At 42.2% G+C, this 144179-nt stretch overlaps 1 protein-coding gene across 1 annotated transcript; it reads left to right on the forward strand.

The window, feature by feature from the left end:
* Positions 1–14748: 14748 nt before the first annotated feature.
* Positions 14749–99671, forward strand: SUSD4 (sushi domain containing 4). The gene is made up of 8 exons (XM_059469363.1): positions 14749–14870; positions 67706–67918; positions 75112–75291; positions 78611–78799; positions 95008–95199; positions 95694–95838; positions 97055–97437; positions 98635–99671. The coding sequence occupies exons 1-8, from the start codon at positions 14750–14752 to the stop codon at positions 98661–98663; spliced, it is 1452 nt and encodes a 483-aa protein (XP_059325346.1). The 5' UTR covers position 14749; the 3' UTR covers positions 98664–99671.
* The last annotated feature ends 44508 nt before the right edge of the window (positions 99672–144179 follow it).

Raw genomic sequence — 144179 nt, forward strand, 5'->3', positions numbered from 1 at the left:
TGAGAGGCCTCAGGGAGAAAATGTAAACAACGATTGTCTGCTGCAGTGGAATGCAACAGGTGCATCTGTGATTGGTCTCATGTGGATGTTTGGAATTAATGGCCAATCACAGCAGAGCTGGCTTGCACAGAGAGTCTGAGGCAGCTGCCTTTGTTATCATTCTTTTCCTTTCTATTCTTAGCTTAGCTAGCCTTCTGAGATGAAACCTTTTCTTCTATTATTTTAGTGTAGTTTTAATGTAACATATATCATAAATTAATAAATAAAGCCTCCTGTAACATGGAGTCAGATCTATGTCTCTTCCCTCATCCTAAGACCCCTGTGACCGCCATCACACCTGTGTGTGTGTGTGTACTAGTTCTGCACATACCCCTACATGCAGACATGGGCTGAGCACTCCCAGAAACACGGCTCTGGGTGCATGGCTCTGTGCATTTGGCTGCTGTCTCACCTGAGAAAACAAATGTGTGTGTTTGTGTGTGTCAATATATATGTATCACTATTGAGCTCTACTGACCCGAAGAGCCCCTAATTCCCTGTGTACTATATGTGGAGTTCAACTTAGTTTATAACAGTAATACAAACCAACCCATTCAAACTGTTGTTATTTACATTCTTACCTTGTGCCTTAATTTTGTTGTAGACTTGTTAAAACATATAAATGTATACTGTACTTTGTGAAAGACAAGTGAAAACCTCACTACTCTAACTGCTTTAGATAACTTTTTAACATTTTTGAATGGAAAATTTAAATTGTATTAGTAATTAATATAATTGTGCTATGAAAATTGGAAGTATCTGTTAAGGGGAGGAACAATGAAAAACATTAATTTGCTTAGAACAGAAGTATAGTGAGAACCAGAGAGCAAGACCAGGTACTCCCCCCTGTACTCGCCACCAAAAAGATTATAATAACCCTGCTGCAGGCAGCAATCCTGTAGGCATGGAAGGTGGGGGTAAAAGCCATACTGGACCTTTATTCAAAAATTCTACCAATCATTTTACTTAAAACCCTCTTCCACCGTCCTTGCCCATATCAACATATACTATTAAAAATGAGTTAATTACTCGAGCCAAATAACTTAGAAAAAGGGGCACTGTTATAGATGGATAATGAGATGATTGGCTCTCACAATTAAGGGATAATTATTGTGTGAATATTAAGAAAACCTTTAGTGATGTATAGTTACATTATTGTAGTTTAGGTGTCCTCTGTTCTCCCCACAGTTCCCTTTTCCCCCTGTATTGCAACCATCAGACAGCTGGGGTTGTCTAGGACAGGTAAAAAGGTGTGCACCTGCGCCCCTTGCACGGGGCAGTTGGGAATGGAAAAGCTTCTTGCTTAGGGGGTGTGGCATGGCAACACCTGACCTCCAATCAAGTTACAAGAAAGCAGTCTCCACTGATAAATGGCAAAGAAGAGCTGACTGACAGACTTTGGGCGGAGCCAGTGATGGCTGATGCAACTCCCCCCCCCCAGGGGTATAAAAGACTGAGCATCCATCTTGAAGATGAACTAGTCATGGGGTATCCACAAGGGCAGTTCTCAGCACTGTTAAATTTTCCTTATATAGTCCTTTTATTGTGTTTTTGTCAAGGTTTAATAAACCTTTTTACATTTTCAGAGTGAGCACTTTCTCACATCAGATAATTGTAATACTATTTTTGGATATATTCCGAATAGCCCACAAATTCTTATGAATCAAAGTGCCTTAGTCAGCACTGCAGCTTGTTACCATTAAATTACTATGATATATAATCCAGAAGGTAGAACCTCTAAATCTTTTGAAAGGTTTGTTCTTCTGACTAGTAATTTAACAATCTTAAGTAAGAAGCTGAGATATAAGAGATTTCTGGCAGAGAAATAGAAAAGAGGCAATGAGAAAAGTGTCATGTACTCATCTGAATCAATTGTAGTGTCTACCTTACATTTCTGTAATGAATTATGAAAGGTGAAAGGATTTCTCTCATTTTCCTTTAAACTAACCTGGGATCAGACATTGTAATTAAAACTCCATTGAGTATTGAGCCTTGGTCCCTTTTTTTTTTGTATTGTGTGTAGTTTTGTATCTGTATTTTTCGTGTGTTTGTGAAATATCCAGTGTTTTTTTGGCATGATAAAATATATATGAAATTAGGATTTTAATGTACTGCATGTGCTTTGTTGCATTTGTTTTCTGTTTCCTGTCCATGCTTAGGGAGATAATAGAATGATTATCAGTATTTGATTAATGTCTTCACTTCAGTACTCCCTTACATATCTCTTGAGGTTTGCTCTTGTTAGGAAAATTAATCCACAAACATCAGAGGTTTATGTCCACAAAGGAGACAGAGGAGTTCTTTTACTTTATTTGAATAAAGGGAGTGGCCATGGGGCATTCCCCGGGGGGTCTCTCAAAGTTTTGGAGGACGCAGCCTCCCTTTTATTCTAATTTCCCGGCCGCATTTCCCTTCTCTCTTTCCCCATTGGCTGAGGTACTTGAAAGGTACAGACTTCCTGATATGCCTGATACCAAAGATTTCCCTTTAAAGTATAACCCTTCCTTTTCATTTTTAATTCCTATGGAATTTAGGATTTTCCCCTTTGTTTCTTTCATCTTTCAATGTCCAATTTAATCTATCAGCAACCTTAAAGCTTATTTGTAAAAGCATATATCTTTTTCCATTCATCAATCAGTGGAATCCTTCCAATTGTTTCTTTTATCTCTCAGTGCTAGTTTTATCTACCAGTAGACCCACAGCTTGTTTGTAAAGGCAAATCTGCCATTCCTCTCACTCTGTTTGGGTTTCCCACTCTTTTTGCAAATCGTAACCTGAAAGCTTGACACAAAGCCCAAAGAAATAAATAAGCATATTTCTTTGGCCTTGAATCACTGAAGAAGTAGACAACCTGCTAACTCAGTACAGGGGCTGGGTCAGGCAGCTTTTAGTTTTGCTTTTCCTATGCAGATATTTTTCCTCTGAGAATTCTGTAAATGTTGCCTAGAAACACCTGTGCCTCAGAAACATCTGAAGCACAGCAAAATAGCCATAGAATCAGGTATGTGGAAAAGCCCATCTGTTCCCACCAAACTAAATTTGAGGAGACAATTCCCATATATTTGTACTAATCAGAACACTGACCAATTTTTTTCCTCAAAGGTGTTTAACGGTGTCTTGCATCACCCCTAAATTTACCAGTCAGCCTCAAAATTTTAATGAGTGTAGTGCATTAATATAAGACTCTGCTCATTCCTGAATAGATATAAGTAAAGGTTTTAATTACTAAAATTGTGCAGTTCCAGAAATCATTTTATGAAATTATTCTTCCCATTTGCATTCAGAGGCTGTCTGTATGGTGAGGCGCAGTAAATGGCACTGAACTGTGGTGGAATAATTTCCAGTGCTGTAACTGCCTGAGGACTGAGCACCTCAATGGTTTCAGCTCCCAGCAAAATGAAACCACGGGGAAGTGCTCTGCGTGTAAGGAGGGCTGAACATAATGTATGGCTTTTGAAATCACTCTCCTTTCAGTTTTATGGATGGACTTCAGATCTTGGTGTGGATAAAATGACTTCACAGTCATAATCCAAAGGGAAATGTCTCTGCTTTCAGTGAAGTCCTTTCTGTAACATCTTTAGCCATGACTGGTGCAGAACACGTGCCTTGCAGGAGAACAGTTCTGGATGATGCCTTAATTAATGTGCATTCTCTCTAATCTGCAATGATGTCTTTTTATTTCAAAACTAATTACTTCATTATGCTTTCCTCTGCTGAAAAAATCTTGGGTGCCTGAATGAGACTGCAAACTCTTTGCAAGGACCAGACCACATATAATGAGATCATGTTATGTTTGCTAAATAATGTATAAGGAAGAAAGGTTGTGAATAAAATATATGCTGAAGTTTTGTAACTCTGGTTATAGGTAAAATTTCACAATTTATCCTGCATTTGCAGTCATAAATAATCATTTTGCTCAGATTTATAAATAAATCATCAGCTGAAATACAGCCTGCTACCCTAACAGTCTCAAGTGTTGGAAAAATAATTTCTGACTTGACTATGATGGACTGAACAAGAACTCCTGCATTCAAATAAGTTACAAGAAAATTTCACAGTCCCCCTTTTCTTCATAATCTTTGTGTAAGGAAAGGGCCTCAATGTCCTTCAATACTATTCTGAAGGCATTTTTTTTCTAAAAGTTACAAGCGTAACTTTCTAACCTTGAACACTCATCCCAAACAAATCCAGTTTGGACCCTTCTGTTACAGGTGAAGCTAAGTGGTCAGCCATGGAATGGTAATCACTGCTTGCCAGTATTTACAAATGGACAAAAATAAAACTGACTTTTATACATTTTTCGTGTTTCAGGACTGGTTTCCCACAGATGAAGAGACTGAGAGTGAGAAAAAAACCCAGAAGGAGCAAATGAGATTCCAGTGCTAAGAAAGATGACAGCATTGCCTGAAAGCCAAATTTTGGGGAAAAAAAAAAATTAAAGCAGTAATTAGGAATATGCAGTGATATACAATCAATAAATAAGGGCAACATATAACGATCAGTTATAGATGAGAATTTATGAAGGAGGGGAATGGAGGAGGGACAAAAAGACGTGACAGTGAAATCTTTCCATTCCTTTGATTTGCGAAAGCAAACAAACTTCACAACTTTTTGTGAAAGTTGTAATGCCAGTATGTTTATTACAGAGCTGGACACATGAGCTCACTGCTCCCCTCAAAAGACATGCATACCTCTGGGAACTCCAGATCTCTCTCTCAAATACATATGCCTGCAGTTTCACAATAGGTTCATACATATTCATTCTACTGATTTTGCATGACATTTGCTGCTAATTCTTCTTCATCAGAAAGAATTCCTGGGTCAGGCTGCCCTCTCTTGTGACAGTCTCTCTGTGTGCCTCCCCTATCACTTGTCCTTCAGCTGAAGCAGTTTCTCTGAGCATAGGCTTTTTGTGAGAACAGGCAGTCAGACTAAACAGCTATGTTTGCAAGCTTACAGTCTTAACTATAAGATGTACATTTCACCTAAATGAAAATGGATTTCTACTCTGGAAAATTTCCACTCTGTCTCACCTTTCAGGCTGTGCACAAGGGAGTTTGGGCTTTTCTTTAGGGGCAAGACAGCCCACCATTCAGGCTGGTGGCTGCCCTCCTCAGCATGGAGAAATCCCTTTGAAAAAGGGACTATTTGACTATGAACTTCTCAACAGTGAAACCAAGCCTGAAATTTGCAGCTCTAAAGAAGAGAAGGACCCACCTCTTAAGAGAGGAATATCTGTTTCTTCCTGCCCTTTCCGGTGTAGGACTGAGCAAAGCCTTTTCCACCCTGGCACAGGCTTCTCCCTTCCTGCACAGGAGCTCAGCAGAGCCAAGCTGCTGGCAGCGGCTGGCAAAGATGCGGGCTCAAAACCCTCCTCTCCTTGCTGCTTGATGCAGGAGCAAGCTCAGCCAAGGCCTTCTCTGCCCAGCAGTGCTTTACCTTTAGTGCCACAGCAGTGATGAACACAGAGGTGGCTTGAGTAGGTTCAGATCACACAGGCCACCAGCTCAGGCATGCCCCTGTGACAGAATAGAATCATAGGATCATAGAGTGATCATCTTGATCATCTAGGGGTCGTGCCCCTGCTCAGCTTTCTCCATGCCAGGTGGTCCTGGAGCTGCTCAAACAAGCTTCTTTTTAATACTCTCAGTGTGAGACATTTGAAGGCCTTGCTCTTGCCTTAAAGAATCTTGAGAAGTGCTTCAAATGTGGTATTGAGGTATTTTCATGAGAAAAAGTAGTTATGAAGGGAATCCAAATGAGGATAAGGGGGAATCCAAGTGAAAAAACCTCTGAGAAATCATTGTTTGTCAGCTGAAGTTGACAAATTCAATTTGGAGAGCTGGAAATCTTATTTTCACATGGAAAGTAACCAAGTGTTTGAACAACTAACACAAGTAAACTGGATGTCCTGGAAACTTTGGTTTAACCAGACACCAAAGAGCTTCAGCATACAAAATATATTGGGGCCACTGAGAGAAATAGAGAGGTCAGGGACACATGGAAGTTCTGAGCTGATGAAGATGTAATTAGCATTAGATTTTGAAAGCCTGTCATGTGAAGCTCTTGCCATCTCATCACCACACATTGTCCCATCCCTGTATTTAACACCTGATGCTTTATTACACCTAAAATGTACTGGCATTGCTATACGAAAAAGAGTTAGTTTGTGTTTCAGTTTGTGTTTTACAGTTTAAACAAAACAACCACATATAAATAATATAACCTTAATACCTAAGTACAGAGAAGGTCAAAGCTTTAAATGGCCCTATACTTCATAGAAAGGAATAATTAATATTATGACAATTAATCTGTTGAGGAAGACTAAACCTGGCTGGATTTGCTTTTCATTAGCAAGCATGAAGAATTAGATGACTCCCATGGGGATCTAAATATCTGAAAGTCATCTTATACATGACAAAAGAAAAAAGCAGAATTCCTTTCTCTGTACAGCTAAGCTAGGTTTCAGCCATTGCTCGGGGGAGCTGTTTTCCCTGGAGGATGCAGTAGACCTTGTGCAGAAAAGGCAGGGACATAAAGAAAAGAGGAAAGCAGCACCATTTCAGAGATCTTTCCAATCCATGCTGTTGCCACCTGCAACAAAATGTTCCTGCTGCCCTCTCCTTCTCCAGACCGTGTAGGGCTTGCTCTCAATCCCGTGTTTTCTGTGACCAAAAAGATTATCACAAGGTAACTCGCACCAGTTCCAATTATTTCCTTTTTCCTCACTCTCTTCTCCCCCTTTCTGTTGATTTCCACCCACAGCTTTGCCTCTATGCACCAGAGAGGACAGGGACAGCCACCAAAGTCACAACCTGATGCATAACCTTCAGGGCTGGCTGGACCTGTCCTGACCTTCTTGCACCTCTCCTTTTCGGAACTGCTGACATAATTTTTTAATTTTTGTTTTTTTGGGGTTTTGTTTTGTTTAGAGAATAGCTTTTGTTTTGCTAAAGGAGAATAGCTAATCGAACCTAATCTAGTTTAGTCTTCAATTCAAGCTAATCCTCTTGTTGCTATGAATTTCAGGGTGGAAACAGCAAGCAGGAATGATGATCATGTATTTTCCTGACAGCTTTATATTTGTTATTATTTCACCTGATAAGAGCTGACAGATATAAAACTACAAAAATGCATCAGCAAAAAGGAAGAAAAGGACCACATGCAGGGAGAAACCTGGACAAACCTGAACTGTTGCCTGTACTGAGAGCCAGATGAGCAGCTGATAAAATTGGCACAACTCAGTGGTAATGTGGCTACAGCAGAAGAGAGTTATTTTTGTGTCTGTGAAAAAGGTAGAAAATAAACATGGAAATTAAAGATGAGAACAGCTCAAATCCAAATCTCTGCATCTTCAAGGTCTGCTCATATCAAACTCTGTCTAGGATATTTCTTTCTGCTCCCTTTCTTCTGGCTGCACGAATTCACACTATATGGCTTTTGCTTCACATGGGCTTTTGTGAACAGTTTTGGAGCCCAATACTGTGGTTCTTAGTATGTGCATCAGAACAGATGCCAGAGGAAGTTACAAAAATTCTAGTGTAACACTGACAGAAATATCCTCTTGCAGCTTTTCTATGGTTTTGCTATGAAATGAAGTTAATGCAAATTGCTCTGTGCCCACCAAAAAATATGAAAAAATGTGTAGACATGGAATACCTAAGATGCATATAAATTAATTCTTAATTCTCTGAATTCAGATTTGACCATATGTTATGAAACTAGGGTTTTGCATGGCATTTAATTAGGACTCAATATAAAAAAAAATCTCAACATCTTAGGAAGTTATGATGCAGCGCTATAAAATTGTGACATTTTAACTTTTTCTCTTATTTTACATTTAGGATTGTAAAGGTACAGATATTTGCACTGGAAGGGTTAAACTTCAGGTATCATAATGCAAAGGAAATGGACTGTGCCAAGTGTACTGTGGGCATAGGGAAATTCTTCATGAGTTTATACTTAAGGGTGATGAATACCATTCAGGGCTTAGAATGGTGTTGCAAATCAAACACTACATATTGTATTTTGCATTTTCAAGTCTCTTCTTGTCTGGAGGGATGAAATGGAAAGCACTCATAACCAATTTAAATTGTTTGAGCTCCTGGATTTGTTTGTTTTATATTCTTTTGCTGGAAATTACTGTTTACTGGAAAGCAAGGGCCAAATGTAGTCACAGAACTAGTGGCAAGTTCAACTTGGCTGTAATCAGAAGAGTTCAAAAATCTCCATGCGTTCAGCTGAAGAACTGGTCTTACAGTGTGATTTGGTCCAGTTCTCCAATTAGCCAGGTATCATTTATTTCTGTGATGTCCTCTAAACTATATCAATGGAAATAAAAATAAAGCGTGGTTTTCTGTTAACTAAAATTTTTCATTACTTATGTAGGTCAGTAGGAAACAAAAAAGTAGTTCAAACTCCATCCTCCTTACATTGCCAGTTTTTCTAATGAAATGTAATTAGCACTAATTGGTAACTACACTGATGGCTGGTTATTAATGTTTGTGTATTGGTTCCAGATGTGAGTTTATGGCTGTCAGTACTAATGGCTCAGTGAAGGAAAGAGAATTCTCCTTTCATATTCCTGTCATTTTCTTCAGGGTGTTCCCTGCTCCCTTCAAACAAAAGTGATTATGTTTAGGGAAGAGAGAGATTTTTAAATCCTGTGTGAGAAAATGAATGCCTTCAGCTCTCCTTTCAATTTGGTAGGAGTTGAAAGGAGCCAGCGATATTTAACATCTGCAGAATCAGGACTCTGCGCTTTTAGGACTTCTTTTCTTGAGCCATCATAACTGTTATTGGTTCATCAAAATAATTATCCTCCTAATGGCTTACCTGTTTTCGAAAGCACATTTATGAGGGAAGCCTCTCTTATAAGCAGTCACCTTAAAGTATTCTGTTTAGAATAATTGCTTTCCTGCAATCCCTGCAATTACTGTGTGTCCAGCAATCACCCTCTTCAGGCTAAGGTAGGTGAGAGAGCTGGCCTTTTTAGCCATTAATGGAGGGAAATTATGAAATCAAGGTTTCCAGTGCAAATCTACCCAGAGATGTGTAGGGGGTCAGTCTCCTGCAGAATCAAGCAAAGGCAATGTCATGGTGAAGAGGAGGGTCTCCAGGAGTATCCTTCTGGGCACCCTTGGGAATAGATTGGAAAGTACTTAAGAACTCATTAATTCTTGAATATTAACTGTAAGACATCACCACTAACATCTGAGAAGACAGTTTTTCTTGGCAAAGCATCTATTTATTCTTACATGGTTTAATAATGGGCACCTTCCCAGAATCATCCATGCAAACAGGTTTTTTTGTGAAATATCAGCTCATTAATATTTCTAAGTTAAAAGGGAAATACGGTGTACTCCAGGTATGAAGGAAGTGACTGAATGCCTTATCTGATATATAAGGGAGTTCAACAAACGAGTGTTTACTTGAAAATGCTTGAAAGCTTGAGCCTGTTTAGAGTACAAGTAGAACAGCATATCTAAGGCCATTATCTTTCATAAGGACACAACATGGTCATTATGAATCTTAGCCCTGAATAGTTTTGCGCCTTCCAAGGCATTTGGAACTCCCTTTAGCAACTCCCTGCATTTTGGAAGATGATGCTTGAGCTCTTTTTCTTAATTTTGTGTGCAGAACTGTATTTACACCAGTAAAAACATGTGAGCTTGAGGCAGCAACAACTCTTCCTTCTGGCCAATAAAATGGGAAGCTGGTCTGTGGCCAAAAGGTCTGGAGGATGTTTTGCAACAATATGTACTTACAGTCTGGATTAATGTTCTGCAGCCAAATCTCAATGCCAGTCATTGCCATTTTATATTTTAAAATAATTAATTGCAGACTTCTGTGTTAAGCTGGTTTTTCCCCCAGGGACTGACCACCCCTTTGTTCATACAGCTGCCACTAACATGCCCTGGGGTCTTTTTTTTTAAAGTCTCACACTGTCAAATATAAATTCTCTCTTTACCCTCAGCTACAACCTTCACCACTTCCTTTTCACTCCTTTCTGGAGTCCAGTTTAAGGCTGAAACTTACGAACCCAACAGCCACATCACCAGGACTATTCCTTCTGGCCTTGCTTTTGAGCAGGTAAAACATGCAGAAGGAATATCCTAATGTGATAATTAAAACCCCCAAACACTTAATCTAATACCCAATATTTTGAGTTACATTTTGCTAGCAAATTAAAGACGCCCATGACCACTCATGCATGCAATGGGGCCAACCAGAGTGTTAGGTACCCAAGAATTTGGACAAAACCTCCTTTCCAGCTGACTCTTACCACAGTGCCCTGCTTTTGGATGGGATAGAGCTGATTTTCTCCTTAGTGGGTGGTAAATGCTGCATTTTGAATTCAGTATGAGAACGGTCTTGACAACACACTGATGTTTTACTTGTTGCTGAGTGGCGCTTATTCTAAATCAAGATTTTTCGGTTTCCTATACTCTGCCAGCAAGGAACTGCACAAGAAGCCATGAGGGAGCATAGCCAAGAGAGCTGACCTGAACTGGCCAAAGATATTCCACACCATAAAGAGTCATGCTCAGGACATAAACTGGGGGAAATTGGCCAGGAGGGACCAATCATTGCTGGGCATCATTCAGAGGGTGGTGAGCAACTGTGTTGTGAATCACTTGTTTCTCTTGGGGCTTATTCCTCTCTCTCTCTGTCCATCTTTTTCAGTCTAATTATTACTATCATTGTTATCCTTACTATATTTTATTTTGTTTCAATTATTAAACTGTTCTTATCTCAATTATTAAACTCAGAACTCATGTTCTCTTCTCAACCTATGAGTTTCTTCTCTTTTTTCTCCAGTTCTCCTCCCATTCTTGTCAGGACGATGGAGGACTGGGTGAGCTCATTTATTCCCTAGTCCTTTTTTTTTTTTTTTTTTTTTTTTTTTTTTTAATGAATTTGTTCCCTTTGAAACAATACCTGTAAGCAGTTCTGGAAATAGTTTAGTCCAGATACCTTCCCAATGAGCAGTGTGAGTGTGAATGAGACTACAGCAGATTTGGCTGCTCCTGTTCCCATTTTGGTCCTGTTTTTTGAGCATTCTCAAATACTTTCACATGCCATGGCAGTAGCTGTGCAACACAGGTTCACGTCACAAGGGCACCACTTGGTCTTGTGATGCCACAGACATCCAAGACATTGCCTTGGATGCTTTGAAAGACAGTCCCTACTTCTTGACACAGAGAGAAAATTATTATATTGTATCCAGGATTCAAGGCCAAATGCTGTGTAGGGTGGGCATGCCTTCATACTCCTAGTCCTGCGCAGAGTCAGTAATGCTGCTCTTGTGACTTGGTTTGGAGTGAGGTGCCAATTTTTGGGTTGGATGCATTTAACTGAATTTTCCAATCTAGCTTTTTATCCAGTACAGACTTCAGAATAAGATAATCAACTAAAGGAGGGCATGTGAGAAGATAAAAATAAGAGAATGAAGCAGATCAATGTGTATGGCAAGACAAAACTAAAATCCTGCAACTACAGGAGTTATATGCACAATTGTTTATTCTCAAGGTGATTACAAAACCCCAGGAGAAGATGAGCTGTAAGCCCACAGCCAGCCATAATCTGGCTGGGATGCTCACCCTGCACTTGCTAGAAACAGCTAGGAGCTGACTGTTTGCACCAGCTGGAGCAGAGCTGAAGCCTCTTCCTCCAAGGAGAGTGAAGCTGGCCAGAAACACCTCTCACCACATGGCAGCACCCACAACCTGTCACAAGGAACACGTGATCTCCCCCTGGTCCCACCACCACCTTGATGCTCGTGGGCTCAAACAACAGGAACCTGAGTCTGGAGGGTGCAGATGAGCACTGGCACTTTTCATCTTCATTCTGAGAGGTGGCATTTTTAGCTACAGAAGCAGTGCAGGGAGATGGAAGCAACTTTGTGAGTACATATGAAGCAAGAAAAAAAAAAGTCACATAATCTCTTGGACTTGTTTGCAGCATGTCTGTACCAGGACCAGGGAGGGTTTATCCCCACCAGAGGCAATTCAGAGTTAGTCCCCACAGGTTTGAGGCTCATCTGTAACTTGCTTAAAAAAAATAGGGGAGGGGCAGCCAAATGTATGAAGGCACAGAAATCATGACATCTGGGTGGGATAACCAGGGGACAAATCCTCCTGTATTTTACAGTCTGTGCTATGTAACAGCAGCTCAGAGCTTCAGGCCCAGCCCACTGATCACTGCTCTGGCCCCACTTCAGCTAAGGAGCATGCAGTAAAATTGACTACAGATGTCAGATTTGGTCACAGAGTGGTTGTAGCCCTTCAGGCAATCCATGCATCCCTTCCAGAAACAAAGTCCAAGCCAAAGCAAAGCAGCTCCTTCCCCTCTGACTATCTGTGGCTGGGGTTGCTTCAGGCTTCATCCTCCTCCACCTTTTGCTGCTCCTCACTCAGTTTAGGCTTTCCCGGGCTGCAGAAGTCCTTCCCTGCTCCTGGCTGACATAGATGCCTGCTAAACTCCTTCAGCCACTGGGGGCCAAACCCTTCAGCCACTGTCACCACCTTGCACACACATGCCCTGCTCAGCAAGAGGAGAATTTTCATTAAGATTTTCAAGGAGAGCTGCTGCACAAGAAAACCTTGATTTCTTGGTGCTCTTTGGAGCAAGGGTGCTCCCACTCACATGGGGTGGCTGACAGGTGTCTGGAGCACTCAGTCATCCTTCCTCAAGCTGAATGGTGTCAGAGGTGCAGCTGCACACGTGGGGATAGAAACAAGGCAGAAACAAAGGTTCAGTAATACCTATCAACACTGACAGATGAGTTGCCTCTTCTTCCTCAGAAGTGTCTGGGTGCTCCATCCACACTGAAGGTAGACATTGCATCCAGCACTTTGCATTTCAATTGATAGAGAACATGAATAGTGTTAGATTGCTCAGGACATTATCTTTTGCTATTTTGATTTCAAAAATGAAAGCTACCAAATCAGTACCATAAAGATCCTCTTATTACAGATAACAGGAATTGCTGCATTATTGCTCTGTCTACCACTTGTAGTACTCAATGGCTTATTGCCTCTGAAGAACATCTCTATCATGTAACTGTGCCTGTGCTGTGTTTGCACGGCATATGAGAGCTATTACTGCTCTGAACTCCCTCTTTGGGCTGGCTGGGGACATAAAAATTGACCTGATCAGGAAATGATGCTTGGTGAAAATGGTCTATAGTTTCCAAATTTTCCTGTTTAAAGGGAGCAGCAAAATTCTCATAGCTGAAAATTGGCCAATACTTCTCTATTCTTAGCAGAATACCTGCATTTCACTGTGAGATGCCCATTTTCTCCAGGGGAGATAAAGTACTATGCTTCTTACAGTGGCCTTTGAACTGATACATGATTTGAACTAAAATCTGTCCTGAAGAGCCTTAAGTTTTAACTTGGAGGAATGAGCATCAGATAGCTGAGACACATGAAAAGAACTTCAGTGTTACCAGTATTTATTATTAACTTTGAAGCATCAGGATGTGCTATGTCCATGTGCCTTTGGGTCTGTGTTTGTACTAAGCATAGGCATGTTTCATTTAAATGTGTATTCTCTTGTCCCTGGTTTTGTTCCCCTTGCTGTGTCTCAGGAGTGTGCCAAACACCTTAATCTGCTTAGCAGAATCCTTTTCAGCTAGAGGACACCCTCTGCTACCTCTGAGCAAGGGAAGAGGTGCAATGCCCAGCTGTGGAATGGCACGAGGAAATACAGAGCTACCACAGCTGCTGGAGCCACGAGACCGAGTCTCTGATTCAGTGATTCGTGGCTGTGAATTTCACAGATTCACTAAATATAGCTGGATGATGATTCGTAACAGTAAATTGCTCCAGCCGGCAGGCCCAGGCGTCCTGCCTTTCCCCAGAGGCAGCTGATGGGCGAGAGTGCTCAGGAATACACCTTCCCACTCCCAAAAACTGTGAAAGATGAGGCACTGGCATCAGCGCTGCTAAACCGTGTCTCGTATCTAACGCTCTGTCTACGTGACAAAGCACAGGACACTCCAAAGATGCTCCGTCAGTGCTGTGCACCACGAAACCCCGTTTGAGGTGAAAATGAGCAGAAACCACCGCGAGCGAAGCCTTAACTTCCCCTTCCCCTACCCTTGGTAGTGTTGGGGTGCCTCCCGGCCCGGGACAGGGGTTGCCCCTGCGGGCCGGGCTGCCCGGGCGGCACAGCGGGAGCGGCGGCTCGGCCGTGCGCGCGGCTGCCATGCGTGCTTGGCGCGCCGGGGCTGCCCGCGGCTCGCGGCTCCCCGCGCCTCCGCTCCACGGCGGCCGGGCCGGGCCGGGCCGGTGCGCGCTGCGGCTGCCGCTGCCTGCCCCGCTGGCAGGTAGGGCCGGCCGGCTGCGGGGTGCGCAGGAGTCCCTGTGCGCCTGTGTGGCGTGTGAACGTGTGTGAGTGTGCGTGTGCGCTCCGCCCGGCCCCGGCAGGCTGCCGAGCCGCAGCGGCGGAGGCGGCGGCAGCAGCCGCGGAGGTACCGCTGGCTCTGGCGGGGGGGGGCCCGCAGGTAGCGGCGGCGAGGGTCACGACCAGCGGAGCCGCGGGGCCGGGAGGGCAGCGGAGCGGGCGGGAACGCGTCCCTGGGCGGGCGGGGGGCGGCTCGGGGGCCACCCGCGGGGCCGGCGCGGAGCCCCGGGCAGCGGCGAGGCGGAGCGGCTCTCTCGTTGCAGGTGGCGGCGAACCGGATGCCTTTGGCGGGCAGAAGATGTGTCATGGGAAGCAGCCGAGCGGCGGCGGTGCCCTCCTGGCGGCGCGGCGGCGGGCGCTGGCCGCGGCGCTGTGGCTGCAGTTGGCGCTGAGCCTCGGCCCGGGGCTGGCGGCGGGCGGTGAGTGAGTGAGGTGCCCTGGCCCCGTCCCCGGTCCCCTCCTCCGCCCGGGCCCGGCCCGCGCCACCCCATCCCCAGCCGACCCCGCAGCCCCGACCCGAGGAGAGCAGGAAAGTTCCCCCCCCCCGCGCCCCCCACCCCCTCCCGTGCCCCCCACCCCCTCCCGTGCCCGCCACGGGGACGCGCAGCTTTTGGCACCCTGCGTGGGGACCGCCGGCATGAGGGAGCGCTGGCTCTCTGTAAGTACTGCTTCATTTTGAAACAGCGTAATTTTTTTGAATCTAAAGCGGAAAAAAAAAAAAAAAAAACCAAAACCTTGCCCCGCCGTGGTCCGCTCCGACATCTCTTGGATGACTCTCGGTGCAAAATCCCCGTGCAGCTGGGGAAAGCAGGAATTTGGGGAGAAAGGTGGCGATTCGGGTTTGCAAATGCAACGTCCTTCAGCACTCTCCTAGTGGAGGAGCGACCCAGCCTTATTTGGCCTTTTTAATTTTAATTACCTTTTTAACACTATAATTTAAATTATTGAGCCTGTGAGACATGTCAGGAGGTGCTTTTAATTACAAAATTGTTTTAAATTGATTTCATAATTAGACTTGGATTACTGGAAAAATCCTAAAGTAAACTGCTTTGCTGCAAAATGAACTTAGCTGTGATATGAGAGCAGCTTCACATTCCTACTCCAGCATGGTATTATATATTTGTGTTGGGGGAATAAGCCATTCTTATGATTGAATCACATCACTAATGGCAGGCAGAGCCCGATATAAAAATTGCTTGAGCTTCTTCTTCTCGTGCCAAAGATTTATGCCAAAATTTTCTAACTTGAATGCCTAAGCCACAACAGCTCTAGTCCAGATGTGTTTTCTGTCACTGAATATGGACTTACAGGAGTATGGCTGAAGAGAGCTTCAAAAGGTCATCTTGTCCATCCTCCTCCTGATTCAGCCCTATATTTCTCTCTGGAGACGATAATGCCATTTTCCAATAGAAATCCTGTGACTGCGAATGTGATTCCAGCTAAAAAAGCTTTTAAACCGTTGCAGTCACTACATATCCCTCTTTAGAAGTCAATGCCTTTTTATTTTTAAGATTTATTTTATTACAACTGTGCAACCTTGATTTCCTGGGCAGTTCATGTTTCAGTGTCGTGGCGCTATTCAGCCTGTCCTGTGCCTTTCTTGGGATTGGGTGCTTCTTTCCTTCTCTAACCTTCTTATGGCTCCATTCATAAAAATGAAGCTGCTCCAAGGCCCCCTCCCCCCTGAGGCTCTGCATATCCCACAGTTTGATTGTCAGCACTTATTTGGCCAATTAGTGCAAAAGGTTCTTCAAATTATGGTTTATATCTCCCTCAAATTGAATAGTTTTCATCCCAGCCTGCAATAAATTGTTGTGCGATGCTGATCGTTACTAATGCCACTGCCTTTCACCTCAGTGGTGTAACTAATTCTGTATCAAATTTCATTTGTAAATCACTTTAGTATCTTTCAATAATTTGGGGGTATTTTTGGACAGAGTCTAGGAAAAGGCAATGCACTGAATGATTGTTCATGGGCATAATCACTAGTGAAAAACATTCATTGCTGTTCTGTTTATTGCTATTATTTTCCAGTGTGGTTGTGCTCAGAAGGTAGGCACTGTATAAATCCCAGCAAAGGTATAGTCCTTTCATGTGGTAGAATATGCAGTTGTTGGGTTTCTTTCACCCTGAGTCATTTGAGTGGTAAAAATAATGAGCTTTGTAATTAGAGCAGAGGACTGTGAATTAGCATCCCTCCTATTTTAGGCTCTGTTGTATCTGTGAGCAGGCTCACTGTACTTATGTAGCTTGCTGTGTTTGCTGTGGGGGCTCAGCTTTCGGCTCCCCGGCCTGTGACCCAGAGTTTGGGAACTCTGCATGCAGCTGTTGACCAAAGTTGTGATTTTCTGGTACCTTTGAAAATTTCATTTCTGTAGGACTCATTTTATGGATCTGTGTATTTAGACACAAGGCACGTGGCATTACTGACTAGTTCGGAAAATGTAGCTCCAGTCTCCTTCTATCCTCTCATTATCTGTTAAATGAGGATAATCATACTTCTCTCAGAGATTAGAAAAGAGTTTTGATGACATTTAATGAAAATACTATGGAGGTGGAAAGAATTAGTTTCAAAAGCTTTATAAAAACAGCACTGACAATATGCTGAAATAAAAGCTGCCTCACATATTAAAACATTAAAATGAATAATTTAGGGTTATTTTTTCTAAAAAGCAATCTACAGCTTATATTTTGGATCCCATTTACAGATTCTTCCCTTCCTTGGCTGATACAGTATTTGTCTCCTGTAATAATCCTGTAATGACTTGTGTGTCTTCGTCTATCTTATATCTGACTAAGCTCTATTGATTGTCACGTTCTACCATTTCACCCCAAATCAATACTACTTATAACTCTTTCTTTCTTGTCAATAACCCTACAGAGAATAACTTTGTTACACTTTGACTTTTGCAAAAGTGAATCTAGCGAAAAAATTTGCTGTAGAAGTGAACTCAAATGAGCAAACCTTTCAGCTATCGATATCCCTCAGTCATCCCTGATGTATTAAAAACTCTGTTGCTACTGAGGATAAAGTGTATCTCTCATACTTAGCCTGCGGCTTTCATCTGGTCATTTCTCTTTACAGAATCATTTAGGTTGGAAAAGACCTTTAAGATCATCGAGGCAAGTGTTAACCCAGCACGGCTGAGGCCACCACTAAAGCGTGGCCCCAAGTGCCACATTTACACATCTTTTAAGTGGCTCCGGGGGTGGCTGACTCAACCACTTCCCTGGGCAGTCTGTTCCAATACTTGATTTCCCTTTTGGTGAAGAAATTGTTTCTAATATCCAGTTTAAACCTCCTCTCGTGCAACTTGAGGCCATTTCCTCCTGTCCTGTTGCTTGTTACCTGGGAGAGGAGACCATCCCCCACCTTTCAGGCTACACCCTCCTTTCAAGTGGTTGTAGAGAGTGATAAGGTCCTCCCTTCAGCCTCATTTTCTCTAGGCTGAACCTCCCCAGCTCCCTCAGCTGCTCCTCATCAGGAGGTACAAAAAAAGGACAAAGCAGGAGCAGGTTGAGAAGTCTGGTATGAGGAGAAATTAAATGTGTAATGGATGGAGCAGATGACAACTTACCCTCGAGTTTTAAGGTATTGTACAGAGTTCATTGTGAAACTAGTATGGAGAAAATAGCTGTAATGATGAATTTTTACATATATTTCAAATTCCTGGAACTATATTAAAATAGTGGAGAATGATGAAATCTCAAGGGAGAAGGAGAAAAAAACTTCAATAAGCTTCTGGTTTTGAGATTTGTTGTGTTGTCTTGTACCCAGATGTCACTTGAGCATGTGTCTGCTTGGTTGTCATGGGTCAGTTGGGTGAAGTATGTTCTTCTGCAGGGCCCAGTGGGGAGTCTCAGGCCTGCAGCACACATCACCACAGGCTTGGAGGGGGCCATGACCTCGTTTTGCCTCCTGGCCTCGAGCAGTGTTAGCATTCTGGCTGTATTTCATGGTGTGTTTCATCTCTTTGACGTTCTGCTGCAGAAATGCACACTCCAGTTCCTCCAAAGCCTGGATGGCTCCAGTTTTTCTGAACTTTTCCTAAGTTTTTGTTGTACTTTCTGGATTACTGGTCATTCAGACCATGAGCTTGCTCTCATGGAACCACTTCTCTGTGGAATGTGCCTCAACTGGCATTGAACAGAGCTGAGGAATATCCTGTGCCTTGGAGCTCTCCTCCTGCTCAGACATCCTGGGTTCCTTTGTTGTCATTATAAGATAATGCTGCATTATATTCAGCTTCTGGTTCCCTGTAGCTCCCAGGGCAAAAAATGCGCTCTTTTTGGCATTGTAATCTGTTGTATTGCACTTACAGTAATCAATTTGTGGTGTTTCCCTGGTTGCATGTTCTGCAGGCGACATCCCTGCACATCAGTAATGCTTTTGTGCAGATGTGCTGGGAAGCACATCATGCACAATTGCAAAGAAATCTGGCATATTGTGAAACCGTCAAAAAAACTGAATATTAGTGATTCCATGAAGAACAGTGGTGAGATTCTTTCTCTACACTAAGGCTGAATTGTTACTGCTCTGTGATTGTATTATATTTGATTGAAATTTTGGTTATGCCATGGTTATGGTAACTAACCATTGACTTTGGATGTAGTGGCCATCAAAACCACATCCCTCAGGTTTTTGAGGGTAGTGGACTTGTTTCCCTGGGGTAATACAAGTGTTTGATATGTGATGATGATGATGATGATGATGATGATGCAGGTCTTTGATAGGGCTGACTTTTTGGTAACCTGCAGTTGTTTCTGGCAAGAAAAGCCAGCCAGAGATTTGCCATAAGTACCTTCTATGTGATTTTGGGATTATAAAGAAGGTTTTCTGAAAACTCTAAATGTTTTCTGATACCCTTTCACTAAGTCTGCAGGTAATGTATTTTACTGTCTCCCTCTCAGTGCGTCTGCTTTTCTTGTCAAGCAAAATAGACGTTTCAGCCTTGAGTTCCTTGTACATTTGATGGAATCATCAGTTGTTTTGTAGGATTTTCTTAACCTCCAGCTTATTGGAGAAGCTCAGTGTTTTGAAAGGATAAGATTTTTCCCACAGTGACAGGATCTTAGTCCCATATGTACCTCATGCAACCTCTGTTCTCAGCAGTTAATCACTATTTTGGTGCTGCTCTGATTGCAAGTGGCAAGGCTGGTGACATCAGAGCATGACAGTTCATCATCTGTCTTAGTGGCACATCCATCTGCCTACAAACTTGAGAGACGTGGGCATATTTGATAGATTAATCTTAAATCAGTTTCTTAGCACTGTGCTAGAAGGAGCTTTATCAGTGATGTGCTGTGTCATTTGGAGACTGAGGTTAACTTTTGCTTTGCTGCTTTGCTCCCTTACTCCCAGGATTGCAATAGAGTATCTTTGATCTCTGTATTAGGGATGATTACAACTTAAGGAGAATTAATTATGCGTTGCTGGATTTTCTCATCTGTAAAGTAGATAAGCGATGTATTTTGTGGGCGTGTTATGAGGGAGTTTGAGAACCTCCCAAAGAAAATGTTACTAGAATGAGAAATAGAAATTTTAGCAAGCATAAACTGAGCTTTATCAAAATAGAAGATTCTTTACTATTCATTATTTTTGTTGTTGCTATTTGTGGGGTTTAATAATTAAATATTCTTATCAGAATTGGGAAAATGCTATATTTTTTTACTTTTACAGATTCTTATAGATTTTTTTTCTACAGGATTGATCATGTACTCAACGTTTTTTTTCAAATATTATTTGAACTCTGATTGCAGTTCATTTACTTTTATAACAAAATACACAGTATTCGAAGCAGGAAACCTTGCACTTGTGCTGTGCATTTTCATGAGGTTTTAGGCAGGAAAAGGACCACAAAATATGGCCTGAATTCATATTTGCTGTGTGCCGGTGCAAATGTGAATGAAGGCTGGGCTGCATTTACTGGTGAGCATTGCTTAGTCAAAAAATGAGCTCGAGGGATAAAGTGATGTAGTGTGTACAGTTTGATTCACTAAGTGAAAAAATTTGCTTTGGTAACATATTAAGGGACTGAAGATACAAGGATCCTAACAAATTCAGCAATCTAACTGTGAAACTGGCATCTCCTCACTTGGTTTTATGTCTCCTCAGCTACTTCCTTCGAGGTGGCACAAGCAGAGCATTATGAAACCAATTATGGGCTGTACATTTATTAATTCTCACAGTGGTTTATAACAGCAGTTTTTTTGGTGTCCGCACTCACCATCTATCTGACTGCCCTATTGCTTTTGGTGGCACCAAGCTTGACCTCTTGCTTTGCAGAGGGGGCTCCCAATGGCTTTTCCTGAACAGCTGGACTGCTGATGGGATTCATCTGAGTCAGGATGTTTCTTTCTCTTTGTACTGTAAACAGTGGAAGTGGTTGGTGGTGCCATCTGTGCTCACTGAGATCCTGTGGGGCAAATGCATTTCCACATTTGTGACCTTTGATTCTTTTAAATTAAGTAGTGTCCATCCTGGGTTGCTCTTCTGCTTGTTGTCAAGCATTTTTTTAGCTAGGGAGAGTCTAGAATTTATCAGGAACATTTCTGTATTAATTGATTTTGTCACTGATGACCAACTTCAGAAAGGAGTATAGGGGCTTTTCTGCCAGCATCCCTGCTTACTTTTGATAAACCTATCTCATTAAACCCATAATTTGACAAATATTCTTGACTGTGGTAGCTTAATAGTAACAACAGTAATAAAAATGTGGCTTTTTTCATGTAGTTCTTCTCATCCATGGAGTTTAAAGCACTTTATAAAGGAATGTAAGTTTTATTATGCTCCTTTGTAGATGGAGAAATGACTGTAGAAAGATTAAATGTCTTGAAGACGCATTTTACATAAGAAACAGATGTTGCCATATACAGGGAAGAGATACTTTGGATCTTCATCTGTAACTTTCTTCTGTAAATAGAATTTAGGGGAATTCCTAATCCACATTTTTATAATATGGTCTCTATAATAGGATTTTTTGGTTGTGACTGTCTTCTAATTGAGATGAGCAACTGATTTCCTATTCACTTAAATTGCTACTTAAGCAAATCAAAGAGAGTTTTTCCAGTGTGATTTATTTCTGTGACTCCTTTATGTCTGAGATAGCACATGGCATTTTTCCAGACACCAAAAACATCTTCATAATAACAACAAAAAAAAAAGTAATGAGTTAGGGTAGAGCCCTGAAAAATGGTATTATGCAGGTTTCTAATGCTGTAAAGTCCATATTAAGAAGAAGGGTATTTCTGCCTTGCTCAGTCATTTGGTTCATGATCACAGTTTACACAAAAGAGCAACATTAGAGAAGTACTGCTTGTGTTTTAAATTAATTCTAACATACTTGAACAGTTAGAGAGGAAAAGATCATTGCATGACAGGCAGCTCCATGCAGGCTGTGGCTTGAGTGCCATTGCCTTATACTGCCTGTCCCTCTTTGGAAATCAGTGGATGTGTAATGTGTTCCCGTAAAAATATGGATTCAGCTTAAAAACGTTTGCTCATGGAAGCATATGATGTAATGCAGAGGACATAGAAGGATGAAACAGGTCTGCTCCCTTGATCCTTTCTGCACATGGTGAAGCACAGGTAAGGGTGCAGCAGAGTTTCTGTGTCGAGCCAAATTCTATAACTAGAAAAATTTACAAACTGTAAAGAGGAAATAGCTTACAATAGCCTGAGGAAGAAAATAGGTTATGTTACTAGGGGTTAGATTATGTAGAAGTTGGGTTATCAAGGGTATCATGAGATAATATCCTAAAAATATACTCTCTTGTACACTGCTAAAGAAAAAATGAGATATGGCATGTACATGAATCAGAGGAATCGTTATATCACTGGCCTCCCATTCCAGAGACCGAGAGAAAATGCTAAAAAGAAGAGATTGTCTTTGAAAATGCAAAGCCTTCAGATATTTTTTAGTACTGCAGAAAGGCAGCAAAACTCATAGCTGTTTATCTGTCAGGAGGCTGGAGAAAACCATACAGATTCAAGAGAAAAGCTGTCATACATGCTGGGAGGGAGGAGAAGATGCTCAGAAAAAGAAGCCTGTAAACATGGTGTCCTGTTCTCACTTCTGTCATTAGTACCAGCGAGTGTGTGCAGTAGAAAACTATGGAACAGAAATTTCATTTCCATCTTTCAAGACATGGGACAACACACTTGAGAGCAGAGTCACAGGAATAGGACTGGAAAAGAGCTCAGAAGTGCCTGTAGTTTCTCCTCCTGCCCTGAGCACGGGAGTCACACATTTACCTCAGGCATCTTACCATTTGAGACTTTAGGTTGGAAACTCTACCATCTATCCAAATGCTTAATTCTCAAACCTTTATAAATGTTTTTGTCTAGTCCAACTCAAATTGTTATTGCTGTAACATACGACTGAGGATTTCCATCTCTAGTGTGGGATTCCCAAGTGTTACTTCCTCCACTGTGCTGCTTGTCAGTAGAAATCCATCAGTGCTATGTCTTGGGCCATCCTGACTGCTGCTGTCATTTTCCTGGGTCAGGCTGGAAGAATGAAGACTGCCCCAGCAAAGAGTCTTTCAGAAGTTATGGATTATTTAACATCCTGGGACCTGAAGTTTAGCTGGACTGCCCCAATGTTCATGTGTTGCTGCCAGCACAGAAGGAGCTGTTGTGATTCTTGTTTATGGAACTTCCATTTTTCTGGTTTAGTGAAGGTCACAGCTAAGTTTGTGCTTAACACAAGATCAGATATTTTACTAGCAGCTATCAAAAAGGTCAGCTTTACCCTGCTTGTTCTGAAGGGCTTGCAAGGATTTTCCAAAGTCACAATTGGAAAGCATCAGGAATAAATCTCAGAGCTCTCCCATAAAATATGCTTATTTACACAGTCTGTTCTCCTTGGGGGTATTAGACCTACTCTTTGTACTTGATCATGATGTAAACAGTATGGTTATTGCCATAGTAAATTGCACCCAAGTGAATTAGTATTTTACTTCTGCAGACTGAGTGAAGTTGTTTATACTGAACAGCCCTGTGGTAATAGATTAAATCCACACAAAAAAGCCAGTCAATAGCTTAAGACTTCCATGTGTGTTTGCAAATAAACAATTTTAACTGGAATTTTGATAAGCAGCTGCTTGACAGCTGTCACCCCTAGTGCCTGCATTCCCATTTCCTGTGAAATGGTTGGTAATTGTGGGTATCCAGAAAGATTGTGTAATTCAGGAATGGCAGGGGGGGGAGGTGAGTGATATTTGAGAGTGCATGGGGAGGAGACTAAATTGGAAGTTAGATTTAGAGCAGCACTAAGAGGTGAATTAGCAAGAGGTGATCTGCAGTGGTGTGGGGATGGAAGTCAACAGCCCTACTTGCTTTGTTAAATCTATTAGCTGTAAGAACTTCATGGCATAGAGTGGAGGGTTTTTTTAATGTATTTATAATACTCTGTGGAACCCTACCATGCTATTGCTGTGTTTGTGTGAGAATGATTTGTATTCTGAAAGCAATGGGCACTTATGAGAGAGAGGCATTTTCCTGTATCTCTTCACTTAGTTGACATTTTTAGGGATATTTTGTACACATCATCTTACTCAGAGAGGACACAAATGGTCCACTTATAACTGAAAATAAATAATAAATAATTCGGTGTCCTGTAAATTGGACTTATAAAATAGCTTGATTGCAATTACCAGCTTTGCAGTATCTTGAAGGAATTAAGATAAAATGGTGTTATCATGAGTAATAGTAAAAATGAAAATACACAGACATTTGTGTTGATCTTGTAAAAGTACAGAACATTCTTCTCTCCTCTGAAGGGGGACCATGACTCCTCCCAAAAGTGCAGTCACAACCATTCTGGGGGAGCACCAAGCTGCAGCAGCCACAGTCCTAGGTCCTGCTCTATCCCTCCTTGCATTTAGGGATAATAACCCTGGGCAGTTCTTTCCATTGCGGACTCATAACATCATGTGCTCTTTTCTCTTCACTCCTTGTTCTCTTCTCCAAGACCTGGGGTTCTTCTGTGGGGCCAAGGAAGAAGTATGGAGGACACAGTCCCTTATCTTCAGACATAATTCCAGGTTAATACCATCTGGAGTTATATGGTTGAGCTGGAGGGTGTGACATGGCTGTGACAGCACAGTACCCACATTTCAAAACTCCCCCTCACTCTGTCCTGTGGGATTTGTGTCCCAACAAGAGAGGCTGTTGTTTCAGGCCTTGCCCCCTTTTCTTTCAACACTCAGAAATGCTTGCCCAGATGGAAGAATCCAGCTTTCAAGTCTAGCAGAGTTCTTCCCTGCTGCTGGTAGCCTATGCATCATCTGTCACTGCTGCCCTGATCCATTGCATCTGTCTTAGAGACCAGCACAAGGAAGGCACAGTCTAGGACTGATTTTGTCAAGACTAGACTGGTCTGTAGAGGCTAGGATATTTTAGTTCAAGGGGAAAATCCCAGTAAAGAATATATGAATGATTGCACAATGTGTGTAGATGAAGCCCAACTGCATTATGCCTACGATCTCTTGGAAATTAGGTCAAAATGGGACATGCCTCTGCACGGTGGCTGTAAGAGATGCCAGTGGAAGAAATTGCAGGAAGGGGCATCTGGTTATAAAGGAGTGGTACATATCTGTCTTTGTATGCAGCCATGCACTAACACACTTAGCATGCCCCTTATTAATCTTATGGATAGGTGGATGGGTAGGGAGGAAGATTAATAGTGAGATGTATGCATATATGCTGAATAAGTGTAAGAAACTAAGGAAAAAAACCTCACAACCCAGGAATGAAACAGCAAAAAATACACTACACTCATTGACAGTCTTTTCAACGTTCTTATGCTGGTTCTTAGCATTTACAAGGTTGCTTTTTACACTGAAAAATGGATGAGTGCTGCCTCTAATGCTTCTGTTTAGACGCAAGAATGATACTGGATTCATGTGAGGGATGGAGGGCAGGAAAGTGTTTGGTATATTTAGATTCTATTTCATTTTTATTTCATATTCAGTAAAGTTACAGAGACGTACTTAATTCGTAATTTTAAAGAGAAATCCATCAGAAAAATTGCGTTCACTGGAGGGAGAGGAATTTTATCAAAACCAAGATGAAAGATGCCTTTCTGCAGTAGCCTTGATGTACTAGGAGGTGTGTTTCCTCGATGTTACTAATAGGTGTATTTTTTAACCCTGCATTCTACATGTGAAAGAGTTTTCATGGTTCTTCCAAGAGGCTGTCTGAGAAACCTTTTACTTAGAGCAGGTAGATCTATGCTACTCAGGAAGCCCGTATGTCAGCCAAGCCAAGGTTACAGGACTGAAAAAAGAGTATTTTGAACTTTTTTTTAGCATGCCAACATTTATTAGAATATTAATAAATGTAAGGGGGGACTCAGAATCAGCTCAGAATTATGTCAACTGAAGGTTTTGCTGCAGTGCATTAGTATCACAGGTAAATGATTCATGACTTTTGCCATCCTGGCCTGTTGGAAGCTGTGATTTAAGAATACAGACTTTCAGGGAAAACAGTTATAAATCTGATCTGATTTTTTTAATATATTTTTTAAATCTGATCTGCTAATTATTTTTTTCCAAAGGAACAATGTAGCAGTTCCCAGCTGCAGCTCTGTAGTCATCTTAGCATTTGCTATTTATGATCCCTTTTTGCCAGACTTAATCTCAGTTTAATTCTTTGGTTGTTTTATTGGAGAGGGAAAAGTCCTTTCGTAGTGCATATATACTTATAGTGTTAGAAAAATATTTTCCATATGCTGAGGTTTTCTGTCTTTACCGTCAAGTGATTCTGTTATCATAAAATCTTCTCTGAAGTACAAACCCCAGGCAGTGCAGGAAGCTGCAGCAGGGTTTCAGGAGCCAGTGGGACTGGCAGCTTGCTGTGAATGTTAACACAAGGCTGCTGTTTGTTAGCTTGGAAGTCCATTTGCTAGTTTTTCCCTGATCTGAACAAATTTCCAATTTGGAAATTGGATGATGTAGGGATTTTCCTGTTCATCAGCTTTCCATTTCTCCTGTGAATTTCCTATCTTGCTCCAAGGCAGTCACTCAGGCTATGGGGACTCTGGTCACCAGCACCACAGCCAAATTTCCAAGAGCAAATCTGGATCCTCTGTATTACCTCCTACACTTGACATAATGAATGGAGGAGGTAGGGATGAGAAGAGTTTGTATGAGATGAAGAGATTTGACCTCATGAAACAGTTCTAAAATGATGCCCCCCTCAATGTACATGCAGGGATGAGGAAAATCTGATTTTTTTTCTACAGCACAAGCTGGTCCTTCTGGTTGGATGTCAATTCTCTCCTTTCAGTGTCTGAAGATCACTCATTCTTTCTGCCTTACATCCTTGTCAGTCTATACTTATCTCTTCCTCTGGCTTATTTTTAAAAGTACTTACCTGAAAATAAAATAAGCAGGTGGACTAGTGCCTTTTCTGGGAGATTCTCTGGGACGCTACAAGGCAATTAAAAAATGTTTAATATGTCTCTTCTTGTAATTTGGCTCCCAGTCAGCCTTCTCCAGATCATCTGGTCTGTCTGCTGTCTAGATCAACTAGCTTTTAAAAAATGTCTTCATGCACACTTTTAAACCATATGTCTTGATCAGAAATACAAATAAAAGTCAGAAAAACAAGATGGGGATGTGCTAGATGGGAAAAAATGTCAAGGGATATATTATTGAGAGCTTTATGTAAGACTTCCTTTTTTTCCCTAGTTGTAATGGTAGTTTCACTCTTGCCTCTTATTGAAATTGACTGTATTCATTTGGTTTGTTATGGGCTATCTTAGTGAGTTTTGAAAGCAAGGGCTGGTCAGTGTCCAGTCCTGAGTGTTCCTTAGTATCAGTTCATATGATCTGTGGTAGGAAGGGAATGATTCTGTACATCCAAGCCTAATGACCTGAATTCGTAAAGCTAAATAGCAAAACTGCTACTGGCATGACTCACTATATTTTAGCTGTGAAGAGGAGACAAAGGTTCATCTTCCATACCAACTGTGCCTTTTGTTGAACAGTCTGATCTTGCTGAGAGGCTTAATGTTCATCTTTCTTTTTTTTAACCAGGTTCTGTAAGATGCCATGCATCTGTTTGGCTTCTATTCATAATAGGCTCATTCCTTGAGAGAATGGTTCCATGCTCTTGTGGTACTGTACAGGCCCTTGCACAGGACAGAGACTTTGCAACCTGAATTGTTGCTGGAAACAGCCAAAGTAGAAAATGTGACTGATTTAACTGAAACAGCAACACAGAAGTTGGTTTGTTTTGTTTTGGCTTTGGTTTGTGCTATTTAAAGTATAAATATTTTCTCAATTTTCCTTCAGAGTGCTAATTATTTTACATTTAAAGAATGATTTTTCAGAGGTTAGACATTTGGTAGTACGGAATAATAAAGGAAAAATCACATTTTCCCGTGGAATAACTGATCCAGATTCAGTTTGGAAAAGTGATTTCTGAAAGCTTTTGCTCCTAATCTCATGGAGTGCTGCAAAGTCTACCAGACTGCATGGGCTCTGCTCCTGCCAGGTTGTCATGGTTTGATGCTGGCGGAATGCCAGTGTCCCCATAAAAATATATGCTCCCTGGTGTCTGCTGTGAGTTGTGACCAGGAATAGAGCAAAGCAGGCTCCAACTTAGGAATAAAGAAGAAAAACTTTATTAAGCTACAACTATATATAAAAAGAAACACACACAGAACTCAGAATGAATACCTTCCAAAAACATTCCACCAAAGTTCCACCAAAGTTCCAATACATTCACCCCTCAGATCACCAACTCTCAGTCCATCACCGCCGCTCAGATAATCAATTCTCAGTTCATCAAGGAGAGAGGAGTCCCTCTTGTACCATAGCGTTCCCCTGGAAACACAGTTGAAACCTCGTGTGTTTCCATGTCACATGTGGCATCGCCCGGAGATCCTTTGCCATCGTGACATCTTCCTTCCATGCCCAGTGCTTTCACCACTGTGCATGGACCAGAGCTGCTTCTAGGGTTCCTCTTTTAAGGATGCTTTGCCCAGTTCCAAAAAAGAGCACAGTCTCTCACTTTTGGGACACCAGTCCCCCCCAAATTCATCCCTTGGGGCTGAGGGGTCTCGAGAACAGAGGTCTTCTTCTTCACTGAAGATCGAGGGCACCACCACTCTCCCCACTTGTCATCTCTGTTCATGCACTCCTTCACATAACATCACTTCACCCTCTTGGCTCAAGCCATTGCCTCCCCCTAAATGCAGTCTCTGTGTCATAGAAAAAATGGTTCTGTCCATGGCTGTACAAGAAAAGTCCAGCCAAAGGCCACTCCATCGCCTCCTCTCACCTAAGATTCTTCTCAACTTCTCCCGTGGCCCATGTCCTCTTATCTCGTCTCTATCTCTCTTCTCATTCAACTCCAGGAGGATCCTCATTTGTAAGGTTTCCATCATCCAAGAAAAGGGTTAAAAATCTCAGGCTCTGCCTGTCCAGAACTCTCATGGCTGCCCTGCTGGGCACCTTCTCACCACACCCCCCGCTTCTCCTTCTCAGCTGGCTGTGCTATCAAATTTCGAGGTGGCACAACACAGATACCAGCTCTCTCTCTCTCTCGTGGGGGGGTGGCTGCCCAATGCCTCTCAGTGTTCCTCCACCTTCCATCCCACAAGAGAGCTTCCTCCTGGGAGTGCTCTGCTTTTAACCCCCTGTGTTCTCAGAGGCATATCCATGTCCTCAGTGGCCACACCAGGTGCCAGTATTCAAATCTGAGCTGTCGAAGGAAGGAGACCCAGACATCCGTTGATCATCATAGGCCCAATTTTATTGATCAGTACGGCGGGTTAAATACAGTTAATAATAAGCTTCATACATATTGCAAAAGTTGAGCTCAGGATTGGTCAGCTTACATATCAGCATCTACGCCTACTTCTACATTCCTATGGTTCTACTTTTGATACTTTCTACATATTCTCAGGATATATTCAGGAATATCTCTACTCCCTTTCCTCATGTTGCAGCAAGGTCACTGCTGACCTTTCCTTTTAGCTTGCTGACTGCTGGCTTTTCTCTTTCAGCTTAACCAGCGGCATTATTTCAGCGTGGCCTTTCTCAGCTAACCAATTATTAATAAATCTCTCCACATTTCCCCCGTTTTCTTCTTGTGCAAGGAGATTAGTTTGCCATGTTTTTGCTATTGTATGGCTAACCATGTTTTGAATACAGTTAAAGATACAAGGCAAAATAAGCAAAAACAGTAAGATTACACTCAGCAGGCCTATAGCATAGATCACAAGGTTCCTCAGCCACGGTCCAAGTCCTAAGCCTTTAAGCCATTCGTCAATTCCTAAACCGTCTTCTTCCTTAAGTTTGTGAAGTCCCTGTTGCAATTCTTTTATCTTAGAGTGAATGGACACCGAATGATCAGACAGATTCATGCAACACATTCCCTCAAACTCTTCACATCCATGCCCTTGTGCTAAGAGCAAAAAATCTACAGCAGCTCTATTCTGCAAAACAGCATGGTTAACACTTTGCACATCTGCAGTTAACATGTCTAGAATTTGTGATGTCTTGTTCAGCTCATCCCTTGCCCAGCATCCTAATTGTTTTGCTAAATTCATAGCTTTATTGGCAGATCCTCCTGGCATGATAGTTGAAACCACCACCTGTTTGAATGTGCCCCAAAACCGTGGATCTCCTATCTTGCTGCAGTCTAAGTCATGTATGCTACGTTTTTTCCTGTTTGAATTTTGACTCAGCTGCATTAGCAAGGACACATTAGGGTGAAACAGTGACAATTTTCCCAAATAACAGGGTCCACCCTGTGGTTTAGCTGGTATGCCATTCCACGCCCTGTCTCCACAAATCAAAAATATTCCTGTGGGTAATTTCATTGGTGCTGTGATATTTGTGCCGTTACATTGATTGTAATGCTGTGGAGAGAATTCACTCACATTCAGGGATGAATCTAGGGTGGCCCATGTTTCTTTAGGTTGGTTTAAATTCTGAGCACCCAAAAGTCTGAAGCTAAACCATCCACCAGCTGTAGTGTTAGATACGCTGGCATTTGTACTTTCAAAAAGATCCAATTCCTCAGGAGGAGAATGCAAAGAGGTGTTAAGTGATTGGATTAGTAAGCATTGACGATAGCCATCACTCTGACCTGCAGTATACCCTTGTTGCACTGGCAATGTGATGTTTGACATGTTAGACATACATAAGGTTTGGTTGTTTATCAAACTGCAAAATTCTCCAGGAGACCACACCGGAAGTCCCACCAGGCATGTTCGAAATGGGTTAGTGACTCCTCCAAGACTAAGACAAAGTGATGATTGGTTAGTTTGATTAGCAAGTGTCACCCATAAATTTTCCCTTGGTTGACTAAAGTGTGTTATTCCTACTGCTTCACTTGCTACAGCATTGAGCAGTATAACAAGAACAAACCTCATTTTTCTTTCTGCTTGCTTTGCTTCTCCCTTTCTTCCTTCTGCTTGCGTTGTTTTTCCTTTCTTCGCTGTCTTTTCCCTGGTTTGTTAGATTGTCTATTGTAAGGCTGAGTTAATTTTTGAATATACTGATCTAATTCTAAATCAGCATCCTTGCTCACAGGTATAGCATGAGATAAGTTTGAAGGCAAATCAGCTTTACAGCGAGCTGCTATGATGTGTGAGGCTTTAGTAATTTCAAATACTCTAAGGTTTTCCTGCAACTTCCACCTAAGATATGCTATAATCACTTGTTCTGCGCTCTCAAAAAGCTGTAATCCTGTCCGTCCTGGCAGGCCAGTACTTTGTTCAAGAGCTCTAACCCAGAAATAATTTCGAATCCACTTTCCAGAACAAGGTTTACACCATAAATAATCTACTGACCTCTGTGAATACCAATAAACCTGATTACAATCTGCACAATGCAAAGCTACCCACGCATAGCATTTATCATTATCCCTTTTGCAAACGTAACAAGGAAGTGAATATAGGTAAGGACCAGTATGAAATTGTGGTTCTTCAATCCAAAGCAACCAATTCAATGGTGGTGATCGCAAAGCCTCTTCTGCCTTTTTACTGTATGAGGCTAACAGCTCAAGGTCTCTCTTTAACACAAGGTGTATCTTATTTCGTAATCGTAGTTCTTGTTCGTTATCCTCCTCAACAACTATATCTTCCCGAGGGTCCCACAATTGTAGAAGTGTTCTAATCATAGAAAATTAATTAGCAATCACTGATACCCTTATTCAAATGAGACCCTTCCCCTTTTGCCTTCTTTTTCTTATCTGTCTTTAATCTTGCTGCTCCTGATCTCACTGGTCCTGCCACTTGCAAACTCAATTTTTGCAATTTGTCAATGCAGCAATCTAATGCTCTATCAGGATCCCCTTTGAAGGGTCCTACAATTGAATGCTGTGTTAAAGGCACTAATTTCCTACACCTTATAGAAACTATACGTGATTTACTTTGAACCTTAATTCTATTCACAATACATTGTAGTTCCCATCGATAATAAGCAAGAATTTTCTGTTCAGGAGACTCATAAAGATTTAAAGCTATATATGCATTTTGCCCTGTTTGTCTCCTTAATTCATCTTGCCAACTTTTACCCCACGTGTGCTCTTGTTCACAAGTATGACACCACAAATCCCACAATAGTGATTGTTCTATCCAAAAAGTTCTTTCACAACCCCCACAACGTAGAGCTATCCAGGCAGCACAATGTGGATTGTGACAGTCAAGGCAATGTAGTTTCGCTGGATTCGTTAAATGAAAAGTTGATAATGAGTCAATAAAACCAATCAGCTCCTGGGCTGTCCGATAGTGACGTGTCAGTGCTCTGTCCAACGCTTCCGAGTACCCCTTCAATTGTAACAGTAGTGGCTGTAGGACTAGAAGCAGTTTCTTCCCCAGTCGCTCCCTGTCCTCCTCCGTAAGGCGATCCACCAGAGGCTGCATCAAAAACAGGTTTAGTCCACTTAGCAGGCACCCACAAAGGCCCTGTAGGTGAGGAAACACAAAGATACCCCCGACCCCAATATAATACTTTTGCAGGTTTTTCCCATAATCCTGTACTCGGGTTCTTATACTTAACCCAGACCTCTGTTTCCTTAGTATTTTCCTGACCTGACCTCGGATGATGTTTCATTGCAGGGGGGGTATCATCTTCCCCAAAAATGCATAAATGGTTAATCACATACAAAACCTTAGACAAACATGCCTGTGGATCTGCCAAATCTTGATGTTTTTCAATATACTGCTTAAGGGTACCGTTTGCTCTTTCCACTATTGCCTGTCCAGTAGGAGAGTGTGGAATACCTGTCACGTGCTTAACAGACCACTGATTCAAAAATTTCCGAACCCTAGCACTTACATAAGCTGGACCATTATCGGTTTTAATACTCTTTGGAACTCCCATAACAGCGAAACAACTTAACAGGTGTCTGATAACATGTGTAGCTTTCTCTCCTGCCTGAGCCGTAGCCCATATGTAATGACTATATGTATCTATGGTGACGTGCACATGCTTGACTTTACCAAATCTGGCTATGTGTGTAACATCCATTTGCCATTTCTCATTTATTTCTAAACCTCGAGGATTTACCCCGATGCCTAGACCTATCCCACCATTATGATAACTACATGTTGGACATGCTCTGACAATGGCCTTGGCTTCTGACAAACTCAGCTCAAAGTGTTTTGCTAAACCTCTTGCATTTTGATGATATCTACTATGTGCTTCTCTGGCCAATGTGTGCTTGTCAATAGGACAAGAATTATCAATGGGTAGGGTAACCAATTTATCTGCACGTTCATTCCCTTCTCCTAAACCTTCAGACCATTTATGACTCCTAATATGAATCACAGAATATGCTGCATTTCTTTCTCGTAAAGCCTTCCTTAACTGTATCAGTAACTCATACAATCGTTTATTATTCACTTCCTTAATTGCTGCTTCCTCTATTCGTTTGGCTACTCCTGCAACATACATAGAGTCTGTGACCACATTTAAAGGCTCCTGTAAGTTGGACACCGCCCATACTACTGCTAACAATTCCAGAGTTTGTAAGCTATCTGCAGGGTCTGCTGTGAGGAGTTGATGCTTCCATTGTCCCTTTTCTTGCCAGGTAACAGCAGCACGCCTTGATTTCTTTCCTGCATCTGTAAAGGCTGTAATAGCTCCTTCTATGGGGCGTTCTTCTCTCAAAGGTCGAGTAATCCAGTTCCATTCTGTCATCCATTGCAAAACTCTAGGCACTAATTTACTAGTCTCTACTTTAGCAGGTGACATTAATAATGCTTCTTGTAAATTCTTTGAATTAATCAAGTACCAGTCCAAGGTTTCTTTTTCCATAGGCAATCTAATAGTAGCAGGTTCTCTACCATCCACTTCAAGAATTCTGAGACGCCCCTTTTTGATTAATGCAGCCAATTGTTCAATTTTTGAAGATATTGTTTTCTTATGCTGTAGTGGTGGTGATAACCATTCCAACACCCGTATCTCCCCCGTTTTCTTTTGCAACTGAGAGAGAGCACCAAGCAAGTGGCAAGGGCTATTCCAGATAGTAAGGTCAATGGGGTGGTCGAGTTGTCGACGAGACACATACCCTTTCTGTACACAGTTACTAATTTGCTGCAAAGCAAGATGATGCTCCTTTGTCAGGTGTACAGGAGTAGTAGGGTCCACGCCTCTCAACACAGGCCGTAGGGCTTCTAGTAAATGATTTGGTATTCCCACAATAGGCTTCAGCCACTGTAAGTCTCCCAGCAACTTCTGTGCATCATGTAAAGTTTTAATGTCCAATTGTAATTCCAATTTTTGTGGTATTACTATTTGATCCATCAGAGTCCATCCCAAATATTTCCAGGGCTTTGTAGCCTGAATTTTCTCTGTAGCAATAACAAGTGAATATGCAGCAAGAGTATTTTTAATGGTTTCAATCTGTAAAGAGGAGAATGGCTGTTGCTGTGCAAACAAAATATCGTCCATGTAATGATATATTATAGTTGCTGGCCATTTGCGACGTAGTGGCTGTAAAGCAGCATCAACATAAAGCTGACATAAAGTGGGAGAGTTGCGCATGCCCTGCGGAAGAGACATCCATTCAAATCTTTTATCCGGTTCTCCACGATTTATTGCTGGTAAAGTGAAAGCAAATCTCTTCATGTCATCAGGATGTAGGCCAATAGTGAAAAAACAATCCTTTAGGTCAATAATTAAAAGTGGCCAGTGTTCTGGAATCATAGCTGGATTTGGAAGACCAGGCTGTAAAGCTCCCATTGGTTCCATTTGGTCATTCACAGCCCTCAAATCGTGTATCAAACGATATTTCCCTGATTTCTTTTTGATTACAAAAATAGGTGTATTCCAAGGGCTTGTAGATAGTCGTAGGTGCCCTTTTGTATATTGTTCCTGTACCATTCATGGGCATGCATAAGACTCTCCCCTTTTAATGGCCATTGCTTAACCACCACCGGTGTATCTGTTTTCCAGGTGAGTGGAATGGGGAAAGTCCAAGCAATGGCAATTACCCCAAAGGGTGTTGATTAGTTAACACCACTCCCAATTGTGTTAAAATGTCCCTTCCAATTAAACAAGAAACTGTAGGAGGCAGTTGAACAATTGAAAACACAGCAGATATTTGTTGATTCTCAATACACACAGACAAAGACGGCAACCTGCTTGCCAGTGTAAATCCTCCCACTCCTGTGAGCATGTTTGATGAGGGAAATAGAGGCTAGTGTTGTGGCCATGCTTCTGGAGAAATAATGCTGGTATCTGCTCCTGTATCCAATAATCCATAAAGGGTTATGCTTTGATGCCCATAAGTAATTCCAACCTTTTGCTTTGGTCTATTTTGTAAATCCACAGTTAAAAGTGTAACACCAGTAGAGCCAAAACCTTTTTCATCCCGTGTTTGTCCCGTAAATGATTGTATTCCTGATGTCATTTGTGACAGTGGTACCAATTGTGCAATGCGTTGTCCTTTTGTAATTTTAATCGGAGGATAAAGGGTGTAAGCCATGATTTGTATTTCCCCAGTAAAGTCTGCATCGATAACACCAGGCAAAACAAATAATCCCAACATAGTTATAGAAGAACGTCCCAGCAATAATGCTCCACATGTTTGTCCATTTAATATAAGAGGACCCTTTACTCCAGTGGGTATCCTCTCAGGCCGATTCGTCATTAGTGTGACGTCTACTGCTGCTGATAAGTCCAAGCCGAGGCTCCCTGCTGTTGCGGGTTGCAGGCAGGAGGTAGCAGCGATGTTACGGCAGCAGCTGGTGTCTCCGATGACACGGTGGCAACTTGTGTCTGTCCCTCATTGCCGCATCAGTAACACTTGATGAATGGTCTCGAGCCTCCTTACGTGACCACCAGTGAGCCGCTTCGGAGAGGAGCAAGAGCAGCTAACACCTGATTTTGAGTAGACTATGCTTTTGCAACCCTAATCCTAATTCCTTTAAGGCTTCTACTATAAATGCCTGTGAAGCTGTTGGCATTAATGCCATTCACTCTAATGCTTCCTCAATAGCCCAATTTGCCCCTAAAGTAGCTAGCACTCTTTGGGTTACTGGATTGCTATTTTGCAAGGCACACTACTTCAATAGGGCCCTGCAACACCAGCCCGATCTATAGCAGTAGCTGCTCTATCGATAAAATTTCCAAATGATTCTTCTCTACCTTGTTTAATGCCCATATAAACCGGTAACCCTCCTGGCTCTTTAACCATGTCAATTGCAGCACTCACTAACCACATAGACTCCCTAAGTTTATCTTCTCCCGATATCATCTGTGCCTCTGTACGTAAAAATGCCTCTAAGCCCATCAGCTCCTTTACTGTTACTCCATGTAATGGGTCATGTGCATTAAACAACAACTGCTGATGCTGAGTGAATATCAACCGAACTATTCCTCTTAAATCATTAGGACATAAAACCTGAGTATTAAAAAGATAATCTAGCATTTGCTTAACAGGTTCACTTTTTACTCCAAACTGACTAACCGTAGAACGTAGCTGAGTTAACAGCTTCCAATCTAAGGGAGTATATTCTGCTATATTATGCGTAAGGTTCCCCTGTGCATCATAGTGTGGTGTGTATGTAACTGGGCATGCAAGACTAGAAGCTATTTCCACCGCCTCACCATCCCCCATTTGCATTACTTCTTTCGCCAAAGCAGCCCAAGCTTCCCTCCTCTGTTTAGCCATCTCCCCCCATGGATCACGGTGTGCCCCTGGGATGGGATCTGGCTCTTTAAGGGTGCTATGCTGCTGGCGCTTCGGTGCAGGCACCGAGTTTTTGCACGGGGAAGGCAGTGAAGCAGAGGCTGGCTCGCGCGGGGGAAGCAGGGGAAGCAGCCCCCCCGCAGGAGCTGACAGTGAAACCGGAGCCGGCTCAGGCTGAGACGGCCCGCGGGGGGCAATCAGCCCCCCCGCTGGAGCTGTAACCGGAGCCGGCTCAAGCTGAGACGGCCCGCGGGGGGCAATCAGCCCCCCCGCCGAAGCTGTAACCGGAGCCGGCTCATTGAGGGGAAGCGGCGGAGGCAAGGCTGACGGCGGAGGCGAAGCTGGCTCGCTCCCACTCCCACCGTCCGACCCGCCCGAAGCCGGTAGCGGAGGCAAAGCTGGCTTGCTCACACCCCCACCATCCGACCCGCCCGAAGCCGGTAGCGGAGGCAAAGCTGGTTTGCTATTACCCCCACCATCCGACTCGCCCTCCCCCTCAGACAGGAAAGGTGCAGACGGTTCCACTGCGCCTATAGAAAAATCTTCCACACTACTTTCCTGGGGACCCTTAGGCATAAGTATCTTAGTTACAGAAGGTGCCAGGGGATCATCCTCACGACCATACCCTATATTCCTCCTATGAGCTTCTGTTGCCCTTTCTGCTGCCTTTCTCTCAGAGACCTGCTGCAGTAACGTGTTATACACCACCCGCCATAACTTCCCGAATTTCTTTGCTGACTTATCATCGTCCAACACTGTATCCCACAATATTTCCCCAAACTTCTTCCACTCTGTTAGCTCATGAACTGTATGAGGGTTAGAAAAAATACCCTTAGCATGGCCATAGGCTAATAACCCTGGTTGTGGGATCTCAGCACCTCAGGATGGAGGTGCAGAGAGGCCGAGACCACCCTTGGGGGGCTCGGGAATCCTGGAATGTTGCCAGAAGTGTCTGGTGGCAGGATTTTGATCCTACACAGGAGATGAGACCTGTATGAGGATAGGAGGAATTCACTGGGTGAATAGTGAAGGGATAAGTTAGTTAAAGCGTGAAACACAGGGTTTAGGATTTTGGTACAGGGGGGTCTAGAGAAGTAAGATGGAGGAATTGGGGCGTGTCCTGTCCTTCTTCTTCTTCTTCTTGGCCTCCATCTTCTGTGGTGGTGGTGGCACTTTGGGATTGGTCATTACTAGAAGTGCACAGGTTAATAAGGGTAGAAGGTATTGGAGTAAAATGATAAATATTGTACACGTAACTTAGGGTATAAAGATAAGTGACCGCCCGGGGGCTTGGGAGTGTGCCCATGGCTGACTTGCTGTGCAGACCTCTGTCGGGCTGAAAGAAAATCTTTTAGATAAACAATTAATAAACACCGAGACCGAGACAAGATCAGAAGTCTCTCCTCGTTCTTTGAAGCGTCGGCTCTCCAAGGCCATCCCTGGGCCTTTCCAGGCCACCTAAACAGCAACAGCCAGAAAACCCGACACCTGGTAACTCCTTTTTTAAATCTATCCCCTTTATCCCACGCCGCTCTAAATAGGCGGTAAATAAATCATATGCCGCTTGCCTATCCATACCTATTAATCAGCGCTGTTGCAGCTCTCCAGGCTCCGGCGGCACGTATTGGCTTAAGTCCACCGTTGTGAACCTTAAGGGTGCTTCAAATTCCGGCACCGTCCCTGCTGCCGGGACCCAAACCCAACTTCCCGACCGTGGCGTAATCCCTTTTTCTTTTAATCGAGAAAAAGGGTAGAGATTCGGTTATGCCCGCATTCTCCACCATTTGTCGAAGGAAGGAGACCCAGACATCCGTTGATCATCATAGGCCCAATTTTATTGATCAGTACGGCGGGTTAAATACAGTTAATAATAAGCTTCATACATATTGCAAAAGTTGAGCTCAGGATTGGTCAGCTTACATATCAGCATCTACGCCTACTTCTACATTCCTATGGTTCTACTTTTGATACTTTCTACATATTCTCAGGATATATTCAGGAATATCTCTACTCCCTTTCCTCATGTTGCAGCAAGGTCACTGCTGACCTTTCCTTTTAGCTTGCTGACTGCTGGCTTTTCTCTTTCAGCTTAACCAGCGGCATTATTTCAGCGTGGCCTTTCTCAGCTAACCAATTATTAATAAATCTCTCCACACTGAGCACCTATTGGTTTGACCACAGCATCCCAAAAATCTCACTTCCTTTTCAAACCAGGACGTAGGTTTACCTGGGGAATAACTGGTCGTTAAAATCCTCTGTTGCATCCAAGCAGTTCCAGTTTCTAACACTAAATTTCTAAGTAAAAGTGAGTGGTGATACTGTCAGATTTGAATAAAAAAACCATGTTTACATCTTAAAAAGCAGTCACATGACTTTGGAATTTAAGAACTCCTTTAGAATTAGTTTAAGCACTGAAATAATCCGAAAGTCCCTAAACTTTCAATGAAACAAAGGTCCTGAGCTGATGTGAAGGTGCAGGGCAGACCAGAGAGGTGCCACTGCCTTTGGGACACTTGCTAAGACTGTGACCAAAGCAAAAACCTGCATTTCAGATTACTGAATAGTGGGATTTAGGTCCTAGTCTGTGGCTCATAATGTTGATACAGCATACTTGATAAGGAGATTACTGGTTTTATGGTGAGTTGAAGAAAAAAATAAATTTTAAATCACTTTAGGAGATTGCACATGCAGCAACCTTTTAATGGAAAAAAACCCACCTTACTAGGATTTAAATCTAATTTAAATTATCTCTTAAGAGGGACATATGATGGTGAATGCCAGCTGAATGATGCTTGTATATTCTCTGTAGTGAGGTCTTGGTCTGCTGCATATGGAAGACTTACCTGAGCCAAAAAGGGAAATAAGAGCAGAGAATAAGGAGCATAGGGGAAGAATGTGCCTTGCATTATCAGGGGATTGCAAATTCAGATAAATTAAGACACGCATTTTGTCCAAGAAGTCGGGTATGTAAGTTTAAAGCTTGCTCTAGGCAGTTTAACTTAGCCAGCACTTCCAACAGCTGATAACCTAAAGTGACACTGACCTTGGCAGACTTACAAGGGCAAGACTTGCACAGGGATAAATTATTTCTTGATCAGTTGCTCGAGTATATGAGATGCAGTCCAGCATTCCTTCAGTATTTGATTATGGAGGTTTGTTTTATCCCAGAGCAAACATACTGATTGCAGACAGTGGAAGTAGAACAGTCTCTGTATATTTGAGCTTTTCTCTACCCAGGGGCCTAGTAATGCTACTGAGTTTGTGCTGTGCTGCTTTCTCCACTCGCTTTCTTGACTCATGAGTTTTTAAAGCTGAAATGCATGGAGTAGGAAGTAGTGGTTTTGTTCAGTAACCGTGCAATCAGGATTTTTGGCCAGATTGTCTTTTTTCTGGCCTCATTGCCTTCATGTCCATGAGAAATTTCATGACCTTGGTGAGTGGACACACTATTCCAATAGCACAGCTAGTTTTCAAGTGTTCTAAGTGGCTGCTTTGAGGCTGGCAGTGTTTAGAGACACAGTGGACGCAACTTAGCCACAATGTTGCTATTTTTAATCCACCCTCTGTATACTGAATCACCGTACCTCCTGCTAAATCTGTCAGGGTCTGTGGGTGGTAAATGATGCTAGGGTGTAATTCCCTTTTCTTGTGAGGAGCTACCCAGATTCAGGAAATAAAATGCCATGGTGAGAACAGAACTCAGCTGTACCCTCCCCATACTCGTGGTAGTGATTTCTGTATAACAGAATTGGGCTGTTCTGAAGTCATAGCCCTTTCCTGGATTTGTGGCCCAGTGGACAGATCTTGTTGGTTTCTTGCACTATACTGAATGCTGTCAATGCCAAAAGTCCCACAGATATTATCATTTTCAGCTTAATATATTAAAATGCCTGTTATAAGAAAAACACCAACATAATAAAACCCCTGGCCCAAAAATGTTAGGTGATACCTCTGGGAAAGTGACAGCTGAAGGGTCTCTTCTAGATCTTCTGAGTGACTTGCTGCGTTCAGAAATGCTTTTGCACATGCTACTTTGCCCATCTGTTCTCCCTGCTTCCTCAGATCTCCTGAGCAGACAGAGAAGCACAACTCAGAAGACTTCTTTTCTCTCTACAATTCAGAGATAAGAAATTATATCAATACACTATTTGGATGCAAAAAACTCTGAGCTGGCAGGTAAAAAAATGCCAAATAGTAGTATCCCTGCGGTGTGTGAGTTGCCCAAAGAATCCCAGTCCCCTTGGTTTAGCAGTGACTGAATTACAGACCTGACATTTTTTCACAGCCATGTTTTTTGTTTGCTTACTCCTCTGTTAGGCATTTAAAGGATATAATGCTCTGATGAGAAATGGCTTAATATATACCATTTGCTTTACCAGCATGGCCTTCAAGTCAATAATATGTTGTAAGATTCAAGTTCTTTGTGAGCTAAATCTCTGCTGACAGCACATGATTGATTCAGTTTTGCAGATGAGACTCAACCTGTCTTATGCTTACTTGCACATAGACCTACCCACTAACAACCCAAAAATGTTAATGTGGGTGAATGCTCACACATATGCTTTACATATATGTGAACACCCACTCCTTTATGCATTGCTGGAGGAAAAAATATACTTGTACACAAGAATCCTGTTCTTTATACATGGGGAATGCAGGATGCAAAGTTATGCAGCCAGAAATAGGAGCGGGGGGTTGAAATGTCAGCTTGTAAAAAAATTGGAAAATTAATATTGAATGGTTGTATATTCAAGAGGGCTGAGCACGACAGGAATTTGTGCTTGATTCATCTTCCTTCAGTAGGTCAGCACTTGTTGGCTCCAAATCTGAAGCTCCTTTCACCTGGAGGCCTTCTCTTACCATACTCTTGTGGGATACCTGTCTGTCCCACAGCCCTAGGCCACTTGACACTAATTCCCAGTAATTGCTGTCAGTGTTGAAGGAAAAGCTGGTACTGAGTCAGCGAAGAGAGGGAATTGTTTTGCTGTCCCTGGAAGTTTTACATTTAGCACCAGTTGTGAAAGCTGCTGTGGCCTCCCCTGTGTGTTTTCTGAGTGTTGCCTGGTTCATTGAAGACCACAGAAGTTCTGCATCAGAAGTAAAATGTCACAATTAAGTAGAGAAATTAAGTTTCCAAATTTTCATGAAACAATTTCTTATTGTAGAATATTCTGAGTTGGAAGGGGCCCACAAGGATAATGGAAGTCCAACTCCTGGCTCTGCACAGATTGTCTCATGGATAATCCATTTAGGATCATACTTTTGGAGATGCACTAAGCATTTGAAAGCATTTGAAAATATAAAATTTAGCTCACTTTTAATTTTTCTTTAACCTAGTGCCAATTTAGAAATTGTTAATAAATTTTGTTCTATAGACTTCAGTTGTAGCAGGCTAATGCCTACACAGCAGAACTTTTCTGCTCTCCTTGATCCTGTCTGTGACTTATGAAACCAAGCAGGGGAGACCCTGGGTCTCTCTGAAGGCTAGATTATGACTCCAGTTTATTTACACAACTGATGGCTTGAATTTCTTTTAGGTTCCTGAGTTTATCCTCTAAGCATTTATTTTCCCATTTAATGAAAAATCTTTGCCTGGGCCTGAGCCCTGACACATGAAGTGGCATTTCAAGATCAAATGTTATTAATGTAAAAAAAAAGCACTGGTGACCACTGATTTAATTTAAGGATTTATTTTCAGATGTGATTTATCCCAAATTTCTAGTAAAAGTCCATGGAAGTTGTGATTTTGTACCATTTTGTGAAAGCAGATCCTGACCTAAGACACCTCAATCATACAGCACCATTAGTGAGGAAGGACTTATGGCCACTGTACTGAAATCTCTTTAAAATGTGACCATCTGCCCAATGTTGTGCAAAGGCAGCAAATACTAATTACAGAATGTTCTGACATCTCTGGACTTTTGACACAGCTGAATCTGACCCCATATGTTCACAAAATTGAAGTTGATGTATATTGAAAACTTCACAGCTCAGTAACACTTTGTTTTCTGAACTGACTTGCCTTTGTAATAAGTATATTAGACAAAAGGAGTATATTTTTAAAAGGCATTCAGTTCAAATTTGCATGAAAATGGTACTGTTGCTTCAGGATTTGTTATGCACCATTAAATAAATAAACTGCTTTTAAACTGTCGCAGACATCTTTTCATGAAAATCTTTTCTTTAGGATTTCTTTTCTTGAGGAGCTGAGAAGCTTCAAGAACAAAATGTAAGCAATGGTTATCTGCTGTTGTAGAATGCAACAAGTGCATCTGTGGTTGGCCCATCTTAGATGTTTGTAATTAATGGCCAATCACAGCTTAGCTAGCTCAGCTCTTTGTCTGAGCCACAAACTTTTGTTATTAATTCTCCTCTATTCTTAGTTTAGCTAGCTTTCTGAGAAACTTTTTCTTCTATTCTTTTAGTGTAGTTTTAATATAATATATATCATAAAATAATAAATCAAGCTTTCTGAAATATAGAATCAAATCTTCGTCTCTTCTCTCGTCTGAAAACCCCTGTGAACTCCGTCACAATAAACAGCCTGTAAATACCTATTTATGCAATGTAGCAGTTCAAAAGTTAGCATGTATTTTAAGACTGACAGTAGCTTACCATGTTCAGCATCTTTGGCTTGTACAGCAGAACATTTTTCACTTAACAACATATTTGAAAAACCAAAGCAAATACCAAGAGACACTCTGTGCACACACACACAGGATTTAAATACAAATTCAAGTTACATTATGAATCAGCTGCAAGCAGGAAAATATTAAATCTGACTATTTTTTAGTAGATGTGCTCCTGTGCTTAAATGTTATAAAGGTTATTTGTCAACAGATAATGCTGAACATGCTATGACTTGAATGACCTAAGCCGAAAAGGTTTCTAAATGGATAAATGTTAAGAACTGGAACTACACAGTCTGATCCCCTTAGCCAAGCCCACGAGAGGACTCCTTCAGCCACTCTGTTCAGTTCTGCTTTACTCTGTCTGCAAAACTGCTCACAGACCTGGGGCCTGCTTAACAAGGGCAGTGTCTGCATCGTCTTGCCCTGTTAAGAGCAGTGGCTCTTAGTGTTGTCTCCCTACTTTTCAATCCACATCTGACTCTGCACTGAGAACTTCCGTTATGGCCTCTGGATGAGGTCATGTGTCCTTTGCTACCAAAACTGATTGTGTTCTGTGAGTGGTTTTACCTCTTGTTAGACCATTAATGAATCTTGCTCCAAACATCAAGCTTAACAGCAAAATTGCAGGTTTTTAGTGAGCAGTGAAATAATCTTGACATTGCTCCAGGCTTGTATTTGTGGGATTTTTATGCAACGTGCTTCTGGAATGGAGTGGAATATTGTATTCTGCCTACTCATTCTTTTGTTCTTCATATAAATATATACTCAAGTGTTTGCTGGAGGCAGTGATTTTTTTAAATCAAACAGGTTATATTTATTTAAGTGTGAATCTCCTATCCACTCCACTCTCACAGGTGACAGTTCCTAAGATTGATTATTCAGAATGAGCACCTCTCCTTATTCATGAATATGTCTTCTGCATGTGCAGGAGGACATTCATTCACCACTTCTGCTCAGAGATGCTGCCCCTGCTTTGGCCTCACCATGTGGATTCTCCAGGGACTGCTTGTGCCTCCAGGTACCCTTGGAACCAGTTGTCATACTGTTGGATTTGTCTTGTTCTTAAGTTTGTACGGCCAGGACAAACAGCTGCTGTGTGAAAGGAAGGCAATGTCTGCCCCTGGTCTGCCCCAAAAGGGCTGATCCACTGCGATCCAACTGTGTGTGGGACTTGTCATGCAGGAGTAGCTGAGATGTCTCTGTACACCGTAGTGCACTGGGACACAGTGGTGAGAATCTAACCCATATCCTGCCCCACAGGATCAGGTTGTTTTAGGGGTGCAAAGCTGTGGCTTCATATTTGAAATCTGGAGGAATAAGTAGCTGAAGTAATTGTTAGTAAATTGTGTTCCTATTCAATTTTCAAATGAATAGATGATTCTTTTCAGGAATGTGTTAGTGGTGCCAAGTGAGAAGAGTCCTTGGGCAAAAGATCTGACTACTTAGAAATTAAAATGGTGCAGAATAGATATAATATCTAGAAGATGATAGTTTTATCTTTTGGTCATATGTCTGTGTAGGCTGAAGAAATTAGTGGAGCTGGTTTCATCTTCTTAACGCCCTGTATGTGTTTTATACAACATTTTGGTTTTATAAGCAATCATGCACATGTGCTTTCTGATTTCTCTGTTTCAGATGCTGGAAAGTTCTAACTTGTATAATGGGTCTAGAGTTATAAAGATTTAAATTGTGAAATATGTTAAATAAATAACATATTTCTTTAGAATCATCCTCAAAACTGAAGATTCAAGATTCTTGTTTTGAATGCTTCTTGAAGACTTTCTAAATCTCTGTCTTCTCAATCTCCTGGAAGGAGGGTGTGCTCACTTGTAGCTTACAGTTTGTCCTTCTTGTACTAGGTACAATCCTTTGAGATGCAGAGGCCATAGGTAATCAATCCTGCATTTATTTTTCAACAAAAGAATTAATCTGACGTGTGGAGAGCCTGGTTCAAGCATGACTTAAAGAAAGAGGCCATGAAGGTATACAGCTGATGGGAAGGTAAGGGGTAGCTGTGAAGCAGCAGTTCCCAGGCTTGATTTTGTAAATAACTAGGTTCTCAGACAGTCTTCTCATAACAGTCCTTGGCTGCTCTGGGAACAGATATGAAGGTTTTGAGAACTTTTCATATCACAGTGAGAACACTAATTTTGGTTTCAATAAACAACCACGGGTATTGTAAACAAAAGGAGGGGTTAGAGTTTTCTCTGTAACCTATCGTGAGCTCGAATTTTGCAATATGCATGAAGTTAATTAACACTTTTATATAAAGTGGCTGATTTAATCAATAAATCGGAGTCGATGCTGATCAACAACAAGATGGGTTGGCTCCCTTCGCTTTCAACACTGACTGATATTCAGTAGAATTTTGCCTTGAGAGAGAACTGCAGAAATATTGCGAACCATGCACTTCGGCTTTCACATTTTTAACCTGTTAACCCTTGTGCATCTAATGTGTTCAGATGTCTAAGACTAAAGCTTTCTGTGAAAATAAAAAGGTCAGAAAAGGAAACATTAACCATATATACTCCCCCTTTCCTCTGCAGTGCATTGAGCAAGAGTGCAATGTGGCAAAATTTTTATTGACGCTTTTTCCATTTATTCTCATTGAAAAAAATCCTATAGAATTGTGAGTTATTGTGACCTAAGCCTTTTATTTAATTCTGGTAAGAGTAAGTTTTGAGATCACAATCATATTCCATCGGTGAGATCTCAGCAGAAGAGGTGGAATTCTGCCACCCTTTATTACGGCATCTGTTGTATTGCAGGTCTTGTCTTTGGAATCTTGATCCTGGTTGCACCAGGAGAGGGTGCAATCTTCTCACTGTGTGATTTGGAAGACCAATTTGATTTTGGCTCCTGACTGGGTCATTGGGAATGTGTTCTTCCCTCCCTTAGTTATGAACTCTGTAGCTTCCATCTGCTGCCATGTACAGTGGGATAGGATGGTTGATCCAGATGATCCAGAGTTGATCCAGAGGAAGATGTAGTGTGCTTTGGCCATGTCTTCAGGTCATGGAAGAAGCCTTTAACTTTAGAAAGAGGTTTTATAGTTACAGAAGCCATGTGGTTATTGAATTAGGAATCCAGAAGACACTTCAGACTGTAACAGGCTACTGATCACTTGCCTTTGATTGGAAGCAATCTTCACGATGTAACAAATTCTGTAGAATATTTTCTTTTTCAAGGATTCTCTTTTCCCTTGGAAAGACCTGGGAGTTGAGATAGCCCAGTGAAAGTTTCATCTCTGTATTTGAAATGACAGATGTAGAAGGTTGAAGATGAGTTGTATTTCATAGGAGCCATAAGACTGGTGTTCACACATGTTTATCTTCTTCTGTTGTGCAGGAGAGAGTGGAAACTTATCAAACTACACCAGAGAGATGTTTTCAAAGCAGAAGACTATGACTATCTGTTGTAGTACTCTGTGAATGTCTGAGAGGAATGTTTTAAGTCAGGGTAGCTGCAAGCTGAGCACTCCACTTTAAGTCTCATGTTTGACTCATCAACACTTCACAGCTGGCTGTAAGAAATTCCACTGCCTGGTCTAGTCTAAAGGATCTCTTTTTTCTTTGCCATTTGTGCATCAACATCCAAGTCTGGTGTTATGCAGGCACACATTTTAAAGGGGAGTTCATTTTCCGACACTTACAAACCTTATTAGTCAGTCTGGGGCTGACCAGATCGAAAGCAGCTGGGTAGAGAGGGAACTTGGGATCCTGGTGGACAAGAAGGTGACCATGAGCCAGCAGTGTGCCCTTGCAGCAAAGGCAGCTAAGAGCATCCTGGGCTGTACTGGGAAGAGAGAAGCACTGGAGCTTTTTTCTTGTGAGGAGAGGCCAGGAGAGCTGAGACTGTCCTGGAGGAGAGAAAGCTCAGGGAAGCTCTTACTGATGTGTAAAACTAACCTAAATGGGGAGGACAAAGAAGACAGAGCCAGGCTTTTAGTGGTGCCCAGTGGCAGCACAGGAGGTAAAAGGCACAAACTGAAATACAGGAAGTTTCCTCTGAACATCTGGAAACAGTTTTTCATTGTGAGGGTGACCAAGCACTGGTTTCTCAGAGAGGTGGTGGAGTCTCCAGCTGAGGAGATTTTTAAAGCCTTACTGGACGCAGTCCTGGGGAGCCTGCTCTAACTGCTTCTGGTTGAGCTGGGGCTGTGGACTAGATGATCAAAAGGCCCCTTCCAGCCTCAGCAGTTCTACTGTTCTGTGATATACCACATATCGACACACATCGGAGGAAGTCTCCCTGTCAGACTTGTCCATTAGTCCTGTCAGGTAAACAGAAAGTGTGGGAGACTCACTCCGTTATACAGACAATGTAAAGTTATGGTATGACTCAATGTAATGTCCAGGTTGTATCCAAAGTATATGGACTTATGTGGCAAGGCTGTGGTGTACTCAAAACATAAAGAAGCAGATGAAGATCTCAAACTTGCTATTTGGAATTTTAAGGGCATCCAGCAAGGATTGTGTACACAGATAAGGACATGTTTGCTCATGTTCCAGAACCTGGCTAATTCCAGCCTGGAAATGTGGTCTAAGAAATACTTAATTTTGACCGCATGTAACTACCCTTTTCCCCCTTTCATATCTCTTCTAGCTTTAGTCCAGATAAATGGACCGCTTGCTCAGGGTACAACAATTTAGCAACCCTTTCAATACAGAGTTAAAGATCAATAGTGCAATGTAAGTGAAGAAAATGACAGAAAATTGAAACTATAAAGACATTAGGCACAGCAGTGCTATTGTAGTTTGCTGTTACTGTTACCATCCTTGTTATTGCTATTATGAGTGACATAGTTGTTTTTAGCATAGCCTGGCTACCATCCTCAACGGAAATTAGGAAGTTCATTGCACTGATGTCTTGATGAACACACAACATAACCATATGCTGCCTTGGCTCAAGCAGGACCAAACTGCCAAAGCATAGCTCATTTTCTTCTGTGTCCTTGTGTTGCTGCTTCTGTGGTAGGAACAGATGGCATAGCAGGAGTGTTCCCAGCTTGGGTAAAACAAGATGCAGAAGGTCAAATGAACTGTCTCTCATTGGAATATGCTGGCTATTACAGTTAGGTGTTGTCTAGAAATCAGGCCTAGATGTAATTCTTCAGTGCACAGATTATATCAAGCATCTCTCAAATATGGCAAGTGCATACCACACAGAAATAAAGATTTTCAGAAGTTGCGAAGTGACTGATTTCACAGCCAGATGTGCATTTTGAGGCATTTCTTCATTCTTCATGTCTGATTCTGAACATTTTCGTTGTGTAGCAATGAAATAACTGATCTGTTGGCAGCATCTCATGTGGTTACATAGAACCACAATGGCCTTGAAACTTTGAATCTGGACAGAGGGATGAAGAATATTTTAAGCTCATAATTCAGTGACCTTAGTTCAACAGTGACAAGAGATTCCTACCATCTAAATAGACAATTAAATGAACTCACACATGTAAAATGGATTTTCCGGTTGCTCAGATGTCTGTGTCGCTCATGGTCTCCTCATGACCTTTCATGATCTCACCAGAGGTGCCAGTTTTGGATGAGATTGTGGAAGTTGAACTGTGCTTGGTTGTAGTCTTTAACTCCTTGGGATCAGAGCGTGCTCCTGGGGCAATGGGAGAAATTTGCAATCACCTTCTACTAAGGGTTCTGTTATTCTACTTCATAGCATCTTACATCCATGCCAAAAGGAAAATAATTTTTTTGCTTTTTAGATTATATTCAGTGATGTTTGTTCACTGTTTTTTGGCATTGTGTGTATGCTATTAGTGGTAGGCTAAGTTGTGGTGGCATGTGATTGCTTGTTGTACTCATTCCTGAAACTGGGGAGGGAAAATGCTAGGAACAGATCTGCAAAGTAATTTTACCTCACTTTTTCCTTGATTGCTTTAGCATTAGATTGATTTACATTCTCTTCTTTGTTCTAGCATGCATTTCTTGGCCTTTTAATTTTCAGCATAAAATGTAAATAGTTACTCACTGATCCACATGTATATGAAAAGGTGAAAGAGGTCAGTGAAGAGTGTAATGATGAGAGGGAGAGGAAAAGTGCTTTTGAAAATATGTTTCTAGTTTGCTTATATTTGGTCCTGGTACAAACTATAAAATCTTTGCAAATTTATAACTCCTGTAACAAGGTTAGGCTATATTCCAAATCAAGTCAATCTTCTGGCCAGCGCACCATTAAGAAGGCATTTTCTAGTTCATAACTGCAGGTGAGACAATACAGCAAACTTTGTGAGGAAGGCCTTGTGTGACTGTGAGATCGTCTGTTTTTTATAATTATCTTAGTTGATATAATTGATCTAGTAAAATATATTTCTTTTCCTGACAAATGTTGCCTTGATGTATCCTGGAGGCAATCACAGGTACAACAGTATTACTGCTTCTCTGAAAGTCACAGCTGAATGTGTCAGTGGGAATCAAAGTAAAAGGTGCAATAGAAATGTTATGAATTATTATTAAGATACATGAGAAAGCTCTGCAGGGAAGAACTGGAACATCTTGGACAATGGCCTGCAATCAGCCAGCTGGGAAGGCTGAAGACAGAATGTTAATAGAAATGTTTTTAAAAATCACCATGACATCAACATTTATATCAAGTGCCTTGTGCTGGAGCTGCTTATATAACTGAGATTATATTAGGTGTGATGAACAGATGTGTATTCGAGAGGGAGGGGTTGTGCTCTGTTGGGGAAGGTAGAGTTGTCAGGGAGGCTTGTTGCTAAAGCTGCTTCAGTTGGAATCCTTGTTTTTGGTGCCTTGTAACTTTGTTACAAGCATTTAAACGAAATATTCAATTTTTGTTTTATCTCTGGATTAATAGCTTCAGATTCCGGTAAATATTAGATTTTTTAAATACCTAATTGTGCCCAGTGTGTTCCTCCTTGGGTTGGCTGTGCAGAGTTATTTTGGATATGAGAATGAAAGCTTCAGCTGATGAGTGCTACTGGTGTGGGTTCCAGTGGCATATTTGTGTCAGTTACAGAAAAGAAAAAGCCAGTACTGAGTCCCCTAGCATGCACAAGAAGCATCTTGAGGTGGTATGGTAAGTACCATACCTCAGAGAAATCAGTCTGGTATTTCCCTCCATTAGTAGGAAGAGAAAGGGAAGTGTCACTGTTCCAGACCAAGTAAACTAAAACATGAGTTTCTCTAATTGTGAAGTAAATCCCCTCTGGCAAAATTTCTTGGTTAGAAGGGTGATAGTTAAGAAATACCAACATAAAAAATCTTTATGTGGTATCTTCTAAAAAATGACATAAGCAATTCATAAGTAGTTCAGGGACTAGAAAAAGTGATTAATATTTCACTAAATGTACTGTTGAGGATACTGGTTACAAACATACTGTATCCTTTTATTTATCCTTTAAGCAAAATATGCTTTAAGGCAGATTTCTTCTGAAGAGCCATGGCAAGAATAGGATATAAAGCCCAGGTGCTACTCTGTAAAAGTGTACTTCTAATATTAGCTATTTTTATGACATTTTGAAGGTCAGCTGTCTAGGGAATATGATAGGGTTATGCAAGATGTTGAGAGGTCTGAGAGAGCTCTGCTGTCTTTTCTGGAGAGCTCTGGTTTCATCCCCCTTCTCGCCAAGGTCGCCATGACATATACAAAACCTGTATTCACACAGACTTCACACAGAGGGAAGAAGCTGCATGTTTCTTTTGCAAAATCCATTTTAAAAGTTTGTGTCTAAATAATGAGAATTTGGTACTATTCTACTACCCTTCTGTATTTATATATTAATATCTGCTTGCAAAGGGCTGGCTCTCTTGAGTAGCCTGAATTGCTTCTGCCACTCACCATGGCTGAAAAGCTGCTGCATTTTTACATTAAGCAACTGTTAATCAAGGTTGTTCTTGTCCCAGTCAGATTTTTGTCCTTCCTCTCAATACTTTGCATATTGAAAGGAGGCAGTTATGCTATAAATTACATCTTTTTGCAGAACCTTACACTGAAATAGAATTTGGTCTTAAGGCAAAGTCACATCTTCTTGGAATTCAATTTCTCAGCTATAATTATTTTCATTAATTTCTCTGTCACTGTCAATAGCTTTTCCTTCTCTACAAAGACATCAGAAGCTCCCTCTATGGTTGCATTAATTTCATTTGGATTTTGTGGTTTTTTTTTTTTTAAAGCTGAAAAAAGCAGAACAATTCCTAATATTGAAAGCCCAAACCAAAAGAAAAAGTAGTAGTAATAATAGTAATAGCTGTTGTACAGAAGCAGCAATGTAGATTCATAGTGAAGAGGGAAAAGGGAATTTCTTGCAGGCAAAGCTGAAGCATATTTGCAGCATGATATGAGCTTTAACACATTCATACACCATTGCTAATGACCAGGTGCTCGGGTGGGAATGGGATTCATATTTCTACTGAGTGAAAATTAGACCCATTTTCTCAGAGTGGGAAACTACTTAGATTTTTTACTTATTTTTAATAGAATCGTAATGCACAGAGGTTTTTTTGAAATAATGATGGGGTCTGTTGCTCTCAAAAATGCATCACTCAATTCCCATTAGTAATTTGTTTTATGTTTATTTTCCTCTCAGGCCTTTCAAGCATATGTAAAATAATTCAGCAGTTGGGTTGTGCTGTTTGTTAGGAATCCATCTGGTAAATAGTGTGGCTGCAGGAAGTTGAAACCGAAGCATTTTGACTTATGGGCAAAGAGAGTGCAGCGGCTGTTGCTGCAGCTCAGTTGCCACGTGCTACCTGTGCAAAGGGGATGGGACAGACACCAGCCCCAGGCAGCCTCTGCCAGCCCTAGAAGTGGCACTGACCCTCCCAGCTGCCTAAGCAAGGGCTGATTTTAAGTAGTGCCCTTTCCATTTGTACACTGGGAGTTTGTGCTGTCCAGTTCATTCATTTCCTGTAGGTCATGAGCAAGTTGCACTCCCTCTTCATGGTGTTCTGCCTCTCCCCTTTTGCTCTAAAAGCCGCCCACAAACATAGCAGCCATAATACACAACCAAAGCCCTTTAAAGGGCCCAATGGGTTATAAAACTGTCAAATTTTCCATAAAAGAATCTACAACAAAAAATCACAACTAAAGTACAGAGAAGTTTGTGAGTTATAACTGGATTTTTATGCAGTCATGATTCCTGTAAGAATTTCACAGTTTTGCTGGAGTTTGTAATGGTAGATGAGACAGCTTAAAACACTTCAGAACCTTTCTCCCCAAAGAGAAAATGCATCACACAATGCCATTACCAAAAAGAATATAACTCTTCATTGCCATTATAAATCACACAAAAGCAATTCCCTCCCTCATTTGGGTACACTGGGTTTCAAAAGTAAATGTAACCGTGTGGGTTTTTGGCACCACAAGTTTACGTGATTGCTGATTAAATGAATTGCAAAAAAAAAAAGCTGAAGTCAGCCCAATTTGGAGTATCTGTTCTTTTATTTTTTCCATACCATGTAGAACAGCTGATAACACTGAGAGAGCATCCCTTGCCTCCTGAGAGAAAGATGAGATGTTTCAGCCAGAATTGTGTACAGAAACTTTGAGAAGTAGCAGTTTCCTCAATTTTTCCATGGGATACTGTTATTTTACCTCCGTCTTCACTCAGTTTCCAGTTAGACTTGTGTATGTCGTGTACCGTGTAAAATTGTATCTATGTCATAGAAATACGCTGAGTTTTAAAATGCACAAGGACATATATATATACAGGCTCTCCATTAAGATAATGAAAAATTAGAACAATACAGTTATCATTCCCTTATCCATGCCTAGTTTCAGCAGGTTGCTGATCAGGCACAAGATGCTGCATTTTCTGAGAGCAGAAGGTGTAAATGCTTGGAGGACAGGGCTGCTTTGTGAGTGGGAGAGAACTTTAGGTGAAGCCATACATGATATCTCAGTGAAGGAACTTGCAAGTACCTGTGGAGGTACTAAGTGGCTTGAGTCAGAAATCAGGAGCACAGAGACTTCTTTTCATCCCAGAAACAAGTATTTCTTAACAATAAGCCTGATCAGATCACTGGAAGGCTCTCTGTTTATAGGTACAGCAAGATATTCACAGAAAATTAATGACGTGAGAAAGGTGGCTTTTTCCAGGAGCAAATAGTTAAAAGATCAATATTTTCAGTCCAAGGTTAGGGCAGACTATGTCTGAGACCACCAAGTGTGGAAAGATGCTTTCTTGTCTGTGGATTTTATTGCCAAAACTCAAAAGACCTCATGGAGAACAATCCTCAAAGGGGAAAGCATTTATTCTTGGTCTGGCAAGAATAAATGAATTAAATGGACTTTTGAGGTGGGATTTAAAAGATAATTGGACTTGAAAGGGGGAAAATGGAGAAATAGGAAGGTGTCATAAAAAGATAAATTCAAGCTTGAGAAAAAACAAAGCCACCAAAACTATATCCTGGGTTGAATGTGGAAGAAAATTAGGATGCAGAAAAAATGGAGAATCGAGACATATGTTGAGGGGGAACAGGCTGAGGGGCTTGATTTTCAGAAGGAAAAGAAAGGAAAACAGTGAAGGGAACTGGGGCTGTGTTCTCACTGACCAGGGCACAGTCCCACAGGACCTCAGCAGAGCTGGGGGTTGGTGATGGGGTCCAGGAACAGCCCTAGAAGCAGACAGGGGATGAACCCAGTAAGACCAGCAGAATGTGCTGATGGGTCCAGCATTGGTTCAAGGTTCACCCAGAAGATGGGACTGGAAAAGGCATAGCTGCAGTATAGCCCAGACATGATCTGGGAGCCCAAAGCTGAGTTACCTGGAACTCCTGGCCATGGGCAGAGGATGTGAGTAGGGCTTCCAGGTGGGGCCAGTCAGTGCCCTCAGGGGGGGCACAACCTTTCTTTTAATACAGCTGATTTTAATACAGCTAATACCATTATTACTGGGAATAATGGCAGAGACCTTACTGAGAATATCAGATACATGGGAATTAAGGCAGTTCTAGAAAGGCAGTTTTGGCACTGGATCAAATCATGTTGGGGGATTCTCATCAATCAGAATGGAAAGGAAGAAAGGAAAATATTTTAATAGAGGTGTTTGGAAGGTAGCACTCAGCAGAGCCACAGAAGAAAGCTAAGTTATAGCTTAGCTAAGGATAGAGGACATACAGAAACAGAGAGGAATTATTGTCCTTAGGAGGACAGTAAGATGGGTAGTGATGAAGAGAAAAGGATCATCATAAGGTGGTGGTCAGGGAATTGGTGCAAGGACCATATCAATATTCTTTTTCCACCAGCATTATCAACAACCAAGCTCAGAATTTTATTGTGAAACCAGTTTTGAGTTATTGGCGGCAAAAAAACAGCTATGTATTTCATGTGTAGCAGAGACAAGTAGTCTTGCCTAATCCAGCAAGGCCTCCAAGAATTTTGTAAGAATTGGGTGGTGAGGCACTGGCATAGGTTTCCCAGAGAAGCTGTGGATGCCCCATCTCTGGAAGTATTCAAGGCCTGGTTGGAGGAGGCTCTAAACAACCTGCTCTAGTGGAAGGGTGTTCCTGCCCATGGTACAGGGGGTAGAACTAAATTGTTTTTAAAATTCCTTCCAACCCTAGCCATTTTATGATTCTATAATTTCTGACCTTCCTAAAGCAGTTATCTCTGGTCTCAAACAAGATTCAAGATAATGTCAGATCATGTAAAATAAAAATCTTGAAAGGTGTTCAGAAACTGAAAGTGGAAGTATATTTCGGCATGTTCAGCTTACTTTTAGCCATTATGTTGTATGACAGACTGACTAAGCACTGACTGAGTGGGGTTTGGCTTTCTGCCCACCACTGTCCCATTAGCCTGAGCTGTTTATGACCTGTGTTTGTCTCAATGCCTCTCATAGATACTGGTAATCTAGAAGTCTGTTTTCATTACAATCTGATTCTAGGAATTAAAAAACCATATGTAATCATTAGATTATGACTGGCATGCTGTAGTCACAATAGTTGCTGGAAGGCCATGCCTGCTTAATAAGCTGCTCAACTCAGTTATTTGGGGTACGTTTGTAGGAAGAGGTTGTAAGTGTAAAGTGTAGATATAATAATTAGGAAGAATAAGATTGTCTAAATAACTCAACTGCTCTTGCAAGTCAGGAAGCTTGACGTGCTGCTCCTGTCAGGGAGACTACAATTCCCCACATGCTGGAAGGCGGGCTCAGAAAAGCTGTGCATGGAAAGAAATGGCTGAGCCAAATGTTTTGTAAAAACAAAGTAAGATTTGAAGAAAGAGACCCTGAATTAAATCAGGCAACCTATTATGTGTGGCTGGAGTCTGCTGGAAGGAGCCAGACTCCAGCATTTAAAGTCTGCTTACTATATAATTTAGGGTAGTAAGGTGAATTAAGGATGAAGCATTAGCTTCAGCGTGGAATTTTTATTCTGATCACTGGAGCCTAAAGTTATTAAAGGAACAAACACAGTTATGATGTCCTAGGGGACTGGCACACATATAAATCTGGATATGCTGCCTGTTTCTCACAAAGCATATGTATGGATCTGTATGCTGCCTGCTCTTTATTTTAACTAGGTTTGCTGCAGCTGTTGTTCTGAAAAGAACTATCTAACAGTCTGGGAAAAGAGAGGCTGCAGAAATCCTCAATGAATATCTATTAAGAAAAATAAGTCTCAAATAAATTTCTTCTGTGTATGGTTAAAACTCCTGTCCCTTGAATAAGAACAAAGAACTATCCCTTCTCTAGCACTAGATTTTTTCCTAGTTCCCAGTTAATAAACTTACAGTTCCATAACAATTTCATAACAACTTATTCTTCCTCTGTTTCTTAAAAATGATGAGAACCTATTTTCATGAAAAGTAGGGACATAAATGCTTTCCGAAGAACAAAAGCCCATAATCTTTACATTTAACTAGTATATGTGATTTTCAGATTGGCTTTTATGAAAATATTTTAAGCATCAAGTAGTTTAGCAATACCTATTATCCATACACAAGAATACCCTAACTCTCAATCTTTTAGCTGACTAATAATGATGTATATACATTATATTAATTGTACAAGACTTGATCTGACTGTCTTGACTTCAGTGTTTGTGGATATTCTCAGTTCAGTTGATGGAAGAACAGAGACAATTTCTGCCAGGCTGAGCCTGGGAATCTTAGATGAAATAATTCAAACAATTATTATCTCTTTCTGTAACCATTGTTTATAGTTTTGGTTCTCCACAGTGTGCTATTCATAGTCACTAATAATGTGAGATGTTTGTACTTTGAGACCAATCAGGTCCCACTTAGCGAGTGAGACTATATTTTGCAGCTTCTTGCTAAATAAAAAAAAAATTATTCTTTTGCCTTCTGATCCACCTGAAGACTGGAGTATTTCTGTCCCTGACTCAACAGTGTCAAGTGTTGTCAAGGCTGACTACCTTACAGAGTCTGTAGTTTTTAGAGGTATCATCAGAAAAAAAAAAAAAAAATCAGGTTTTTCTGATACAAAAGGATAGACCATTAACCTTTGAAGAGGCTCTCACAATGTGTCACCAGCCTCCAAAGTTGTCCTGTGAGGCACTGCCCATCTCTGTTGCCTGTAACTGAGGCTCTCTCCCTCTCTTCCCTCTTGTCCCTCTCCAGTTCCATATTTTAACTTTCTAGGAACCCTATTGGGCTGCTTCTTGTGTTCCCATCTCCTCCTCTCTCACCTGCTAGTAGTATTACCATCCAAACTGTCCAAAAGCTGTCAGTCACCTTCCAGGCTACCTTATTTTTGTGCGTCCCTACGTCCCAGTTTTGTACCTTTGCCAAGTACCTCCTGCTGTTCCTGATCCAGTTCCTTTGGTTTCACTTCCATCTTCAGCTTCCTCCTCTTCTGCTTAAGTTCACTGCCATAGAACTGAAATGAAGCAACTTCCAGTATCTCCCTAAGACACTATCTGTAATATTCACAGGTTAAAGGGAAAAAAGAGAAAGAAAACCACAGGACCTGGCAATCAGCGACTTGGTTCTCTTACTTCAGAAATTTGAGATTTTAGAGTTGTTTTAAGGCAGTGAGGTTAAAAATATTGGAGGTATGATATAAAATAAAGCATAGCTGTATTAAAAGAAAGGTTGTGTCAGAATAATCTGTTACTCTCCTGAGAAAACAGCTGGTTTCCCAAGGATGAAAACTTTAGCAGATATTGTCCACCTTGACTTTTGTAAACTGCCACTAGGGAAAGTATTTGTGAAGATTTGGGTTCATAGAATTGGGGAATTGATAGAAAACTTGTCACAGACATCTTTTGTGAAAAATTCTTTCTTTAGGATTTTTCCTTCTTCTGGGAAGCTGAGGCCCCAGAAGAAGAATGTAAACAATGCTTATTTCCTGCTGTGGAATGCAACAGGTGCACCTGTGATTGGCCCATGTTGCATGTTTACAATTAAGGGCCAAAGACAAGCTCCCTCTGGGACAGAATCAGGGAGAGCTCCTTTGTTGATTTCATTCCTATTCTATTCTTAGCATAGCAGCTTCTGAACTTTTGTCTCTATTCCTTTTAGTATAGTCTTAATGTATTATATATCATAAAATAATAAATCCAGCCTTCTGATCATGAAGTCAAGAGTCTCATCTATCTCTTCACCCCTGAGGAACCCTTGCAAAGCCCAGTAATAAAAACTGACTAGAGGGCAAACAGATTGCATTGAAAGGGGATGTACTGGATCAGAGGAGACTTTGGACACTGTGATTTTTTGGTGATGCCACAAAAACTGAGTGTGCCAGTGGAATTTGTCATTGACATTTTTCTGGATTTTTTTTTAGGGGGTTTAACATGGTGACTGTGGAGCTGCACAGTATTTTAATTATAAATGTTTCCATCTTGATCACTGGCTCTTCTGTGACTTTGCTCTGAGTTGCTTGTTCTGATTCTGTGAGCAGCCTCCCATCACCTTCTATCAGCTGGGAGTTCCTTGGAAGGACTTCATGAGGAAAATGGGTGCATGAGGATTAAGTGTAACACCATTATGAATCAAAAAAAAGAGAAGAAAAATGCATCTGCATTATCTTAACCTCCCACTGATTTTTCCAGTCTTCTCAGTGTGGACAGAACAAGTCACAGGACAGAGCACTTTAAATGAGTATTTTAAGTTAAAAGTGTTTGGATGTGATGGCAATACTTCATTGCTAGTGCCCTGCCAGACTCCTGCTACCCTTCTGTACAATTTTGGGATTTATCACATACTTGGAAAAGAACAAGATGATTATGTTCCATTTTTCTTCAAAAAATGCATTCTCATGAAGAGAAACGGAGTAAAACCTGTGGTTTATGCTAACAGTACTAGCAGAGCACTGAAGACATACAGGAACTTTTCAATATAGAAGAAAATCAGTTCTCCTCAATATAGAAGAAAATCAGTTCTCCTTAGGTTCAGATTATGACCAAAATCAATAAGCGTATTATTTTTTTTCCCCATGGATATTATCTACTTACTTTCTAAAAGCTTTACTTAGAATAAAATAGAAATGCTTTGCAGGGTGATCTGAAGCAAATGTTGGAGTGCAATGCCAGTTCTCGTGTGGGAAATACCTGGTGAACCCACTAAGCCACCTCATCTTCTTTTACATCTCCTAGACCTGTAGGTAAATAATATCCCAACTGTGCAAGGCTAAGTGAATAAGTATCAGCAAGTAAAACATACACAGAGGACAAGATTAATAAAAAATGGATGGCTGTCATGAGGTCCCCATTTAAGAGCAAAGACCACGGTTTCATGGGTAGGTACGTATAGAGAAAAATCATTGTAGGGCACAAGAGCTGTCAGAGTACCCAGAAGCATCAGAGGATAGTGATAGGGAATCAGTGCAAAAGCTGGAAACAGTGTCTGTCAGCTCTCCTGTTTTAGTATGTACCAGTTTTCTAAATCCCGTCTCTCAGTCTTCTCTAGTGTGCACGTCATTCAAAAGTTTAATATTACAATATTCACACATTAATCGTGATTGTCCCCATACCCAGCTTGGCCTGGTCTTGGGAAAGTATGAAATTGATTTATACAGCACAGCCTGAAAAGCAAAAAAATTGTTGGATTACCATACTGTGGTACACAGTAAAAATGTAGTGTTATCTAGGGAAGCCTGTAGCTGTTGAAAGCATAAATATCAACACCCCAACTCATACCCTTGAGTATTTAATTCCTGCATCTTACAGAAACAAGGATCTCTGCAGAACAGTGTGACATTTCATCATTTTGGATTTGCTGTGATGAATAATATTATATGCTATTGGTCTAGAAGAAGTATTACTATAGTAACTAGCTCATGATTCATTTTTGGGTTTTTTGTTTTTTGGCTTTTTTGTTTCCTAAGGGTTGCCTGTCTAGACTAAGATTGTTTAAACTAACTCATGGTAATTAATTTTTTTCAGAGTGCTAAGTATATAGGACAGATAAACAGCAATACTTAGATACTGCTTTTTGAAAAAAACAGCAGGCCCATAACATGCTTGAAATTATGGGTATATTGTTTTATTTGTCACATTTTTATTAGTTGCTTTCTATGCTGTTATTGATCCAGTTTAGTGACCTAAGGCTGGATTCCCACATTAACAGTATTGCAACTCTAATGAAATCCTATGACACCTAATATATAAAACGCTACATCTGAGGATGAAAACAGAAATGGGGTTGGTTGGTTTAAATCCAAGTAATGAGCTCACTTTTTCATTTAAATCAGTAAAAAGAAAATCTTGGCATAAGTGATGTATTAATATTTTATAGTCTGGATTTGTACATATTTAATTCCTTATGATGATGCTTATGGATCACCATCCAAAAGCACACATTGGCAAATATCATCTTTATTACAGTTCCTTATCAGCAAAATGAATAGGAGAATGTGTTAGGTATTTGCCCATTTACTGAAGTATATAGAGAGATTTTACTGCATTCTTGTTTTTATTATGGTAAAAGGTGGTGTTTGACTATTTTTTAAAACTGAATTGTTTAAAAAATTAGTCATCCTTGTCAAACCATGTTTACAATTTTTTGTAGATAGAAATTAGAATAAGTAAATGAAATAGAAAATAGAATAAATAAAATACATAGAAATTAGAATTTACAGATATTCAAGGTTCCGATAAGAAATGTGGAAGTACCATTTCCAAGAAGAACCACTTTAAAGTAGTTTAAATTACCTTAAGGATAATAAATATGCACACAGATAAGCTTATTTAAGCACAATTTTGTATTTTAAATTAACTTAAAAACATGAAATATTATTGGAAATTGAAGAAGTCATTTATTCTCACATGCTTCTTTTTTACAGAATAGGAAAAAACCTCTCTGGTTTTATACCTTTTTTCATTTCTTGTGGAGTTTGCAGCTTGAATAAAACTAGTCATTAAACTTAATTAACTGGATAAATGGAGATTCAGAAAATATTCACTCTATATTTGCAGAAAGGTGACCAAACTTTGTCTTCAGGTTTTTAATTATTTCTGCCTAATACTTGATTTGAGCTCACCCCAATCTAGGCCTTAGAGTACCAGTTTAATAATTTTCAATTACTTTGTTGGAAAAATAAATATCCAGTTTAAGAGTTTAGGAGCTGGGAGAAGGTTGTGGAATTTATTGTGTGGTAAATGGGGTTTTATTCACCCTGAATCATATCCCACAATAGCCATGGTAACTTTCTGTAACAAAAACACAGAAGATGTGAGCTCTGTCAGCAGAACCAGCAGTACATTTGCTCTCTGCGCCTTGTTTTTCATTTAAGTGATGGCAAGTTCAGAGGATCACAGAGCAGCATATGACATTTCATACGGGTTCATAAATTATGCAGTTAGACTTTTTACTCCCAGGCTTTTGTAATCCAACAAGTGCTTCTTGCATTATAAATGAAATGGCTTATTTACAAAGATGGCACAGCTATATTAAGTGTGAGAAGTTGTGATTAAAGGGATAAGCCTGTGCTGTTTAAGATATTAATTAGAAGAAACTCTTTCTCCAAAAGAAACAAGTGGTTTTTTTTTAGTTTGCTGTGGGTTTACTGAAGTGCTTTGCTGATTGTATTCTGAACCACCTTCTTTTTCCAGCAATTTTAAATGGTTTTTCCGTGTGTATTAGCCTAATGTCAAGGCAATAAAAGAATCCTGCATCAAGGTTCACATCCAAAATTCAAAATGGTGAGGGTTTCTATGGGTAGGAAATTCAGCTTGTTCCCTGCTGCCTGACACTGGTCAGGCACCAGCTGGGATGTGCTGTCTGCTGTGAGTGTTGAATGGTAATTGCAGTGACCCCTGAAAGAAAGATGCTGTTACTACATCTGCAGTCATCTATGCAGGGCCTATCAACCTGCCCTGCTGACGTTGCAGCTTGTGCTTCTTTTTCCCTGGTGGTATTCCCAGGCAGAAGCAGTTCCTGGGTGACTCCTAGAAGATCCATTTTGTCCTCTGAGGACACTTTATCCTGCTTGTGGCTCCTCACATTCCATCCCCTGTACCCTCTCTGGAGGGAGGAGCAATTCTTGGGCTTTCTAGGGAGATGTCAGTTTGTTTTAGCACAAAAATGCCCAGGGACTTGTCATACTTTAGTAGGGATTTTAAGGTTGAGCTGATCATTGCCCTTAGGAACATCTTTGAGTGACTGCTCCTTTCCAAGGGCCCATTGAGAAGAGGAGAGAGAGAGAGGTGGTGGGCATAGTGGTGGGCAAGATTTGGGATCACAGTGGTCTTCTAGGAGAGTGCAAGGCCAGGTCAGGTGTTGGCTGACAGTGGGTTGTGGTGAAGGAGGATGGAGAACACAGATGGGAGGCCGGGGTTGTGGGAGAAGATGAAAGATCAGAAAAATGAGGAACTGCAAATGAGTGAACCTTTCAGCCTTTTGAATGACCAATTGCCTCTCTTGGAGTCTGCTGCTCTTCATGCAGGGCTTGCATGTTCATTTTTTACTGCAGATGGGTCGGTTTGGTGCTCAGGAGCTGCATTACACACTGATTTTCTTTTTTTCTGCTATGATGCTCTTGTGTTATAAGAAGGATGTTGTGTTGTAAGTAGCTTAACGGTGTTCTTGATTTGATAGATCAGTTTGTGACTTAAGCAAAATACCTGTCCTTGGAGGTCTTTTTTGCTGTTCTGTTTCTCCTACAAAGTAATTTGAGCTTCTCTGTCTCTTCCAGTGGCTTGTTAGTCTGCCCTGGGTAAGGCTTAGCCCAATGAGGAGTGATATGCAGCCATGCTGGGAGTGTGTTCTGCAAGGGTAGCAAGGGAGGCTGTGATTCACATCCTGAACAAGGCACAGCTTTGCAAAGCTGCTGAAGTCTCAGGGAAGCTTAACCATTACTGACCTTTCAGGGATTAAGGAGAGTTTAGATTTTAGCAGGCATTTCACTAATGAAATCATAGCTTTATAATTAAATTTCACTTCCAAGTCTAGATGCTAATCAAAGCACATCTTCCTTTTCTTGTTCCTAGGGTGCATGGATAGTTCAATTAACATCAGCAGCAGCAAGGAAGCATAAACAGCCAGAGGCACACAGTGCTGTGACTGCATGGCTTTCACAGAAACAGGGCAGAAACTCCTGAAGGGATGAAAACAACTTTTCCTTTGTACAAGACAAGCAAGCCCTTGGCATGTTTACACTTGTGGCCCTTCTGTTTTAGTTCCAGAATGGCTTTTTATTGAGAGCTGGCCTAAAATAACCTGCTCCTGCAGTGTTTACAGACTCCTTCTAAAATGTGTGTGCAGGCAGTCTGGTCCTGCCACAGTCTGTGAAGCCTCTGCTTCCCCCTGCTTCTGGTTGAGACAGATTTAGTGAACCCAAATGCAGATGTTGATGTACAAGAAGCCCGTTCTCCATCCTGGTGAAGACAAACACTGAAAATACTCTCTGTCTTGAATATTATTGCACATTATATGTCACTTTTCATTCACTGGGTGTATATAACAAAATGGAATGAGAGTGATGCCTCTGTTTAAGAATGAGTGAAGCCAGTTCTGAGCTCACATGGATCAGCAGTGTGTCAGTGAAATGTTTTATAGCAGCTTTAGAGGCAAAGAAGTCCATCAAATCTAGATTAGAAATCACCTTGCCAGCACCATGAATTTACAAGGAGCTATAAGATACAGAGGTGAGAGAAGAGGGGAAACAAGGAAAACAAAACACGCAACTGAGAAAAAGAAGCAGAGAAAAATAGATTTATGGGATGAACTGAGGGGCTCTTCCTCCTGCCTTTTTTTAAGCATGTCTGAAGCTCAGTTGTGGCTGTCACAATTTCTTGTCATCACACATATGTAATGTTCCCCTGGATTCCAGCATTTCAGGCTTTTCATTGGGGATGAGATGAATAATTTTAAGTTTGAGAATGTATAATGCAGAATTCTTGGAGCAATCTGATCAAGTTATTTACAATGGTTCATTTTATACCCCAAGGAGGACATTGCTCATTTTTCAGTCTTCTCGTTAATTTTACATTATTTTACCTGACTGACAATACCAAGAAATTTAGGTAAAGTAAGCACCATATAATCTGCTTGAGGGTTATCCAAATCAAGAGCATTGCTATTTTCTGGTTGGTCCAAGAGTAGAAAAGTGGTAAATTGGTAAATACCAACCCCAAAATATATTCTGTATCAACTGCATGCTTTGTTGATGATGATGACCTTATGTGCTCATTAACTTTGCCAAGAAGACATTATTGTCCATGAAATTTTACACAATATCCCTTAAATGTACTGTGATACAGAAAGTCTGCAATTTGGACCAAATATTAACCTATTTTGATTACTGAAATAGTCAGTTCCAGCAGTAATTGTGTAGTGTTTACTTTAGGGATATAAAGCCATGCAATAGCATTCCATAAAGTTGCTGCTAATGATGTAGTATTGATTATGATGGCTGCTGGCCTTACTAAATTTTTACTATATAGGCAACATGAAAGTTTACTTCTTTATTTAAGAAGTGTGTTGTATAATTTTTACTAGTAGGTAGTGATGATGATTTCCCCTTCCCTCCTTTTAACCATGAGAAAAAGTCCAGTAATCTTTTCCCCAAAGACTTATTGAAGGGTTTGTCAAGAAACAGAAGCCATTGTAGTTCTGAGTTACTTTCTATCTTACCTGATATACCTTTTACCTAATGGATAGCAGCTTTTTATTATAGCTGAAAGACTGGCTTTCTCTTCCAAAGACCTATATGATGGCTCCAGCTGAGCAGATTTTTGGCTTTTTTTATCAGGTTCTAAAGGGATTAGACCATAAGATGGCTATAGCATCTCATCTATTATGTAGGATTACTCCTACCATTAGAAAATTACTGTGTCACAACTTGGAGTAGCTGCTCTTAAATGCATAGTTTGGAAAAAGAAAAGAAAACAAAGATTGTGAGAAAAAAAATTTACCAATATATGTCACTGAAGACATATATTTAAATTTTTTTTTTATAGGGTGGAGCTTAACTAGATGAGATAGTATGGATAGGATTATTATGTAAAGGGTCTAATTCTGCTATTATTAAGAAGAAATGGAAGATGGCAATTCTCAGGGATGTTTGAGCATTATTGTTCTTGAATACTGTACCAGAAAGTTTATACTTAAATTGGAAAAGACTGATGGACTTAGCTGTCTGCTAAATAAGCTGTTGAAACTTCAGCACAGCTCTTGTGCAAGAGAGGAGCAGGCCTGGTGAAAATCAGAGCAGTTCCTGGCTTCTCTGGAATTCTCTGGTGGCAATTGCCCCTTTGGAACACCTGCAGTGCCTGTTGTGCACTGGGACATCCTCAGCACAGGGGCAGCCTTCCCATACCTTCCTCATACCTCCTTCTTCCCAGCCCCAGCACAGCCCTGCCTTCTCTGCTTTGTGCCTGGATCATCTACACTTTCATAAGAAGCTTGACATCCAGGTGCCTTCCATTGTTTCCAGCAGGACTTTGATTTGAGCTGCATCTACTGTTCCTATCTATGGAGCTAAGATGGGGTTAGGGACTTATTTGCTTTGCCTTCATGGCTTTACCATGAGATGCTACTGTATTGTGTGTGCCATCTGCCTAATTGGCTCTTCCCTGAGGCTTTTTCCTTCTTCCTTGCTTCAGGAACAAGCCAGGAAGCGGTGATCCTCTGCTGAGTCCGTGTGTCATCTATTATGCAGTTACTGAGTAACTGCTGTCTGCTGGCTCTGTAGAAACCAGAGGGTGCATAATTCAATTTTCCCATTCGTGTTCCAGTTTCTACTTGGGAATTCCCCTTGGGGATAGATAGATTTGTCTGCTTGCTAACCGCACTCAACAAAAAGAACCTGAGAGACCCACACACTGCAAAAGGATTCCAAGGAAGAATGGAAATCTTTGCTTGTGGAGGGTCACCAGAAAAGTGGCAGTAGGGTCACAAAATTAGCCTGCTCTAGGGAAGGAAACATTTTTGCCTTCCATGTTTGGTTTTGTGCTGACAAGTGTAAAAATCTCTAACTTTGCATATTTGACTTTTTGAAAACTGAGAAATGAGCTTGGCTCATTTTTTTTACCAGGCAAATTGTGTGTGACCTCAGCACCTTTCCTTTTCGTGTGCTGTTGCAGAGGCAAAGTAGTAGGCAGCAGTGTAATTTTTCCTGATGCAGCTAGTGAGAAAGGACATATATCTCAAGGAGAGTTACAGTATTCCTCCCCTGACTGCAAATTCCGAGACTACTGAAGTAACAAAATTGATCTAAATGTCATGTTATCCCTTGGTTTAATGGGAAATAATTAAGATCTTCACTGACATTATTAAAGGATGTGGGCTTGCTGTCTGGAGCATAAGAAGCTTCTTTTTAATCTCCAGTAAAAATGGGCAGCCTTTCTCTGTTAATAAGTATTGCCTACAGCGTGTAATCCCAGGATCATAATGACTGTGCTTCTCCTTGTTCATCCCATTGGCAAATTACAGAGTCTGGGGTGATTTACACTGGAGGACTTGAGCTGAGGCAGATGAGCCAGGCGTGGGTGGAATTCAGGGATGTATTTGACTTGGCCACTGCACTGATGCTTCAATTCCCAGGATGAACTGCACTGGAGGAGGAGTGAAGCTGCGCAAGAGCAGCTGCTTTGCTGCTCTTGTGCTGTTTCAGCCAGGAGAGGGGATGCTGGGGAAGTGGAGAGGTGTTGGAGCACTGCAGAGGGGCGCAGGGTGGCTGTTGGTCATGGAATTTGGGCTGGGTTCTGTCCATCACATCACCTCCTGGGAATTACAGCCTGGCTGGGGAGTTCAGCAAAGGACCTGGAAATCCAGGAATGTGCAATCCACCCTGGTGACTCCACAGTGTGTCCTGCCTCTGCTCACAGAAACAGGTGATGGGACATAGGACACAAGTGGCTTGATGTAGGCCTCCTGCTTCTTCACTAGCAGCTGTCAGCCAGGTGACTGAGCAGAGATATTCAGTGCTCAAATGCAAGAGCCCTTCATCACCTTCAGTGCTCTCCATTTGGCTGCCACAGCATCACAATGAGCCCTTGGCAGAGGGAATGATTTAGCTTCGGGAAATGGAGATTTATTTCAAAAAGTCCTTTACTGTAATATCTTCCTTCTCTCTGACTGCACCGTGGAGGCATCTGATTCTTATTATGCAGGAAGTAGCTGAGGCTGTCTGATACAATTCTTTTAAAATCAAAACACTAAAATTACCATCCAATGATTTTAACACTTTCCAGGCATCCCTCCCGTCAGCATTAATTGCCCCCCTCCTGTTCCTGTTCCAAAGCTATTTGCTCTTTCTGTACGCAGCCCTTGTTCACTGCTGCACTAAACCTTTGCTGCTTTGCAGTAAAGAAAGCTTCCACTTATGCAAATGGCATTGAAATGAGTTTGAGAAAGTGATAAACAATCACATTTATTGATTGCAACTGTTGGGGTTTAGTTTGTTATTTTACAGTTAATTTTGTAGAGGTAATGGACTTTAAAATTCCCTTCTGGTGTCAATGGAGTAATACAGCACTCCCATAACAATGTGTGGAAAGTGTGGTAGGGCCACCAAGCCAAAGAGATAAGAGGGTCGCATTCATCTAACATCACAGTGTCCCTTTCCCCTGTGGCAGATCTCTCTCCCATCTTGAAATCTCACTGTACTTAGCAATTCTCCTATTTCAATTACTGTGTCTTTGGATGGCAGTTAAGTTTCATGCCCCCTTATTTTCTCTCCTCTCTGGTTCTGACACATTATTATTCTTACTAGTGGCTGCATGAGGCCTCCAAATTCCCATAGTCCCCAGAAGTGATTACAGACACATTACTGAGCAATCCCCACTGGTAGGCTGGGTCAAGTGCTTTATTTTTATCCAGGGCAGCTACCAAGGAGTGTTGTTGACTTTTGCTTCATGCAGCTACTTGCTGCATGAAAAGACAGGAGTACTTCTGTCACCTGAGCATTTCAGCTGGGGGTGGGTCGTCTCCAACCCTGGAGTACCTGGTACCCAAGCAGATTTGCTAGTGGTCAATATGGAAGGTACAAGGTCCTTGTGAAGGTAATGGATAAAGACAGAAAAAGCATGAGAAGTAAATGAGCACAGTTGAATTATATCTTTGTCTGACACAGGGTTTGATGACCTGCAAGCATGTGCTGATCCTGGGGCTCCTGAACATGGCTACAAGACGCCCAGTGCAGGTGTTTTCTTTGAAAGTGTGGTGGTCCGGTTCCATTGCCAAGAAGGATATAGGCTCAATGGTACTTCCAAAAAACTTTGTGTGAGACACTTTAATGGCTCCCTGAACTGGAAACCCAGTGATAAACCTGTGTGCCTACAAGAAGGTAAGTTAGTTTTCTTCAAGGTGTTCACCACATCAGTTCTTCTCACTTGTCCATGTACCATGTCTGTCTGTCTCTGGACAAAACACAACAGGCTGGAGTCCATTTCACTGTGTCTTGTTGGATACATACTTTAATTTTCCATCCCTAATTCTCCTTTGTTAGTTAAATTTGTACCATGAGAGGCTGTGTGTATTGAAAGGAACATAAAGAAATGTGAAAATAGAATTTAACCTCCCTTTTTAACTAGCTACAAATTGATGCAGAGAGGAAAAACAACCTCCATTGTAAGTTAACATGTAACTATTTGTTAAAGCTGCCCACTTAATATTCCTTTCTGCAATATTTTACTAGAAAAATGCAATCAGTTTCCACTGCTACTGCTCCTGCTAATCAGGAATTTTAAACAATAGTATTGGGTGATGTATGCATGAGTCAAGTAGCAAAATCGAATACACAGAGGCTGCAAAAGTTTAAAGCCAGGGTAGAAGTTGACTCTGAGATAATTCAGACTATTATGGCATAACCATTTATTGTATATTTGAAATTGTATTTGGTTTTAAATACTTAGGATGTTTCATTGCTTTCTTCTTCTAGGTCTTAGAGGCTGGATTGATTTGATTTTATAACTGTAAATTTTTGCCAAAGTACACCCAAGCAACACAAATTATTTATTTCCCCAAGTATATTAAAGATATAACCTGTCCTTGTTGTTGATTTATTTTTGGTCAACAGAGCTATTAAAGTCAACAGACATGAAAAGTGTTGGTTAAATAAAGTGTTTACATTTTAGTGTTGTGAGTTCTCCACTGAAGACATTAGTCATTGCCTCATTGTCTTCATGCTGGAGCAAGATAAATTCTACTTCAGGTTACCTTTCACCGTTTGAAATAAATACATGGACTTTATTCAGAGGTAGTTGAAGACTTATGTGACTCACAAACACACTTACTGCATAGGATCATGCATCACTTAGCCTTTATAAAAACTGCAGGTACTTGTTTGTGATCCTGGGGGGTAGGTGTGAGAATCCTGTGCCAGGACAGGGATGTGACATGACAGGGACAAGCACGGCCTGGGAAGACCACACTCAGGAGATGCATGTGAAGGGAACAACTCTAAACAGCAGCCAGTGTGAAAGTAATGCATGAGATAATGGAGAGAGTAGCCAGAGGCAGCTGGTAAGGAGTGCATGGGCTTTCAGGCAGCTGGCTGGTTGGCAGGAGAAATTTTGGTTAAGTATGTTCTCCTGGACAGCTGTGAGGCCATGGGCTACAGAGCCATAAGGGACACAGTCGTGAGCTGTTTCATCAGGTGACAGCTGATGTCTAGAAATAAAGGCAAAGGGGTGCCAACAGCACCTCATCATGTGGCCGCATGGGTCAGCTTTGAAGAAATAACCTGATGCCTTTAAAAATAACTATGTATGAAAGACGTGACCTCTTCTGTGACAGCCACTTTTCATAAATGACCTTGTTTGTCTCCTGCCATGGTTATTTAAGAAAAAATATAGCGTGACAGCAGCCTGTGTCTAAATTGGCTATTGGAACTACCAGAAAAAGCTTTAATGGTTGGAAATTCTGTTTCCTTAAGCACAGCAGGAAGCTAGGAATGTTGATGTGAATCTTTGAAATGTTGCCTGTATAATCCACTGCAGTTTTTAAAATAAGCATTAATGTTTTTTATTAAATATTCAAACCTCTTCCCTCCATCCCAGTGGAAATCTGTGGAGGAAGTTTCTGATCACAATGCCATCAGCAACAAAACTGTCACTAATGTCAGTGTGATCAACATTCGAACGAGACGTTTTCAAAAAAGAAAGAAATTGGAAGATGAGAATGTGATGGATGATGTGGCAACAGTTGCTTTAGAGATAATAATTACTTTCCAGCATAGAACACTTAAAAAAGATTGCTAGCCAATGCTCTGATCAAGTAAAACACTTAAGCTGGAGCATAACTGTAATTATGTGATTAGTCTTGTTAAAGTTCTTTGCTCAAAATAGGCAGATGCAAAAATGCTTCTTATTACTTGGACCAAAGAGTAGGACCCTGATTTAGGATTTAGTGAATCAAGTGCTTAAGTACTTCCCTGATTAACATTATTATAATACCTCAGGTATTAGAATACAGCATTAATTCTTCTTTCCATTGCGCAATAGCAGCACTGATTCAGAAGAAATACTAAGTAAAGGCTCAGTGGCAGTCCATGAGGCCTAGGCACTGGCTTAAGTGATTTTTAGAACTGATCCTTTTGCACACTGGGAGCAGAATATTGAGAGAGGGTCGTGGTAGAGAGGAGGACAGTGTAGGAACATGGCACATCTGGATATGAGTTAAGAGAGAATCACAGGGTTTGTGATTCTCAGCTGTCTAATGACATACATAAAAGTTTTCATTGCAGAAGTTCTGTAATGATATATAGAAAGAAATTTGAAATTTCTAGCAACTGCTGGAGAAGGGAGAAGTTGATGTTTTCCCATTCATCATTACCTATCACAAGGTGAAATAAACTTTATGCTGCACTTACCATTTATGGTGGGGTGTGGCTGCTCCGTGGGCTATGGTACGCTCTCCACGCCTCTCATCCCAGCATATTTCAATATCAGGCAGTGCCAGCTGAGCTTAAACACTGAAAACACTGTACTTTGGAGTTCATTTACTCTCAGGAGTTTGAATTCAGAGAAGGATAATTTTATATCTATATGTTATGTATGTTTAATTGTTGTTATGTGTTTAGTAGCACAATTTCTAATCACAAATGGATGCTATTTACAAAAGGAAGCAAAGCAACCTGTTTCAGAATGTAACTGATTTTAGATCTAATACGTTTGCCTAGAGCTCTTCACCCAATCTGTTTGATTTTATAGGTCTGTCATGTCTTGTTAAGAGGCAGGAGATTCTAAGTGTGAGGACGAGAATGAAGTTGCATGACTTGGTGCCCAATAAATGCCCTGTCAAAAATCTGTATGCTTAGAGTTACGTTCTTATGTTGATCTACAGCATGGTGTGACTGTACCTTTCATCAGCTCTAATACAGTTATGCACATAAATACCAAACCTCTGAGGTAGGAATTTTGTATTTACTGTTTAAGAGCAGTATGTCATGTTGTTCACACTTTAATCTAATTTTCTCCCACTGTGATAATGTGGCTGCTGAGGCTGTTGCCCTACTTGGAACTCTTTCCTGTGAGATTGAATCTAAATTTACAGTCTGCATGAAGATGGCAATGAAGCAAAGAGCTGTGTCCTCCTCTCCCTGTGCTTCTGCAGGCAGAAACTTTGGAGATGCTCTCAGTGCCTCATTCTCCCACTGACAAGGCTGATAAAGCTGCAGTGAAAGTAGTAGGCTAGTACATGACTTGGCTACAGCTTTCCTGTAGGACATTTAGCCCTCCATTTGCTTTGCCTTTGTCCCTGAGTTTATGAGATGACTGAAGTATTTTTATTTTTCCATCTCTTATCTGTCTTGCCCAGTATTTGTTGATTCTTAACCCTGATTCTGAGCACTCTGTGACATTTGTAACCAGGCCACTGCTCAATGGGCACAGATCTTAGGTGAAATCTCTCTGCATTGTTGAAATACCAGCAAAGACAATAAAAAGAAATGGTTATTTAATATGCACTAAAACACTGTGTTTGCCATCCACAGAACAATCCTAGTAACACAGTACTATGGATTTAACACTAGTAAAAAAACCAAGGGACAATATTGCTCTTAAATGCTTACTTTGAAGAGAACAGAATGTAGATGAGCTGTTCCTGCATCAAACCAATTCTTCGTGATATTCCTTTCATCCTTCCTCCCTGTTTCTTTCTGTTCCAGCCTGACAGTGGTGTGACTCAATGTAGTCAAGGCTAATTCAGAGACTTGTCAGTCTCTGACAAGTAGATACAGTAAGATACACAGGAGCACCAGACCTCTGCATTTGAATTTACATACAGGTAGCAAACAAAACAGTGCCAGAGCAGGGATTGGGCAGTTCTTCAATTGTACACACTCTTACAGTGTTGTAAAGGTCCTTGACGTGGTTTGGACCTGCATCTGTCAGGGCAGTACTCCCAAGTAAATCCTGCAAGCACCTTCTTGGATTAACATGGACCAGGGATAATTTTTGGATGGTAAGAGCTCACCTGCAATAGATACAAGACTTCCCAGGCCAGCTGGTACCCATGGATGATGTGGCTATCTCCATGCTGTCTAGGTCATGCCTTCCTTCTCAGTTGCTATTGTGGTCCCAGTGCTCTTGGGAGGAGGTAGGGTGATCTTTCTTCCCCATGGGGTGGAAGGAACAGTTCTGAAAGGTTCTGCTGGTTTGCACCTGAGCAAAATACTCTAACTATATTGTTTAATGAATTTTATTCTTCAGACCAATCTTCTGTGATGGGGGACACTCTTGGTTTGCTAAAGCCAAGAGTTCCTAATGTACAAATCTTCATGAAAGTTAGGGCAAGGTGAGCTCTTGTCCCTGTCAGGCTGTTAGGCCTGTTGGCTCTACCCCACCTCTTTCTGCTCCTGCAAGATAAGAAATGTGTCCTTTTGGCTGGCCTATTTAGATACTCACACAGTAGATTTAAGCAGATGATGTAAAACTGCCAGAAAAGAGTGTAAGTCATAGCCTTTGCTGCTTGATGCTGGTTAAAGACCATATATTCCCTTAAATGGTTTAGCAGCTTCCGCAGATTTGCTGAGAAGGACTTAGAATAAAGTATTTTTTAGGACAGGACATTTTAAAATTCAGTCACTTCCTTCTAGCTTTTCCAAGCAGATTTTGTGCCAGCTAATCCAGTTGTTCGTGGGAGATGGCTACTGCAGCTTATGCCTCAGTGCTAAATATGAATTCAACCAGTGGGAAAGCATTTGCTTGCAAGGCATCAGGAAAAAGAGCTGTAATATTGTGGTCCATTGGTCTGGTGTTTAGCTGGGGCTTGTAATAAGCCTGTTATCAAAGTCAGCCAGGATGTGGAAGGTGGAGGACAGTGCAGTGAGCAACTTATCTCCATTCTCTGCCAACATCTACCCGGTTAAAGTGATCTCATCTACAGCTGTTCCTTGGAATAATAGGGATGGAGTTGCTGTGATAGATCATTGTTACAGAATCCATTTCCTCCGCTTTGAAAGGGAAATCTCATGTTTTACTGTGCTGTGTGTACACACACCATCTTTATTTGTATAGCAACAGAAAGACATTGTAGAAAGAGAGGGAGCTGTTCACTGACGTTATCTTCTGGCATCCATCTCCAGTCTCCTACTGCGTGGCTGCCAAGCAGGTACTCCATCTATTTCATCCCATCCTTGTGGGGTGCCCAGGACAGCCTCTTCATGACAGCATTTATGGCTTAGCGCAAGGCATTTCTTCTGAGGCATCCTCTGCTGTCTTCTCTGCTGATTAACTTTATAGTGAGAGAGAAAACTATTCTATCTTTGAAAGTAATGTGTGCACCCTCACCAGTGTATTTTACAACCTCTAGTTAGGGCATGGATCCTCCCAGACTTGTGCATTTATAAATAAATAAATTCTAAGAAAACTTCTTGCTGCAGTTTCTCACCCTGCCTGGCAAGCTGCCAGCCCTTCCTGCTACCAGCAGCAGGAGGCACCCATAGCAGCTGCTAAAAAGTAATAAGAGAAGTGGAAGAATTGTTAACTAATAATGTACTCAGGCCGCATACCAAAAAATTAGCTAAGTACAATGAATTTTAGAAACATCCTTGTGATGCGAAGGTGCAAAGTATATTTTAACTGGGAGAGGAACGCTGTCCTCCTTCAGGTTAGTAAAATACAGTGACGGAATCTCAGTTTGCCTAACTAAATAAAAACATTATGAAATACATTTGCTCTTAGTAGTTTGTGAGTCCTCTGCTAAATGACAGTTTATCTTCCTTCTACTTGTGCTTTGAAACAAACAAGCTGTCACTATCACTTTGCTTGGTGCATTCTAACAATTAGGTACTAAATACAGATTTAGCTTTGCCTCTTCCTCTTTAGCAAGAATTACCCATGAAAATGGCAGAAACTTTCTCTTCTATGCAAGTCTCAAGGGATTTTTTTTCCTTAAGAAATACAGTATTCCTAAATTAATATAATTGTCTATCATGGTAGAGGTGTTGGGGGAATAAAACAGAGTAACACAGGCTTATAACATTTTTCTGTCTTTTTTGTGTTTGATATACTTCTTAGGTTTTGATGCCTGGAAACTTTTATTACCATCTCTGTCATGGATTGACTGCTGGCAGACAAAAATTTTCTCCCAATATTTAATCTTTCCCTGTCTTCTGTTTCATCTCGTTTCATCTCACTTTGCCTTTGTGATGAGGATGAACTTTGAGTCACCCAGATTATTCCCTCAGACCCTCTTGACTTTTTTCTCAATTATTCGGTATTATTAGAGGATTTTCCCCCTGGTTCCCCTTTCCAATTTGTACATCTTTAAAGTGTTCTGAGTTTCATTCTGTATTTTGATGTCTTTGGCACTAGTACCTAGAGTGAAATCTGTGACTGTCTGATGCATGTGTCACAGACAGGCACTAGGGCCCATCCCTGTATATCACTTCAGGTTTGCAGTCCCTTCTTGAGAGTATTCTACAAGCACTCAAGATGCTGCTTAGGACCCTAAAAATGTCCTCTAAAGGCATATGAATGCAGCCACACAAAACTATCTGGTTTAAAACATAATCAAGGAAATTAAAGTGAAGGCGTTCTCATAATGAACTCTGGAATGGAGCTGGATAAACCCTTGTAAATGTACCCGATTTTCATCTGTCTGCTAAAACTGCAGCTTTTCTGTGTTCCTCATGCCATCTCTGTATTTTATCTTTTCTTTTGTCTTGTCCTTAGTGCTGTCAGAGTCTGCCTTTGCATGGAACCTTGGGATAGTCAGACTTTGGAGTGTAATTGCACACATGATCAATGGAGGACCAAAATCAACCACAGCCTTCCTAAAGGCTCCTAATTTTGTTAGTTTTTAAAAAGCTGGGGGAACGATCCATTATTGTAGCACCTCAGCTTCTCCTACCGTGCTATAGACTTGGTAAAATGATGGCTTACTAGGGAAAAGGCACTTTTACTGAAATGCATGTATTTTCCAAACCGTTTAAGCAGAGCACTTATATTAAATGCTTACTTCTTTTTAAGAGCCTGATTACTAAACAGCTAGCTGTGTTTTTTAATTAAGTTACTATTTCTTTTTCTCATGAAGTCACAGATTGCCTTGTTCCACATGTTGAAGATGCAGAGGTTCATAACAAGACATACAGGACTGGCGATAAGTTAATAATCAGCTGTCATGAAGGATTCCAGATCCGTTACCCTGACTTAGACAACATGGTTTCCATATGCCAAGATGATGGAACATGGGATAATCTACCCATATGTCAAGGTTTAGTACTCCAGCACGTCCCATTTTATAGCTCATACATCTTGTCATAGTTTGCCAATATTTTTTCCTACAGTTGTAAGAATTTAAGTGATCTGATAAGCTCCACAGTGCAGTGTTTGAGTAGTGCTGCTGCTAAGATTTTTTGATTTCTCTTCCCCTTTGCTCTGTGCAGGAAAGATGTCGCTCCCTGACCATTCCCATGCTTATAATACTACTTTAAATACTGCTTTTTTGTTTGCAAATCTCAAATCTGACACAGATACACTGCATCAAAAAGTAAAAAACAATCAAGATAATCAGTCAGAAGTTCTGATGGGTGTCTTGCATTTTTGCACCAATTAATTTGTGTAAATAATTTAAGCTTCTAACTGCACTTTATGTTCCTTTACCTTGTGTAGAAGGCAAGGGTAGAGGAGAGAAACTGGTACCTGTTCTCCTGTCAGAGTTTTCAGCAGAGCTGTTGATTAGATTCACAGTCCATTAAACCTTTACGTATTGACTGAAAATTCAGCGTGTGCACAGGGATGATTTGGGCCAGAAAAGCCATTAGCCGTAGAACTAGAAATATCAACAGCATGGATCCCAGCTCAAGTTAGACTGTGAGAAATGGCTGGGGATAAGCCAGCTTTATTCAGTAACTCTGGGCTCCCTTTCCCTTCATATTTCTAATAAGCATATCTGAGTACCACTGATTCTGTTTTAAGCAAGTCGCGTCTTGGTAACAAGCTTGGCCCACTGAACAGCAGCAAGAGATTTTAACTGAGGAGCAGAATGGGTTAGTCCCAACTTTCTTCAAAGCCATCTGTCCTCTCATAGAGCTAACACTTCTCTGTAGGCACTTAATTTTACTGTCACACCAATTTGCAGAGTCAGGGCAGGCAGGCAGGTGAACTGGGACACTTCTCAGGAGCAGTAGCACATCAGACTGTCACCCAAGATCCTGCCCTCCATTGGGGCAGAAACTTAGACATGTTACCAGGCTAGGTCACCATTTTAGATCCATACAGGGGAGATTTTGCAAAACCATAGCAAAGCAGGCGCCAGTTTTGGGGTGTCTTATCAGCAATAGCATCACGTGTGGCAGTATGAAGTGTACAGCCCCTTTCTGTGGGGGTGCACCTCACATCTAACTTAAGTAGATTAAAATTTTTGCAGCAGGGGGAGATGAATGCTTAACAGATCGATTTGCAGATGCTGTATTTGCCAAAGATCCAGGGGCAAACTTTTTGACAGGTAATATTTACTGAGTTAGTAGCAGTACCCCAAATACCCCTTGGCTTGTTACTTCTGTTGCTGTGTTTATACTGTGAAACGCAATCAATTACTCCTACTTAATAGTCAATATTAACTGCTTTTCAAAATAAAAGCAGTGCTAATAAAAGTTAAGAAATCAATTTCACAAGACCCATCTGCTGTGATTACCGGCTAGGCAGAGAACAGGCAATTCAGATTCAAGACCCTGCCATATTTTGCCAAATTCCATAAAGTTACTGCAGAATTCCAGAATTTTCTTTTTGACATGTCAGGCACTGGTAAGATGAAAGTAACTTGTCTTCTTGCTCTAGGTAGGCTGTCAGTTACATTTCTATGGCCCTTTCATTACAGAAGGCAGGGGAGTCTTATGACACTAAGATGCCTTTTTTCCTTGCCAGAGCAGTGGGGAAGGATTGTGGAGTATATAAGAATCTAACCTCTATTTTTACCATGAGATAATAATATTAATTACTGGTCTGGATGATGTTACTTAGCAAAATAATGTAAAAATGGAGTTTTGCAAGCAGTGTTTGAAGACCTAGAAATTTTCACAAATGCTTGGCTGTCATACAAATTCAAATAAATCTCTGTCCTACATGACCAGGAACATAATGAGCATTAAAATTCTGAGCCAGCAGGACCAAATTTTCCTTGATACAGTACTGAGAAGGGTAAGCTTGGTCTTGCTTGGGCAGTCTGTGCTCTTTCTGTCCCACTGGGGGCTACTTATGTCGTCCTGCTCGATGTGCTGCTCAGTTTGCAGGAATGAGTGTGGTGTATGGGGGGCATTCTTGATCAGGGTAGAAGTAGCAGCCAACAGATAGGATGCTTGAAGCTTTATTTGAGAGGGACATAACCAGCTGCTTCAACAGCTATTGAAATTGTTGCTCTGATGGTACAGCATGCTGCAAAACGCTTTCAAGCTTTTTCTTTTATTTTCTTTTGGTTTTGTTCCTCTCCCTCAAAAGACTGTTGCAAGGAAATGGCTGCTTGAAATGCTGCTTAGGCTTTTTGTTTTAAATTCCAGTACCTTACAAGCAGTTCTCAGACTGATTTTTGTTTCCTCCTCTAGCTTAAAATTACGGGAGTCCTATGAACATCCTTCACAAATTCCTAGTAGTGGCAAGATACCCATTTATGGACAGCCATAATGCAGCTTCCATTAGTCACATAATTCTAAAATATTATTTGTCATTCCATGATTACTAGTTATCTTTTCTCCACATTATTGCAAATTAAAAAATCAAACAGTGTCAAGCATTACCCAGAGGGTCATTTCTAGGGTCATGAGGAATGACATGTTATAAAGACATGCTATCTGTTAAATTCACTGCTCTTTGTTGCCCCAAATTTTGGTTGGTGACCATTTAACTGTCGCTGCTCAGTACCAGCCATGGTACAAATCCCTCAGGAGTAATTCCAGAAGTAGCACTGGAACATAGTATCTGATTCTGACTACATTTACGATTTATGATGATAACAGATACCTTAAATTTTTGATAACCTAGTCTAAGACCTCGCTCAATATTTATCATGGGACTGCTCCTAGGAAGTCATGTCCCTTTAGACTTTCTCAATTCATGACTAGAATTTCAAAGTCATGAATTCTGCCTGCAAATCTTTTACAGTTGCGTACACTTTGTCACAGAAGCAGTTTTAATATGTAAGAGGGTTGCATACCTGTCATTTTTTAGGAGGAGGAATAAAACTCACCATTTATATAAATGAAAATCTTTATTTATTAAAGATTCTACCTCAAAAAGAGATTGCCATCTGCTGAAATGGTAAATGTTTGTTAAACAAAATACTGTCGGTTTCGGAAAACCTTTCCTGGATTTGTTGGGAGTGAAGCCCACGCTAGCAAAGCGTGTGGGCTAAACAACAAAAGGGTTTGAAACAGGATAATGAGGCAGATCTATCTGAGGGAGATCATGCAGACATGCCATTCATAGTGGAGAGGATGAAAAATCAGACTCCTCAATTTAGAAACAGTAACTGAGATGTGTGAAGATGACTGAGATAAGCACTTGATAATAAAAGAAACCTCCCTCTTCTTAATTTGCAGGTTGCCTGAGGCCGTTGGTTCTTCCTCATAGTTACATTAACATTTCTGAGTTCGGGGCCTCCTTCCCCGTAGGAACAGTGGTGTATTATCAGTGCTTTCCTGGATATAAACTAGAAGGGGCAGAGATCCTTGAGTGCATGTATAACCTTATCTGGTCAGATAGCCCACCTAGGTGCCTTGATGTGGAAGGTAAATGCCTTACTGTTTGTTTCTCTTTCTGGTTTGCAAGACCTGCATGCTCTCTGTGGTTTTAACTCAGGGCTGTAGCCACGGTTCCATTCTCAGTGATATTCCCACTGGGTGTGCAGAGCCTTTGTGGGTTCTGATGTGTTCCTGCTGTGCTTCACTGCACCCTCAACTCGTGGTGTTCCCAAGTAGTGTTTGCTCTCACAGTGTCCCAATGCAAGAGGGAAAGCTCCTAATGATTGCTTTGCCTTTAAAATGAAAACTCTCTGCTGCCTTTCTGATTAAAACCTGAGGAAGTTACATAACTCACCTTCCTGTGCAGATGGTCAGAGCTCCTACACATATGGATAGATTTCCATGATCAGCTAAAATATACGCCACAGAAATCCTTGGTTTGGGCTGTGCCAGCTGCAGTCATTACTCATCGCCACATGGTGCTGCACACTTGGGTATTCGCTGTCTCCCCTACCTTAAAGAAGGATTGACAACTGAAAAACAACTGAGCTAGTTTATTGATGAGGAGCATAAAAACCATTCATTGTGAAGCAGCTGGATCCTACCGAGCCAAAAGGCTCTGTGACTAGAGCTGGGATGGAGGGTGTTGTAGTGTGTTTATCTTTGCAACCCAGACATCTAAAACAGTGATACTTGATGGATTGTTCCATACATTGCCAAAACTGCATAAACTACCCTCCTCCATCCTCACATCGTGAATGAAACATCCTAGGAAGTCTTGAGAGTCCAAATACATCCTCTGCATTTCATTCCCTTAAAAAAAACACATTTTTGTTCTATTTCAAGCCTGTATGGAAGCTCTCTATATGTAGAAATTAGCTAAAAGCAATTATAGGAATTCATATGTGATGCTTATGTCATTGAACTAAATGCTAAGTATTCTGGAAGTGCAAAAATTTGCCAAAAGCATCAACAAAGTGACAAACTGTACAAAAATAATTTAATTATCCTTATTTTTAGCTGACAATTCAAGTCCTAAAATTCAAAAATGCTTTTGCAATTTTGGAATGACAAAACAAGATGATTTTTTTTTGTTGTTTATTTAGCTTACCATGAAAGATTAATCCTCAATCAGCTGTATGTAAGCCATTTTTGGAAGGTTTGTTTGTTGTTGTTTATAGCATGGAAAACACATTAAAAAATCAGAAGGGCCCTGTTAGGCTTAATCCAAACAATATAACTGATTTGAGAAAAATTACAGTTCTTCAGTTAGAAAGATAAGAGCATGAAACTCAAGTATGTGAAGCAGGAAAAATTGTGTCTTACTTAACACAGGTGAGCATCCCAGCTGCTATCAAAATACCCAAGAGAACTCATGTGCTCATTGTTTCTTGCTTGTATGATGAAATCATAGAGAGGCTCTTTTTCTTGATAATTTAAAACATGAGGTAGGAACTCTTGCCCCTGACAGTTCTATATTTTAAGTTATGTGTCAAAAATTATAATCCCCCCTCAACTACGATGATCTGTGATGGGGGGATCGGTGTGTGCTAAGGCCATTGGGAAGGCCTCCTGAGTTCTGATTTCGATTCAGCCTCTCTTTGAATCACTTTCTTCCTGCGCTCTTTAAATGCCAAAACTTCCCATGGTGGTTTCATGTGGGCATCCCGTCAGTGCATTCATTCAGTGAACCACAGGAGAACAAATTGGGAGCACAACACTTGCAAGAGCTGGTTCTGCTCAGCTTTGGGGGAGAAGAGAGCTTCCGGCAGCACTGAAAGGTCACTCCTGACAGCTCCCCTTGTGAACTCTGCTGTAGGGCTGCTTCAGCAGGTGTGCAGTGATCCAAAATGAATCCAGACAGGGTAAATCAACTCGAGATGCCCTTGTTTGAAAGTGCTTGTTCAAGAGATTTATGCAAGGAGTGCCAGTCTCCAGGAATCTTGTTACAATCCACTACTCTTAATTTTGTCTCTGGACAAAATTCCTTTCCTGCATATTTTTTTATTCTCCACCTTGCATTCCTGTGTCAAGCTAATTTTTCAGTGTTCCTTTTATGTGTGCAGTGTAATCTGGCCAAGCAGTACTTTTCACAGAGCAAATCTGCAAATAACGAATTCATTCTATTTCTTTCTTTCCATGTTCAATTTAAAAGGTATTGTAATGATCTTTCCTGCTCAGTATTTTAATATGGTAATGATTAAAAACAGATGACTGCTAGGAAGCTAAAGCAAACCTTTTGAGAACTTTTATTTTCCTATAAACAATGCTGCTTACAGCTTCCTCATTTAGATGTATGTTCTTGTTGAAGCCTCCACAGAAGGGATTTCCTAAATTTGTGTGTAGTCACAAAAATATTATGCATCAATCTGGTGAATTTTTTTCCTCTTTGTTAAGGCAAATAAATTCTGAAAGAAGGGTTTGTAGCTCTATTTAAACAGAAGATCACACCAGAGACCATGCAGCTCCTATTGCACATCAGACTTTCTAATGATTCTTAGCTTTACTCTCAATATTGGTAAGCACAGAGCTCCCACCAGCTTGGGTGAGACATTAATTTTTGCTGTTAGTGAAGGAAGTTTTTTTTTTCTGATAAATGTAATCAGTGCTGCTCTAGTCAGAGCAGAGCATAGAGACTGTGTCATCTGGCACTGAAGTGCAGCCAACAGTGCAGAGCTGAGCAGCCACTGCTCAGAAACAGCTGCTTGCAGCTGGCCAAGGCAGTGGTTATGGCTCTGGCAAAAAAGGATGCCTCTAGCTCAGATTGCCAAGTGCTTACTGGTATGAGATCCTCTTCTTAAATGCTGGTACCTTTGCCAGATTTAAAACATTTGGATTGACTTTTGAGTGTCAGCCTCAAGCTGAATAATTTGGGTGGCTTCAGTTGAAATGGTTGAGAAATATCAGATGAAGTCAGTGAAGGAAGCGGTGTTATTTTAGCAGTTCTAGAAAATTTTGCAGTCATTTAGAGGATCAAATGAATCATCACACTGAACTTTCTTATTCTTTAACTTTCTTAATTTTCTTTTTTTCTAGTGGAATTCCACAATTACGCAGAAACTTTTTAAACCTTCTGTACTGAAACTCAAGAGACACTTCCAAGAAAACTGAAGGAAAATGGGCTTTGGGTTTTTTAATATGATTTTTTAATTACTAGTTTGGGGTTAATTATCCATCTGTAGAAACTGGTGTAAGTTAGTGATTCCCTTCTGTAAAATCTGGTTTGCAAAATATGGGTGCAGAATTAATGAGTGAAGAATACCACATGGGGTATAAATATTAATTGTAAAATAAATCAAACAGCTTTCAAAAACATCAGAGGAGAACAAACACTTGAAAACATACCTGTATGGAACTCTGAGAAATGAAACATTTAAAACCAGGAAATCTTTATGATATGGTACTTTTAAGTGAATTAAGATACTACACAGTATTTTGAGGGGAAAAAAAAAACCAACAAAAAACAACAACCCAAAAAAAAAAAAAAAAAACCAAAAAAAACCAACCAAAAAACCCCAAACCAAACTGAAAAAAAACCCCAAAACCTGGGCTATAAGTACTTTAACAGATAAAGAGAGGCAGGGCTGGGAGAATTTGATTGCAGTGCCAGAAAGTTAAGCAGTTGTATTGATAGTGTCATTGGCAATTTCCAGCTTTGTATTTAAGAGTAAAAAGGAAAACAGGTTGATTCAATTTGCAAACAATAGACATGTTCCTGTTACCTAGAATGTCTTGTTTCAGCATCATCCCAGCTGAACAGAAAAGCTGGTCTTGCAAGAAATCAAATATATTGCAATATCAAAACTTCATTCTCTTTGTGAGACCACCTCTCTAGCAGCGGTTAAATTTGAAAGAATGTAAAACAGAAAATTTCAATTATTTGTAGGTAGATTTGAAATTAAAATGCAACAAACATGAGTAATAGACTTCAAAGGGGAGATTCATTAAACAGAAGAGAGTAAAAACGCAGAAAAAACCTGAAGGTATTTCTGAATTTTGGAACATAAAACCACCTCCTTGTGAGGGTAAATGAAAAGATACAAAGCTAAGGAGCCATAAAGGTACTGACAGGATTCTGAAAATTATGGAAACTGTGGAAGAAATGTAGGAGAAGGAAGGAATTTAAAAATTTCATTACAAAGCCAGAAGTGCAAGGGAACCCAACCCCCCCCTTACTTGGGCACCAGGAGATTTCTGGAGAATAAAAAAGGGTTAGCCAGATGAAAATCCAAACCAATAAAATATGCTGCAGAGGAAAAAAATACTCTGGAAAGACAGGTAAGAATGCAGAACAGAGCTTTAAAATTTTTCTTCCTATAAGCCTGGGGATAGACATTCATAGAGAGGGGCTGATAGTTCTGACTTAGAACCTAGAAAGTAAAGGGTATAAGAGAAGAGGGTGGTATTAGAGATGAAGTGCCATAGCCTTGTAGTAGTTAAAAACCAAATAGTTGAAACTTTGTTACCAGCTATGTGCAGGACACTTTGAAGGAAAGCTTCACAGATCCACATTCTTCCATAACAATTCCTAATGCTATGAACAGTGATTGACACTGAGCTATCTATCTGATAAACTAGGCACTTAAAATTATTTTAAATTCTTGAAGGAACATAGAGCAACAGTCCGGGAAAAAGGGATAGCAGTCAGCCTGTTATCAGTTATGTTCAGGAGACAGGGGAAGTAAGCAATCCTAAGCCTCAGACGTTACACTTTGGTACAAATGGATTTCTCTCTGTGTTTCTCTGCTGACTTTGAGAAGGCTTTAGATAAATTCCAACTTGACAGACTGACATGTATCCTCGGGGATGATAATGTTGATGCAGCACATCTCCAACAGACAGAAGTCCTGTGGAGGGAGCAGAGGGCAGCAATACAAGCAAGTTATGAAATACTGTGGTATTGAGCAATTAAGTGAGGTAGATACCAGGATTCTGTTTTAGGTTTGCAACCACTCATCTGGCAGGCAGGAAGAAGAATAAATTAAATTGCTCTCAACTGCCGAAGAGGTCATCCAGGTTAACTGAGTTAATGTTAACTTACGACAGACACATTGATAGCTTGGTTTTTAATAGCTCTGACTACAGTGGTATTTCACTGCCTACAGCAAAATGTGTGACTCAGAAACTACAACCAGCAGTAAATGCTCAAATAGCGGCAGACAACCATATATCTAAGGACCTTTACTAGGGCAACACCTTTATGTCAGTAACACCTCTAGCCTGTTACCCAAAGGACTAAATAGGCTGACAGTGTCTTACCCTGGGGGTGCCTGTTGTGAAAAGCAAGTGTGATGAAGGTGTTAGGGTATATTTTTCTTTAGAAAAAGTCATTCAGTAATTCTGCTTGTTTCTGCACTGAAATTTCTGGTGAATTTTTTCCTCTTTGTTAAGGCAAATAAATTCTGAAAGAAGGGTTTGTAGCTCTGTTTAAACAGAAGATCACACCAGAGACCATGCAGCTCCTATTGCACATCAGACTTTCTAATGATTCTTAGCTTTACTCTCAATATTGGTAAGCACAGAGCTCCCACCAGCTTGGGTGAGACATTAATTTTTGCTGTTGGATTGATTTATTGATCAGTTGATTAATTCATCACCCAGGAGTGCAGAAATTATATGCATTCATGTATGAGTGTGGAAGATGAACACTTTAACCTGGAGTATCTGGATTTTTGTGCTGTTGGAAAATGCTGAACTTCATCTGTTACTCTTCAGCTTACCCAGCTGAAGAGAAGAGGTGTGAAAAAGAATTGAATTCAAAAGGAGCACAGAGACATGGAATGCTAGACAGAGAAGTCTAGCAGAAGTTATTCTGCTAAATAGTCATCTAATTTTTAACTCCAGCAGCTATACTGATAAGTGAAACATGAAGAAAAATAGTCCAAACCCAAGACAGAATGGATACATAACAAAATGGGCTTTTTGCAGCTCTTGTTGTGAGAGATGGAGGGCTTAGAGAACAGGCTCCAAGTCGAAGACATTGAAGAACATAAATAGCATTATATTCCTAAGTGACTCCTTTATTGTATTGCAGAAATCTTTGATTTCTGGGGCTGGGCTTTCTCCACTGTTCATAGTTTTTCAAGAAAGCAACAGAATAACATGTAATTTGTTTCTTTCATGTTTTTGGTGTTGCTTGTTGCACAGGACTTCCACAGTAAATCATTGTTGCACACCTGCTCTATCACCTCTGCACCTTTCAGAAACTTCTTAGCATTTCCAGAATCAGCGAGACATCCCAATTTGTTCATGGAGCCATAATTTCTGCCCTGAGTTCCATATTAACTGCCAGATGCATGTAGTGTTTTATCCATAGTGCTTTAAATATACTGCGGATTAGGTGGGGGAAAGCAGACGAAAATTCTTCCTGAGGGTTGCTTTATGATATTCGTCTTTAACTGACAAGGCTGCTTGGAAGGGAAAATAACACATTGCCTACCTTGAAATGAAACATCTCTGTGCTTTATGGACATGTTCATTAAATTTGGCCACATGATGCACTCACAGAACATCTTCCACAAATGGAGGGAACTGTAGCTACGGACTCTGTGCAGCGGGAAGTCTACTCACTTGTTCATTTCCAGAGATAAAACCCAGTATTTAAAGGGTGGCACTTTCACCAGTCAGTGTAGGCAGGCACTTGGGAACTGAACATAACAGAAACCAACACTCCTCCATGCCTTCCTGGTCTTGTAAGATGATTTGTGAAATTACAGTGCTAAGATCATCTGCTGGTTTTCCTTGTCCCTCTTTTTTTTTTTCCTTGTAGCTCTCCATTGGGAATGGGACCTTGTACTTTTTCCGTTGTTTTTCCTTCCTTATGTGGTATAGCTTGATTTCCTCAGTCTTCAGCTAAGCCCTGGATTACAGCTTGTCTATTCCAGCATTCCTTGTCTCCATCAGTCCCTGATGACGGGTGTAGGTAACCCCACACAAAGTCAAGGGATTCTCGCTTATAACAGAGAAGAAAAAGCTGTTCAAAAAAGAGGGATTAAAGTAACACAAAAACCTTCTGATACATCCAGTTTTCAGTGAGCACTGGCTTTTTCAGACATTCCTAACAGGGGCATTTGGCTGCCTGGTTTTCTTAGCCAGCTTCCTGACTGCTCTCTCTTTTCTCTCTACCTCCATTATACTTCTAAGCACTTTGACCTCTTCTAGTCCTCAGGTTATTCTGGGATGCCTGTCAAATACCCAAGCCTTGATTTATTTTTGAGTTAAGTCCTTCCTGCGAAGTGTCTGTGTAGTACCCAGCATCTGCTTCTCAAAGTCCTGGAAAGACCATTGCTGATCATAAAGCCATCCAGTCATGAGGGAAGGAAGAAACAAAATTGGAACAAAATTATCTGGTGTAAATGAGACCACAGTGCTCCAAGTACTCACATGTTAATAATGAATATAAATATTTCCTTAAATATAATTGCGGGCCATTTGCTAAAAGAAGTCCTATTGCTCTAGCTGCAAACTTGTCACTAATTTTTGTGATTTAAATGAAACGTTCTCTGTTTACCTTATAATTTATAGGAAAACATCACTTAGGGTATGTATTACAGCGTCCTGAGTGGGTCGCTGCTGGTGAGAGAGAGAGACGGATGAGAATCTTATTTCTTGATCAGAAGGCTGGATTTATTGATATATAATATATAATACATTATGACTATACTAAATAGAATAAAGAGAGAAGTTTGCAGATGCTTGCCTAAGCTAAGAATAGCAAGAAAGAATCCTCTAACAAAGTTGTGTCCAGGGACTCTCTCCATAGCTTGCACTTTGTGATTGGCCCTTAATTATAAACATAGGAACATGAGCCAATCAGGTGCATCCTATTGCATTCCACAGCAGCTGATAACAATTGTTTACATTCTCTTCTGAGGCCTCTGCCTTCCAGAAGACGCAGAAACCTGAAAGAAAGGATTTCTGTGAAAAAAATGTCTGTGACAGGTATGCTTCATCGTGTATTTGTTGTGAAATGCATTTGAAACTAAAGACTTCAGCACTGATATCAGTGTTTCATGGGGCACAGTTCTGGGAAGGGCCAAGTTGTTGAGGTTGAGTGTGAATTTGGCATAATGCTCCTGTAGGAGCTCAACTGACTGGTACTGCAAAACCTTCAGTGTAATTTGCAGTTCCAGGAAGGAAGTGTGTATGATAAGTGTTTGTAAAATACCATCTGTTTCCATTTTGGAATCAGCTAACATTAAATTATTATTAAAATATGTTTGAAATTAGTTTTATATTGTTTCATGAAATTCTCATTAAGATGGTGTTTGTCAAAGCTAGACCAGAGACGCAGCTTTTCTTTAAAAAACTTGATTATTCAACTCATTTCATACTCTGTAGAAGGTGAGAAGTTCTTCTCACTGTGTGCACATTGAAAGGCTTACCTTACTGTTAAAGCTGCTTCAGAATTACCCAGGGTCAATTTCTAGGGGTACAGCCAGCAGTCTGGAGCCAGGAGACCTGGGTTATGTTCCTGGCTGCTTGAACATTGACTTGCTGAGTGGTTGAGAAGAAATTGCTTACCTGTCACGTGTCTTTTCAGTAGACAACATCTAAGTCGCATTGTGAAGGTTAAGTAATCAAGAAAGGTTAAGATTGAGAATTTGGATACTATTGGCTGAGAATACAATATTATTAATAATTCTTGCTCTAGGCTTTCAATAAATAAATTCTCTGGCAACCTGAGTGTTCAAAGTTAACATCTTGCATCTTCATTACTTTACATCTTCAGACAGGCTTAAATAGGTTTTACTTTATATATGAGTGCTCAGTTGTTTCCACCAAACTTTCTATTCTGTTATACTCTTGGTGTTGGGGGTTTTTTTTTGCTGTGGGAACAAGTAATCAGAAATGTTTTTGAAAGCATGGCATCACTTTCAGAACACAAATTCAATGGCCTCCAAGTTTGTTCCAGTACACCTGGAAGTCTCCCTTCACAAAGCCAGCAGAATTTGTTGTAGGAATGCTTCATTAGGATGTTGTTAAGTTGATGTTCACCATCAATGAAAATGTAAAGCAGTAATGCTTCCTGTTCTGCTTACATTCCTGAATAGTGTAATTTTTTAAAAGTCTCATAAAGCAGCTGATCTTAGAACGAGATGTTTTGACAGGGCTTATTTTAAAGCAACTGGATTTGCTATTTCCTTCCTTTTACAAGCCTCTAAATTTCTTCTTCTAGCTTTTGATTGGATATAAGTGGTTAAGTCCAGTAGTTTTTTCTACCATCTTAATTAGAATACTGGACATTTTAATGGAAATTTTTGGTTTGCTATTTTAGAATTAAAATACATTGTTTTGTATATTTCTGTAAATTGAAATCTAAGTATAGAATAGTAAAATCCCTTTTTTTAGTATTCAAAGTGTAGAATTAATTTCCTCAGGCTCTGTACTTTGCAGTGCAGGTGTGATTCTTTTGCTAGTAATATCTGTGGAAATGGACAGGTTTGTCAGATGAACTGGACAGGAATCCTTCTGAATATGAAAGAAAAACTTCTTAGTTGATGACTTGTTTTATTCTGAAGGTATGAAGGGTGATGACACTGAGGGAACCAAAAAACCAAGTTTATTAGCACAGTGTTCATAAAGAAGCAGGAAAAGGAACAAACATAATCTTCATCATCTATGTTCCTGTAAAAAATACGATTTTCAGATCTCACATCCCTAAGCATGTGTTTGTATGAAGGCATTATATGGAACAGGATCCCTCCTTAGGCCCCAGAAGCAGCCAGTAAAGTTTCAGGTGGGGACCTGGCCATCCTCGATGGGAAAGGTCAGACCTGCTGGGGCATACACAGCTGTGCTCTCATGCAGTAAGTGACTGCTTGAATTAAACATTGGTTGGGGTGCTGTAGACAGGTGACAGGTGTCCAGATTCCTGGTGATAATTAGTGTCCTGATGTGTACAAAAATGTCAAGTGAGGTTCAGGAGAAATTCTTGTTCTCTTGCAGTTTGTGAGCAAAGCAGAGAGTGTCTCCCTCTCCCAGATGATTCTCTGACTGAGATACACCAGCATTTTCCTACACAGTGGAACTGGCAGGCTTTTATTTGTGTCTTTCTCATCTGGAAGTTTCATCTTAATCTGTTGTCATTCTTTGCATAATGAGCAGGCATTCACAATGTGTTTGGAATAAGTGTTATTCTTTACAAGGTGCAAATGTCTCTAATCCTCTCCATCTCTGTGTCAAACAGAAATGGCTGGCCTTTCACTGAGGCTTTCTGCTAACCCAGCTAACCAAGAAATTAATGTCCTACATAAAAGGTGAACTAGTAGCTTGAGACAAATTATCACAGGTGGAAAATAAGCTTGCTTGTTCCTACCCCTTCTTTTTTTTAATAAGTGTCCTGTACTTCAAGACATTTTTGTTTTTAATTTTTGGCTCATATAAAAAATGCTGGGCAAAACCTGAGTGATTACCACCTGCCTACTTGGACCACAGACTAAAACCACTAGCCTTTGAACATTGACTAAAAAACAGGTTTTGAGCAGTGTAAATATCTGTAACTCCGCTGTTATCTCTCTACCAATGGCTTTTAAAAAGTCGTGCAATGTCTTTGATCTGTGCCATTGATGTTAACTGAGAATGTGCTAATGCAAAAAAGTCTTCCCTCCATCCTCCAGTTCCAGTGTCAACATTGCAGAATTGCTGCAGCATCCTCCGGGCAGAGTTTAAAAAGCTTCTTGACCATAATGGGTAGGAAAATGTCACTGGGTGAACCTCATTAATTCTTCAATTAATAAAGAATGGAGCCTGTGCCATCCTCCCCGGCCCTGCTCCAAGGGATGTGGCTCGGTGGAGGCTGTGATGGAGCGGATACTGTGGGTCAGACCAGCCCTTGCCTTTGCTCCAGGCCACAGTGCCACACTGCTGGTAACACAAGACTCAGCTCCCCAGGTTTTAAGGTTTTCTTGGTAGTGCTAGTCCTTCATTAAAATCAGCCAGAGCAGAAAGCTCATCTTAGAGGAGAAGTCTCAGCTCCAGCTGCTCTTAGGAACAGACAGGGAACTCCAACAAATCAAATCAGGAATTCTTCCCTTCAACTTCCTTGTGTAACAGGACTCTTGAGCATCCAGCAAGGGATTTATTTACCATATAAATATAATTGTTCTTTCTTTTTGATGAATGATTCAACTTTTCAGCTGTGAATGCTGAGCTATAAAGTTCCTATAAATCCCCTTAAAGTGTGTGGCCAACTGCTGTACAAAGACAGATCCAGAGACTTGGGATCACCTGCTGCATGACCACCAGCAGACACTGTTTAAATTACGTCTGTCGCTCTGCCAAGCTCCAAAGTTAAGGACACAGGCGTGTGGTCTTTTAATGCTGGCCGCCAGATAATAGTACTAGATTATTCATGCTGGATGCTGTAATTAGAGCATTAAAGTCTCCAAAGCCTTATAAAGTGAAGATGCTGAAAGTTACTGGTAGTAAAGAGTTAGTATCATATTTAAGAGCAGCACTTAGGGCTTTTTTAATCTGTGAGAACTTTCTGAGGGAGAATTCCCTTGTTTCTATGATTATTGTGCATACTACTGTTGGCTTTGGCAGTGAAAATGTACTTGTCAGATATGCTTTTATTGAAATCAGTTTATGGCTATTTTAATTCTGCGAGTTTGATGCAGTTGTCTGAAGTCCATGGCCTGTAATTTCCAAACACAGTTAGGGCTCATCACTTGGAATGCTAGAATTTTAACTTTCCTAAAAAACTTCAGTGGCCTTAAGTTTGTCACCAGAGTTTCCCTCCATATTTTATCTGACACATTCCTTTAATCCATGGAACCACTATCATTCACTGGCATCTGGCATAAATAAGTGTTCAGACCCTGTAACATAACCGGCTCTGCACTAAAACTTTTCTGTCCAAGACAGCCAAGAGAGTTCAGCAGCCCTCTAGCCTTTCTTAATATTTCTTTTCTATGATCAAAACCAAGGCTACTTGCTGGCTGTCTTTCCACTGGCTTTAAAGGATCTTGGATCAGGATGACCATGGGAATGAAGTGAGTGGAGAAAAGGACTGAGTGTACGACTAACTACCCAGAGCTCAAAGTGAGTTCATTGAGGGTTGTTTGTGATGTACTATCACCAAAGGGGTATCGGGACCATACAAAAGGGATACAGAGACTCTATCATCAGAAGGTATGAAAAGCACTTTATTATTAGAAATTCACAGTTCTTATGGAAACAATGGTGGACCTAAGACCTGATTGGCCTTTAGGAATCTTCTCTCACCTACTGGTCAAGAAGGGACAACTCTTTCTTGTAAACATCTTTGACAAACAGTGATTGCCTGCCAGGTGCAGGGATTGAGATAATAATTGTTTTAATTCGTTTAATTCGAGCTTTCTCACAGCTTCCCAGGAAAATCCTGGGAGAGCTATGTCTCTCTCTGTTCAGAGGGTATGTGATTACCACAACATACCTTTGACTTGATTTGTGAAAAGAGGCTTTGAACCTGAGTGCTACAGACTACATGGGGGCCAGTTTGCCCATGGAAGTGTTAAAGGGATCCTGAAACTGGTCGAACATAAAGTTCATCGGAGGTGGTGAGTGACACTCCAGGTGAGTTAGAATCCATGACTCCTGCCATCCAGCTGACATAAGAATGAAGCACTTTTTTCAGCTGAGCCAAAAGCCCTCAGTTTCAAACCTGTTGCATTGCATCTGTTGGTTCCCAGTGTTTCACGCAGGAGCTGTTGGCAGGTATGACTCCGTAAACCTCAACTAATTTATGACTAATGCTTGACAGTGCGCGAATTTCCCCAATTATTTCCCCATTTTATGTATTCTCCCCCCAATTTTCTGTAAAATGGTTCCTCCCTCCCCTGATTTTCCCGCCACTGCCTCCCCTGACTGTTGGTCTCCTTGGTTACCCCCTTCCCCCTCAACTGCCAGTCTCCCCTTGTTATGTAATCACCCCTCCCTTACACTCCTTATAAGTAAGTTTTTCCTCCTCCCTGGGCCCAGTCAATCACCCCCCACTCCTCCCAGGTTTCCAGAATCTTCTCCTCTCTGGGGGCTGTGGTTGGCTGTGGTCCCGGGGCCCCTCCATTATGTTGTATTTATTGGTTCGTCTCCTTTGCCAATTATGTTTGTACCCTTCCCCGATTGGCTAGTTGGGCTCCCCTCCTCTCTCCACCCCTTGTTTTTAAAACTGTACCTCCCGCCTCCTTCCTGGCCACTTGCTGGTTGGCACCCTCCCTACCTGTTCCTGTCACCGAACCTTCAATAAATCGGAGTTAGCCCCCAGCCTGTGGTCACCTCTGACTTCGTTCCTTCGCGCTTCTGTCCGCACCGCGCAGCCAGCTCAGCCCGAGGCCAAGACGCCGAGGGGGGCTGACAGTATATGTGCCGGGGGTGTCGGCCACCTCCCTCGTAACAGCGGCTAGCCGGACACTCGGGCCAGATACGCCCTCGCGCAGGTTGGCGCCCCACGTTGGGCGCCAGCTGCGCGAGGGCGTCAGTGGCCCTAGATCCGGCTAGCAGTGAAGGGGAGAGATGGCCGACACCCTCCACGCATAGGAGTGCCAGCCCCCCTTGGCGTCCTGGCCTCGGGCTGGGCTGGATGACGGAGCTGGATATAGCGCAGGAGAGACGAGGAGAAGAGGCGACCACTTGCTGGGGTTAACAGTTGGTTTATTGATGGTCCACGGGAACCAACAGAGGGAGGGAAAACCAGCAGCAAATGGCACTGAATAAGGGGATACACGGTATTTTAAAGCAGGAGGGTGGAGAAGGGAGGGAAGCCCAGCTATCCAATAAGAAATCATTAGGGGAAGTACTGAACATAACTGACATACAGAAATAACCAGTGAATGCAAACAATAGGAGGGGCCCCGGGACCACAGCCAACCACAGCCCCCAGCTAACCGAAGGTTCCAGAAGCTTGGGAGGAGTGGGGGGTGATTGACTGGGCCCAGGGAGGAGGAAAAACTTACTTATAAGGAGAGACAGGGGAGGGGAAGTTACATAACTTAGAGGATTGGCAACTGAGGGAGAAGGGGTAACCATGGTAACATAACTGTAACAAACTCCAGGGCGGGAAAACTGGAGAGGAGGGAACCATTTACAAAGAATAATAGGGGGAATATACATGACCTGGGGGAACAAACCAAGAAACTTAAAAACACACTACAACATGACAGGACAATAAAAAATTGTTTGTAGGAGTTTCCAGGCAGCACCAATACACAAGCATTTCCCTTGAAAGATGGATGTGTCACTGGAAGGCATGGCACCCTTTTTAGTACTGGGGACATGTCCTACACAAAGAGTGATCCTCGTTTTGGGCATTATAAAATAGACCTCTATTTGTAAACAGACTGACAGCTCCATATCTATGCACTTGTTTCCACAGTGCATAGCTTTAAATCTGCCTGGAAATGTGTCAATCCTGAGCTGACCCACATTGCTGGGATGCCAGATTTGAGGGATTTTTCTATTCAGCAGGCTGCTTTGGCTCTCAATGACATGAAGAGGTTAGGGATGATGCAGCAGCTACATTGCTGGAGGGGAAAATTATTTTTTCTGAGTATTGCTCTTTGTGATCAGATGTTCCCTACTTGCTCATTGCTAGAAAGGTTGTGGGCATCTACACATCTCTTGCACACTGCCAGAGCTTGGCAAAATTCAGTTGCAGAGGAGTTTAAATTGTTCTCTTCCTTTGTTCTCATGCTCTAAGCATAGGTAATAAAAATATACCAGGTTTCTTTATGGTAGGCCAGGATCATGGCTTTCACCGATCATTTTCTTTTTACGTACAAGAATTATTAATAGGTGCTTTCCTGCTATTTCAGTCTGACAACCTCACCTTAATCTTAAGAAAATTGTTTTCAATCTTGAGTTGACTTCGCAGTAAAGTATTCATCTTTCTTGTGGGCCCAGAGACTTTAGAAAGTGTACAGAGCATTGAGGATGTGAATTTTTATGTGAATTACTTACTCTGATTTCAAGTTATCATTAAGCCTTGCCAGTGAAAATGCAAACAAAACTGTGTCTCTAGAGGATGGGGAAAAGACATAGCTGCACATTGTAATCAGCCTCTCTTGAAGATTCATTTAATATCTTGTGTATTTTTTTATGAAATGCATTATTCATGTAACAAGCTTCACAGGGAGAAGCAGCTGAATTGTAATTTCTGAGAAGATTCTTCTTTCAAGAGATGTCATTTTCATTATTTAAATCAATGCAGCAGGTCTTGCCTGCATGGGAGAGGCATGAAGTGAAGGGAAGGGTGTGTAGATGGGGCACTGAGCCAGCCAGGAATTGCCTCTGAAGGGAAATAAAAGTAGTCATCCAGTAACTGAAGCCCTTTAGGGTCAGTATGCAGTCATTTGAAACATCATTACACTTTGCAGGATTTTTTGCCCAGTGCTAGAAGCACTTAAGAATGCAGTAATCAACCAACACTTACGCCATGGAAAAGTTTTCTCTCTTGTAAAAATACTGCTTGTGAACTGCTTTCCCCACTGCTGTTTTCCAGAGTACTTCCTCAGTTCTCCATGGAGTTCATCTGTCTGGGCTGTGATTCCAGGGCCTACAGGAAAAGTCCCACATGTTTATATTGCATTCTCTCTTATTTACCTAACCCTAAGTAAGCCAGACTACTTAATTAACACAGGCTCAGCCTCTGCTATATTTAAGACCTCACTCCACCAGTGGTCCCACTGAGATCAGTTGGGCTGTTCAGAAATAACAAAACACAGATACCACCGGCAGACTTTAAGCTCAACTTAATGAAATTACAGTGATACAGACTGCACATGCATAAGCAACACTAGGTGCTTTGCATTTCTTACAGCACTGCTGATGGCAAACTTATTTTTAAAAGGAATTTAATTAATGCATATAACCATTTAATTATGTTAATGAAACAAAAAATAGCATGTTACAGCTGAATTATAAATGCTTCGTGAAGAGCATGATTCTCCTTATTTTGACTGCCTTGCTCCATCCCCATGCAGTCACCTGATGGGAATGTGTCCCCTTTTGTCTTCCTCTCACTCTCCTCTTCCCACAGCGGGTAGGAAGCTTTCCAGATCCCACTTCAGTGACCCCCTGGCCTGTGCATCCCTCCACTGGTGTGGATGGCCACCTGGCCTGCCAGAGCAGTGGCCTGGTGCCACTGAGACATACCCAGAACCACAGGGAGCCGAGAGGGAGCCCAAAGTGTATCTGCTGCATTTTGACACTCTGAAGCTGCCAAGTGGTAGACTCGGCATTAATGCCTTTCTCCTCTTCCCTTTGTTTGTTTGCCCAAGTTTGTCCACTACCTCCAATGGCGAGTCATGGAGACTACATCTGCCACCCACGGCCTTGCGAACGCTACAACCACGGGACAGTGGTGGAGTACTACTGTGACCCTGGTTACACCCTCGCCAATGACTACAAGTACATCACTTGCCAGTACGGAGAGTGGTTCCCCTCCTACCAAGTGTACTGTGTCAAAACAGGTAAAGGACTATCCTATCCTAACAGCCCCGGCTTCTTACAGCCCCTCATTTCAGAGCAAATTTGTAGGTTGGCAATGCCTGGTGAACTTTGTCTGTTTCATGGTTAATTGATGAGCACTGATTTTAAGATGCTGCTATTTTCGAAGTACTTTGCAAGATTTTCAAAAAGGGTAAATATAATGCATTCTCAAAATTCTGAATGGTTCTAAACCATTTTGATCATTACCTCTTCAAATGTATTTTTTAACATTTGAATATTTTATATGTATGCAAGCTAAGGTCACGATTGCACGTATAAATGACCAGTCAAGGGGAAAAAGCAAGATCCAGTCTCTGTGACAGCTTTATGTTAAGACTGCTTTTGGTACATGGCAAAGGGTTTATTTGTGTTTTTACAAGTTACATATAAAAAATGTGCACTTCTGAGTAGTGTTGAATATAAAATAACAACGGGAATATACAAGCACAACTCTTGTATTGTCTTTCTGTTACAGAACAAACATGGCCAAATACACAGGAGACCCTCCTGACTACATGGAAAATAGTGGCGTTTACTGCTACAAGTGTTTTATTAGTACTGCTACTGGTTATTTTAGCCAGGATGTTCCAGACCAAATTTAAGACACATTTCCTTCCACGGTTTGTACCGGTTTCTTTCTTATTTTGAAGGTTGAGGGCCTTGATTCTGTTTTCACACACAGCACTCCTTTCTGGAGAAATGGAGCAGCTCATGAGCCTTGCAGATACTTTGTTCTGCTCCGAGAAGTCCCTGAACCACTAGTGTGGAAGGGCATCCCCAAAAACCTTCACGCAGCTAAGATAAAAAGCAAAGTTTGCCAGATTCATTCTGGGAGTAATTACTGCTCTTCTATTGAGAGCTGCTGCCTCTGCCTGTAAAAATAGCTGACAATATTTTTAAGTACGCGTTTTCAGGTGCTGGGCGGATTATTTTTTAAACTATGTAGACATTACTCAGTAATTTAAGTTTTAAGAAAGAATTTATTTTTTCTCTATGGACAAATTTATATTAAAGATTTGCTTTACTTCATTAGTGTTATTTTCATCATGATTCATAAACATCTCCTGCATCTTCCTTTATTTCTATAAAATATCCTGGAGATGGGAGCATTTGTCATTGATTGACATAGTGTTCTCCACGAGGAAAGCCTATAGCCTGGACTTGTCTTGCCTACTAAAATGGTTTTTAGTCCTCTCCTTTTCAGATATTTTCATGTGTTAAAGGTACCTAGGACCTCCTGCCTGGACTATACTGTGTTTAATAGGCTACTAAGCAGAAACTTTAGGGTTTAATGGACCTTCCCAATTAATAGAATTGCTTTGCTTAAAAAAGAAATCAGCTTAATACTGGTTAAAGAAGTCTCCATCCTTTGAAAGCAAGACCTGAAGGAGGCCACAAGCCTTGCCACCAAGCCCTTGTCATCCAGAAGCGATCTCAGCACCCATTTACTTGTGCTGTAAACACTTTTGTGCTCTAGCATACATTTTTCCAGGGGTTCAGACACTTTTGCCTGGTGAACTACATCTGTGATCTTATATCCATGACACCTACTGTGCACCGCACAGCAAATGGTGTTCCTTTATCTCTTCCACATACCTGTTTACCTTCCCTTCTTGGAACTGTTCTTCCCATTACTGGTTTCATTTTTTCCGATTGTAACAGATTCCACCTGTCAACCCAAGCATAGTTTGGCAAACATTTTTGTGAATGTTAATGACCCTGTAGCTTCATTTGGGGTGACTGGAAAGTACTGTGCTTACTGGAGTTCAGCAGTTGGTCCGAGGTGCTGCTGACATGCTCCTGCTCTCTGCGATAACCTTTCTGTGTTTGACGTAGAGGCAACCAGGAGGGCTTCATGGGCGACCCCAACTTTGTGGTGGTGGATGGTGTTCCTGTCATGCTGCCTTCCTACGATGAAGCTGTCAGCAGTGGCTTGAATGCCCTGGCACCCGGATACTCAGCTGCTGCAGACCAGGGGCATATTTTGCAGACAGAAAATCAGAATCCCCCTGCTTACCCCGGTCCCAGGATTCCAGACATGCAGCCCAGTGAATTTGAGACCTGTGACAGTAGGTTGGGTTCCTCTGAACTGCTCCAAAGTTTGTACCCATCCCTGACATGCCAAATGGCAGCACTTCCCAGCTCAGATCGAACTGACGTATCCCACAGCACTGATGGGGATGCTGTATCCACAAGTCTCCGGATCGATATCACAGATGGTGAGTCTTGCATAGGTGCAATAGGTGAGTCCATGGACAGGGGACATAATTTTTTGTAGGAATTCTACAATTCTAGGAATTCACCCAGCTGACTCACTCCTACTTTCTCCATGGTTTTGTCTACACCCTAATTTGAAACTTTTTTTAAAATCATAAAACTCCATGGTTATAGAATTTCATGTCTGCGATATGTCCTTGCTAGCTGTGGTGCATGTGGTTTGAATGCCAGGCCAGAAGGCTCCTGTCCAGACCCCTGTCTCATCAACAGGGATGTCAGCAAACACCTGTTTACAGCAGCAAAGCCAACCCTCATCTTGCCTGTGCTGATCTGTTCATCTGCTCTTCAACTCCTACGTTCACAGCTCTCTCACATACCATGGCTTTCACAGCAAATAACAGGATTTTCTCCTCAAAAAGGAAATAAATCATATTTTCATACTGGGCCAAAATTAGCAGCCTTTATTAGCAAACTCATCACGTCTATGCATCCAGCAAAATGCTCCTTCCATCTGAGGCACATGACCCTTAAGCTATGGACACGGAAATCAGAGCATAAGGAGAATGTGCCACAGGTCCATGTGCCAGGAGGGAGCTTGCCATGTATTATCGCCCACCTTTAAATCAAACACGAGAGCATGTACTGACACGGTTTCATGGAGTTCTGGTTGGTGCTGCTCAGCATGTTAAGGAAACTGGATGGCTTTCCTTGGAGGCATTTTGAGGGAGAGGCTCATATCCCACTCTCCATTGTCATTGAGCTGTAGCCCGGTGTCTTAAATGCAGTGTGGGTGAAGATCTGGGTGGAGGAAGTCTTCTGCTTCAGAGGAGTTTGGATCGTTTTAGTGGTACCGCAAGGGGAATAGGAGACCCAGGAGGAGAGGAAGAAATTACAGGGCTGCCAGTTAAAGTCCTTTCCACCTCTGAATGCTGCTTCAGTGATTAATGTAGTAGCAAGGATGTTTGCATTTAGGTTTTTGTGGTCCTAACTTATTGGAGAAAATCTGTGTAGTTTTAGTTATCTAATTTTCATAGAGGTGTTAGAGTCCAAGTGGGTCTAGAATTGGCAATATCCCATGTTTTGTTCAGATATTTACAATGTCCATTTCTGGTTTTGTAGAATTGGTAACAATTATACTTTGAAAAAGCAAAAAGGGAAATTGCAATCAGCAGTCAATGCTATTTCTTTGTTTCTCCTAGAGATTCCTTTGATGGAAGAAGACCATTAGCCTGCACTGAGTCGTGTCCTCATCACATTGTACTTTTGGGTGACATGAATCATGAGGATTCAGAGATAGAAAAGACTCTGGATTTGGGGAGGGTATTTTGCTACTTTCCAGTCTTCCACGCAATGATGTCACCAGGTTGGGTGTATGTGGTGATAACAGCATCAGCATTCCGAACAGCAGAAGTTTTATGAGTGAATCCTGGGGATTTGATGAGAGCAGATGTAGAAAAATAACTCTGGCTTTTTAGAAGTGAAACGTATATCTGCATCGCAGAAAGTCATGTGGCTCTGTAAGAAATGCTATTGGATTTTGATACTAACTGCCTCACAAAAGCATGTCAAAATATGTAAATTTGCTTATAAAGACTACTTTAAATGATCTATGGACCTCTAGTTTATGAAGAATCCTTTCAAGTTTAAAAAATATCAGTACTGAAACACACACAAAAAAAGAGGAAAGATCCTCTTTGGCTTTCCTATGATAACCAGGAAGTTTTTGATTTAGTTGTTGGTGATTTTGCTTCAGACCATGTCTGCAGAAAATATGACAGAAATTATGGGATTCATATATACTTTGATGTACAATAGCAAATATATAAATATATATATATATATGTATATTTAAAAACTCTTAAAGAGAGAGAAAAGGAAAGACTCCCAGGTCACATAACGATCTGGAGATTTTTTTTAAAGGTAAGGCAGAATTTATATCATAGACAATATTCAAAGTAAAGTATCAATATTTGTATTTATGCAAGACTTCTGTGACTACATTGCATTTGATAAATCCTGCTGTAATATGAGAGATCTAAAAGATGTTAAAATTATGAAATACATGCTTAAGAAATGTTGAAGTGCTCTGCTTCAACCTTTCTTAAGCTTAAAAAAAAAAAATATATATATATATATATGAGAGTAATCTACAGTCATAGCCCAGAGCACTGCCTTGTCCCTTTACATTGTGGTAGTATTCTGAGCCGTTATTGTAGAATACTTAAAAAAAAAATAATAAAGCTGAGTTTCAGTTCTTTTATCTGACTACTGTGTAGTTGGCTTTTTTTTTCTTTCCTCACCTCTTTCACTAGCTCGTACCTGAAGGTAGGAGGTAGCAGAACACCTGTCCTGTGGCATTTTCAGCTTTACATCCATTATCCAGCTGGAAATTGAGAGTGGTTTTGGTTAAACAGAGCACACAGAATGGGTGCAGCAGGGGCACAGCTTCTGCAGATGCAATGTGGGTTTCATTGAGGGTTTTCTCTGCTCTGCAGGCTGTGCCAGAGCATTGTGCTAAAGCCTGTATGAGGGGTTCACTCTGTGGTGTTACAGGCTATTTGTACTTTTGTCAGGAAAATTCCTGGCTGTTTCATGTACTCGCTGAAATCCAAGCTGATTTTCTTGTCTTATTTTTGGTATTGTGCAGATGAAACACCTTAAATTGGCGGTGTTTGAAGGAATTAACACTGTGTGTTAATGACAGAGATTGCCATCATGTGGGCTAATGCAAACCAAAGGTGAAAATACGACTGAATTCTGATTTTATGTACAAAGTAAATTAATAATATCTCTATTGCCATAAATAGAGGATCACTACAATCTGCTCTGTTATTTTTTCATGATTATTCAATGATTTATTTGTATTGTGGTAGCATTTAGTGGCTCCACTCATGAGCCAGGCTAGTGGAATAATAGATGTGCTGCAACCATTCAAGAAAAGTGTTTATTAGCATCCTGTCAGCAAATGTTCATGACAGCAAGAAGCAAAGGCAGACCAAAAGCTATGGCAAGCAGAAGTGATTATGTCAATTATCCTTCAGTAAGATTGATGGAAACACAGTGATTGGTACTAAAAAGTGAGACATATTCCATTTTATCTTCCATCCTTGCTTATACAATATTTCCATTTTTCTTCTCCTGAATTGTCTCAGTTGCAGCTGCATGCTCAGGTTTATCCCACAGATGTTTGTACTTTCATGGCTACCCCTTCCTTTTATGATCTCAAGCTTTCCAGAGGTGTTTGCACGACCACTCAGAATTACCACTCCAGCAAACAAGACAAGAGTGCTCTAAAACCAACCCTGAACTGAAGCATGCCCCAAGCGTCCAGTCAGTTATGTGATTTCAGTTTCATAATGCCATTGAAAAGTATTGGATTTACTTTAAATGCCTTATTAGGAAATCCTTCTTTGCTGGTCTTTTAGCAGCTCATGAATTTTCATCCCTTATTAAATTTTTTTGCTTCCATTTATTAATTTCTATGAAAGCTTCTTGATTAATATTTGGAGCTCTGAGGTTTTACAGAGTCACACTGCTGTGTGTATTGTATTGCAGTCATTTTATTAAGGGAGCCAGACGGGGTAACTGAAGAAATGTAAATTTATGACTTATTAGAACATTTTTATTTTAAGAAGTGCAGAAATGCAAATACACCAAAAAACAAGAATGTATTAATTTTGCTGGATAGCCTTTTGATAGGACTGTGCCAAATACAATTTTTAAAGGAAAGAAAGTTTTACCATTTTTTGCTTATGTTGGATAAAGCTTCATTAAAGACTGTTTGCGGGGGGGATTGTTTGTGTGGTTGAGTTTGGGGGTTTTGCATGCTTGAATATCTGGGGTGAAAGAGAGAATTTTTTTCTTATGCTATATTTTTCCATATAGAGCTTGAATTCTCACGAGACGACTACCTGCCTCTGGATCCACACCTGTGTCCCCACCCACAAGGTGACACCCTGGGCTGGGGGGTACCCCCAGCTTTCCCAGCAACCTGGACACCCTGGAGAACTCCACAGCTCCCTGGCCTAAGACCTCAGGATGTTTTCAGGACCTCAAGAGACAAGAGGGCTGCTATGACCATGGCAGGATGTTCACTGTGTAAATGAGACCAGATGGGAGGATAAGCACATCTTATGCAGATCATAAGCTGTTTTCCCTTGAGCTAACTGGATGTGAATTAAAACAGATCCAGGAAACCTCTTATTGGTGAGGGGTTAGTGAAGATGGAACCCATGTGCCTTCAGCAGAGAGAAAATTGTTGTGTACTGAGAACTTCAGGAAATAAAAACAAGAACTGGCTTCACCCTGCCAATATTTCTAAAAATGAGAAAAGAGGAGCAGAAGTGAGCAGTGTGTCAGCCTTGAACAGTGACTTACGAACAGGGACTTGACCTGCAGAGTGCTGGGAGGTCTCACAGGAGCCCTGCAGGTAGTGAATCACAACCTGATCATGAGTCAACAGAACCTGGCTGTTGTGAAAATGTTGAATGTCAACACAGTGTTTACACAGAACTGTAACTTATAAAGTGCATGAAGCAATCATTCAGCTGCACTCAGCACTAGTAAGGCCTCAGATAGAGCAGTGTGTCAAATGTTGAGCAATTTGTTTCCTCTTCAAGGGAAATGTGGTGCAGCTGGACAGCAGCCAAGCAGAGAGAATCAAGCAGAGAGAATCGGAAGAACCTGTCCCGTCCTCACAGATTATGTAGTATTCAGTGTGAACATTAGGATACCAAAGAGAACACAGAAATTAAGTTTTCTGTAAGAAACATATTTTCAAAGAAGGTGGAATTTATCCGTATAAGTAGGACAAGAATAATAGACTTAATCGAGGCTTGAGAGAATTAGGTTATATATTAGGAAAAACATTCTAGTTGTAGGAATAGTTACTAGGAGAGAGAGATGGTCTGAAGAAGCTGTAAAAACCTCTGAGAGATTTTTTAAGACTGTTTTAAGTAAATAGAGGTGAGGAAAACATTGGGGAAGATGCACAGTGTGAGTTTTGGGCCCCTTCTCATTCTGTCTCTGCATGATTCCCAGCTTGTGAGAACTAAACTTGGCTGATGCCCAGTTTTGTCCATAGACTAATTCCAAACTCATGGTACTGGGCACACTAGTCAGTGCTCATCAAAACCACAGCTAGAAATAATCTCAGTTCCACCAACTGAAGCTTTCATGTAGCATGGGCTGAACTCCAATAAAATCCTGTTAATTAAAACTTGTTGCATTGAAGTGACATTGATTTCAGAATTTTGTTCTGTAACTGTCCTGGTTTAGGGCAAATTTGGGAGAAAACTGCCAAAAGGGGCCCCCTAGAAAGCCAACCCACACAGCCCCTCCCCTCAACTGGTTCAGAAAAATTTCCTCGGAGGGAAGTGGAAAGAACCTGTTTATTTAACAGGCAAGGCACTCCTCAGCACAAGAAATGAACAATACCAGATGACAAAACTCATTCACCGCTCTAAAGAGATGACAAATTCAGAAAGTCTCTCCTGTGGGAGCTCGCTCTGTTATCAATCCCTCCAGCACTGGCAAAGGCTGCTGCCCAGAGTAGGCCCCCGTAGGCCACAGACTGCAAGCTCTCGGTGCTCCCCAGGCCCCACTCTGGAGCACGTTCAAATGGTTCCAAGAAAAAAGGGAAAGAAAAGCAGTCCAGGGAAAACTCAGACTGCCTCAGCTAGCTGAACTAACTAAAAAGCAAAAGGAGCGTGGTGTTCTGCCCTGTCCATGCCCAGACAACAACAGTGGAGTTCTGTGTTCCAGCAGACTGGGGGAGAGCGCAGCTGATAATGAAACTCTGTGCTCCTTCTTGTCATAAACAAAACAGACTACTGGGGATACAAGCATCGTAATGTCACCCTAGGATAGTGACAAATCCAAACTTGAGACTTTCTGGTCTTCATGTCTATCTTAGGCAGCTAAATGAATGCAGCCCTGCTAATATTCCCTGTGCATTAGGTGAAGTAAATCCTCTCTTGGCAATTATCTGAAGACACCTATTGAGCTCAATTAGAAATAGCAGCTCAGGCAACTGGAGCACAGACCCTATTGTCATGCTTATGCAAAACTTGCTTCCCATGCCCAAAAGCTGTTTGTTCCTCCCTGCTCTGTGCTGTGGATAGTAGCACAGCTTAGCATGTCAGCTGTCAGAAGGGGAGTAGCACAGATGAAAGAAGCACATCTCAAGTTCCTGTTCTTGATCTCCTGTGGATGTCCACGCATGACTTGGGGGCAGAAAGAATTACAAAGTAAGTAAACATGTGCCCCAAACCCAGTCAAGGACACATCCAGACCCTTCAACATGGTTCCCAAAGAAATTGTACTATACTGGCAGGAAAGCCCTGTGGCAGAAGGGAGATGGGCCCTGCTTTGCCTATCACTCTCCCAGGCCAAGGTGTGCAGCCAGAATAGGCCCACAAATCTTTCCCTCCCTATATAATGTACATAGCTTACTTCATGCATCCAGACTTCTCTCCTCACTATTATTATATAGTGGCACACAGCCACTATATTGAAGTGAAGGGAAACGACCATCCGATTGATGAGCATCGACTCCGCTTTATTGATCCAATCAGTCACTTTTTATAACAGTGTTAATTAAGTTCATGCATATTGCAAAATCCGAGCTCACAATAGGCTACAGAGAAAACTCTAACCCCTCCTTTTGTTTACAATACCTGTGGTTTGTTTATTGAAACCAAGATTTGTGTTCTCACCGTGATATGAAAAGTTCTCAAAACCTTCATATCTGTTTCCAGAGCAGCCAAGGACAGAATGTTTACCTGTTATGAGAAGACTGTCCGAGAATCCTGCTGTTTATAAAAAATGTGCCTGAGAACCTAATTATTTACAGAAAAAGACTTGGGAACTGCTGCTTTATAGCTGCTTTTTACTTTTCCATCAGCTGTATATTTTCATGGCCTCTTTCTTTAAGCCATGTTTGAACCAAGCTCTCCACACTTCCTCCGTTTCTTTCTTTTTGAGCAAGGAGGTTAGTTTGCCAATTTTTCTCTATCATCCTACCAACCATATTTTGGATACAACTACAAAGACAAGGTAAAATAAGTAAAAGCACTAGAAGCACACCTAATATCCCAATAGCATACATCACAAGGTTTCTTAACCATGGTCCCAATCCTAAACTTTTAAGCCACTCATCAATTCCCGATCCTTCTTCTTCCTTGAGATTGTGAAGCCCTTGCTGTAGCTCTTTTATCTTAGCATGAATAGATACAGAATGATCAGATAAATTCATGCAGCACATCCCTTCAAACTCTTCACACCCATGGCCTTGTGCTAGAAGCAGAAAATCTATAGCAGCTCTATTTTGTAAAACAGCGTGATTAACACTTTGTACATCTGCAGTTAACATATCTAATATCTGTGACGTTTTATTTAATTCACCCTTAGCCCAGCACCCTATTTGTTTTGATAAGTTCATCGCTTTGTTTGCAGCACCTCCTGGCAGGATAGTTGAAACCACCACTTGTTTCAGCTTACTCCAGAACCATGGATCTCCTATTTGACTGCAGTCTAAGTTATGCAAGCTACGCCTCTGCCTGCTTGTATTATGACTTAGTTGCATTAATACAGATATATTGGGGTGGAATAATGATAACTTGCCTAAGTAACAAGGTCCACCCTGCAGCTGGGCTGGTATGCCATTCCAGGCTCTATCTCCGCAAATTAGAAATATCCCTGTGGGTAATTTCTTAGGTGTCATGATACTAGAGCCTTTACATTGGTTATAAAGTTGCTTGGACACCGTGTCCAGACTTAGAGATGAATCCAGAGAAGCCCATGTCCATCTATGCTGATTCACCTTTTGAAGATTTAAGGAATCAAAGCTGAACCATCCGCCGTTTGAAGTGCTGGTCATACTAGCATTTGCACTTCCGAAAAGATCTAACTCCTCGGGAGGGGAGTGCAAGGGAGTATTAAGTGATTGAATTAGTAAGCATTGGTGGTAGCCATCACTCTGACTGGCAGTATACCCTCTTTGTGAGGGCAATTTAATATTCGTCATATTGCGCATGCATAAAGTGTGGTTATTAATAAGACTGCAAAATTCTTGAGGAGACCATACTGGAAGTCCTACCAAACACGTTCGAAATGGGTTAGTAACTCCTCCAAGGCTGAGACAAAGAGATGACTGGTTAATCTGTCTAGCAAGTGTTATCCATACATTATCTCTAGGTTGATTAAAGTGTGTTACCCCTAATTCTTCAGCCACCACTACACCAAGCAATATAACAAAAACGAACCTCATTTTTCTGTTCTTTCTTTTACCTTCTTTTTCTTATCAGTTTTTAACCTTACTGTTCCTGATACCTGAAGTCAACACCTTTGTAATCTCCTAATGCAGTGATCTAATGCCTTATTGGGATCTCCTCTTATAGGCCCTACAACGGAATGTTGTGTTAAGGGTACCAGTTTTCTACACTTTGCAGAGGCTATATATGATGCACTTTGAGCTTTAACTCTTTTCAAAATACACTGTACCTCCCACCAATAGTAGGCCAAGATTTTCTGCTTGTGAGATTCATAAAGATCTAAAGCTGAGGCAGTGTTTAGCCCCATCCGACTTCGTAGTGCCCACTCCCAATTATGTTCCCATGTATGTTTATAGTTACAGGGGCTACACCACAAATGCAAAAGTGACGACTGTTCCACCCAAAAGGTCCTATCACAACCCCCACAACACAGTGCAACCCAAGCAGCACAATTCGGGCTGTGGCATTCAAGGCAGTTCTCTTTTGCCGGTCCTCTTATGTGGAAAGATGATAATGATTTGACAATGTCAATCAGTTCCCTGGCCGTCCGGCAACGTCGTGTTACGGCCTTGTCGATCGCTTTCGAGTGTCCCTTCAGTTGTAGCAGTAGTGGTCGCAGGATCAGGGGCAGCTTCTTCTCTAGACGGTCCTTGTCCTCTTCCGTGAGTTGGTCCACCAATCGCTGCATCAAGAACAGGTTTAGTCCACTTGGCAGGTACCCACAGTGCTCCTGCAGGGGTAGAAATACAAAGATATCCCCTTCCCCAGAACAGGACCGTAGCAGGATCCTTCCATAACCCTGTCTTGGGATCTCGGTATTTTACCCATATTTCCTTTTTCTGCTCAACAATCTCTTGTGGCTTATAGTGCAGTTCTGCTGGGGGTTGCCCTACATCTCCGAATACACACAAGTGATTAATCACAAATAGACTTTTTAATAATCTTGCCTGGGGGTCAGTTACTTCCTCATACTTGGCTAAATACTTTTTCAAGGTACCATGTGCCCTTTCGATGATAGCTTGCCCTGTTGGGGAATTTGGGATACCTGTAACATGTTCAATTCCCCAACTTCTTAAGAATCTCCCTATCCATTGACTGATATAGGCAGAACCATTATCCGTTTTAATTCTTTTTGGTGTACCCGTCACTGCAAAGCAACTGTACAAATGCCTTTCCACGTGTATAGCTCTTTCTCCTGTCTGAGCTGTTGCCCATATATATTTGCTATAAGTATCGATAGACACATGTACGTATTTTAGCCTGCCAAAACTAGGGACGTGTGTAACGTCCATTTGCCATAATTCATTTGTTTGCAGGCCTCGTGGGTTTACTCCTAGGCCTAAACCACTTCCCCCATTACGGTGACTACAAGTCGAGCAAGCCCTCACAATGGCTTTTGCTTTTGCGAGTGTTATCTTAATTTCTCTACTTAAGCCTTTTGCATTTTGGTGAAACATTGAATGGGCTTCTCGTGCCAATTGGTGACTTGACAGAGGTGTGCTTTGGGTAATGGTGACCAATCTATCTGCCCTATCATTCCCTTCTCCTAAACCAACATCCCATTTGTGACTTCTAATATGAATTACGGAATAAGCATGCTCCCTGGATCTTGTAGCTCTCTTCAACTGCATTAATAGTTCATATAGTCTTTGATTTTGCACCTCTTTTATGGAAGCGTCTTCAATTCTTGCTACAAGTCCTGCAACATACAAAGAGTCTGTAACAACATTCAAAGGTTCCTTAAGCTGTGCCATTGCCCATACCACTGCTAACAGCTCCATGGTTTGTAAGCTGTCCACTGCTTCCGCTTGCAGAATGTGATGTTTCCATACTCCCTTTTCCTGCCAGGTTATTGCAGCAGTTCTTGACTTCCTGCCAGCATCTGTAAATGCAGTAATGGCACTTGATATAGGGGAATTTTCTCACTTTGGATGAGTTATCCAGTCCCAGTCCCCTATCCACTGAATCAAAGCTGGTCGAAGCTGATCTGTTTCAATGGGGCAACATGCACCTAAGAGAGCTTCCTGCAGTTCTTCTGAATTAGTCAAATACCAGTCCAAGGTATCCTTTTTCATTGGTATCCTGATGGCAGCTGGTTCTGCCCCAGCCACCTGCAACATCCTTTCTCTGCCCTTCTTTATTAGATCCGCTAACATTTCAATTTTTTGAAAAAGAGTCTTAGTTTGCTGTAGCGGAGTGGAGATCCATTCTAATATCCGTGTTTCCCCCGTTTCTTGTTTACATTGCGTAAGTGCTCCCAAAAGATATTGTGGGCCATTCCAAATGGTCAAATCTATGGGTAAGTCTGGATCTCTTCGATAAACATGCCCATGTGCAACACAGTCCACAATTTGCTGAATGACCCGCTGTTGTTTGTCAGTAATACACACCGGATAAGTAGGGTCAGTTCCTTTTAACAGTGGGCACAACTCATTAAGTAGTTCATTGGGTATTCCCACTATTGGTTTTAACCACTCAATCACCCAAAAATTTTTGAGCATCATTTAAAGTGGTCATCTTTGTTTTTAATTGTAATTTCTGAGGTTTGATGGTTTGTTCTGTCATGGACCATCCCAGGTATTTCCATGGAGCAGTTGTTTGGATCTTCTCAGGAGCTACTACTAGAGAATATTGTGCCAGTGTGGTTCTTATTTTCTGGATTTGTTGTTGTGTAAAAGGCATAGGCTGAGCAAATAATACAATGATATATCGCTATATTAGGCCATTGTTTCCTAAGTGGCTGCAATGCTGCATTAACACAAAGCTGACACAAGGTGGGGCTGTTGTGCATCCCCTGTGGAAGCACGGTCCACTCAAATCTCTGATCAGGTGCTTCCTTGTTGATCGCAGGTAATGTGAAAGCAAACCGTCGCATATCCTGTTGATGGAGGGGAATAGTAAAAAAGCAATCCTTTAGGTCAATAATCAGCAGAGGCCAATCCATTGGAATCATGGCCGGGTTAGGTAATCCAGGTTGTAATGAGCCCATAGGTTCCATCTGATCATTAACAGCATGCAAATCATGGAGCAACCTGTATTTTCCAGACTTCTTCTTTATTACAAAAATTGGAGTATTCCAGGGGCTGGTAGATAAGCGCAAGTGTCCCTGTTGAAATTGTTCTGAGACGAGCTGATGTGCATGTTGAAGACTTTCCCTTTTCAAAGGCCATTGCTTAACCCATACCAGGGTGTCAACAATCCAGGTAATGGGAATTGGGAAAGTCCAAGCAATGACTTTTACTCCAAAGGGTGTTCATAAGTCAAGACCACCCCTAGCTGGGCCATAATGTCCCGCCCTATAAGGCATTGAACGGTGGGTGGTAGCTGGACCACTGAAAAAATCGCTGTGAGCTGTTTTCCGTCTATGTGAACTCGGAGGGGAGGCGAACGGCTAGCCAGGGTAAATCCTCCGACCCCGGATACTGCAGTGGCTGCTGGCTGCAAAGGCCAGTGTTGAGGCCAGCAGCTAGGACTAATGATGCTGGAATCTGCTCCAGTATCCAGTAGGCCTGAAAATGACCTTTTTTGTCCTTTGAACTCTACTTCTACCCTTTTCTTGGGTCTTTTAGAAAGGTTTAGAGTCAACAAAGTAAGGCCTCCCGTAGAGCCAAAAGCACTTTCTCCCCTCTCCTGACCTTTTATGGGTTGCATTCCCTTAGTCATTTGTTCAAGTGATACCAACTGAGCAATCCTTTGTCCCTTATTAATTTGAAGAGGGGGAAAGGGGGTGTATGACATCACCATAATCTCTCCCGTATAGTCCGCGTCAATAACGCCAGGCAAAACAAACAGTCCCAACATAGATGCAGATGATCTTCCGAAGAGCAGAGCACCCACTGCTTTATCCTGTATGATAATAGGTCCTTGGATCCCTGTTGGGATTTTTTGCGGGTGCGGAGTCATCAACGTCACGTCTACTGCGGCTGCCAGGTCCATGCCGAGGCTCCCTGCTGTGGTGGGTTGGAGGCTCCCTGCTGTAGAGGGTTGGAGGCAGGAGGGGGTGCTGTTGTTGCTGCAGCGGCGACTTGTGTCTGGGCGCGGCCACTGCTGCGAATCGCGCTCCTGGGGAAGTTTCCCAACTTCCGTCTACAAGCGCCCATATTATGAGTGTCCAAACGGCATTTCTGGCACCAGAGTCCTACAGCCTGGCATTCCTGGCGCATGTGGCCCATGCCTCCACATCGGCCTCCTCTATTTGCTGGTGCCAATGCAGCTGACGCTTGGAGAGGTGCAAGAGCAGCTAACACCTGACTCTGAGAGGACTTTGCCTGTTCTTGCAAGCCTATTCCTAACTGTTTGATCGCATCTACCATAAAAGCCTGCTGTCCGGTAGGTATGAGGGCCATCCTCTCTAATGCCTCTTCTATAGTCCAGTTGGCACCTAGGGTATTAAGTACGCTCCTAGTAGCAGAATTACAATTTTGAAGAGCGCACTGTTTGAGTAGGGCCCCACGCATATATTCGGGTACCCCAGCTCTTTCAATTGCAGAAGCAGCTTTATCAATAAAAGAGCCAAATGATTCCTCTCTGCCTCGTTTGATTCCCATATATACAGGTACCCCTCCTGGTTCTTTCACCCTTTCTTATAGCGAGTCTAACTAACCTCATAGCCTCCCGGCACTTCTCCTGGCCCAGTAGAGCTTGTGCCTCAGTACGAAGAAAAGGTCCCAGGCCCATAAGCTCATTAACAGTGATGCCATGGTGAGGGTCACCCGGCTGCCTCTGAACTGCCACACACTCGTTAACAAGCGCTTGCCAATGAGCATTAAATAACAATTGCTGATGTTGGGTAAAAGTCAATTTAGCTAATCCATGACAATCATTAATGAGAAGGATGCTAGTATCAAAAATATAATCTAGCATTTGTTTGGCTGGCTCGCTTTTAACTCCAAACTGACTAACAGTAGCTCGTAGTTGAGACAACAATTTCCAATCAATAGCAGTAATAGTTGCCTGGATGCCGCCCCCGTCCTGTGGACTGAAGATAACCGGACAAGCCAGCTCACTAGCCACACTTATAAGCTCCTGATCTCCCTTCTCCATTGCATCTCTTGCCAAGGCAGCCCACGTGTCCCATCTTTCCCTCACAATAGCTGCCGCTAGGTCGTTTTCTGCCCCAGGGATCGACTGATTGCTTTTCGGGAACTGACTATGCGGTTTTGGCCATGGCTGCTCTGATACAGCAGATATGGGAGGCTCAGAAGTGCTCTGTGTAGCCTGCAGCGAAGCGGGTAATAAAGCACTCTGCGCAGCTTGGCTTGTTAAAGGGGGCGGCAAAGCGGGTAATAAACCGCTCTGTGTAGCCTGGCTTGTAGCCTGGCTTGCAGCTTGGCTTGTTGAGGGGGGCGGTGAGGCAGGTAATAAAACCGTCCTCATTGCGGGGCCCAGAGGAGTTCCCGACTCCTTATTGAATTCCCTATCTTGGTCGTAATCTTTATTACAATCATGAGCGGCAGTAGCCTGGTGAGCAGCCTTTTTTTCAGCCTGAAACTGTAATAATTCGTTGTTAACGACACGCCATAATTTACCCAACTTCTTGGCAGTTTTATCGTCTTCTAAAGTAGCCTGCCATAATATATCACCGAATTTACGCCACTCCGATAACTCATGAACCGTGTGGGGGTTAAGGAAAATTCCTTTTTCATAACCATAAGCTAAAAGTCCCGGTAATTCTTTCTGTAAATCTATCCCCTTAATCTGCCTTTTCTGCAAAAAAGCAATAAAAAGACCATATGTGGCTTGCCTTTCCATACCTATAAATCGAAAGTGCGCTTTTTGCAGCTCCTCAAGGTCGCGGCTGCACATTTCGGCCAGGCTCGTTTTTACGATCACCTAGAGCACGGCGCGTCTCGGCGTCTTTTTCTCCGCTTTTTTTTCTTCGCGCTTCTGCTGTCCCGGCTGCTGCTTCGGAACCCGACCCGTTTCTTCACTTCCCGTGGTGTCGCAGTATCACATCGGAGAGGTCACCATTTATTGAAGTGAAGGGAGACGACCATCCAATTGATGAGCATCGACTCCGCTTTATTGATCCAATCAGTCACTTTTTATAACAGTGTTAATTAAGTTCATGCATATTGCAAAATCCGAGCTCACAATAGGCTACAGAGAAAACTCTAACCCCTCCTTTTGTTTACAATACCTGTGGTTTGTTTATTGAAACCAAGATTTGTGTTCTCACCGTGATATGAAAAGTTCTCAAAACCTTCATATCTGTTTCCAGAGCAGCCAAGGACAGAATGTTTACCTGTTATGAGAAGACTGTCCGAGAATCCTGCTGTTTATAAAAAATGTGCCTGAGAACCTAATTATTTACAGAAAAAGACTTGGGAACTGCTGCTTTATAGCTGCTTTTTACTTTTCCATCAGCTGTATATTTTCATGGCCTCTTTCTTTAAGCCATGTTTGAACCAAGCTCTCCACACCACTACATTTTCCAGGACAGGAAGATAGGTTATTTAACAGCAACAGAAAGGGCTGAGATTGAATTATCTTCTGTCCAGGTGTCAGAGCAGACTTTTAATAATTCACAAAGACCCCATAAAGAAATTGGATGGATGAGGCTGACTGGGATTCGAGGCACCCTTCCTCAGCAAGGCAAAGGGGCTACTGTGCAGAGCAGGAGAAACTGCTATGTGAGGACATTTTAAAACCCAGGAAAATTACATTCTGCTAAAATATATTAAGCAGAAACTGGGAGAAGGAAGAAAGGAGAAGAAAGGACATCTGTCCTAGGGTGACATTATGATGCTTGTATCCCCATTCGTGTGTTCTGTTTATGCTGGATATTATGTTCTGTGCCTTCGAGTCTGGCTCTGAAGAGTGAATGTTTTGTTTGGGTTTTGCTATCAGCCGCCCCCCCCGCCCCCCCCCCCCCCAGCTGGCAGGACACAGAGACAGGGCAGGACACAGTGCCGCTTTTGCTTTTTGCTTGGCTTTTTCTCTTTGCTCTTGCTCTTGCTTCTGCTTTGCTCTTGCTTTTTGCTTCTGCTCATTAGATAGTTTAGCTAAGTTTCTTCCCTGGACTGTAAGAATCCATGTATCTCAGGCTGTTTTATGAATCCACTCTGGCTAGCTCGGACTCTAGCCCACATGGTCTTACATGGACAAAAGTAAAAGATAGAAGCACTCTTCTCCACGTGGGGACGGGTGTCCTGTTTATTGGCTTGGGAGGAGACACTTCAGGTTCTAGCTACCTTCCAGGTGAAAAAAAGCATGTGGATATTTATACCCGAGGGGATGGGGGCAGGGGAATAGGACCGCAGCCAATGGGATACCATTGAGGAGGGGTGAGGGGAGGGGTAACCAGGGAAAAGACCACCAGGGGGTACAGCAGAGGGGTACATGAGGGAAAGACCATGTGATGGAGAAGAGAAATAACAACCTATGTGACATAACATACTCATCACAAATTTCCAATCACCCAATGCAAAACAACAACTAAATAAAGTATTTAGTGCAATACAACACTGGACTGTTTCTCCTTTCCCTTTTTTTGGACCTACTTGAACCTGCTCCAGACTGGGACCTGGGAAACATGCCAGAGGGACTGATAACAGAGTGACCACCCCCCAAGAGAGACTTTCTGAATTTGTCATCTGTTTTCAGAGTGGTGAAAGAGTGGTATAATCTGTACTGTTCATTTTGTGTGCTGGGGGTTGCTGTGCCTATTAAATAAACAGGTTCTTTCTACTTCTCTCTGAGGAATCCTTCCCGAACTGGTTGGGAGGAGCGGCCGTGTGGGTTTGCTTTCTGGAGGGGCCCCGTTTTGGAGGTTTTCTCCCAAATTTGCCCTAGACCAGGACAAAATTTGGCACTCAACACATGGGGCTCGAAAGAGAGTGGAAAAAACCCTGTTGGTTGCCATTACTCTGTGTTCATATAAAGCAGTTAATAGCCATGTTTTTTGAATTCATAGTGTCTTTTGGGGTGAAGGTTTGCATGCATTTCTGGTCCCTAGGTTTTTTTTTGAGATCTTAATACCTCTATTGTAGGTAGGTTTATTTTCTTATCCAGAAATAGCTCTAGTATTGTCCCTAATACGTAGTATTTACAGCAGAGGGGCAGTGACCAGAATAGCTATCCTGCTGGGCTTGGTGGTAATGATTTGTAAGAAGTTTATAAACATTCTGGGGTCTGTTCCAGGTATGAATCGTTCATGGCTGTGGTTATGCATCCAGTTTGTTAAAGGAGGAGCAGGTGATGAGGTGTTTCAGCCTTTGCTTTCCTTCTTCTCCTGAATCTGTTACATCACTATTGGAAAATGTTCAGTTTAAATGGTTAAAGAGACCATCTTTCTGGTATTCAATCTGGTAAGTTTCCTTTATACAGTCTGCAGCTTCTCTAGAATGAGGACTGAGATTTCTAGACGGGCTGATGAGACCGCTGATCCAGGAGTAGACCCAGGTGTGGAAAATCCTGAGTAGTGTGGGAAATGGGAGGACATGGACCAAGTCCTGAAGGAATTCTCTGACCCTATAGTCTGTGACTTTCCCCATGAACAAATTCAGAACCCAGCTGAGGTGGGGAAATACCTGAAAGAGAAGTAGCAGGATGACCATAAGGAGAAAAATATCATTGCAGTGAGCTGGGCCCTGTCATATGTTTTTCGCACATTGCTAGATACTCTAGGCCAGCAGGCAGAGGTGAGGGGGCAGGGAGATAAATTAGGAGCTCTCCCAGTCACTCAGGCTACAGCCAACACCCCAGGCTTGAAGCCAGCAGCCAAACTACATAGTGAGCCCAAGCCAACAGTTAAACCAGACAATAAGCATCAACCAATGGCTGTTGCGACCAGCACAAGAAGTGGAAAATGCACGGATACGACCAATTGACCAGTGGATGATGATGATGATGATGATGATGATGATGATGATGATGATGATGATGCAGGAGAAGGACCCTCAACACCTCCTGACATAAAAGCCAGAGTCAAAGTGGCAGGTGGAAGATCAGAAGCCAATACTGAGTCCTTTTCCCCAAAGGACCTTCATGGCCTAAGGAAGGATTACACTTGAAGACCTGATGTATCCATAATTAGTTGGTTAGTCTGTCTCTGGGATGCAGCAGTGAGGCTATAATTCTGGATGGCACTGAAGTGAGGCATTTAGGATCCCTGCCACATGATCCTGTCATCAACCAAGGAATTATGAGGGAGGCTAATTCACACAGCCTCTGGATACGGGTCTTGGAAAGTGTTGCACAAAGACACCTGTGTGCAGATGATCTTTATATGCAGCAAACACAGTGGAAGACCATAGAGCAAGGGATCCAGTGCCTGAGAGAAATGGCAGTGGCAGAGATTATCTTCTCAGATAACGTAACAGCTAGGAATCCAGACTTGGTACCATGCACATCTGTGATGTGGCAAAAACTCGTACGACTTGGGCCACATGAATATGCTTCTGCTTTGGCCATAATGGAGCGGGATGAGAGGGATGAGACTGTGCTTGATATGGCAAAGAAGCTCCGAGCATATGCAGATACTGTGCATGGCCCAACACATGCCAGAATCGCAGCAGTGGAAACATGTCTGCAGAAGTTAGAGGACAAGATAGAGGAGAATCACCTTTTCCAAATCTCGGCAGTACAGATCAGAGGTTCTGGTATCCAAGGCAGACGTTCCCCAGATGGCAAGAGAAGATACACCCCACAAGCTGAGCTGTGGTTCTTCCTACATGATTGTGGAGAAAACATGAGGAGATGGGATGGAAAATCTACTGCTGCTCTGGCACAACGGGTGCATGATTTGAAGGAAGACAGGACTCAGAGAGGAAGTTGCATCAAAAGGAAAGCGGCTTGAGTTGCCCATAGCCAAACTGCCAGGTATGATGATGATGATGATGATGATGATGATGATGATGATGATGACATGTCCGATCCCCTTGAAGGAACCTCCAAGACATATGTCCAAAGAAAGAAGGATAACCAGGCTTAGAGGGGCCCTGCCTCTAGCCAGGTAGAGGTCAGGGAAAATTGTGTTTTCTGGACCATGTGGATCTGTTGGCATGGCACATCTGAACCACAAGAATACAAAGCTTTTGTTGACACTGGTGCACAATGCACATTAATCCCATCGAGACACCTGGGGATGGAATCTGTTTCTATTGCTGGTGTCACAGGATTTCACTTTGGTGGAAGCTGATGTGAGCCTGACTGGAAATGAGTGGAAGAAACATCCTATTGTGACTGGCCCAGAGGCCCCATACATTTTGGGCATAGACTTCCTCCGAAGTGGATATTTCAAAGACCCAAAGGGACTCAGATGGGCATTTGGAATAGCTGCTGTAGTGACAGAGGGCATCCAGCAATTGAACACCTTGCCTGGACTGTCCGAGAATCCATCTACAGTAGGACTTCTGAAGGGAGAAGCGCAGCAGGTACCAATTGCCACTTCCACGGTGCATCGTCCACAGAATAGAACCCCTCGAGATGCTGAGATTCCCATCCATAAGATAATACAAGAGGTGGAGAGCCAAGCGGTGGTCAGCAAGACTCACTCTCCCTTCAACAGCACCATTTGGCCTGTGCATAAATCTGAAGGAGAATGGAGATGGACTGTGGAGATTCACTACCATGCATTTAATGAAGTGACTCCACCACTAAGTGCTGCCGTGCCAGACATATTAGAGCTCCAGTACAAGCTTGAGTCCAAGGCAGTGAAGTGGTATGCCACTACTGATATTGCCAATGCATTTTTCTTCATTCCTCTGGCAGCAGAATGCAGGCCTCGGTTTGCTTTCAGGTGAAGGGGAGTGCAGTATGCCTGGAACTGACGGCCCCAGGGGTCAAAGCACAGTCCTATCATCTGCCATGGACTGATCCAGACTGCACTAGAAAAGGATGAGGCTCCAGAGCACCTACAGTATATTGATGACATCATTGTGTGGGGGAACACAGCCATGGAAGTGTTTGAGAAAGGAAAGAAAATCATCCAAATCCTCCTGGGAGCTGGTTTCACCATTAAAAAGAGCAAAGTAAAGTGACCAGCTCATGAGATTCGGTTCCTAGGAGTAAAGTGGCAAGATGGACAGCGGCAGATTCCTACAGATGTCATCAGCAAGATCACAGGTATGCCTCCACCAGCCAATAAGGAGACACAAGCTTTCCTAGGTGCCAAAGGCTTTTGGAGAATGCACATTTCCTGAGTACAGTCAGATCGTGAGCCCTCTTTACCTGGTCACCCACAATAAGAACAATTTCCACTGGGGCCCTGAGCAGCAACAAGCCTTTGCCCAGATCAAGCAGGCGATCGCTCATGCAGTAGCCCTTGGCCTGCCCAGGACGGGAACAGATGTGAAGAACAGGCTCTACTCTGCAGCTGGAGCCTTTGGCAGAAGGTGCCTGGGGAGACTCGAGGCCGATCTGTCACAGACATTTTTTCACAGAAATCCTTTCTTTCAGATTTCTGCATTTTCTGGGAAGCAAGGGCCTCAGAAAGAGAATGTAAACAATTGTTATCAGCTGCTGTGGAATGCAATAGGATGCACCTATTTTGACCTGTCATTGGTTCATGTTCCCATGTTTATAATTAAGGGCCAATCACAGGAACAAGCTGGGGACAGAGTCCCTAGACACAACTTTGTTATAGATTCTTTCTTTCTATTCTTAGCTCAGCAAGCATCTGCAAACTTCTCTCTTTATTCTATTTAGTATAGTCATAATGTATTATATATCATATATCAATAAATCCAGCCTTCTGATCAAGAAACAAGATTCTCGTCTCTCTCTCACCTCCAGCGACCCACTCAGGACGCTGTAATATCGATCACTAGGATTTTGGAGTCGAAGCTACAGAGGCTGTGAAGCCGTCTACACTCCAACAGAGAAAGAAGTCTTGGCTGCCTGTGAAGGAGTCCAAGCCACCTCACAGGTGATTGGTACAGAAGCGCAACTCCTCCTGGCACCCTAACTACCAGTGCTGGGGTGGATGTTCAAAGGCAAGGTTCCTTCCACTCACCATGCCACTAGTACTACATGGAGCAAGTGGATTGCTGTCATCACTCAGCGTGCCCGTATAGGTAAACTGAATCGCCCTGGGATTTTTGAGGTAATTACAAATTGGTGTGAAGGTGAGAATTTTGGTGTCACAGATGAAGAACAGGAACCAGTGACACGTGCTGAAGAGGCTCCTCCATATAACCAACAGCCACCAGAGAAAACACGCTATGCTCTTTTCACTGACAGTTCCTGTCGCATGGTAGGGATGAACTGGAAGTGGAAAGCAGCTGTATGGAGCCCCACACGACAGGTCGCAGAGGCCACTGAAGGAGAAGGTGGATCAAGCCAACTTGCAGAACTCAAAGCTGTTCAATTGGCCCTGGACTCTGCTGAGAGAGAGAAGTGGCCAAAGCTCTACCTTTATACTGATTCTTGGATGGCAGGCAACGCTCTGTGGAGATGGCTGGAGAGGTGGAAAGAGGCTAATTGGCAGCATAGAGGAAAACCAATTTGGGCTGCTGATGAGTGGAAAGACATTGCTACCAGGGTAGGGAGGCTACCTGTGAAAGTCCGCCGTGTAGATGCCCATGTACCCAAGAGTAGAGCTAATGAGGAGCACCAAAACAATGAGCACACAGACCGGGCTGCAAAGATAGTAGTCCAAGATAGACCTAGATTGGTAACAAGGGAGAGTTATTTCTAGCTCAATGGGCCCATGATGCCTCAGGCCAGCAGGGTAGGGATGCCGTCTATAAGTGGGCACAAGACCGAGGGGCGGATCTCACCATGGACAGTATTTCTCAGGTTATCCAGGACTGTGAGACGTGTCCTGCCATCAAGCAGGCCAAGCGAGTGAAGCCCCTATGATATGGTGGGCGGTGGTCCAAGTACAAGTATGGGGAGGCCTGGCAGATTGACTACATCACACTGCCCCAGACAGGCCAGGGCAAGCACTACGTGCTGACCATGGTGGAAGCCACCACTGGATGGTTGGAAACGTACCCTGTGTCTCATGCTACTGCCCGGAACACCATCCTGGGCCTTGAAAAAAGGTCCTTTGGAGGCATGATACCCCTGAGAGGATTGAGTCAAACAATGGGACTCATTTCAAGAACAGCCTTATCAACACCTGGGCTAGTGAACATGGCATTGAGTGGGTGTACCATGTCCCCTACCATGTACCAGCTGCAGGCATAGTAGAGAGGTACAATGGATTACTAATACTCTAGCTGAAAGCTTTGGGTATGGGGGATCTTTCAAAAATTGGGAGCAACATTTAGCAAAGGACACCTGATTAGTTAACACCTGAGGTTCCACCAACCAAGCTGGTCCTGACAGTCTAAGTCCCTGAATATAATAGATGGAGATAAAGTCCCAGTGGTACATATTAGAGGTTTATTAGTGAAGACCGTGTGGATCAATTCTGCCTCGAGTACAGACAAATTCATTCATGGGGTTGGCTTTGCTCAGGGACCAGGTTGTGCATGGTCGATAATGCAAAGAGATGGAATGACACGGTGTGTACCTCAGGGAGATCTGATTGTGGGGTGAGAATGATATGCAAATATCACTGTTCATTGGATGTTACTGACATTGTCAGTACATTAAACCATACAGACATGAGATAGAAGGAAATGTCTAAGTGTTGAAGGTCTGAGCAAGTGAAAGATGGAGTTTTGAGTGAGTAAAGTGAAAGTGGGGAATCCTGCAGCTCTGTAGTGTGGGGCCTGGATTCAGTGGTCTGGTGTAGGGATGTGATGAAGGCATGATAGTCATTGCTTGTAATTTTTGAGGGAACAGATGGAAGTTTTATGTGAATAAAATGCATGATGTGTGGTAGTATGTTGACCATATGGGGATAAGGGGTGGAATGTCCTAGGGTGACGTTATGATGCTTGTATCCCCATTCGTGTGTTCTGTTTATGCTGGATATTATGTTCTGTGCCTTCGAGTCTGGCTCTGAAGAGTGAATGTTTTGTTTGGGTTTTGCTATCAGCCGCCCCCCCCCACAGCTGGCAGGACACAGAGACAGGGCAGGACACAGTGCCGCTTTTGCTTTTTGCTTGGCTTTTTCTCTTTGCTCTTGCTCTTGCTTCTGCTTTGCTTCTGCTTTGCTCTTCCTTTTTGCTTCTGCTCATTAGATAGTTTAGCTAAGCAGTCCAAATTTTTCCCTGGACTGTTTCTCCTTTCCCTTTTTTTGGACCTACTTGAACCTGCTCCGGACTGGGACCTGGGAAACACCAAGAGTTTGCCCCTTTTGGCTGCAGCAGCTACCCCAGCGCCAGAGGGACTGATAACAGAGTGACCACCCCCCAAGAGAGACTTTCTGAATTTGTCATCTTTTTCAGAGCAGTGAAAGTGTGGTGTCATCTGGTACTGTTCATTTTGTGTGCTGGGGGTTGCTGTGCCTATTAAATAAACAGGTTCTTTCCACTTCTCTCTGAGGAATCCTTCCCAAACCAGTTGCAGGGAGGGGCCATGTGGGTTTGCTTTCTGGAGGGGCCCCCTTTGGAGGTTTTCTCCCAACTTTGCCCTAGACCAGGACAACATCTAAATTTTAATTAGATCAAGGGGACATGGATACATTCCCCATGTTCTCCAGTAAGAACAGAGGGAGCTGTTTGTTTAATACAACCGGTTCAAAAGAAAGTCAAGAGGCAAGCACAAACTTCCAAGCTTTGGGGGCTTCAGTATCTCTTTTCTTTCACCTCTGCATTTCTGCCATCAGACGGGTTTTGCTTACAATAAGGGCCTTGGATTTGGTTTGGATTCACTTTTTCCATTTTACTGTGTTTGCCTTCATTTCTCCACTGCTTATCCTTCTATTCACTCAGCTTTTTTTGGTAATACTGTAGTTCCAGTTTCATTCTGCCACCCCAGTCATGCTGGGAAGCAAAACAAGTTGCTTACCTGCAGAGCAGGACCCAGCAGGACACTTTCCCTCCTATATATGAGGTCACTCTTATTTGCCTTGCTAATTTAAGTTCTCAGCAGATGGGACGAGAAGGGACGTGGAGCTCCTCACTCTGCTGGCAAATGGTCCATGAAAATGATTAGAGAGGGGCACTGAGGGGAGCCCACATTGCTTCATGAGTCCTGTGTCTATGCCTTGGTCCCAGGATTGTCAGCTCACTAGCTTTCATCAGCCCAATATTCACAGGTGCCTGTGAATGCTCCTATGAAAACAGCAATAGCCAAAGGTTTTAAGGATTTGCTGATGTTTTAGGGTGTTGTTAAGGTAAGACCTTTTGAAAGACCCCCCCCTTTCTGAAACTGGTGAGCTCACATCTTCAGCAAATTGGCACTGATATGGTCCAGTTAGGGAGCATAGCGTGCACAGCATGTCACTTCATCTGCCTGCTTCTTGCTGCTCCAGTATGAATTTCTTGTCCCCTGGATAACTGCTTGAACTAAAGAGTTGCCAGTTTCTGCGCTGTCAAGTTGACATATTTTCTTTTTTCTTTTTAACCTAATAAGGCTGGATTTATTTTTAATGTTCCTTATTACCATCCACTTCTGACTTCCATCCATCTACTGCTGAGTACATGCTGCTCTTGCCAAAGCAAGTGTCTTCGAGTAGCTCTGTGAGCCCCTGGAACCGCACTGCCCTGCAGGGGATATTTGCCATCCTTGTCCCTTCTATTAATTCCATGGCAGCACATGCTGCTCGCCTGCCTTGTTCACTACTCTCATGCTAATAACCATGCAACCAGTTGATATTTCTCATAACCATTACCAGAGCTGCTGTTGTTAATAATTCAGGGCTAATTATTTACTGAAAAGTTTAGCAGAACGATTTAGCTTCACTTAGCCTGTTCATTGATGAAGACTATAAATGTCTGCACTTATCACTGATAGAGCCATTACTGGCTGCAGCAAAAATGAGGATTAGTCCAACTGTCTGCTTGTATACTTCCTGCTTGGTTTTCATTAGATTTTGGGCAACCACTTGGGAAGAGAAGTGCAGGTTATTTTAGCAATAATTTAGCAGGTTTTCTTACATTGACATTGCGTGCAGTGTAGACAGAGCTACAGAAGTGCTGAAGCCTCACATTAAAAAAGATATCATGACAGCTGTGAAGTGTCCAGCTTCTCAATTAAGGTGCTGGGCTGATTCTATTACAAATACATTTTACTGGGGATAGGCATACCTACAACAAGGTTTAGATGATAGTGTTCTCTTTGGTTTATGGAAAAAGTGGGAGGGAAAATTGCCAAGAATTAAAGAATTAAAGAATTAAAGATAATGATGCCTCTTCAGTCAGTTTTCTCTGGTCTGGGAGGCTCCTGTTCCCTGAATTTCTGAATTTAGGAGCTGTTACAGACAGAAGGCCCTGGATATACACACTGATCTCAGTTTCCAATGAAATGAATGAGAACTGGGACCCCTTTCAGCAACGAACTCTTTCTGACCATGCAGTCAGGAGTCCCCATCTGATTCCCAGAAGCAGAAGAAAGGCCATGTCCTGCCTTCCAAGGGAAGGCAGGCTTTATCATTACACTTCTTTAGAGTAAAACTGGGCTCTGGAAAATCTACCCAGACTTCTGATTTTACCTGCATTACAGCATTTGCAGTGACTCAAGGCTGACTGGGTGCATTGTGGTACTGTGGATGCATTTGAGTCTTTACAACATGTGAGGGCTGTGCAACAGATCCTCAACAGCCTTTGGCTGCTCTAGGCAAAGACAAGCAAGTGAACTAAAAGACAGTTCCCTCTTGGGATATTTGGAAATCCAGAATACCACTCTCTTTACCTTTGGATCTTAAGTGTCCTAAATATGCCTACAAGTCTTCATATTAAATTATGGGCAACAAAATGATTAATTATCCCCTGACCTTCAGTCTCTTCATTGAGGCTGTGTCACCAGCATTTCATGTCATTAGGTGACAGCAGATGTAAATCAAATATGCCTCCTCTAAAATATATAAAAAGAGAGGAAATGAAATTAAAATTCAAGGAATGACGTGAAATGAAAAGGCAGTAAAAGAAACAGAATTAAGTGGAATTGAATATATATATGGAAAAGAAAATACCGAACTGGAGGGGAAATAATGGAATGGAATGAACTGAAGTGTAGTGAAATTAATTGAAATAAAATTATACTTATTCAAATATTGAGATTTTATTTCATGAAAGGAAATTAAGAATTTTTATTTCATAAAAGAAAATGAAATGAGAAACCAAGGAATGAAGTGAAATGAAAAGACAGAAGAGGAAATAAACTGAAATTAATTTGAAAAGAAAAAGTGAAATTAAGTAAAAAGAATGGAATGGAATGGAATGGAATGGAATGGAATGGAATGGAATGGAATGGAATGGAATGGAATGGAATGGAATCAACTGAACCTTGCTGAAATGATACTCATAAAAATCTCAATATTTAATTTCATGAAAGGAAATGAAATGAGAAATCATGGAATGAAGTGAAATGAAAAGACAGGAAAGGAAAAAGAATGACATTTAATGAAATGCAAAAAAAAGAGTAAATTGTGAAATTACATGAAAACAGTGAAATGGAATGGAATGAAGTGCAGTGAAATGAACCAAACCTTACTGAAATGATACTCATTGAAATCTTGAGATTTCATTTCCTTGCATGAAATGAAGAATTTTCACTAAAGGAAATGAAATGAGAAATCAACAAATGAAGCGCAATGGATAGAAAGGGAAGGAAATTTAATTTAATTGATAAAATACATAATTTAATTTAACTGATGAAATACAAAATTCTGAAAGAAATTGGAAAGAATGGAATGGAATAGAATGGAATGGAATGGAATGGAGTGTATTGGTTTAGCATTTCCTGGTTTTGGTAGCTGGTGGGACTACTGGAGTGGCTTCTGTGAGAATTTGAAGCTTGAAGCTTCTTCCATGTTTAGCAGACCTAGTTCCAGGTGACTCCAAAGATGGACACGGCACTGCTCAAGGCTGGCCCAATTAGAAATGGTTGCAAGTCCTCTTAGGTTTTTGCCTTAGCAGTATTCAGCACTGTCAGATCTTTCTGTCAGGATGTCTGTCAGGTCTGGCTCTGTGAGGCAGTGAATATTTTCAATTCCCATCAGCTCCAAAGTGAGTACCATTAAAAACTAAACAAATTATTAAAAAAAAAATAAATCAAGCTTAGAAGTAGCCTGGTTGTTATGTTGTCCTCAGGCATTAATTTTTCTCTCCAGATTAGTCATGCACTTGAACGGAAAATTCATAATAGGGAAGCCAAATCTCATGTTCATAATTTGGACCCTGGGAAGAAATACAGCCTGTAAACCATAGAAATATTAGCCCATGATTACACTGAAACCTCCACACTTAGTGCAAGATGTGTTCATAAGCGCTTTTCCTAGGAAGCAATAGCCTCTGCCCTGCAATTACATATGTAAGCGCTGTGGAAAAGATTTGTTTACTGAATGAGAAAGGCACAAATCCCAGGCCGCTGGTTAGAAAGAGTCCTATGCAATCATCAGGATTATACCAATACAACAGTTCAAGGACCTTTGACATTTGATGAGTATTTTTCTCTTTTACAGGGTGAAGAGAGGTTGGACCTCAAAAGGAAAGTGAACTGAGGCTTTGATTAGAAGAGCCACAGAAAAAGAAATGAAGAATGATTGTGGAGAGTCATAAGCATATGTTGAAAACTTACAAGGAAACTGCTGCCAAGCAGGTTGTGATACATTTTTAATTCCAGATGTAGATAGACTTGCATGTGCACATGCAAAACACACTTGTTTCTATATAAAAAGGTAGGAAATGCAAGAAACCCTCAAAAGCACAAATTTGTGATAAGTGGCAAATGTTCTACTTGAGCTTTACCCCTTGGCATGATCACAGAGAATTGATTCTGCTCTCTTAAAAACAACAGCTGTTCACTGCTGAAGGCTATTTCAGCTCAATCAGTACTGGTGCACTGGCCACAAAAGCCAGAAACAAAGGTGACCAGGCACCAAATTCTTTCAAATGTAAAAAGAAAACAATATCAGCAATGGATGGCGTTACTGAAAATAGCAAGCATGGTCTTTTCAGGAAAATAGGATTTGTGAGGTAAAGGTTTCTGGGCAGTGAGTCAGAGGAGCTTCTTCTTGGCATCTGCAGCATCTGTCTTTTCTTTAGGCAGTGACATTTCATGGCAGGAACAGGTGTAGATAAGAGCAGTGTTTTAGGGCTTGTGCTGATAGCACAAAATGAGCAGAAACATCAAAACAGGCAGAAAAAAAAATACAGGAAAAGGCCATACAAAAATGAAACACATTTCATGCCTGAAAGGTTGGACTTTCAAATGTGTGGATGAAGCCACAAGTGATGTGGCATGCCGCTCCAAGCATTTTCTCCAGTTACTCCTGGCTGGCATAAGATCAGGAGTGCAAAGCACCACTTAGTGCTGAATTTGGCTAAACTGAACACTGGGCAAGGTGGAAGGAACTGCAGAACAAATTCTTTATTATTCTATTCTGTATTCACCCCATCAGTGTGATTCCCTGCTGTGGGGCAGGAGCTGGAGTGGAAAGGCATCTCTCCAGAGAGGGCTATGGTGGCCATTGGGAAGCATGGCCTCCGGCACAGCTCTCTGGTGGGTGGGTTCTGCTTGCCTGCACCACTCTGGGGCCCCTCCTGCCCTGGACGTAGGAGCCAGAGGCAGCAGCAGCAGAAAGGCTGCCACCCAGCTTGGGAGTTCATGTGGTCACCCAGCAGTCCTCCCTCTAGAACAGAAGATTACTTCTACCTGCTTCTTGGTATTAAGTATTCTAGTACTGAGACTTCAGGTTCTTTTTTTAATGCCTGCAGGAATCTTTCCATGTGAAAAAAAAAAAGTTAAGGATTTTTTCTCTAGGATGTCATATGCTCTGCTACTAAACCACTCTGGAGATCTTTAAAAGAATAACATTCTGGGAGTGCAAGAAGTGATGTGCCTGTTTTACACTCTCCTCATCCACTGTGTTTTTGAGTGGCAAAACATGATATGTCACAATTCAAGGGTCATTTTTATACTTGGAGAAGTAGCCAGCATGGACCAATCCAGCCATCCTGGCTGAGTATGCTGTTATTGACTGACACATCTCGAGTGCCACAGGAGCCACAAGTATACAAGGCTGTTGTGGAGGTGCTGACTTTTAAATCCCAGCTACATGCACAACCCTGGCATATTGTCAGCATGTACAGTTTTCAGTTTCGTGGGACATTTCTTCTGGTGTTACCAGGGGATTTTGTTTTACCTTCATCTCTTCTTTCTGTTAACACTGCAGAAACTCATTTCTTGAGGCTCTGTCCTGTCTTTCTCAACCCCACGTGCACTGTATGATTCCATGGCAGAACCTGAGCTTGCACACATACTTCACGTGTACACTCACATCCCAAGGCAAGACCACTGAATAACATGAAAGCTGTCACAGGTCATTTTGCTACAGTCCCATTGTTTGAAAGGTATTTAGGTTAGAGTAAAACCAGATTTCAGCTCCAGTCAGCCCTTTTTTTGCAGGATACAGGGAACAGCTGGCTGGTGGATATTGCCCGAACAAGTCTCCTTCTACTTCTAGTGGCCTTGAGGGGCAACTGCTGCTGCTGCTGCTGCTGCCCTGGCTGGCTGGCCTGACAGGAGGACCCAAAACAAGGATTCATCCTGTACAGTTGTGGAGGTCAGCCAATCCAGGGCTGTATTTTTTCCATAATAAACTGCATAATAAACTGAAATAATTCTCTCTCCCAGGATTTTTCCTGAGGAAGGCAGTGAGAAAGCTTAGAGAGAGAAGAGAAAACAATTCTTATCTCTATTTGCTGCTCCTGTTGTTTGGCACATGTGGAATGTGTTATGGAGATTGTTTACTGAAAGGGATTTGTTAATTGGACTCTGGTGATGGTTGTTTGGATTGATTGACCAATTAGGAAAAAGCTGTGTTGTGACAGTCTGAAAGGGTCATGGGTTTTTCTTTGGTATAGTATAGTAGTAGTATACTATGGTGTAATATAATATAGCTTAATCAAGCAATTGTTTAGCCTTCTGAATCATGGAGTCACTGCATGTTATTCTCCGTCTGGGGGTCATCCTGCACTGATACTCTGAGGCTTTCTTTTTGACAAGACCTGACCATGCTAATTTCAACAGAGAAACTTTGGTTTCAGTGTGTGCTAGAATAAAAATATCATCATTTTCAAGCTAAAATGTAATACATTGAATTATCCTTATGTTGAGATGAACAGAGCACTTTATTCAATTGATCAAGCTTTGCTCAGTTAGCCTTTACTGCATTTGCTTTTCTCTTCTTTGCTGAAATTAACACAGTCATTTTTGTAACTGAAGTCAGTAGTAGCCAAGATAAATGCAAAAACCTGCCTCTCCAAAGTCTTTAGTCTCACTAAGAAAAAAAGCTCACAGAAGGAGACTGAGATCAAAATCAATGCTACCTAGCCCAGGAAAAAATTAATTTGCAGTTCATCTTAGAGTCTTTTATGTACATAAAGCGAGAATAATTAGGTTTGTACATGTAGAATTTAATCTTTTCTTATTCTCTCCATTATATGGACAAACTGTTGAATTCACTGCTTTGATAAAAATCTTTCTAGAACACTTTAATTATTCCCAAAATACTGTTTTTTTCCCTGTCCCTTTTTTTTTTTAAAGTTAGAGATTTATTAAAGAGATAATAGATTTTTCCAATGTTAGTTGTGAAATCCATATGGGAAAAAATCAAATAATTCTTGGCATTTATTATGATAATTTTAACTGGGACTCATAAGGTAAAGAGACTTCATGACATTACCTATGCAAGATCTGAGAATGTGCATCTCTAGAAATAATGACCTTATTACAGTGTTGATCTTGTGTGGGTGGAAGCCTGGTGTAGAAGGAGGCTGGGGGAAATGCTCGTGTATTTCACCTGCCTATTGTACATTACAGGTGAGCTCAGAGGTACAGTAAGACACACATTTTTAAGTGTCCTACATGTAAAAAAATGGGTAATATAATGCATTAATCACTGGAATGCAATTACAGGCCTTAATTTAAAAGGTATTAGTCACTCGCCATAGATAACCTTCTGTGGCTATTAGAATTTCATAGGCTGAGTACATTACAACTAGCAAATGTCATTTGCACAACCAGCACACACAAGGGGCTGGTTTTAGCTGAAAGCACTTTTTTCCCCCCTGTATTAAATCTACCCCATTAAATACAAGAGAGAGCACCTGTTTAGGTCTTATTTCAATACAATAAAGACTATATCCTGGCTGCATTTTAAGGGGACTTTATAAAGATTGCATGCTATTCATGTATTTTATTAACATGTTTAAAATGGGATGGGATACACTGGAAATGTTATGAGCACATCAGTAGCTGGTGATAAACCCTGGCAATAAACAGCCTATTAATCTGTTGCAGTCTTTATCAAAATGTGAGATAACTGTAAAACCTGTTACAGCATTTACTGATCTTTTATAAATGAAGTATGGTATTTTCTTGAAATTAGTAACATGCTTAAAATTAGGTCTCTCTGTGCTTAATTTCAAGAAGCTGATAAATCTAGGAGACAGTAAAATCCTGTAAGCAATTGTTCCTAATTTTTGGTTTTTTCCTGGGCATATTGGAGAGGAAATCTTTACCGCTTCCATCCTAATCCCTTCTGGTGCCTGCTAGGTGTCTAGCTCACTGTGTGTATGTGACTTGCATAAGACAAGGGAGAAGCAAGAAACATGTCTGTGCTTAACAGAGGCACCTTTGCAGAAAGACAACTTTTGGCTTTGTTTCCATCATTTCTTTCAGGTGACAGAACAGCATGAGAGGACTGTGTCGGTGTGCCTTTTTTCATCAAAATATAACATGCAGGACATGCTTATCTGCATCATTTGGAATTGAATTACTTTTTGTGAGCTAGAAGGCACTGAAAGGTGTCAGCACAGTGCTACAGAAAGTACAGCTGCATTAACAAGCAACTTGCCTGTTTCTTTTCTCTCTAAGAGAGAGAACAACCACAGTAGCTGAATATTTTGGCATCTTTATTATAGAGTCCTGTGATTTACACACATGAAGCCTGGAGGTTTTTAAAAACTGGATCAAAAGGATTCAATCCAGAAGCAAGTCTACAGTCATAATAATGGTGTACAAGCATTGTTCAGTGGCAAATCAGCCAATACACCAACCAAGAAAAAGTTCCAGGTTGGATTTTCAACTATAACTTAGTAAGAACTTTTGCAAAGAAACACTTGTGTAAATTCATGACCATTTGTTAGCAGCAGGTGACTGTACAACAAGCAGCAGCGGATACATTTCTTCCATGCTGAAATGTACATTGTGTATTAAACAAAAAAGTTCTTAAAAACTATAGCCATGAAAAGATAAGAATCCTGCTTACCTGCTGCTTCAGCCACTTCTGAAGTTTACACAAACTGAGACTGGCTTAGCTGGCACCTAAACTCTCACAGCATTTCAGACCTTGTTTCAGTAATGTCAGTACAAAATACGTCAGCCTTTAAGGTATATGGGCAAACAGTTGGAGGCCCAAGGTGACAGGATCTACAAAACCTGAGATGCTTCCCACCTGCAACAATAGGGTTATAAGTGAAAAGTCTACATCAGACAGATGTTTGTGGCCTGTGAACTGGGGGTAAGCATGGTTAAATCATGATGTTGGTTCTTAATGTCACGACATAAAAAGAGGTGCTGTGGTGGTAGACTCAATAGAAAAGAGATTTACTACAGGCTTACTGTCTTTTCCTATTATTTACAGATAAGGGTAACCCTGAAAGCATTCAGAACTTAAAATATCCAGTATCTTCTATTCAGTTATAAAAGGGAGAAACAGGACTGCAGCGAGGTGTGGCCTTAAAGTCAGGTGTCCGGCTGGCAGAAGGGCGGCCAACACCCAACTGCAAATGTGTGAGCACACCTCAGCATCAGAAGGCTTCGGGCTGTGCTCACAGTGGACGGAATCGCTGCTGGCCGACAAGAGTAAAGAGTCCGGACACTCACTGGGGACTTGTCAGATTTATTGTAGAACCCGGGAGTGACAGACACCCAGGTGTTGAATCTAACACGTAAGCCAGAGAGTGACCTTAAACAAAGGGTGCAACAGGGTTATAAAGGGGAGGAGGAATCTCAGGGAGGGGTTTACAAAGGACCAATAGGGGTAGGTAGGGGAGTGGACTTAACATAATAGGCACTGGGGAGAAACCAATAGTTACATTATAAGGGAAGGGCTCCGGAGACACAGCTCATCATAACTCCCAGGTAGAAGAAGATTCTGGAAGCTTGGGAGGAGTGGGGAGTGATTGACTGGGCCCAGGGAGAAGAACAAATTCACATATAAGGAAACACAGGGGAGGGGAAATTATATAACAGAGAGGATTGACATAAACTGTGGCGGGAGTAACCAAGGTACAATACCATGGCGGGAAGAACTGGTGAGGGCAGAACCATTACAGAAAATGGGGGAGTGATACAGAAAATAGGGGAGTAATTAAATAAACTAACAGAACACACTACAACACAGGACCAAAAAGAAAACAAGTTATATTTTTGAGCATAAGTATTGTAAGAATTACATATCCTCTGAACAGAGGATGGTTCTCCCAGGAAAATCCTGGGAAGCTGTGTAGAAGCTGTGGGAAACTTAGAGGAAAAGAATTCAAACCATTATTATCTCTCTTTCTGTAACCATTGTTTATAGATATGGTTCTTCAGGGTGTGCTATTCATAGGTCACCAATAGTGAGAGAGAAGATTCCTAAAGGCCAATCAGGTCTTAGGTCCACCATTGTTTCTATAAGAACTGTAGATTTCTAATAATAAAGTGTCTTTTCATGCCTTCTGATGATGGAGTCTCTGTATCACCTGTGGCTGTCCCTGATACCCCTTCGGTTATAATTGGTGACCCCGAATGCATTGCATCGATCACCCCTTTGTGGGGTCACATGAGAATTGGTGACCTCCAATGTTGGGTGCACCCAGGGGAGTTCGCACGATAATTGGTGACCCCTCATGTGGGTGAACACTCTGCCTTGATTTTTTGATGACTTCTCTGAAGTGTATCTGAACATCAGCCTGACACTGCTGACCCCTCTGAGGGTACAGACAGATTGGAGTGACTGTTACTGACCTAAGCCACGTGTCTGACACAAACTGGAGACCGTCTGGATCTCTCCATCAGAGGAACTCAGGCTGACCTTCAGCGTTCCCTGCAAAACAGATTGGACACCTTCTGCCATCCTAGAGAGATAACTGTGATCTGCCCCGTGTCTTCCTGAGAGGACTGATCCCGTTGGGACCACGGGCATTGGCCCCAGGAGGCCGAAAACTGAGTGGGGGACGGCTTTTTCCGGCACAGCAGACTGTCTCTTGAAGTGGATGCCTGCTGAGGGATGGGTTTTCCTTAAAAGTGGGGAACCAACTTTCCAGAGATGAACAAACGATTGTCTCTTCCTCACAGACAGCGTGAGACTCACTGTCTCTGAGGAAGCCCTCTGCGATCTGCTGGCCTGGGCCAGAGATCATGGGTTCACAGCAGATTTGGGCGCTGCATTCAATTCAGACACTTGGGAACCCCTTGGTGATTGTTTGCTAACTGCCGTCACCGCAGGGGATGCCACCGCATCCGCACCGGTCATTCCCTAGAGACACATTTCTAAAGCCCTTCAGCGCAGACCCCGGGGAACAGGAAAGTGACAAAGCCAACATGTTTTTTGCCTGCGATGGCTCCGGGAACCATGTCCCGATTGGCTGCGGCGGAACGTCCTGCTCCCTTTGCGCCGGCTCCAACTCTCCCCGCACCGAGGGCGGTGGCTGGAGTGCAGTTGCACTCACTGGCATTTCCGGCATTCCCTGCCCCGCAGGCACTGGTGGGCTTTGCCCCCGCTGCAGGCCGCCTGTCAGCACCCACCCCCGCTCCAGATGGAGCAGCCGGTGTTTCTTTGTTTCGACCAGCCCCAAGCCGACTGCCACCGCCGGCTCCGCGACCCGTTTCGTAGCGGCAGAGATGCTGCCAGCGCCACCCCCGCTAGGACCAAAAGAAACCGCGGCAGCACTTTCTCGCGCCCCTGTGGCCGTCGCGCTGATCGACCCTCCTACCTCTCCAGCTGCAGTCCGCGGCTGGGCCCCCCGGCCATGGCAGCGCCGGGAGCCAGCCACGCCCCCCGCCGCCACACACTTCGCAGAGACTGGCGGTGCACCACACCACCGGGGAAGAACCCCTGCAATCTGCGGCGTCTGCTGCCGCCGTGCTGGTGGACGCTGCAAGCTCCGCTTCACAACCTGCTCTTGCAGTTGCTTTGCTCTGCCCCCCACCGCCTTCAGAGGCTCCGTCCTCCACTTTGCAACCTGCTTCGCAGCCTGCAACCAGCCCAGTCTCCCCTCTGCCTTCTTTGGACTGTCTCGAGCCGTGCTTCCCTGAGGCGAGGGCTTGGACAGCGAAAGGAGACACCAGCCTGTTCCGCAGCAGAGGCACCACTCGACAATTGACTGCTGGTGCCGCCAGGCTGAGAACTTTGAAACTCAGTGATTTTCTGGAGAACAACATTATTATGAACAAGTTCACAAGTAAATACAATTAGAGTTGTTAGTGTTAATCTGAAACTGTAACGAGTTAATAGTGTTATTTAAATTGTTGTTAAATGTGAAAGCTTTAAGTCACCCCCACCGTTAATGTTAATTGAAATTTTAACAACTTAATTGTGAACCTTTAAGTTACCCCCACTGTCAATCCCCTTACCCTACCAGTAACTTTGTTGCATCTGTCGGGTACTGCCTCCTCTGCTCCCCAACATGGCATCAGGTAACCTCCCCGGGAAAATATGCAAACTAAGAGACAGTCAAGAAAATCCAATGAAAGACCCTAAAAACAACGAGCCAGTTGAAGATTTGAGGAACTAAGCAACGACTCCTACTAGCAAAACGTTCTCCTACTCCATCAGCAAGGTTTTACAAGGTTTACCGTGACATAACTAGAACTGGATCAGAATGAGGACCCTAGACGACAAGCCCAAAACTGTTTTCCTAGGCACGCCCATAAGGATGTAGGCTCCAGTTCTGCTGTGAAGCAAAACTATCTCCTCCTCTGCATCGTCAAAGGGAGCAGCAGCAGTGTGTGCGACTTCTCTGGCCCTCACCCACAGCTGATCACTCCATAAAGGCATCCAAAAGCAGAAGGTCTCCTTGCCCTTTACCATTTTGTTATAAATGATCAAATCGATAGCCAAATTTATAAAAATGTATCAATGATTTATTGGGTCAATTACAAAAAAAATAGAATTTCGAGCAATCACCACATTCAGGACAGTGTCAGGTCCCGGGAACAGGCACTGGGTGAAACCATAGGTTTGGCCGATAGAGTGGCAGCATTCCCCCAAAGGTTCACACCAAGTGTTTCCAGCATCCTGCTTATATACAGTTTATTCTGCCTGAGGCACAGATGACCACATCTTTCTATTCACTTCTTTGAATTCAAAGCTATTTCTATACATATGTTGAAATAGACAAAGATGGGTCCCAGTTTTCAGACAAGTGTCTGAGCATCCAGGCAGTGTTTGTTTTCACATGTAATAAGTTGGTATCGGTTCCTGAGTACCACAGATGCAATCAGAACGGGTCTGAGTCTTGTGAAATTCTTGGGACACTGCAATTAATCATGGGCCAGGAAGGCCCCGATGTTATCTCCCAGGTGCAGGTGCCAAGGAAATCATCACTGATTGTCCAGGATGGTCCAATTCTAACGTTAACAGGTCTGATATTATCTTGACGCTGCCTGGAATTAGTAACAATTTGAATAGAACTCTGCTCCTGGCTGGAGTGGTTAGAAAGCATAACTTCTGCAATATTTTATACCCACACATATCTACCAACTCTCTTTTGGACAGGGGTTGCCCTTGCTCTGTGGGGTTCCCACCAGGGCTCGGGACGCCTCACCCCTCCCGCTCGCATCTGCGGGGTGGGAGGGGCGGTCTCTGAGAATGCTGCCACTGGTCTCATGCCTGGGAGGAATGGGGGTGGGACCGCGAATCCGGGAGCTGGGCAACAATCACTTGTATCATGGGGGAGAGAGGCACAGCGAGGAGCACAGATCACCTGCTTGTCCTGGGCAGACATGGGTGGTGCCAAGAATCCTGAATTCACGATGGAATTTCATATTCCTGGAAAAACCTCTCCTTCATATTTGTCAACATGGACCAGGAGAGAGTGGGGGGAGGAGTAGGAGGCGTTCGGCCACTCCTGCAATCCTTCCTCCCATTTAGGCGAGGGTGGGGAGGGGTGGAAGGGCGTAATGCTGGAGGAGTTGGCCGAGACACCAGCAGCATAGTTGGGGCGGGCAGTGAGAAAAAACACCCTGCCCTGCCAGCTGTGTTTGGGTGACTTGGGCCCCCCACCGGGACCGGAGCCACTTCCCTGCTCCCTGCCGCTGGGTCGTAAGACCCACTGCTACTGCTGCGGGCCTTGCTGGAAAGAAAAAAAAAGGCATTGTCTTCATAGGTGGCTCGGAGCACTAGAACGTCACAAGTTAGGCTCGGTCTGGTCATATTAAAGGCTGTTGCCATGGCTTCCCAGCACTTTTCTTAAGTGTCTGAATTTGGTCAATTCTGCTTATGCAGCAGACACACTAAATTGTTTTTAAAACTTTGGGGATGTAATTCAGGCCTAAGTTCATTTATATCACTCAAGTTGTTCATTCAGGACATGACTGCATAGGCCAAAAGCCTTCCATGATTATTCTATCAAAGTGCACAGGCTCTGCAAGAAGTAATTTCAATGCCAATTGTAATATATGTTAGAAATAATTCATGCTATCAAAGAATGTATTTTATAAAGATTGTGAAATTTGAACATGTGTCTGACCACACACAGCCCGAGAGCGGATGTCTATTCAGATTCTGAGATTCCCAGGCACAGCTAGATAATGATCGACACTTTAGCGTAAGAATGGACACTCACAGCACAATGATCACCGATATCTCGAGTCATCTGAAACCGCCTAAGAGTGATCATCGTCCTGCAGATAACATCAATCAAGATAGCCAGGGACGCCAGGATCATACATGTGAATACATGACTTCCGCGAAATCAATCAACACTGGCTATCAACCAGGAGACTTTGTCCAGCTCTGCACAGTGAAAGAAACAACTATGAATGTGAAGAGTTACAAAAGAAATTGGGACTCCTTCAGGCACAATAAACTGTATAAAACCTCGTCACCAGAAGCAGCTTGCATGAACAGAGGGGTATTCGATGTGATAGAGGTAGGATCCAGGTTCACCCAGCACCGATCCCAGGCTTGACGTTGTCTCTTTGGCTGTGGTGGTTTTGAGGACCGTATTTTGGTCGTGCAAAAAGATAAATAAATCTTTTCGCATTTTTGATAATTTGGCTTTCAATTGATCATTTATAACAATTCTGGTGACATCGCAACATTATTTGAATTTGGGGTTTGGTGACCCCTTCCCAGTCAGGAGGTGCCCCACTGATTTCAGCGATCTGATATGATCGGGAGTTCACGAAACCAATCAAAACACTGAACCTAAACCAGAACCACAGCCAAAGAGGGATAAAAATAGGCCCACCTCTCAGAAACTCAGTACGATCCAAAGACGGATCCTCAAGACCAAGGTGCTTTTTCCACTCGGAAATCAACGTGCACAAACAATCCACGCGGGAAAGGAACCGTAAGTATTGCGTGGTTTAGTGGGGTGTGATCAAGCATGTGTGTGAGACGTGATTCTGTTACGAAGCAAGTGTGGACCCCACAATCGCATTTCTACTCTCCCGCAAGGGACGTGGTCGGTCAAAGGAGAAGTGAGTGCTTTTTCTTAAAACACATGGAACTCGGGACTTGTAGGTAGTTTGGGGAATCAATCGCGGTTGGGTCAGGAAGGGGAAAAGACATTCCCGGAATATTTTGGGAGCCAGTCTACCTTCTGATCTGGAGAAACAGGTAAGAAAACTTGAAGCCAGTTGAAAGACCCATGGAATGGTTCTCCGTGTGGCTGAGTAAGACTGGCGGCATTTCGCAAACTCAGGAAATCAACATCGTACAGACACTCGGACTCCCATCGAGCGTTCCAACCAAAGGAGACAAGGTGAGAAAATTCGCAAGCGGGTTTTTTGAAAAAATGGGGTTGGGAAAAGGTAGGTTCCACAATAAGCCCCAAGAGAAGTCTCCCCAAGGTCCCGGAAAGGTTCTGCCTGAAATCCCGAGGGAGAGCCCATTGGGATGGATGTTAGAACATTGGGATGACAGCCCCAGGAGAATGGGAAAATCCAAGGAAAAGATGATACAGTTTTGCATGGAAAAGTGTGGAGGGAAGGAGATCACAAAATATGTGGTTTGGCCAGTGTTCGGCACGTTCGAAACATGAACGTGTGAGTCCCTGTATGACCACGTACTTGATCGCCACCCACAGGATTTTGAGGAAATTGAATATGCCGAGATGTGGAGATATGCTTGTACAGGTATATACCTGATCCAAGCTCTCAGACACATGGCAAACCGGGGCAAGGAGTGGGAACCACTGGACAACCTTCCACCTCCCTACCTTGTCCCTCCACCCCAGTCCGCACCAACCCAGGTACAACCGGCACCCACGTTGCCTCCCGAGGCATCGATCCCACAGGAACAGATTTTGGTGCCACCACTCCCACCAGAGCTGGTTGCAGCGCCTTCTCTCCCACGTGGGCTTGCAATGGCACCCCTGCTCCCGTGCAAGCAGTCCCAGCCACCAACCCTCCCCAAGACCAAAGAAAAACAGGTAATTTTCCCCAAGAAAGTTAGCTCTCCCCTGGCCCATCGAACAAGGTGGGGAACGAGGAGGGCATCCACTGGAGACAGCGATGATGAGGAGAAAAAGACCAGTATCTTTCCTTTACGGGAAGTGCCTTACGACGGCTCCAGGAATTAATGGCCTCGTACATGCGCTGATCAACACCAGAGATGTGAGGGCTTTCAAGAAAGTAATGGGGAAATTGATGGACAATCCTTTGCGGGTGGCGGAAAGACTAGATTAATTTCTAGGAACCAGCACCTACACTTATGAGGGTCTCAATGCGATCCTGAGGGTGCTGTTCAACAATGAGGAGAGAGAAATGATCAGACAAGCTGAGATCAGGGATTGGGAGAACAGGAATCCCCAGGGGGAGAGGGGAGACCAGAGGTGGCCAAACCAAAAGCCATCTTGGAGCGCCCAGAAAGAGAGGCAGAAAATGATAAATTTGGGAAACATGATAATCCAAGGTATCAGGGAGGCAGTGCTGAAGGGGCAGAATATGAGTAAGGTACTCAGGGAATGTTAGGGAAAGGATGAAACCCCCATGGAATGGCTGGAAAGGCTCCTCTGAAAGAGCCTATGGAAGTATTCCGGGATGGACCACAATTCTCTGGTTGGAGCGGTTTTGCTGAAAACTCAGTTTGTGGCAAAATCATGGGAAGACATAAGGAAAAAGTTAGAAAAGATAGATGGATGGCAGGACAGGGAACTGCAGGATTTGCTCCGGGAAGCCAGAAGGTCTGCATGAGGAGAGATGAAGAAAAGCAGAAGATTCAAGCAAAGATACTGGTGGCTGCAGTGAGGGAAGCCCAGAAACAGGAACAGGTCAGAGACCTGGCGAAAACAGCGCTGGCAAAGAAGCTAAATCCTTCCCAAGGAAAAGTCTTGAACAACCAGAAAAAGGATATCGAGTGCTACTACTGCAAGCAAAAGAGGTACATCCAAAGGAATTGTCCCAACAAGGTCAAGGATCAAGTGATGTTTCAGAAGGATTAGGGGTGTCAGGGGCTTTTCAGATTGGGGTCTGGAACACCGAGAGAGCCTTCCACAAAATTAAGAGTGGGACCCACAGACAGGAAATTTGGTTTTTAGTAGATTCCAGGGCATAACGAACCGTGGTGCAACAACTACCACAAGGGTGCTCTCTGAGCGATGATACAATGATGGTAATTGGGGCAAAAGGGGAACCTTTCAAGGTTCCAATCATAAAGGATGTCGAAATAGAGACAGAAAATAAAAAGTGTACAGGAAATATGTTATTAATAAAAGATGCAGACTTTAACTTGCTGGGACGGGACTTGATGGTGGCTTTGGAAATCAGTTTAGCAGTGGAGAATTCCCAGTTGTATCAACTCACCACCCAGGATAAGGAGAAAATTGATCCAAAGGTTTGGTATGTCCAAGGGGAGGCCAGAACAGTGGACATAGTGCCAATCCACGTTGAAATTGAAAGGCCAGGAGACCCCATTTGGGTCAAACATGGAAGGGAAGAAGGGACTGAAACCAGTGATTGATGAATTAATAAAGTAAGGAACACTGGAACCGTGCATGTCCCGGCACAACACCCTAATTTTGGAAGTGAAAAAGATGGACGGTAGCTACAGGCTAGTGGAAGATTTAAGGGCTGTGAATCAAAGAACTAAGACACAGTTCCCCACGATCTCAAATCCTTACACCCTGCTGAATACCATCTCTCCCAAGGACATGTGGTACAGTGTGATTGATTTGAAGGATGCTTTTTGGACCTGTCCTTTAGCGGAGGACAGCAGGGATTACTTTGCGTTTCAGTGGGAAGACCCAGAGACGAACAGAAAGCAGCAGCTCAGATGGACATCATTGCCTCAGGGCTTCACTGATTCCCCAAACCTTTTCGGACAAGCACTCCAACAGGTGCTGAATCACTTTGTACCAACTGAGGGAACAAAATTGCTACAACATATAAAAATTTGTTCATTGCAGGTCCAAGGGAGGAGGTTGTGAGGACAAGTACCATTGAACTTTGAACTTTCTAGGGGAAAAGGGATTGAAGGTGTCGAAGTCAAAGTTGCAATTCACAGATCCTGAGGTCAGGTACTCGGGACATTGGTTAACCAGAGGGAAAAAGTAGTTGGATCTGGAAAGGGTGGCAGGGATTATTGCCTTACCACCCCCACGGACAAAAAGAGAGGTTAGGCAACTTTTGGGGCTGTTGGGATATTGCCGGCAGTGGATTGAAGGATACAGTGAGAAGGTGAAATTTTTGTATGAGAAACTCACCACAGACAGGATCAAATGGACAGAAAAAGACGAGGGCAAATTCAGGAGAGTCAACGGAGCACTCACAGTGGCACCAGTGCTGAGCCTCCCTGATGTGAGAGAGCCATTGCAGTTGTTCGTGGATGTGAGCAATCACACGGCACATGGTGTGATGACACAGGACTAGGCAGGGGTCAGGAAACCAGTGGGTTACTTGTCTAGGCTTTTGGACCCGGTCAGCAGGGGCTGGCCCACGTGCTTGCAAGCGATTGTCACTGTAGCATTGTTGGTGGAAGAAGCTAAGAAAGTAACCCTTGGAGCACCTTTGGTAGTATTTGCACTACGCCATGTGCGGGGCATACTACAACAGAAAGCAGATAAGAGGCTCACAGATGCTAGATTGCTGAAGTATTAAGCCATTTTGATTCATTCACAGGATTTGGAATTGCGGACAACAACCTTGCAAAATCCAGCGCAGTTCTTGTTCGGGGAAGCTTCGGAGGAACTCGTTCACAATTGTATGGAAGTGGCTGAATTGCAGACAGGATTAGGGAGGATTTGGAAGAAGAGGAATTAGATGAAGGGGAAAAATGGTTTGTAGATGGTTCAAGCAGGGTGATTGATGGAAAAAGAATGTCAGGATTTGAAGTCGTGGACGGGCAAACAGGAAAAGTGATAGAAGCAGGTCCCCTGTACGCGGGTTGGTCTTGCGAACTGTATGCAGTCCTGAGAGCCTTGAAAGGATTGAAGGGAAAGAAGGGAGCAATTTTTACAGACTCTAGGTATGCCTTTGGGTGGTTCACACTTTTGGGAAAATCTGGGAAGAAAGGGGGTTGATCAACACACAGGGATGGGGACTGATGCACAGGGAATTGATCCGACAAATTTTGGAAGCAATAAGGGAGCCAGAAGAAATTTCAGTTGTCCATGTGAAGGGATGCCAGGCAGGGATGCACTTCCAAACCCGGGGAAACATGTCTGTGGTCTTCCCCTCCTGGTCTGCCAAGAGGGCAAGACCACAGCACTGATGATGGTAAGTACCCCGGAGATCAAAGGGATTGAGGTCTCAGACAACCCTCCTCAACCCTCCTCAAAGAAGATTGAAAGTTATGAGAAGATTGGAGGAAAACTGGAGGAAGGTAAGGGGAAACTACCGTATGGGAGAGAACTAGTCTCTAAAGGTTTTACCAGGAGGACTTTGAGAAAGCTGCACCAGCAAACACACTGGGGGGCCCAGGCCCTAGGTGAACAATTTTTGAAATTTTTCAGGTGCAGAGGAATTTACGAATTGGCCAAACAAGAGGTACAAGGATGCCTGATCTGCCAGAAAGTTAACAAAACTAAGGCAAGACAGGCAATCCTGGGGATTTGCCCTATTGCATACCGACCATTTGAAAGAATTCAAGTCAATTTCACTGAAATTGCCCAAGTTGGGAAGGTTCAAATTTGTGCTTGTCATTGTAGACAAATTGACCGCTTTCCCCAGTCCAAGGGCAACAGCTCAGACAGTGTCCAGGAAATTGCTGGAAGAAATTGTGCCCCAAAATGGGGTGGTGAATTACATTGATTCAGATCAAAGAACTCATTTTACTTTGAAAATCATTAAGCAGATGGCAGAGGCGCTAGGCATTCGGTGGGAATACCACACTACATGACCTCCCCAGAGCTCAGGACAGGTTGAAAGGATGAATCAGACCTTGAAAGGGCAGTTGTCTAAATTAATTTTAGAAACTCGGATGTCCTGGCTGAAATGCCTACCTCTGGCCTTGCTTACTATCAGGATGATGCCTCATTCAGAGACGGGGCTCCCACCCTTTGAGATGCTAAATGGGATGCCATATAAGCATGGGATGCCGGTGGGACACCCCAGATTGGAGGACAGCCAGATTCAACCATATTTGGTAGTGATAAACAGAAATTTGCAGGAACGGAGCAAAGAAGGGAGAATATCTAAGAGTGCCCCTCTGGAATTTGCTATCCATCAAATTCCAACCAGGTGACAGAGCACTTGCAAAAGTGTGGAAAGATGTACCCCTCTCCTCTCACTGGGAAGGCCCCTTTCTTGTCCTTCTGACAACAGACATGGCCATTCGGACTGCAGAGAAAGGGTGGACACACCCCTCCAGGGTGAAGAAAGTCAAATACCAGGAAGAAGCACCCGAGTGGAAGGTCACTTCTTCCCCAGGTGACTTGAAAATCAAACTCCAGCATCCTCATAAATGACCAACAGTTAACAGATAGGTTGTAATACTGTCTGATTGTGTATGCTACCCATTTGTACACTTTAAGTGTGAATATTGTAAGGGAACTTTTGTTATACATTGCAGAATGGGGCAGAGGCCAAAGGGATTGTGCACCCAGTGTCTGGAAGAGGAGCTTGAACTGACTGACCATATTCTAACCCTAGCCACAAATTTAGGAATCATTGAATTAGACTCGCAGGAGTGGTTTCCCATTTTTCAGAACGGGGTGCGTGGAAAACTTAGATCTAAAGTGGAGGTTCTGAATGTGGAGTGTCCAAAGTCAATCAAAGTACTGTGCAGCTCAGATGCCATCAAGGTCTCACGATGGGGCGCCTTTAAGATGAGGTATGCGGCATGGTCTGAGAATGTATTCCGTGAAGAATACCGAAATGGTGGGATACACTCCATGTATAAACTACCGTGACAGTAAATTCGAACAATAAGGACAAAATCTGGCAGCTGGAACCTCCTACGGGGTACTCGAGCAGGAAAAGCAAAACAAATTGTGAATGGAACAGACAAATAGGACTTTACTGGGTCAAAAGTCCTGGAGCCAGCCCTTGCCAAACCTTGGAGGGTCTGAGAGAATATTGGGGAGAGCCAGGGAAAACGAACATTAGATGGAAAGCCCCAGATGGAATTTATTGGATCTGTGGAAAGAAAGCATACAGTGAGTTTCCTCCAAGGTGGAATGGATCATGCACTTTGGGCATGATCCGGCCAGTCTTCTTCACTCTCCCCCAAACAAAAAGTAACTTACTAGGGGCTCCTTTGTATGAAACCCTGAGGAGGGAGCAAAGTAATCTGAAAAAGATGATACCTGTCATAAGCGGTAGGCAAACTTGGAAGGAGGAAGAGTGCCAGCAGCAAGAATAATTGATTATTATGGACCGACCACATGGGCTCAAGATGGAAGCTATGGATATAGGACTATGAATGGGGGGGGGGGAGGACGGGACAGGTTTTGATGCGATAATGATCGGAATCCAGGTTCACCCAGTGCCGATCCCGGGGTCGACGCTGTCTCTTTGGCTGTGGTGGTTTTGAGGACCGTATTTTGGTCGTGCAAAAAGATAAATAAATCTTTTCGCATTTTTAATAATTTGGCTTTCGATTGATCATTTATAACACCAACAACGGCTTGAACTGCTGCACCTTACTGGCTGGGATAAATACCAGAGGCCTAAAGGCTTTGCAGTTGTGGAAACAGATGTTACTCATCTTGCCAAATTTGGCTGACTTGAATATGTGCACATGTTTATTAATACCTTCTTTTTTGCCATGTGGGCATCTACTCACAATGGGAAATGGGTTTTGACAAGTTGGACTGCCAGTCCTTTGTCAGATTGACAATGGTTTGTTACTATATTAGAATTAGTAACTGATTTCTTAGAATTAATAATTACCTCTTGCATGAGAAATTGCAGAGAATTCAACAGTGTATGTTGAAAGTCTCTTTGGCCATTCTAAATCAGCTTCTCAATGAGGTTTTGATTGACAACTGATAAACCTATTGAGCTGTGTTTGTTCTTCCTTCTGCAAAGAGCCCTGCAGAAGATTGGCAAACACAGCCCTTCATTTTTCTCTTTTTTTTTACAGTATACTGCCACCGGCAGCTTATATACAACCACGAACAGGATGGGACATCCAAAATCAGTGTCTAGAGCTTTTATTTTTCCAGCATCAGTCTAATTACATTGTTATGACAATGGAGAAGAAAGATGCTCTCAGCTCTCTGATCAAACAGAATGCCGGAGACACCTACTGTTACAACATAGCATAAGACAATCAGTCCAAGTTTCAGCCAATCACACATAGAGTGAAAACATATTGACAGTAATTGTATCCAATCATATGAAGCACACGTAGCTGTGGTTAAAACAATAGAGACATAGGTCTCTAACACAATGGCTCATTTATAAGAGACAAAGCACAGAGACTCATTCATATTAACCTTCTAAAGACATACATTAAATAAACTTGTAACCTAAAAGGGCAAATAACATAGGCTTATTGTTCTATTTCTCATGTCTGCGCTACAGCTTAGAAAATTTTTCTGCTGCATTAGCACTGCTCACAAATCTGCCGTCTGAGGCCTGTCTTTTTTACTACTTTCTCAAAACCCTCTAATTTTATGGATTCCAACATACACAGGGTGAGATGTAGTAATTACATATCCTCTGAACAGAGAGAGGCATGGTTCTCCCAGAAAATCCTGGGAAGCTGTGTAGAAGCTGTGGGAAACTTAGAGGAAAAGAATTCAAACCATTATTATCTCTCTTTCTGTAACCATTGTTTATAGATATGGTTCTCCAGGGTGTGCTATTCATAGGTCACCAATAGTGAGAGAGAAGATTCCTAAAGGCCAATCAGGTCTTAGGTCCACCATTGTTTCTATAAGAACTGTGGATTTCTAATAATAAATTGTCTTTTCATGCCTTCTGATGATGGAGTCTCTGTATCACCTGTGGCTGTCCCCGATACCCCTTCGGTGATATAAGTATCACAACCATTTCCTCACACTGTAAATTTGCACAAAACAATTTGCTTCCAGATACTTCTCTAATATCCCATGTGTCCTCAAAGGTGTGTCCTTTCCCTATATTTGGCTTTCTTCAATTCCCTGTGTTTTGTTTAAACACACTACTCCAAATTTAGCAAAATTACTTGTCTTTGAGGTCCCATTTTCTGTGGCCTAGGACTGTTTCAGTTCTAGGCCTAGGCCAGATCTGTCACCTGATATATATATATATATATCTATCAGGTATATAAGTAAGTATAATATATCCCAGGCAATCAGAGAGGTGCATTAACACAATTTCATTTCATCAATTTCTCTGGTCGCTTACATTCCCTGATTTCAAGATTTCAATGAGTACCATTATTTCAAGGTTCTGTCCTTTTCTCTGCACCTCATTTCATCCCAATCCATGCCATCTGAGGTGCTTTCAAAAGCAACCTGACCAGGTGGTTCCCTTTCCCTCTCCTTGGCCACTCATGCTCAGGAAGGGGCTTCCTCTTTTCAAGAAGGCTCTAGCGAGGGTGGCAGCCAGGAGTGGGCAAATAGGGCCATGGCACGGTGGTGTACACAGGCAAGGTAAGCAGGCTGTGTTGGAGTCATCCTCCTGAATGTGGGGTTTTTATTTTGTGTTGGGATTTTGTTTGCTTGTTTTTGTTTTGGTTTTTTGATTGTTTGTTTTTTCAGCAATGGTCTCCAAATTATTAAAAGCTATGGCTAGTAAAAGTGTGCCAAACCCCAAGAAGGATGTGTCTGTCCAGACTCCTAGCTGTAAGTAGTGCTTGAGGCTGTCAGTAGTAGCAGGAGACA

The sequence above is a fragment of the Ammospiza nelsoni genome, chromosome 3 (genome assembly GCF_027579445.1).
Source record: "Ammospiza nelsoni isolate bAmmNel1 chromosome 3, bAmmNel1.pri, whole genome shotgun sequence".
In the NCBI taxonomy this organism is placed as follows: Eukaryota; Metazoa; Chordata; class Aves; order Passeriformes; family Passerellidae; genus Ammospiza; species Ammospiza nelsoni.

What these genes read in the sequence shown, in the direction of transcription:
- SUSD4 (XM_059469363.1), top strand. Translation starts at nt 14,750, where the DNA reads ATGTGTCATGGGAAGCAGCCGAGCGGCGGCGGTGCCCTCCTGGCGGCG. An exon ending in TAATCTACCCATATGTCAAG is followed by an intron (nt 75,292 to 78,610) that starts GTTTAGTACTCC and finishes CTTAATTTGCAG; the next exon opens with GTTGCCTGAGGCCGTTGGTT. An exon ending in CCGGATCGATATCACAGATG is followed by an intron (nt 97,438 to 98,634) that starts GTGAGTCTTGCA and finishes TGTTTCTCCTAG; the next exon opens with AGATTCCTTTGATGGAAGAA.